Here is a 113352-nt window from a genome sequence, read left to right as displayed (position 1 = left end):
AACAACAACAAAAAAAACTACATGTAATTTAAGCCAAAATTTTTATTCAGGGAATAAAAATTAGAAAGCTAAATATTTGTGGTAAGTACAGAAATGAAATGTAAATCATTGGAAATTTTCAAAGGACACAGTGCTTGGAGGTGGATGTAAATCTTGTTTCCACAGGTGCTCAGTCTATAAAAACAGCAAATGATTATAAGCAAATAGCTCATTTTTATACCCACTATGGCTATTTTTCCAAAAATAGTTTATATACGTGTCTAGATTATGTGAACGATCTTGCACCCTTTTTAAAAGCAATATATAGTCACAACAATTTGTTTCAACAAACAAAACAATGTTTATCGCAAATCTGTGAAATGTCTGTAACCACTGCAGTGAACCAGCCATAAGGGGAAGTGTGACAGGGGGTGCTGGAATGGAAAGATGTGATGATCCTAACCACTGATGATTAAAATATCTAGCCTTTGCAACTTTACACTACCATTTGACCATGTGAATACATTGGTGGGGCCCTCCTGGTGCCTTGAAGGGGATCTATACCAAAGACGGGCCCCAGAGCAGAAGTACAAGTGAAAGGAAAAAAAATTATTCCTTCCTCCTCAAATAGAAATGAGAATAACAAAGGCTGATGGCAAAGAATGTTGTCATAGTTCAAAGGTTTGTTTTGTTTCATGAAGAAAACAGACCTTTCTTGTTCCCACCAAACAGGAAGGAGAACAATTCAGAGGCAAACTCAAGAAGGGAGAGAGCAAAGGAAAGACCATGGTTTTGTACAAAAATATGATTTATAAGACATGGATTCTGGGAAGAAAGTGACTTTGTGAGTTAGGAGATATTTGGAAAAATTTGATTTTCTCCTTTCTAAAAAGTTTATATGGTTTTAGTTGGGGTTGCAAAATGACAAAACCTAAGGGTAGGTTTTATTTGGTCTGTAAAATGTCTTCAGCTCTTAAAAAAATGAGCGAATATATCAAATATGACCTAAAAATACAGCATTCTGGCTACATCAACCTTCATCTCTCTATGGTAACATTCAGCTGGGCTGAGTGATGAGCACCTCTTTTAGATATAGTACTGATTACTACTGTCCTCACATTTACACATTTATATAAAAGCATTTATTTCAGCCCATTTTTTTTTTCAGAAATTTCTAGTTCTTGCCTAGGCATGATTATATTGTCTTTATACTTTAGGGAGTTCGTATTTGATCCAACAGGCACAGTGCACACTTGTGAGGAGATCACGAAGGGACCAACTTTATTTGGAGAGGCCAGGTAGATGGTTGATGGCACCACCAGATGTAGAGAGACTGTCCTATGGGTAAGAGGCAGGGGATGACCACATTAATGGGTTCCTCCCAGAACACTATCACAGATGGAAGGAGTCAAAAGTTGGGAAAACTATGGCCACAGGGAGAATGGAGCAATCCTACTAGGAAAGAGAATAGGCTATTATCACTAACTGTGTGCAGACGATGGGGTTTTTAAAGGTAGAGAGAGATTCACACAAGACATCAGAGAAAGGAAGGACTTTGGGGAGAAAAATGCAAATTTGAAGGCAAAAGAAGCAAATTAGGAGCAGTGGGGAAATCCAAAGAGTATCACCATGTGAATATCTTAAGTGGTTAGATCTCTTCCCCTTGGTGCTTTAAAAAGCCATTTTTACTTTAAGAGTTCCTCTCCTAGTGTGCAACTCTCTTCAGTTAACCCCCAAGTGAAGGAAGCCATATAACCACACCATATGTACAGCAGTGCTCAGGAGCCTGATGGTCCAGGGTAGTAAAGGAGAAGGATGATCTAACCCACCTGCTGATTCACTAACACCTGCAGAAGAAGAGAAGCATCCAGTGGGAGGAACCACATGCCCAGAATTGCTAGGTGTGAGCAGCTGTAAGGTGAGTACTCTTGAGTATTGCAGGAAAGAATATATGGTTTTGTCAAGTTCATTTCAAGTAGGCCAAGTTGAAAGACTTCGTAAATCCTAGTTTCTGGCACAAAGGAAGTATCTAAAAATTTTAGTCATCCTTGTCATTTTTATTATCTTAAAACAAACAAACAAATCTGCATTCCTGCTCCTTTGGAGGTAGGGGTCCCAAAATGGCATCTCAGAAGCTACAACTGGTCCACAGATGTGTTTTGTTTGAAAATGTATGGTTAGCCTGCCTCGTTTCCCAGACCAAACCACTTCCTGTTGCTTTACATCTCACTAGTTCCCTTTTGCAGATTAGCTGATGACCTTTGTAGGCAATTGAGTTTTGGCGTCTATTAAACTCAACCCTGTGGAAGGGGAAGGGGGGGTTACATAGAGACAGGATTCTGCTATTTTTTAAAAGAGGACAGGTAGTAGATGACTTGAGGAAAGGGACTGGTCCAAAGGAAGAGTGGTCTGTGAGTGGATAGTTCTGGATCCATGTTAAAGTAGGTTGGTAGAAGTAAGAGAGAAGAGCAGGGTAAGAACTGGGTTTGGGAACTGAGGTTGTGGCTTAGTGGTAGAGCACTTGCCTAGCACGTGTGAGGCACTGGGTTTGATCCTCAGCACCACATAAAAATAAATAAAATAAAGTTTAAAAAAAAACAACGCAGTTATTAAAAAACAAACAAACAAACAAACAAAAAAAAACCCTGGGCTTGGGAATTCCAGCTTTAGATATTTACTGCCTGTGTGACCTTAGGTAAATACCATACCTTCTCTAAATCTAATTTTCTTCATATGCAAAAATGAAATTATTAGCCTCTGTAATTATAATAGGCAAAATAAAATGGGTTACACATGAAAAGTTATAGCTTCCCATTGTTTCCTTATTAATTTGGGGGGGAAAGGGGGGTACTCAGGATTGAACTCAGAGGTACTCAACCACTGAGCCACATCTCCAGCCCTTTTATGTATTTTATTTAGAAACAGGGCCTCCCTGAGTTTCTTAGTGCCTCACTCTTGCTGAGGCTGGCTTTGAACTCACTATCCTCCTGTCTCAGCCTCCCAAGCCACTGGGATAACAAGCGTTTGTCACTGTGCCCAGCTTCTTACTAATTTTGAGTTAAAAGAATCACTACATTGATCACTACATTGTTAAACAATATTTTAAAAAATAGAGGTATGAGTTTATTAACATAATGCATTTGAAAAACAATTGAAAATCTTGCTTTTTAAAGATAATGATGATAAACTAAACAAGTAATATTAATGTGTTTTTTTTCATTATTGTCTGTCTCCTCTAGGGACAGAAACTTGGTGTAGATTGCTCACATCGGGGCATAATAGATGCTCAATAAGTCTTTGTACAGCGAATGCTTGTATGAATGAAGTTCATTTTTTTCAAAATAAAATTATTCAGTCCCTGCAGATGTCACAACCCACTTGAATCTGTCCTGTGATCATAAAGTCTTGCATTTTAATAACTCTTGAAAACAATAATGGTGTTTTCAATTGGTGATTATGACAAATCTATGAAATAGATTTGAACACTACTATTAACATATTTTGACTGCTGAAAAAATAAAGGATCAGAGAATGTCATAAAAATAACTATATGAATTCCCTTAAAATTATCATATCTAAATTTATCTATAGCCATAGTAAAATATTCAGAACATATTGTCATTTGAATAGCCAGTACTAATGAGTATATACTATAACCCCACTATAGTAGTCTGTTTTGTGTTGCTTTAACAAAATACCTGAGGCTGGGTAACTAATAGAATAAACTTTACCTGGCCCACAATTTTGGTGGCCAGAGGGTCCAACAGCATGGCACTGGCATCCTGATGATGATCCCTGGCTGCTTCGCAACATGACAGAGAAATAGAAAGAGAGCCTACTGCGTGCACAAAGGACCAAATGTGTGACCTCGCTTTATAACAACCCACTCTTATGAAAACTGACTCCATGAGTAAATCCCTTTCAAGGCAGTACACTCCTGGCCTAATCAGTTAAGGAACTTCTTAAAGATTCCTCTACCTCACACTGCCATACCGGAGACCTAGCTCCCAGGAAGCATATGAACTTTTGGAGGATATATTCAAACCACATCCAAACTTTAGCAAGCATTTTCATTAAAAATTTAAATATATATTGTATATTTATAAATAAAAATAGGTAACACATATAAAATATCTAAAAAATATTTTTAAATCAATCAATTAATCTATCTATACACCTGAGAGCTGGGAAGACTATATACCAAAATAATAACAATGCTGACTGTTGCTCAATGATAAAATTTCATTGCTATTATTCATTTTCATTGCTATTTCATTTAAATTTTTAATGTATCTATATTTCTATTTTTTCAAATGCACATATATTGTGTTATTTTATAATTATGAGACTTGTTTAAAAGATGAAGTTTTTTTTAATTAGTGAAGAACTATTTAAACATAGATTAAGATCCAAATTAGCTGTCACCAGGACACTGAAAAATGTATGGTATTAAACAAATGCCTATTCTTGGAGAAAAAAAATTTTGAAAGAAGAGACCTCATTTGAAAAGAAACTGATAAAGATAAAGGGTTATAAAGAGAAGGAGAATTAGGTATAATCTAGTAATATCACCAAGTGATGAAAATATTTGAACAGCATTTATGATAATAATTGCTACACTGTTTAAAAATTATTTACAGTTGTAAATATTTCTTCTTAAATTTTTACCACTGAAAAGGAAACAGTCACAGATGGTAAGTTAATAAATAAACACACTCAAATTTATAAGTTAAAAATAAAGTTTTTATGGATTTCAGATCCAAATATTTTATAAAGAAATTTATTCTCCTGATGTTCCCACATCATGTCTTCCAGTCATCCAAGTTCTGTTAAAGAGAGGAAAAGTGAATTATCCTCAGAGATGACTAATTTTTTCTAGGAAATCCCTCTAGAGAATGTTAAGAAGGAAATTGCTTAGCATCAGAATTTTAAGCTGCTAAAAGGTCACCATCTGGCCAGGTACTGTTTTATCTCTTTATGTGGTATACCAACATCCACAATATGAAAAATCTTAAAGCCCTTTATAATAAGCATCCACACAAAAAGGACAATGTGCAGCATTAATGAATACACGTTAGTAGAACAGAGATCATTTTATCTTTGAACTGTTTTGGATTGTCTGATGTACCCTGTCATCCCTGAGGATGCAAAGAAGCACAGTTGGGGTCCAAGAAAAGCTCTCAGACCCAGGGGGAGATCCCGCAGGCAGGTAAAAAGAGGGTCCTTGAGGTTTGTGGTTATCTTCTGAGTAACAAGTGAGCAGATGAGGCTCAGAGGGGAGAATCATCTGGAAACTGATTTTATAGGTGAGATGGTATTGGTTATGGCCACAAGGGAAGAGCTGTCGCAGTCACAGAATGATAGAAGCCATTGCCAGAGGGAGCAAAACTGGTTTTAAGCAGCAACTCCAAGAGTGAGGTATAATTGCAGCAACACTTCATAATAGCAAATCTAATCACACAAGTTAAGTAACTTTATGATCACAGTTACATTCACGTGAAAGTATGAGATGGCAATTCCAAAGGTTTTAGTCTTTCCTAGCCTGGATTTGGATAAGTTTCTTCTTCTTTTCTATATTTTCTAAAAGCTACAATATTATATATATATATATATATATATATATATATATATATATATATATATATATATATATATATACAATCAGTGTATACTCAATGTAAAAAAAAATCAAAATAAGTGAAAATAAAAAATGAAATCCATGAAAATTTCAACTCTGAAGCAACTATTAGCATTTTCGGAGATAATATTAAACAATGTTCTCATAGTAGATATTATTTGAATGTGAAAACAAATGGAATTAAACATTTTAAAGGGTTAAAAAAATGATTTGTTAATGTCATTTGGTCAATTCCAGATTAGATTTGATTAAAATCATGTTCTTCTGAATTACCATCTAGTATTAGTGTGCACATATTAGAGTAGTATAAGTGGGTGGAAGAGAAAATTTAGCTTTTGGTGATATATTCTTATTTCTTCTTAGACTCATGATTGGGAGAACTGTCCTTTATAAACAAATGGCTGATGGGTATGGATATGTTCATTAAGGATACCCATTCCCCAAATTTGACTTTAAAATTGTAATGGGAAAGGAAAGTAGAAGACAGAAAAATAATTTCACTGATTTAAGCATTTTTAAATCAGTGAAAGTGAAATGACTGAGGTGACTTAATGCATCAACCTTGTAGCCTCTGAAGATGCTTGTGAAGCTGGTGCTTCCTGGAACTTCAAAAGAAAATAAAACTGAAGGTGCATGGGAAGATTTGGGGATGAGAGGGAAGAAAAGGCTGTTTATGAAACCAGAGTCACATATTGATGGGTTAGGTTTTGGGTTTTTTTTTTTTTCTGTTTGTTTGTTTGGTGGAGTGTGTTGGATATTTATTTATTTATTTATTTTTGTTGAGGGCCCGGGAGAACTAAAAAAAGAGGTAGCATAACCTCTGTCCTCAGCTGGGTTTGAGCCCTTGAGATGAAAACAGATAAAAACAAACAAACAAAAAACCAGAAAGCCCAAAACTGATGGAAAGTGATTTCATGCTGTTGGTGAGGTTCTGGGCAAAATCTAAGGGTTTAGAAATTATTAAACCAATCCTTCTTGAGCCTTGGGATTCTGGCTTACATAGAATGCAGAATGCTTCCTTTCCAAGTGGCAGAGTGTAGCCTGGAGCTAGAGAGGAGGCCACTTGCAGCAGCTTCCAGATAGAAAGTGCCACTCCTCAGATGCTCCCATGACCCGGGAGACCATGCCAGACACTGAGCTTGGCTTTCTCACTACAAGCACTGTCAAGACTGCCAGGGTGAGGCTTCTGCTTCTGCTTCTGCAACAGGTGGGAGACGAAAGAGGAAAGCAAGAAAAGGTAGGTGCTTGACAGTGATCACAACACCCATCCACACTGAGGACTTCCAGAAACATTTGGGATACTCTGAGAGGAGCAGGTTTCCTGCTGGGTCAGATGAGAAGGGAGAGCAGGTGGCGAGACAAGAGCCCAGGCTGCTAGATGAGCAGGAAAAGCAAGTGTGATTTTGTTTTACAGCGAGATTAGTAAGATCTGCTTGAATGAGCAACATACAGATGTGCTTGAAATCCATTGCTTTTGTGACCACTGACTTTTGGGGATGTTCATCCTATAAAATGTTTTCTCCCCTTCCATTTAAAACCACTGTTTATTCACCTTCAGCACTATCATTTTAGATTGTTGTACATGTTCGTATCAAATGGTTGTATCATGTTTGATTTTAGGATCTTATTCTTGGACATTTAGGCTGTCTGGGGATGTGCTATATCAATTATGATACAATGAACATTCTTCTTGGTAGAGATTTGAGGGTGGCTGTTTCCTCTTAGAATAAATAATCAGAAGGAGAATTTCAAGGTCAAAGAACACATGGTCTGGGGGGATTTCAACAGCACTACAAGTTATCTTCCAGAGGATTCTTCCAATTTATACTCCCACTGGGAAGACATAGGTGCTTGCTCATGTCCTTTTAATAATGGGTATTATTATGGTATATATGTTATGTTCATATATATGTTATATGTGCTGTATTCACCTTTATATAGGTGACTTGCTTCTTTATCCTATATTTGATGATTATTAGTGAAGTTAGATGCTGTCTTTTATTTGTTGGTGATATTATTTTCTAGTATTAGAGATTGAATCCAGGGCCACTTACCACTGAGTTACATACTTGGCCCGTTTTAAAATTTTTAATTTTGAGACAGGCTCTCAAGAAGTTACCCAGGCTGGCCTCAAACTTGCAATCCTTCTGCCTTAGCTCCCTGAGAAGCTGGGATTACTGGTGTGAACCATAGCACCTGACTTCTATTTATTTTTACAAATCACTTTTTAAAAATTTGGCTGACTTTTAGGACATGGAGGTCAAAAGCAAATATTAAGTCCTAAATTAGGAAAGAAAACTCAACATGAATTTTGGTGTACTTTTATATGTTAAAAAAAAGGAAAGAAGAAGAGAGAGAAAGAAAAATGATAGTACAAGTCCTGTCCTTCCATCTCAAAATTACCTTTCTTTAAACGTTTCTTTCTGAAACTTTGCCTTGCTGTGGGTATGTGTGTAGCACTCTGTGTCAGTGTGTGCACACACTCCCTTACACAATTGCCTGAGATTTTAGTTAGGAATGCCCACAACTGGCCTGCAGACCCCGTCGCTGTAGCCAAGTGCCCTAGAAAAAACACTCTGCTTGGTGACAGGGCTGTGTTGACACTTCATATTTTTCTGTCTTCAGTTTGCAGGTATAATATGTTGGTCTTCAACTATGGACTATTGGTTTTCACATAAACATTATATAACTTATCCCTATCTACCCTGTCTACCTTCATTGACTAGGAGGGTAGGCAGGGGTGATTTAGGGTGACTTTTGCTGCTTTCTCCACATATCCCTAATGGAAGGAAAGAGACTGGCACTAACTGAACATTTATCATTTATTCATCACAATTGCTCTTAGAGGTTGGTGCTTCTCATCCAAACATTTTATGGTTGAGAGTTATGAGGCTAGGGGAAAGTATGTGAATAAATTCATCCAAGCTTCCAGGGGCCGGAGCGGAATGCCCTCAAACCAAGAGCACTTCTCAAAGCCAGTAACTCCTAAATGTCAACCATTCACATGCCAGCTTCAGATGCTTTGTTACTTATGAGCACCACATTAATAAACATTTCACATCAAATCAATTCATATTTTAACTTAAAATATTTATTTAAAAAAGAAAGTTTATGTTAGTACCATAAATGGGAATCCAGTATTAATAGTCATAAACAGAAGGTGTTATAAATATATCCTTCAGCAAAATGCTGGTTTTCCAGCTGTCCTGAGGCTGTTTCTACCAGCTTGTGATTTTTAAAAGCCCCCCTCCCTCTTTTGTTTCTGGTCCTCAACCTCAATTTCCCATTCAGCCCCAATCTTTCTAAGAACTGAAGGCTGTTTATCAAGTAATTTTGAGGCCATATGCCTCCACACTTGGCCCCTTGAGGAGCCCTTTTGCCCCACTTCCAAGAATATAATATTCACCCTTTTGCATAGATAAGCATACACATTTTGGGAAACTTCTAATTAGGGCACTTCCCACCCCTCCCTTCTAAGAAAAAATTACTAAACCCAAATATTGTTGAGGGATCAAAATACAAATAGCTCAGTTCTGATACATGTAAATTGCCCTAGTCACTGGATAATGACTTTGGAAAAATACAAAGGGCTAATGGATCCGTTCTTGGCAGATAGCATTTCTCTTCTGGAGCTCTCCACAGTGACATTTGTTTATTTTTAGAGTCCTGTGGCTAGCACACTGGGCTGGGGCATGATTGATCTATTCATTTCTTCTCTCTTTAATGTTGAAAGTGATTGCTACAGTTGAAAACAGTCATGAACCAAACTAGCGGCCACCAACACAAGTGATTCAGTGGTGACTTGGGCTTTTATTTTGTGGGAAAGCATCGTTTCTCTCTGGTTCCATTCAGAAACTATGAGGAATTTTTTTTTTTTTGTAGCTGTGATGAATTTTATTTGGAGCATACTTTGTTAAATGTTGGTTCTCTGACTGGAAACCTCCTTAGGTGATGATGCTTTAGTTGCTAATTATATCTTGCTCCATTCAGATATGATCCCAATTCTAATACTAGTCCCTTTCCTTCCATTAGTGGCAGGTGTCATTCTTAAACACTCCTTAAGTGGCATCCCCCTGGAACCTACTGTTCATGACAGCCAAATTTTCAAGTTTCTTGTTCTTTGCAAAGTGTCATTTATTTTTTCTTATAAGGGCTTTTACTAGTGTTAAGAATTCTTCTTTGCAAGTGAAAATAGAAGCCAGAAGGAAAGAGAATAAAACACTAATTCTGAGAGGCTCAAAATGTTGGGCTAGAGATAAGAGGGGGATGCTTCAGAAAACTGGAAAAGAGGGAAACATTAAGTACGAATTACAAGCTTGAGCTGATGCCAACATATTGATCACTGTAAACAAATAGTCTATTTTCCATGTCTGAAGATCCCTGGATTTTTTTTTTTTTTTACCTAGTTGGTTGCTTGTTGCAGAATTTAAAATCTTTGAAGAAATCTTTTTTTTTTTTTTAAACCAGCTTGAGAGGTAAGTACATGGGGAGTTGCTAATGAGGAAAACAAGATATTTTATGATTCAGACATGAGCCAAAATTAAATGTGAATAAATGCAGGATAAGTGCCATGGAAGTGATGGGATGAGTACACCTCTCAAAAAGCAGAGAAACTGTTGAGAAGTCATTCAGTGGACAATATTTAAATGGTAAAGATACTTTAATGTGTAAGCTTGTGCCACAGGTATTACATGAAGAGGTATTTATCAATTTTATGAGAAAAGCTGCAGCAATTGAGACTGCTTTGAAAATAACAGCTGAAAAACTTTATGCTTTAAGAACTCAAAGTCCTATTAGCAGAAGAGTTTTTGCTATCTTAAAAATATATATTTTTTATTTTTTTATTTTTTTGCTTTTAATTGTTGGTTCTCTGACTGAAAACCTCCTTAGGTGATGATGCTTTAGTTGCTATTTTTACTTTTGCTTTGAGTTATCCTTGTAAACACATTTCTGTCACTTAATATTAGATTATAAAAGTACTCATTGGCCTGGTTCAGTGGTGCATGCCTGGAATTCCAGCTACTCAAGAGGCTGAGGCAGGAAGATCACAAGTTCGAAGCCAACCTGGGCAACTTAGTGACACTCTCTAGCAAAATAAAAAATAAAAAGGGCTGGAATGTAGCTCAGTGATAGCGCATTCAAGAGTTCTATCCCCAGTACTGAAAAAACAAACAAACAAAAAAACACTTCTTGGCTAATATTTCTAGGCATTACTCTCTCTCCCAGTTTAATCGGACAGGGATTCTTTTGCTGGACTTTCTGAATGCCTCTTCTAGAGACAGTTTTTACCTGTTTCTGTGCTTTTACTACATTTCCAGGATCTGGACTCAGAGACTATTCCAAAGCCAAGAACATGTTCTATCTGAAAGAGCCCAAATTGTCTTTGGTTTCTCTGGGTGCCAGTGGCAATTTGTACCTCAGGAACCATTCCTGAACTGTTAATCATAGATCTTTTTTTTTTTTAATTTTTAAAAATCGAGATGGGCACAATACCTTTATTTTTTATTTATTTATTTTTATGTGGTGCTGAGGATCCAACCAGTGCCTCACAAATGCAAGGCAAGTGCTCCACCACTGAGCTACAACCCTACCTCCTCACCATAGGTCTCAATGACATCTCCTGTTTTTTACCCCAAGACAGGCGAATCATTTAAAAATGTGTTAGATCTTTTTACAATTTGGGATCAGTCTTACTGCTCAGCCCACTCTATCTCTTAACTAACCTCCCTCCATACACATTGCACCTTCTTGGAGCTGCAACAGGAAAACCTATAGGCTCCATAGGTACTGTTCAGTTTCCTCCATTGAGGAGCACAATTCATTCAAGTCTCTGAGTCTCTGCTCCCAAATTCAGCTACAGGACCCCAGAGCTGCTTATTAAGAGCCTCTCTGATTCAGTATAGACAAGATTGTCTTCCTCTAGCCTGTCCAAGGTAGGGGTGTTTAATTCTTTCACTTTCAGTAGAAAGGTTTTGTGAATTCAGGGAAAAAAAATTCACCAACTATCATGGTCATCATGCACAAAACTTGTTCAGTCCTGAAGAGAGCTACATTAAAAAATGCCGTCAACACATGGGGAGCACTCAACCTGCAAACAAAAGCCAGTCCCAAAGTGCAATTTGGTTGTTTGCAATGCTAAATGTGTTTGTATTTATACAAAGAATTGTTGAGAACCTATTATGCAAAACACTTTTTCAATCAAAATGATAGAATGAATATTGTTCAGGTTGTAGGACTAGCTCATTAAAGCCATTTTGCCTACTGTTGAATAAACCATAACACAAGCTGTACAAGTCATACCTTTGTGAATTATGAATGGCAGGCAATGTGATAAGAGGGGAGAGAGAAGAAGCCTGTGTCCAATCCCTAGTATTTAAAAAAAAAAAAAAGTTATACCATCATGGGGGACTCATTCTCATGACCTCATTTAATACTAAATATCTCCCCCAAAGCCCCATCTACAAAAACCATTAGCATGTGCATTTGAGGATTCAATTTCCAACACGTCAACTTTTGGGGGACACATACAAAATACAGCATCAATATTGTGAAAGAAATGGAAGCCTTCTTTATAATCAGATTTCTATTACTGTTAATGTGCTGATTTCTGTAACTGCTATTTACTAGCTGACCCATGTGAAAATTTACATTTATCCCCTTTTAGGGGAACTCTACCTAGAAAATTAAGCATTAAAATTCGTTTCTATAAATTGTGATTTCTAGACTAGAAATACCCCTGATGGTACTTTTTTGTCTTAGTTTTTAATGATGACAATGTACTAAAGCCTTCAAAGACCAGAGAAACTAGTTTTTCTTAGTTATCTTTTGGGTATAACTTCCTGAGGCAAGAATTAAGTATTTCACAAAGACATGATCTTTGCTTCTTAATCTTCTTAATGGAAGGCTAGGACCTTATTAGTCTTTGTCGACTTCAAATTAATAACACAGATGCCAAAAACAGAGACATCATTTCAACTCAATTTCCATTTTTATTATATTTAAGTTGCTTTATGTATTTTTCAGAGGAATTTTAAAGATGAGAGCTCTAGTGAAAGAAAAATAAGTATAATTATTGAGTACAATCCCTGGTAATTAAAAGGAATTTTATGCTTCTTACTTATTTTTATTTTTTATGATGTACTTATAATGAAATTATATGCAGTGATATCAGCACATAATAGAATTGCTGATTAGATCACAAAGTTTGCTTTCATAGTTTCTTCCTATTAAGTAACCCATTAAGCTAGGCCTATTGCCTGGTCAGATTATGCCATCATTCATTTACCTTTTATGGCTCTTGTCACATTATAAATCTCCTTCCCTTATCCAACTGTGGGCTGCCTTAGGAACTTGCTATCATTTTCAACAGTATATTCTGTACCCCCTGCACCCCATGCCCATTACTATAGTCCCTGGCACACGATGGACCTCATAAACTATAATAACCATATGTTTTAGTAAACAAATTATGTCAGTAGACACCCGAGATAAGTTCACTGTGATAGCTGAGCGACAGATTTGGCAGTTTCTTGGCAATTAAAGCTCAAGGGAAAATATACTGAGCTATATGATTTTTGTTCTAACTAAAAATAGCACGCACATGAAGAGACAGTTTTCTTGAACTGAACTCAAAAGTGCTGAATAAGAGAAATGACCTTATCTGCAGTTTTGCAGAAAAAAAAAAAACAAACGCTATTTGAAGGAATATATTTTATGGGCTCTCCCTAAAAGTTTATATATAACTAATGAGAATTTTTTTGTGTGTGGTAGTAGGAATGGAACCCAGGGTCCCTCACATGATTGGCAAGCACTATATCCACAGCCCTTGATGAGGATATTTTTGCAGATAATAGATTATATAACCCAAGTATATTGATAACAATTAATACAGTGTAGTTTTGTGTTTAATTGTTTAAGCTTTCTGTCAGATAGATCTGGATTTTTATACTAGGTGTACCATTTCCAGGCTTTGTGATATGAGAAATTTACTGAGACTTGGTTTTCTAAATCTGTAAAGTGCTATGCTGTTTCTTAGTCATAGATCTGTGTGAATTAAGTGAGACAATTTACATTATCCTCCAGGTAATGAGTAAGTGCTCAATAATTGATAGCTAACAATATTAATTAAAACTAGGGTGATCTAAAAAAATTATTGTGTATTCAGTAGCCACCAACCATATGCGGATACCTAAAATTAAAGTTAAATTGAATAAAACTAGATTTTCAGTTTTTTGGTCACACTAGCTACATTTCAAGTGCTCACAGGTGGCTAGTGGCTATCATATTAAACAGTGAGATTACAGGACATTTCCATCATTGCTGAAAGTTTTATTGAACATTAATATTCTAGTTTGATTAAAATTTCTGATGCCAATTTGGATTGATTCCTGGAATCATACAAAATATTAAGATCCTTCTAAGGTGGTAGAGTTGAAGGAAGTAATATGTCCAACTATCAATGGAAATCCATACTTTCATAATTCCTCTTGCCTTGTCAAATGCAATTTTGACAAATAATATCATATCAAAAGTAATTTTATTCTGACAGCTGAGAATAGTCTCTGATTCCAAAAATAATGCTACATTTCCAGGTTTTCTACTAGGCACGATTCAGGTTTTCTCATTAAATCTACACAATAGTCCCAAGAGGGAGGTATTATTTTCAAAATGTATATGAGAAAAGTAAAGTTCAGCATGATGAACTTACTTGTTTCCAATAATTTGGATGGTAAAAGATAGAAATAGAAATTTAAAACCTGTTCTAATTCCAAAACCATATTCTGCAGCCTCTCTATTAGAAAACACTAATAGTGCTTCTTATGTATGAACCACTTTAGATATTTTGAGCTAGACTCACACTTACTACCTGTGTGAACTTCAGCAAACTATTCAATTTCCTCATCTGTAAAATGGAAATTGAGGAGATGCCTCAAAGTGTTTCTGTGAATATTAGGTGAGGCATATGTGAAATATTTGAAATAGAGTATATTATGTGATAAGAGCTCAATAAATGTTTGCTATTATCTAACTCAGTGTTTTAAGAAGAGCTTTTAATAGTTTTAATTGATTATAACTTGGTATAGAAACATTTTTAAAAAATTATACCAATTTGTTTTTCAAGATATGATACAAAGAGATTTTGACCAAGATGTCCCTCATCTCAGTTTCCCAAAAGGTGGAAAAGTTTGGCTTCAACCAACCTTTTGATTGACATATCATGAAAGGGGAAGGATCTTCAAAAAGTCTGATAACAGTAGCAGAAAAATCCTCAGAGCTCAGGAGTTTGCCCAGAGGCTGAGTAGAATCTATCCTAACACTATCTTTGGAGAACACAAAAGAGGCAGAGAGGAGTGAGAACTGTGGATGGAACATTATCAACTAAAAGACCCCGTGTGAGCTGCTATCAACTGCAGATCTTACTTATTGGTCTTATTTTTTCAGTTATCAATCTCAAAATATTCTAGAAGCTTGTTTCCTGCTAGTCCCTGTAAGGTGAGAAATTCATAAACACTGGGGGAAGTTGATGTGTTTCTGGAGAATATGTTTCACACACTGGGGCATAAAAATGAAAAGTACTGAGGCTGAGCACCCCTTTATCATTTAGGGTGAGGACTCTGCATTTTATGTCTAGAAAAAAGAGTTAAAACAAACTGCCTGCTAGTGCCTGGTTGTAGCAGTAATGGTCACACATAAACAATCACCACCACCATCACCACCACCACCACCACTGACTGCTACCACCTTCACAGGCAATAGCAATATCCCAGGCCTGAACAATTTAACTAGAAATGGGAAACATTTCAAGTTACAATAGCAGGAAAACAACCCCCCAAAACCCCCAAAACATACCCAGTAAAAAAAAAAAAAAACATCCAAGTCTCCTTCCCTTCTTATATATTTTATAGCAGTGACCTTCTAGAGTCAGTTACATTGCCTAACTCTTAGAATAGTTCTATTGAAATGATGTGGGAGCAGGTTTCAGACCCAAGAACTGGAATATCCTCCCACCATAGGCCAGTAGAGGAGAGAGAGAATTTCAGATAGTTGCAATCTTCTGGCAATGCTGAAGTAACATTTCATTTTGTGTAGGGCTAGTCCTCATCCTAACACCTATTCTGCAGATTCAGGTGTCTCAGGAGGAAAGTAAGACCTCAAGAAAGAAATCAAAAGCATCACCCAATGGTAGAGGAATCACTTCTTATTACACAGCCTCATTTATTATGAAGTCAGACAAGACTTAGGAACAAAAACAAAGAAATGATATTTCTTTCTAACTACTTTTTCAGTTTTCTCCAAACCTATTATTTTAAAAAATTAATAGGATTTCTACTTCTTTCTCTATAAATTGATCTGCATTTTGTTCATTAAATAAAGCAATAATGTATTTCTGAATTCTTTTTTTTTTCTTTACTGAATTCTTGACATGTCCTGGGCACTGTGTGAGAAACTTAGGATATCATTTCATCTTTCCAGCCCTTGAGCAGTACTGTTACTCTTATGGTTTGGATATGAGGTATCCTCCAAGAGCTCCTGTGTTAATGCAGGAGTATTCAGAGGTGCAATGGTTATGTTATGGAGCTGCAATCATTCCATCCTAGTTTTAATGAACTAACTGGGTAGCAACTGTAAGCTAGGGGGTCACTGGGGACCCTAGAAAAGTTCATCTTCCCTGCAGTCCCTTCCCCTTTCTCTCTCTGCCTCCTGGCTTCCATGAGGTGAGCAGCTTCCCTCCACTGCACCCTATAGTCATGATGTTCTGCCTTACCTTGGGCCCAGAGCAATGGAGTTGGCTGTCCATTGACTAAACCTTTCCTCCATTAAGTTGTTCCTTGTCAGGTATTTTGGTTACAGCGATGCAGAGTTGACTAACACAGTTAGGAAAAGGCAGAGATGGGATTACAAATCCATAGCTCTCCACCTTTTATCCAGGAAACCCTTCTGCCTGTGGTATGTAACTCATTAGGCAAAAGTGTAACCTCCACACTCACCCCAGTTGCCATCCACACTGAGGTCCTATACTACAAAGAATAGAAAGTTTGCTTTCAGAGGTTTTGCCTTTGAACTTTGTGTCAGCATGGGAATTTCCCATCATTTTAAATTCAAACAAGACTCTCACCACTTCTCTTTTCCCTCCTCCTCCTCCTCCTTATCCTACTCCTCCTGCTTCTCTCTCTCTCTCTCTCTCTCTCTCTCTCTCTCTCTATATATATATATATATATATATATATATATATATATATGTATATATCACACACACACACACACACACACACTTTGATGTTGCTCTCCACCCAAAATTCTTTGAGAGCAGCTGCCTCTGGACCAATGCCTTCAAAAAAATGAAGGAGGTATTTCTCACATTTTTTATTGTCTCAGATTTATTCTTCCCTACATCACATTAAAGCCAGCTTAGTTGTCTCAGGCTTTACCTAAAATCGCCGTTACTAAAAGGAATCATAGGAGTTAGGGAAAATAATTTTTTTTCTTAGCAGTACTGGGGATTGAACCCAGAGGCACACTACCACAGAGCTCCATCCCTAGCCCCATTTATACATATATTCATTTATCTTGAGGTAGGATCTCTCTAAGTTGGCAAGCTGGCCTTGAACTTGTGATCCTTTTGCCTTAGCTTACTGGGTAGCTGGGATTACAGGTGCATAACATTGTGGCCATACGAGGGAAAGTATTTTTAAACTCTATGTTTTATAAAACTATTCTCATAGACTAAACCAGAAATTGCATACTTTTTCCATAAAGTGCCATATGCTAAATAGGCTTTGTAGCCATATGGTCTTTTTTCCAGCAATTTAACTCTGCCATTGTTGAATAGTGGGGAAAATAACCTCAAATGATATACAAACAAATGTGTGTGGCTATTTTGCAAAAATACTTTATATACAAAAGAAGGCATTAAAACTGGGCACAGTGGCACATGCCCATAATCCCAGTAATACAGGAGGCCGAGACAGGAGAATTCCAAATTCAAGGCCATCCTCAGCAACTTAGTGAGACCCTGTCTCAAAAATAAATTAAAAAAAAAGGAAAAATAAAAAGGTTTTGGGTGTAATTCAGTAGTAGAGCACCCGTGGGCTCAATCCACAGTAACAATAAAATAAAATAAAATAGGCATTGGGCTGAATTTGGCCTGTGGTCTACATTGTGATGAACCCTGGTCTATCCCAGGACTGAAGACTATCCAATAGAAATGTAAAGTAAGTCACAAATGTAATTTAAAAAATTTTAGCAGCTATTTTTTTAAAAAAAAAAAAAGGAAAAAGGAACCAATGAAATTAACTTTAACAATATGTTTTTATTCCCATATATCCAAAATATTAACATTTCAATGTATGATTTATATCAAAAATTTCTAATTAAATATCTTTAATTCTTTGTGTTCTCTGAAATCTAAGTGGATTTTACACTTCTAGCACATCTTAATACAGACTAGCACATTTCAAAAGTTCAATAGTCCATGTGGTTAGTGGCTACTATATTGGATAGGACAGCTCTAGACTGCCCTATTTCTACTTCCTCACCTTCTTCCCTTCTTCTAGGTCTACCCATTTCCTTCCACTCACAAGGCCTATTCCAGTATCATTATTCCTTTCCTGCATTTAGGCTATTCAAGGGGATTGCTCTGGAGCTGCTTATCATGGCCTTCATCACTGCAAGATCCATAGAACAGTGTGGAAGTCTATGGGATGAGGTTGTAGGGTGTCCCAGGAGAAAGAGTTAGCAATCCACTTTCTGAAAGGCAGGCAGATATGTGTGCATACTGATAAATCCAGTAACTTTTGAGATTTCCTACCAGAAGGAGTTTTAGAACCTCCTCTTTATTTTTCCTTCATTATTTAGAGCATGTCAATTAGTTCTGGAGTTCCTCTTCTCTGTCTCTGTCTTTGCTTCTTTGTGTCTCTCAGAACAAACACACACACACACACACACAGGCAAAATATGTCTTCCATGTAAATGGGGTTATATATTGACAAAAAACATCATACCTCAAAAATGCATGTAATACATCTAACCTACTGAACACCATAGCTTAGCAACAAAGTATGCTGTAGAATATCGGTTGTTTCACCTAGTGATCACATGGGTAAGCTGGGAACTGAGACTCCCTACTGCTGCCCAGCATCCAGAGTGTAGTACTTCATACTGCTAGCCCAGGAAAAGATCAAAATTCAAAATTCCTAGTATGGTTTCCATGGAATACTCAGGCTTTTACACCATCATAAAGTTGAAAAATTATAAACCATCATAAGTCAGGGACCATCTGTATTATTGTTATACTGCCTGACCAAAAGAATACTAGTTCTTGAAGACTAAACCATCCAATAAATTTGTAAAGAGGAAGAGTAACATTCCCCCCCAACTGCCCCTTAATTTGTAATGCTGCCTCACTCACTTTAGAATCAAAGCTTTATGATGAATTATAGAGCAGTATAAATTCCTTTCCTTCATCTTTTTACCTCCCATTCTCCAGTTTCACCTGCCTGGGTTTGCTGAGAAGCAGACTCATCACTGAGCCACATACTTCTTATGGCCATACCCCTGGTTGCATGAAGACACATCTGGAAACTTGTGAAGGTCCAGCTGAATTCTTAGGTCATGGCTGTACAACTTGGATGGGGCCAGACAGCTGCAACAGAGACCCCAACTACAGCGTCCTAAACAGTAGAGAGTTTGTGTCTCACCATATAACCATCATAAAGAAGGTAGCCTAGGTCTAAAAGGCAGCTTTGCTCTGTGAGACTATTTAGGAACCTTTTCGTTATGTTGTTTATCACCCCATGGGGCTTGTCTTCCTCTGCATTGTTGAAGACTGCTAGCCACCAAACCATTCTGTATGATATAGCTGGAAAAACAGTGGGAACATGGGAGCAGGCATTTGAAATGCTTTAAAATTGAACCCTAGAAGCAGCACACATAATTTCTGCTCATACTCTATTGGCAAGATTTATGTGTCAGCTTTTAGTTACTGTGACAAAATACTTGAGAAAAAAACAACTTAAAGGAGGAACAATTTATTTCTACTCATGGTTTCAGAGATTTCAGTCCATAGTTGCTTGGTCCCATTGCTGTGGGTTGTTGTGAGGCACAGCATCATGACAGGTAGCCTGAGTTATGCCATTCAAAGGTACTTTGAGTAGAACCCCTTGCTTTGACTAGAACCCCACCTCCTGAAATTTCTAAACCTACTAATAGTCCCTTAAGCTATTAATTCATCAATGGATGAATCCACTGGTGAGATTAGAGCCCTTGTGATCCAGTCACTTCCCCAAGGACACACCTCTGAGTGCTGCTGCATTGAAATCAATCCTTCAACACATGAACTTTTGAGGGACATTTTAGATCCAAATTGTAATAGCTTAGCAACACATACATCTCAATATGTGAAAGGCTAAGGAATGTTGTCTAAGAAGACAATCATGTACCCAGGAAGGAGGAAGAGAAGAGTGAATTTTGGTGGGTAAATAATAAACTCTGTCAAAGGGTATTTTTCCCAGGCTGACTGGGCTGTGGTTGTATGGGGATCATTCTTCCAATTTCAATTATATCATCTTATTTAGTAATTTTAACAGTCCTATAGAATAAATATTATTATTTCCACTTCATAGACAAGGAAATTGATATCCTAGGTTATTTTACTTTCATAGAATAGTACTTTTTTTAATAGTACAGTCTTCCTTTTACTATACTATATATAAGGCATATATAACAATATATCCTCAACTAGATTATACAATTGTATCCCCAGCATTACAAAATTCAGCATCTAAACATAGCAATTGCTTAGCAAAATTTTGTCTAGTGAATGAATGCATGAATGACGAACGTGTATTTATGCACAGACATTAGATACTGAATATCAAACTCCAAATCAGGATACACATGACCTTCTCCTGGGGTCCTAATTTTATAGGATGACTCACAGAACTCAGGGAAGCATTTGCTTACATTCACAAGTTTATTAGATTATTAAAGGATATAATAAGAGAAAACAGATGAATAGCCAAAGACATATGTGAAGTAAGGTCTGGCAGAAGGGGAGCAGAACATCTTTTTCCAGTCAGCCATCTTGGGGGCCACTCCAGTGTGTTGTCAGTTTGGAATCTCTCCAATCCTATAGTTCAGGGGTATCTTTGGAGGCTTCCCCATATTGGCACCAACTCAACTGTAGCCCCTCTTCCTTCCTGGAGTATGGGGCAGTAGACCTAAAGTTCCAAGTTTCTAATCATGGCTGGGACTTTCTTAATGACCAATTTCTATTGAGAAACTCATAGAGTGACATCATTAGAGCAAGAGACAGTCTTGTCACCCAGGAAATTCTAAGGGATTAGGAACTGTCAGGTACTAGGATCAAAGACCAAATATCAGAACAAAAGATTCTTCCAGCACCCCAATTGCTAAGAAAATTATAGGGGGTCTTAGCAGCTGTGTGCTAGGAACTGGGGAAGAAAAACAAAAATTATATATTTCTTGGCATAAATCACAATATCATAAGGGGTATCAAAGATGGCTACTAATTTCTTAAATAATGCTGAGTCATGGGATTTTTGTTTAGTTAGGTCATCAGTTTAGCATTAACAAAAACACCAAACCAATAAAAAAATCTAATTTCTTTTTTTTTGGGGGGGGAGAGGTACTGGGGATTGAACTCAGGGGTATTCGACCACTGAGCCACATCCCCCACCCTATTTTGTATTTTATTTAGAGATAGGGTCTCACTGACTTGCTTAATGCCTCACAATTGCTGAAGCTGGCTTTGAACTTTTGATCCTCCTGCCTCAGCCTCCTGAACCGCTGGGATTACAGGCATGCGCCACCATAGCCGGCTAAAAATCTAACTTCTTAATGGTTCAGTAAAACCAGGTAGGGTCAGTCCTTAGACCCAGAAAAAAAAAGAAAGTAGCCAACACTGAATTCGTATGTGGTACGCATTTTGTGTCCTTCCAAAATGTTATTAGGTAAATAGCATATAATTTTTACTTATTCAGAATGAGATTCAGAAAGATTAGATTATTCATTCAGGTTTAGTCAGGTAGGAAGTGGAGTGCTGGCAGCTGGAAGTTTGCTGGGGCGCCACAGCCAAAGGGGCCCCAGCAAACTTCCAGCTGCCAGCAGTGGAGGACTATGGGATTTCAATCTCTACCAGCTGGCTTCCAAAGCATCTTCTTATAAAATGTAAATATTCAGAAAAATAATCTGATTTTCCTGTTTAAAAGTACTGAAATAGTAGTTTCATCCCAAATAATAACTGTATCAAAATTCATTTGTGAAATATCTCATTTGATCCTCTAGGTGGTACACAGGCAAGACTTGCTAAACTAGTTTAGCAGTGAGACTACTAGGATAGGAAGAGTGGGTTGGTAACATTGTTGCAGCCATGTTCTACCTTCTCCTGAATCTTTTTTTTGAGGGGGGGCTATTTCATTGTTGCCTCTACTCAAAGAATTAATTTTAATTATTTTATCTCACTTAACCATAAACCTCTGAGGCATAGCTTCCCAGATTAGTATGAAAATCACTGTTCTAAAATCACAAGGATTTGTCTGGAGCACAGGTTTAGTTCTGTACTAGCCATGGGAATGTGACCCTGGGGATAAAAGAAACTGTACTTTAAAGGAGATGAGGCATAGGGAGCGCTACCAAACCTCCTCCATGTCCCTGGTGTTAAGGACTTCCTCAACCAGTAAAACCTGCTTTAATTTTCCCCTCTCAATTGTTTAACTCTAGGTCAGACGGAGTAAGTGATTGGGGAGTTTGGGGAAAAGAACTGGGCAGGCAAAGCCCAGTCTCTTTTTGGGTTCCTTTTTCTTCAGAACCATTCTACATTCTGCTTTACCAGGATAGTGATGGGCTTGTATTAGTAAGAGAAGTCTTAGCAAGTCCAGCCCTCTGCACCTATAAAGCCATGTTCTCCAACCTGCCTTATCTGTAAGAAAGATGATAATTGGATCTCTATTTGTCTGCCTCCTGATTGCTCTCTCAACGGGTTACAAACTCAGGGAAAATGGACTTTATGTACTGGTTACCTTGGAACTCAAGAAGATAGTTTTTTGTTCACATGTTGTTTGTTTTTATTTTTTAACCTTCCTTGCTGATAGAAGTGTCTTAAATTAACTATAAAGTTGAGTCTAAGTTACAAATAAATTTTGATGTGTGAGTCGAGTGTTAACCTGTGGATGTGAAAAACTTTTCTATGCAATTATACACCTAAATAGGTATTACTTTCTCACAAAAATCAGTTTTTGTTATAGGTGGTTCTGACAAAATTCGGTATTTTGGACATTTCAAAATGCCCTAAGAGAAATGGAATGATAATTGTTATGCTAATAAGATGTCACTAAAGTTGGAAAAATGGAAGTAAAATACTTTTAAATTTCGAGTCATCAAAGTGATTAGCAGTAAAATGTGTTAGTTGAATTTTAGATACAAGAAAGTCATAAAAATTTGTTCTTTGAACTCCTACTATTTCTTCTCAACTAATGAAGACCCATTCCCCTTCCTCATTTGCATCCCAAACACTGCTGTCCTTTACTATCCTCTTTCCAGGTCTTCCCTCCTGGCTCTTCCTGTGTTGTTAATGATATAAATGCTGGGCTCCTGGTCCTCATATTTGTCTCTTAATTGAAACCTTTTCCATGGGCAGCTTCATCAACTATGTGCTGAAGATTTCTAGATCTCTCCTTTACTCCCAAATTATTTACCTGAATCACATATTTGGTTTCTAACTGCTAGAGACTTGGCTTCTAACTGCAAATGCAACATGTCCAGAATTGAACTCATTTTATGCACTCTATCTTCCAAATTGGAAGATTCATATCAAAATCTGTTTTTCCAACTTTTCTTTAAAAATTGGAAAATCTGATAATATTGACTCTGTGACTACAATTGAGGTTGGATCTGAGGAGTAGCTACCCCCTTAAAAAGAGGTCTATGGGATTGGGAATGTGCCATGTAGTAGAGCACTTGCCTAACATGTGTAAGGCCTTAGGTGCAATCCCTCACATCCTGTTGTTCACAATGTTTACCACTTCCCACTATTGTACACAACTGGTTGAATTCTCAGTATGTTTCCAGTCTGGCCCTGTAGATGTTAGGGTTTGTGATCACCTATCTAGGCCATACTAGACCATTTGTTGAATTAATAAATGAATCAAAACAAAAATAAGTAGTATCATTCCTTTCTGTTAAGACTGAAATTACTGGATTTTACTGAATCCACAAGTTACTAAAACTGATTACAACTTTGTGTAAGTTACTAAGCCTTTCTGTACCCTCAGCTAATTATCTATAAATAAAGATATTACTAGTAACTACTTCACAGAGTTATTGTGAGAGCTAAAATGTATAGGTGAGAGAACAGCGCCCAGCACGTAGTAAACTATGGTGTTTGTGGCTTCAACTTCTACTGTTTTAGTTACTGTCTTATGGATTTTTTAAAAACATACCTCCCCCAAATATTTCTAAAAGAGATGATTTCATAAGATTTAAAAACTTAAGAGTTAACCTGGCTCATCCAGGTTAACTCTTAAGTTTTTAAGAATACATCTTTAATTGTGTGAAATTTTCATTACTAAGAAGTGAAAAACCTAGTTATTGAAAGAAAAATGAAGACTGGCATGGTGGCTCACACCTGTAATCCCAGCTACTTGGGAGGCTAAGGCAAGAGGATCATAAGTTCAAGGCCAACCTAGGCAACTTAGACTCTCAGAATAAAAGATTAAAAGGCTTGGGGATAGTTCATTGGTTACTCTTAGTTTCAATCCTTAGAACTGCTAAATAAATAGTGATACTTCTAACAAAGGTGAGGTCTTGACACCTGAAAGTATGAGGATGAATAAACCCCAAATGGATTGATAGACACTTGATACCAACTCCTTTCATGATGACTTGGCCAAAGTTTGTCTGTGTGAAATTCGTGCCCAGGTAAAGGCAGGCATCATTATTTGTGCAGTTCTGTTCTCCACATGACCTTGAACAGCTAGATCCAATCTTCTTCCCTATGGCTGGAGTTGTTGTTGTTGCTGTTGTTGTGTGTGTGTTTGTGTGTGGGGGTGCTGACCAGGAATGCCTGATCTATTGTCACAAAATATGTTCTTATTTCTCTTTCAACATTTGTTTTCAGTGTCACTTCTGCACAGTCTTCTCTGATGGCCTGACCCTTATTTTAAGCAATTACACTGAGTTATAATGCTTGTTTACATGCTCATTTCTCTTGAAATGAATTCCTTGAATCCTAGGACTACATCTTATCCATTTAAATAGAAAGGATGTAGTTGCATGCAGAGGTTCTGATGCTAAGATCCCTGTAATTCAGTCTGGCTCTGCCACTAACAGGCCGTGTGAACTTCAATTTCCTCATCTATGTTAAAGAGATAGTAAGAGAATATTTATGCAATGATTTTTATATCATTATGAACTCATGAATATTTGTTTACTTCTTTGGGTTATAATCCAACATTATTATTATTTTGTTGATGAAATTGCTCCAGCTCTTTCAGATGGCTCCTGTGTCCTTTTGACAAGCTTCCATCTCTCTCTCCTCTCGCCCTAAATTTTTTATTTCTAACACTATAAAATGTTCCAGACTCATCTGGTATTTTCCCTCCTTTAACTGGCAAATTGTATTTAGAAGACAAGATTTATGTGCTGTGTATGCTTCTTGTTATGAGTGTACCACTGCTTCTAGGCTTAGTGGACAGAACTAGGGAATGGGTATAGGTTTATTAAGTTATATATAGATACATATCTCGATCACTCCAACAATCATCTATTTGTCTATAAACATAAATTTGTACTAATCTAGTACCACAGGGTACTCCTGTATATTTGTGACATTTTCTAGGATAGTGAAGGGCCTGGCTCCCGATATCTACAATTGTTTACTTATTTGCTTGACCCTAATATTATGGGTTGAATTATGTCACCCTAAAACTCATGTATTGAAATCCTAATCCCCAGTACCTCATAATTTGACTTCATTTGGAGATAGAGTCTTTATTTTGGAGATAACCTAGTTAAAATGAGATAATTATAGTGGGCCCTAATCCTACTGATATCCTTATCAAAAAGAGGAATTTTGACACAGACACACATACAAAGGGAAAAGATGACCATCTACCAGCCAAAGAGGGAGGCCTGATACAGATCCTTCCCTCATAGCCCCCTGAAGAGACCAAGTAGTTGTTCACAACTCGATTTCAGATTTCTCGCCTCTAGATCTATGAAAAAAATGAATCACAGTTGCTTAAGTCCCCAGTTTAGTATTTTGTTATAGTAGCCCTAGCAAACCAATACAGATGTCCTAGTATACCTATAAAGTTAATTCATATTTTCTAATGCTTACCTAATGAGATATTTACCAACTATAATAGGATGTTTACATATAGCTCTTTTTGCCTCTATCCAATGAACATCCAAACTTTATTTTCCAAAGTCGACTTCCTTTTCACTTACCCCTTCAATAAAATACACATTTGTAATATACTTAATTTGTCAGTCTATTTCCATCCTATAATTCTCCAATATCTGGTTGATTTTTTAAAATTCCAAAACAGCAAATAGATTTTGACAAACATATAAAGTTATGTTCTCTACTACCTATAGAATATGAAACAATTTCATTACTTTAAAAAGTCCCTTCTGCAACCCTTCTGGAGTCAGTTCTTCACCTCTCCCCCAACCTCTGCCAATAGAAAGTTTTCTATCCCTAGAGGTTTGCCTTTTCCATGTATTATATAAATAAAATCATAATACATAGGCTGGCTTCTTTCACTTAGCAAAACTTAACTGAGATTCACCCATGTTGTTGAGTGAATTAGTATCTCATTCCTTTTAATTGTTGATTAGTATCCCATGGTATGGATATACCACTGCTTATCAATTTACCTGTAGAAAGACATTTTCATTTTTGATTTTGGCAGTTAGGAATAAAACTGCTGTCAACATTCATGTCCTGTTATTATTGTTTCGTATTGTGTGTGTGTGTGTGTGTGTGTGTATACATCTTTTCAACTCACTTGGCTAGGAGTAAAATTATTGGTTCACATGGTGAATGTATATTCAACTTCATAAGAAACTGCCAAACTGTCTTCTAAAGTGACTGGATTATTTTGCATTCCCCCGTAATGAATTAGAGTTCCCATTGTATCACATCTTTTCCAGCATTTTGTACCAGTAAGCTTTTTTTCCCCAAATTTGAGCAATTCATTTTAAAGATTCATCTGTGTAGTATTAACCATTTTACATTCAGTGTTCTGATACTTAATACTATATGATGTACATCCACCACATTTTACTATCAATTCTCCCAATAATGTGCACTCTAATCATCTTCAAATTACACCATATAACTTGTTTTTGTAATTCATTATGATCTCAAAGATGTTCATTTTTTACCTTTTGGTACTGGTGATTGAACCCAGGACTTTATACATGCTAAGTGCACATTCTAATACTGAGCTACACTCCAAGCCCCTAACCTTCTTTTTTATTAACAAGTTGCTAATTAGCCATGAAATTGGTGAGGCTTCCTGGAATGAGATGACATTCCAGGCTAACATCTCAATTTTATCTCAGAAATTCTATCACTATAAAGGTTATGGAAAGTTTAGTTCATTTTAATATGCTAATTATCTTGCATTGGGCATAGCTTTAATTAGAATATAACACTTTTTTTGAGGGGTGGGGGGGAGTACCAGGATTGAACACAGGGGCACTAGGCCACTGAGCTACATCCCCAGCCCTGTTCTATATTTTATTTAGAGACTGGATCTCACTAGGTTGCTTAGTGATTCCTTGTTTCTGAGGCTGGCTTTGAACTCTCGATCCTCCTGCCTCAGTCTCCTGAGCCACTGGGATTACAGGCAAGTGCCACCACTCCCAACAGAATGTAACACTCTTGAGGCTCCTATTGAAATGAGTCAGTGCCATATACTATTGAGCATGGGTCTATCTTGTTCATGTATAGTTGTGCTGAGAGACACGGCCGAGTCTGTGTGGCCGCCAGGGGCCATACAGACTCGGCCGTGGCTCTCAGCATAGTTGGTTCTTCCTGAAGTGCCATTATCCATGCCATCACAATCTTTGTTGGCTTTATATCAATATTGATTAGGGAAGAAGGCTAGAAAAACAAGAAAATCATGTATGAAAAACCAAAAGAAACAAGTAAACCAAGGCATTTGTAGAGCGGGGAAAAGAACCAATTTCATTAAGATTGGGGGGTACCCAGAAAAAGCTAGGTACTTTAATGGAACACATAATTACTAAATGTGAGGATTCATATAGAAGATTCTAGGCAGTTTGAAGCAATATTTAGAGAAGAGGTTCTCAAACTTTTCCCTTTACACTCTTAAAAACTGAGAATTCCAAAGAACTTTTATGTGCATTATAATTATATTTATTATATTAGAAATTAACATATAGAAAATTTGAAGTTTTTAAATTAAAAACAATAATAAAGCAATCAATGGCAACAAGGAAAAATCTTCTGTATGAAATACAACAACAAAATGAGTGGCATTGTTGTTTCACATTTCTGTAAAGCTCTTTCATATATGGTTTTACAACAGATGACTGGATTCTCCTGTCTGCTTCTATTTCAATGTTTCCTTGTCACATGTCGGGGAGCCTCTGGAAAACCCTGCCATAGGCTTGAGAGAGTGTGAGTGTAAACCGTAAACAATGTCCTATGAATACTGTTTACCAATGTCCTAGTATTATTATAGAAATAGTTCTGACGGTCCTCTTTGAAGGACCTGGGGACACTCAGGCTACACTTTGAGAACCACTGAAAGTTACTATTAGACAATCCAATGTCAACTGAAAATTAGCCAAGAGGTTTCGTAAGTTAGGATTTACATAGGGTTTACTTTTTTTAGAAAGATGACACAGCGGACATACTGAATGGTCTCATTATAAAGTAAGCTGAGAACACAGAAAACATGCTAATTTCATCCATCAAATGAAAAGCAGAAATAAGGGACTGCTCATTAGGTAAGAGAGTTAGATGAAGGGCACCCCTAGAAGGCGTGGACACACTCTAAGGACAAGTAAAACCGGCAGAAGATGCCGCTAAAGTAGTCAGGAGGAAAGAACGGTAGTTCTTAGGTGAGGAAGGAAAATGGTTTCCAGAGGCCTGGGAGTTGAAGGAATTAGGCCAGGACAGGCATGGGAACCAAGAAGAGATCAACGTCAAGGGCAGCGCGAGCGCAGCGCTGGGCTGCTGCCCACCATCCTCATTGCCTACCCCCCTTCGCCCCCCAAGGTGGGCCAGGGGTGAGACGGGAGGGTCAGGGCCGTGCCCGACTACGAATGGGGTTACGGTTTCTTTTTCAGTGAAGCCAGGAGAGAAAAGAGATGGCGGGGTGCTCAATAGAGGGAGGAGGATAGACCGTGGCGGGAACCCGAGGAGCCCAAGCTGGACGCTGAGGAAGAGCCCACCCCGCTGGTTGGAGACCTCCGCAGAAGAAGGACGGTTCTGTTACTAGGCAACCAGGCCCGGGCCCGCCTCCCGCCCGTGTTGCCAGGAGACGACGAGGCCTGGGGGAGGGCGGCGGAGCGGGCCCTACGTGCTGACGCTAATTGTATATGAGCGCGAGCGGCGGGCTCTCGGGTCTTTTTTAGCGCCATCTGCTCTCGGCGCCGCCTCCTGCTCCTCCCGTCTCCGCTGCCTCCCTGAGTCACTGCCTGCGCAGCTCCGACCGCCTGGCTCCCCGTACTAGCTGCCGGTAATGGATGGGGGCCTGAAAGGGAACGTGGAGTTGGTCGGGCGGCCTTCACGGAGGGGAGGGACGGTGAAGCGAGAGCAGTGGCTGCTGGCTGCCCTGGGCCTCCGGGTCGTCCGGTGAGGCCGGAGTGGTCTGCGGAGTCTGGACACGGCAGCCTGAGAGGGGCCCAGGGCCGACCGGTGCTTTTTTCAGGGGCCGCTGAGGAGACGCGGGGGGTCGGCGCGCCCTACCGTGCTTAAGGTTTCTCGGGGCCCCACCGGCTTCTGCGCGCGGACTGGAGCGAGGCCGCGGCGACGCCCGGGTATTTTAGAGGAGTCGGCTGCCGCGCGGCAAGGAGCGGGAGGCGCTGGGAATGCGGGCCGGGCCAGTGTGGAGCCCGCCACCTCGACGCCTCTGTCTTCCCCCCCCCAAAGTAATAACCCGAGGGAGGCAGCTGGGGGATGGAAAGAACCGGGAAGGCTGCGAATTCCGACGGGAGGGAGGGAGGGGCCGCTGAGGGACCAGGCCCGAGGCAGGGGGGCGGGGAGGCTGCGGGGCTCTCCGCCCACTGGGGGCGGTGGCCGTGCGGGGCGGGGACACCCCCCCCCCCCCTGGCGGCTTCCTTCGACACGTGGTGAGGGGGCTGCGTGGCCGCCTCCTGGCCAAGATTGGAGACCCTTGCAGCGGGTGGGAGTGTGTGTGGGGGTGCTATTCTTACTTTCAGTGAAAGTTGTAGAGTTGGTAGGGTATGAAAAGGAATGATGAGCTCATAAGTCCCTGTCCCCTGGGTTTCCAACTCTTAACTGCTTCTCTTTGGTCTTAAATCTTTATTGGTACCAGAGGAAATTTCGAATGTTAGCTGATACACTGCCAGGATTTTAAAGAATTAATGCGTGTAAAGCGCTTATTTTAGCTGTTATTAACAAAAGATAGTATTGTGTGTCCCAGATACAGTTAGAACTTAAGATGGGGAGGTGGGTGTCTGCACCCACCTTTGTTTTTGAGGAGTGGGGAAGGGGAAGGATTGATCCTCATCTATCTAAACCTTCAAACGTTTCTAAGAAGGTAAAGGGTTTGGCTTGTTATAGTTTAGATTCTCACAGGCTTTCCGACATTATTTCCTTTAATGAGGTTCCCAGAATAGGATACTTCACTAGCTATTTTTAAGGTGAATGGGGTGGCGGGTTAATATAAACTGACCAACCCAAGTGAGTACCTGCTACCTTGTCAATGTGCCCCATTTCAGTAAAAATCTCTTGGCAATTAAAGGAGGCGGCCACTGAGGTCCTGTGGGGGAGGGCTAGTACAAAGGATCACTCAAGCAGGCACAGGCTGTCCTCAAGGAGTCCCCGGTTTAAACTATTACTGGTCTGATGAGTTCCAGGAACACTATACTTTGAAAATCTCAGAATTTAAACCGGTTGCAAATTTTCAGGAGAGGTGTAAAAGAAAATTTGCTATTTTTGAAAATACCATCAAAACATCTTTTGAAAGTAGTGTCTGTGTCCTCTTTTTTTTTTTTTTGCATGCTGGGGATTGAACCCAGGGTTTTGTGCATGCTAGGCAAGAGTTCCACCCCTGAGCTACACCCCCAGCCCATGTCCTGTTTTCTTGTCAGCTTAGATTAATGCTCCTTATCTTAGAAGTAATAGTTCTACCTTTAGATAAGAGAAAAATCATACACATATATGTAATTTACTTAAAACTGGAGGAAAATGAGGTTTTCAGTGGTCTTTAGGGATTTTAGTGTCTCAAGCTTGTTTGAAGTTGCTAAAGTGGAAATACATGTTCTAAATCTAAACCGTGCAGTTGTACTTTTAAGACTGGAGCTAACATAAGCAGGTGTACTTAGAAGACTTAATCTTTTGTGATTTTAAAATGTTCTTTTCAAGCCAGTTGTTGGTTAAAGTAATGAAATGAGAAACTTCACCATACTTGGGTGCAAATCTTTGTAAATTTTATCTATTGTGAAATATCTGCTTTTTATATTACACCCATTAATTGAACGAATTACTAAGTTAATACTAAATGAGGCACATGACTGTCCTTACACAAGGTTTTTTTTTTTTTTTTTTTTTTTGGTACACTCCTAGCAGAAGTAATGTGATCTAAATGCCATAGCTTATTTTATTATTCAATTTGCCCATATTGGCCCCAGGTGATTAATTTGATTATAAATTCTTAAAATATTTCAAAACAAGTGGTCTTTCTATAGAAGGGGCTAAAAGAAGCAGAATGCTTGATTTATAAAGGTCTGAGGATGTCAAAACAAAATTTTGTTACTTTATTTAGTATTTTGCTTGGTTGTAAATTCTCAATATAATTAAAAGATTAAAGAATGAGCCCCTCATTTTCTCCAGTATAGAAATAATAATGATCAATCTATTTGGAGTCTTAAGGTTTAATCAAACCTGAAATCATTTGTAGTCTTGGCTAATACTTTGAGTAAATATTTAAGTTCCATTTAAACTCATTTCATCTGAATAAGTAGTTTTTGTTGGGTAGAGTGGTGGTTAGAAGGTGGGAATAGTTGCTTTACACCTCTCTTTGTTAAGTTTTTCATTGCATCAACAGCATTAGAGCACATTACTGGTGTCATGGAAAGTGGCTTCTGTACCTTCCTTGAGTTACCAATTCTGCCATTTATTGCTGCCTATTTGAATACTTCGCTTGCTGCGAAGTTTGTGCCTGTTGATAGCCACCCTCTCCCCCAATGTGGCCTGTGATAATCATTTTCTAAAATAAAGTAAGAATACAAAAGTACAATGGAAAAATAATAAAAGAGCAGTTACAGGGTGATTATTCAAGCCTTGTTTTAAAATTCTTTTAACAAGGAAACAGTATGTTATGGTTAAAGAAACTATCCAGGGTTACATAACTGAGCAATGAGGACTTAAAATGAGGTGATTTTTGTAGTGGTTTTTGAAGGATGTCCCTTAAACTGTTTTGCTATATTTTGGATTCTACAGTGCTCTAGGGAAAAGCTACAACATTGTATAGTTATGAGGTGTTCTTCCATGTAGTTGGGCCATATGTACGCCACTTATGTATGCTGCACGTACATGTAACTTTGGAAGTACCATGAGGATAAATTTTGTAGGTAGGATTAGTTTTGACCAAGTGTCCTGGGTCCTAGGATAAGTTTCCCTGTTATTGGATTAGATGATACTCTATAGATATTTTTGGACAGAAAATAACAGTGTTCTCAAATAGGAATTCATTTTGCTTGGGAGTCTAATACAAAGTTCTCAGTTGACTATTGATAGCACTGAAATGAAAAAACTGAGTGTAAAAAAAATAAGCTGTTTAAGCTGAGGGGTTGTGTTGTAGCCAAATGCAGTGCTATCTAAAAATTTTTGCTTAAAGTTCATTTGGAATGAGGTCTGAGGTAAAGGGAAAACTATATCCTGGGGTATTATTGTTTCCTTCTTTGGCTTTAAACCATTTTTGTTTTTTAGTGATTGGCTGTTTCATCATGAAGTAGTCATTTTTTGTAAACGAATAATGCTTTAGTTTAGTGAATAATCTATGTAACAGGCTGATTGGAAAGTACCCTGGTTTTTAGAATAGTGGAATGGGCTTTTGTTTTCAAAGTCAGGTTTTAAAACCTAACTACTTCAGGATTGTGTTGCTAAGCAAGGCGCTTAATATTTTATTTCCAAAGTAGGAGGAAAGCCTATAATTCCTTACAGAGTGGCCAAATGTTTTGATAAATGTTGGCTTTCTTCGTATTCATTGATAGTATGGGCAATTTACTCAGAATAAGGATTACCAGAATGATAAGAAGTTGATAGTAGGTGTCTGGACATCTGGTTATTAAAAGACCACAAAATGATCAGGTTTTGTGGCCTGATTTAGTCAATGGCCTGTTTTCTAATGAAAGATTTTCTTCATATTAGAATTTTCAAGATTAAGATTTACTTTCAGGAATACTGTTTGGAATCACCATGCCTTTCCATTAAGATCTTCTGTACATTATATATTGGATTATAAATTGAACCATTTTGGAAAAAGTGGCCTTTTTATATTTAGTAATACTCTTGAAGTTTGTTTTTTTCTGATGTTAATATATTAGGTTCATACTGGGTTTTGAAACTAGATGATGAATTTCTTATCCATAGAATGACACTGAATTTTCTTGAAGGCCGTCTTGGGAAATTTTTTTTCTTTTGTGTACTAGGGATTGAACCCAGTGGTGCTCTACTACCAAGCTACATCCCCAGCCTCCTTTTTAAAAAAAAATTGTGAGAGGGTCTTGCTAAGTCACCAAGAATGGAGTCGATCTGGGTGATTCTCCTACCTCAGTGTCCTAAGTCACTGGGATCAAGGTGTGACCCCATGCATGGCCTGACTTAGAATCTTTGATAGGAACATTTACTTTTACATTTAATGTAATTACTCTGAAGTTTACAGGAGTATTTTACTTTTATTTATTTTTTGGTACTGAAAATTGAACCCAGGGACATTTTACCACTAACCTCTACCCCAGCCCTTTTTATTTTTTTTTATTTTGAGACAGGGTCTTCCTACCTTGATGAGGCTGGCCTAGAATTTGGAATCCTCCTGCCTCAGCCTGTGGAGTTGCTGGGATTACTGATGTGCAGTACTGTGCCCAACTTTTCAGGTTTATTTTAAAAGTGTGTGTTTTCATTACTTTATTTTGGAAGTTATATATGCTGTTTTCTAATCTTTTGGTAGTCATTCTGGAAATTACTATTTGCATACTTAACAAACATTGGCGTGCTTATTCACATCACTGACTTCAAATAGTGTGATATTTTTAATGTTTTAACACTCACAATGGTAATTTTATTTCTTTCAAAATCCTTATTTAGCTGGACGTGGTGGTGTGTGCCTATAGTCATAGTGCTAGGGAGGCTGAGGCAGGAGGATTGCTTGAGCCCAAGAGTTTTGAGCCTGGGAACCTAATGGGTCCTCATCTCTAAAACAGACACAATCTTCATGTAGATATACACAGATAATCTTTTTTCCTTAATGTATTTTCAAGTTTCCATCTGGAATCACTTGCCTTCTATATGAAGATTATACTACAGAATATTTCAGTGATAGTGCTTGGAGGGAGGTATTGTTAAGTGAAATATTTGCTTTGTTTTCATTCTTATAGATTACATTGTTTGCATATAGTATTCTAAGATCATCAGTTATTTTCAGAAAGTTATGAATTCTATTATCTTTTGGTATCTGATTTTGAAGAGAAGCCAGCTGTCAGCTATGCCTTTGAAATTAATCTTTTGTGTACTTTCTTAGGTGACTTCTTTGTCTTTGGGATCTTGCTTTTTTACTTATTTATCTAAGTATGGTTTTCTTTTTTATTTGTCTTGAGTAGAATTGATAAAACTCCCTGAATCTGTGAGTTGGTGTCTGTTTCATCAGTTCTGGAAAGTGCTTAGCTATTAATTTGTTCATGTATTGTTTCCTATCCTATCTTTTCCTCCTAGAACTTGAAGTTTGTTTTTTTTTCTTCCCTATGAGAGATTGAACTCAAGGTACTTAATTAACCACTGAGCCACATCCTCAGCCCTTTTTATTATTTGGGACAGGATCTCACCAAGTTGCTTAGGGCCTTGCTAAGTTGCTGATAAACTTGGTGATCTTCCTGCCTCAGCCTTTCAAGCCTCTGTTATTACAGGCATGAAATCTTTTTTAGATTTTGTTGTATCCTAAAATGTCTTCTCATTTCAGTACTTCCATTCTTTAATCTCTTGCTCTGTTTTAGAATAGTTCTTCTTTGCTTTCTTTAGCTCGCTTAATTCTCAATTTTGTTTAATCTACTAAAGGCGACCCTTTTAATTTGATATATTAAGTTCTTTTCCAAATCTGCTGTTAACTTAATACATGTCTATTTCTTGCAGATACTGTTTTTTCTTCCTTTCCAATGAACCCATAGTCTTGCACATGCCAGGCAAGCACTTGATTCCGGAACTATACCTACAGTTCCTGATACTATATTTTTAGACTTAGTAAGACTGGTTGTTTTTTGGCCTTTGTCTACAGTTTGTTTATAGTCTAATTGACAATAATACTTAAGTCTTTGTAGGGCTGGTTTCTGTTGTATTCCTTTAGGTTGTTCTGGTTGCCTTTGGAAATTACTTGTATGAATAATTAGAGATCTAGAATGCAGGTGCTTTTCACTTACATTTGATAAGCAAGTGCCTGTGAGTATACTGCCAGGATATTTGACGCTATCTTGGAGTTTGGAGCAGCAACACAGATGAAATGAATTTGGGCCATTTGTTTAAGAGAGCTGGCTTATAATCTCTGAAGACATAGCACTTTGGGGTTCCTGCTTATTTTCAGAAAGTTATTATAAACATTCCTCATAGGATAGGCTCAAAATTTTGATTTCAAATTAAAATCAGAGTTCACATTTGCTGATAATGGCAGTTGACCTCAGGGCAAAAGTATTTTCCTATTTTGCCTTCATTTTTTGACCAGTAGTAATTCTGTATTATATTATTAATGTTTCAGTGCTATTTAGATTTTAATAAATTTGTTCTTTGCTTTTAATTATTTTTTATTGGCAGTATTAATCTGCATAAAATAGCTTGTCATTATCAGGAATGAAAAGTTTTTCACAGATTTTGGAGTGCAGTTTTATGTCCAACATTGTTTGATATAATGTCAACCAGATTAAAAAAAGCAACGTAGGTATTAATATAAACCTGTATTTTTCAGTGTAATCTGATTATCTGAGAGCCACCTGCCTCAGAAGCTGCAAGGGGTAGGGGTTAAAAATGAAGATTTTGGCGGGGGGGGGGGGGCATTCCATTGGACCTAATGGTTTTTTTCTTCTTTTAACTTTTAATTTTAGGTTTACAAGAAATTTGTAAACATAGGTCAGAGAGTTTCTGTATGCCCCTTTCCCATTTTTTCCTAATATTAGTATCTTAAAGTTACCATGGTATATTTGTCAAGACTAAAATAATCTATTTTTTAACTATCATCCCAGCTTATTATTTTGGAGAACTATTCAGTGGTATAATTAAAAATGGATTGGATGAAAATAGCATGTGTTCTTTAGAGTACTTACCAGGTATCAAACTCTGGTTAAAGTTTTAACATGGATTTGTTCCTTGAATTTTTTTTTTTTTAATAGGATGAAAACATTTTTTAAATGCTGATAAAAATATAAAGCTGTACATATGAGTGGAGTATACTCCTTGAAATAAATTCAATCCAATGAGGGAATTTTTTCTTAACTTTTTATGTATGATGAAATGAAGCCAGAAGTTGTTTCCCTGTTGATTGCTTCAAAGGTAGTGTAAACCTTAATGATTTAACTGAAATTAGGCCCAGTTTTATGAATGTACACAAGCAAAAAATCTAATTTTCCTGAATGGGCAGTTTGGATCTTCATTAAAAAGTTTTATTTCAAAAGTTCAGAATCTAGAGATAGTGCTGAAAACTGGACATTGATGGTAGTTCTGTGAACATGTTAAAATGGCCTAAAAATTTAAATCGGAAATTCTGAGTTTTTTCCCCATATATCTTTCCATATTCCAATTGCTAGGTTTATTAGACAATATGTTAATGTTTACAACCCAGGAAATTGAAAAATATTACTGATTTAGGTAAACTTCTTTATACTGGAAAACCAAGTAATGCAAATTTATAGTCAAATTATACTTTATTGTCATATATAACTAAAAAGAAAAAAATTTTTAAAAATTCTCATTTCTCATGTTTTATAGTAACTACTTTCAGGTTTCTGATATAGAAAAAGGTTTTATTTAAGGGGCTGGTGGTGTGGTTCAATCATAGTTATGTGTTTAGCATGTGATCTGGATTCAGTTCCTCAGCACCAATAAAATGTATGTAAAGGTTTTGTTTATATTATAAAAGTATGTACGTGTATGAGCATACTTATATTTTATTCATGTCCTAATGGGATTTTGCCATATATTTTATACCTTACATTTCTATATCAGCTCTTGAGAATTGCTTCCATTTTCACTATAAAGCATTTCCTTATATGTGCATTCCATGCTAATAAATTTATAACATATAAGTTGTGTATATTACTCTGAAGAATAGTGATTGGTAAAAGCATATAAATTTCTGTAATGAGTCTCATCTGAAAAGTTGGGAGAGACCTTAGCTTACACTAATGTGTAATTATATACTTGAGACATCTTGGGATGGAAAGAAATAGAACTATATAGGAGTTTGTACAACAAAGAATTATTTAACCAGTTGTTCAAGATGTATAGGATTTGTTCACTGGGGCTTTGGAGGGATCTTGAAGGTGAATATGAAAAACAAGGCCTTACATGCTCAGTAGTACCTTTTTTTTAAAGAGAGAGAGAATTTTAATATTTTTTTTAGTTTTCGGTGGACACAGCATCTTTGTTTGTATGTGGTGCTGAGGATCGAACCCGGGCCGCACGCATGCCAGGTGAGCGTGCTACCACTTGAGCCACATCCCCAGCCCGCTCAGTAGTTCTTTATGGAACATTCTTATAAGTAAATAAGGCTGGAGATGGATATATTTAAACTTTGCCTTTGAAATTCCTTTAACCAGGAATAACTGTCCAGAAAAGTACTAGTTTATGAGAACATAACTCAGATTTAAGAAAGAATATTTATTAAATTTTTCCCTGTGTTGAAAGAAAATTCTCAATGATTTGATAGACACTTAGAATCCCAAATACATTTCTTTGAAGATTCAATATTTTTCTTAATTTTTGAATTCGATTTCATCAGTAGTTTGCTAAACATTTTGTAGATATATGCTAATTGCCCAGTATCACTGGAGAAATTTGTCAGTACTACTAGGAAATATTTAAGGAAACATTTTTAAACAAAAGGAAGGTATATTAAAGATATATTAGAAAGAAATATTTTCTTTATAATTAAAGGATAGATACTAGGTCAGTAATACTCCTCAAATATTACCACTTGACTTAAAATCAGAACCTTGAATACTCTTAAGTAATATTTAAGCATGCTGTTATGAGAGTAGTTCATCTTATAAGATTTTGTGGAATTAATCCTAAGGCTGAAAGATGAAAACTTGATTTCTAATGCGGAATTCTGTCTAAACTTGGTTTAGGTTTTTTTTAGTGATCTGGATGACTTAACATTCAGCCATTTTTCACTTAAGTATTTAACACATTTACCTTAAGGTTTTCTTCCCTTTCTCAGAAGTATTCTCTAAGCCTTAGGAATTTAAGTCATTTAATCAATCTTTCCAGTAAACTTACTTAGATTTGGTAATCAGAGTGTTAATTAACAGTGTATCAGCATTACCAGGGGAGGTTGTTGCAGGGGATGGTGGGAATGGTTGTACATCAGTCATGTGAGATGAGATACAGAAGGTTTGTCTGACATAATAGGTTGGGACCTAGATTTTTACAATTAATGTGTAATCGTTTTAAAGGGCTGATGTGTGATGCAGAGATTACTAAACCTTTATTTTTTTAATACCTCCAGGAGCATAAGTACAATAGGTAGCAAATATTTTTTTAACTTGAATTTGATAAAAAAATAATACTGTTAAAAGTGAAGTGGATTTGTTCAAAGATGCTGAATAGCCTAAAAGTTCAGCAAAAATTTAACATATATGATTAAAAGAATTTGAACAAAAGACTTTGGTAACACTATTCCTTTTACAGCAAATAGGAATTCTTTACTGATGATGTTAATATAATAATTTTTATATCAGATTCTAAAAGCCTACTCTAACATGTTTGTTTTAAGCAATATTCTCCTGAAAAAATATTTTAACACTGATGTTTCTCTCCATAGGTATTTGAAGTTCCTACAACATGGCAGACATTGACAAGTAAGTGGCAAATAGTTGATACTTTTTGAGAGATTTGGCATCACTTTGTATTGTATCGTAGTTAACTTCTGTATACATTATATATTATGAAAATGTATAGTAATGACTAATGCTTGATACTTGCTATTTTGAAAGTTGGGTACAGCACATCAATGAAAAAACACAGTATATATAATCACTTTCATGGTAAATCATTTGTCAGTGTGTATTCTTAGGAAAGTGCTGAGAACTGTAATAGGGCATAAGTACTTGCAGAATCCATTTTTACCATATGTGTATTTCCCAGAGATTTTCCTACTTTTATTATAATGGGCATATTACAGTGTTTATAAGATGTATATAAAAGGAAGATACACTATAGGTACAAGATGTATATAAAATGTATATATAGAATTTAAACAAAAAGACATAAGCACAAGTTAATTTTAGAACATTACTATTAGAAGCCCCTTTTGCCCTTTCTAACTTGCATTTCCCACCTGTCCTCTTTAGGTGTGTAAACACTATCTGGCTTTTGTCTAATTTATTTCTTTGCTTTTCGTTTTAGAGTTTTACTACCGATAAATTATTAATCAATATTTAATTTTGAAGAGCTGAATAGCAAGCCAAACTTAGTTAAGTAAAACAGTATTAACTACTGTTAGTTAAAGGCTCCAAGATAGGACAGTAAAAACAAGAGACTATTTGGGTCATAGTCTGGTTTAAGCTTTTCTGGTTTCCATTTTGGGAAAAGCTATAGGGCAAGGTGCTATGCACTTTGAAATACGTATCTTGGGAAACAGTTTTAAGTTGTGTGGTAGTTTTCTAGTGTGAGTGGATGGATGTCTTGCAGAAATATAATCAAGGAGAATGGAAAAGGATGAGCTGCCCAACATCTGTTGCCTTTGATTTTATAGTAGCTTGCCAGTTCGTGATAGTTTAAAAAGAACACTTGGGGGTGAGGAAAATGATGGGGTTATTTGTTGCTGTTTAGGCATTAGTGCATAGTGGTAGAAGGGCAGATAATTTTACTTCAGGGCCAACAACATGCAAGTACACTGGAGAATTTGAGCCAGTATTCCCATGTCTACGTACTGTCTTTAGCATAAAAAAAAAATAGAGGCAGCAGGCTTTTTAATGATATTGTCTCTCAAAGTGATTGTGTCTCAAAGACACTGCTCTCATCTGGATTTCTTAACCCTGGTTATAAGGTTTTCATACTATCTTCCTGGTGTTTCCATTTCTTTCTCTTTGAGTTTGCTATATTCTACACTTTTTCTTTTCTTATGGTTCTTTAGTACTTTCTTGGAAGAGTGCAAGGGAAGTAGATTATTTTGATACACGATATGATTGAAAATGACTTCTACTTTATGCTTGATAGTTAGAAATTTAAGGTAGGAATTATTTTTCATCAGAATTTTGAAGGTGCTACTTCCATTGTTACCTTGTTTGCAGCGTTGTTGTGTTGAAGTTAAAAGTTTTCTTGATTATTTGCATGTGATATTTTTGAAATACTATTTCTGGAAGCTATTATGGCTTTGGAGTTTTGAAAATTTTCCCATTGTTTTGCTTATTCTATCTCTTTGTGTTAGGCAGTCAGTGGTGGACCCTTTCAATCCAGCAGTTCAGTAGCTTTTAGTTCTAAGGAATATTCTTGACCTTTTGGGGGGCTTGTTTCTGTTTTCTCCTTCTGCACATCCTGGTAGATGTCATATGTTTGATTGGTCTTCTAATCACCTCATTTTATTTTTCATCTTAGTTTCTTTGTTCTTTCTGGACAGAACTAAAGAAACCTTGTTTTTCCAGTCTTAGATTTTAAATCTCTATTGTATTTAGTTTCTAAAAGTTCATTTGCTTTTTGTTCCTGATTTTTTTTTTTTTTTTAACCATCCTGTTCCATTTCATTGATGGTTGTATCTTTTCTCAGGATGTTTCTTCCCTCTGTATAATCTATTTGCTCTTTAATTTTCTTTCACCCATTTGTTTTAGTCTCAATAACGTAAGAGAGTTCCTCAAATATGTGCTAGTATTTGGTTATCTGCTCATTAAGATTGGCATTAAGTTGAGGGATTAGGGGTAGGGGCAGTGGGAAAGACATTAAAAAGAAAAGATGATTAGAAAATCTGAAGGTTGGGTAGGAGGGCTTATTGATTTGGAATTTTAGTGTAGCATCATTAGAATGGGTATTTCTTTTGAGAAGCCCCCAATTTCCAGAATCTCCCCCCGCCCTATCAGTAGTGATTTCTCCATCTGTAGTGTCTGGGTATAGGCTTGGCTTCCATTCTGTTATCAAGCAGTCATGTATCTTAGGTACTCTAAATTGTGTCTGTCTCCCAGTATCAGTTCAGAAGTTCCATCTTTCAGAGATGAAACTTCCATATTTCTACAAGGGTGGAGTAGAAAATCTAGGGATTTAACTGCTTATTAATTTTTACCCAGTCCTCTCTTGTTTTAGTCATCTTCAGCCTTAAGCCCTAGTTATAGGAGTGTAGTTGATGCTACCAGTTCTTGTTTTTTTGAAAACTCTGTATTTGGGTTGTTCTTAGCTTTTCCCACTGTTTACATTTTAGTTCTCAAGTGAAGTTGATTATCTGTTGTCTGTTTTCTGGCTTCCAGAGTTTTGCTGCTATTGTCGCCTTGTCTTTCTGTCTGTTGAAACCGTTTTTCATAATGCTAGTGGACATTTTGGAGAATTCAGAATTATCATATGAGTTTGTGCAGTACTACTTTATTAACCTGGGAGCCCTCAGTTTGTAAATTTTTAGAAAAATAATAAATTGGTTATGGTGTCTTGATTTCTTTCTCCCCTATTATTTAATTTTAGATACCGCTTAGCCCTCAGTGACTGAGAGAAAGGGCATTTTGTTCTTTAAAGTAGGAGTCAGTGAGCTTTTCTCTGTAAAGGGACCAAAAGAAAATGTTTTAGACATTTTTAGGCCATGTGATTTCTCGTAAATACCCAACTCATGTCATGTAGTATGAAAGCAACTATGGTGATACATAAATGAATTAGTTTGTCTGTGTTTCAATAAAAATTCCATTTGTAAAAATAGAAGTGGGAGAGCCAGGCTGAGGCAGGAGGATCACAGGTTGTAGACTAGTCTTAGCAACTTAGTAAGACGCTGTCTCAATCACAAAGGACTGGGGATATAGTGTTAAAGTGCCCCTTGGGTTTAATCCCCAGCACCCACCCACCCAAATGAAAGTGGGCTGAATTGGGCATCTGACATAGTTTATGGGCACCTGTGTTTAAAACCTTAAGATGTGGATGTTCAGTAGATGATTGAAGATATATGGCTGCTCCATGTTGTCTTTAGCTTAGCCTGTGACTCTAAACTCTTAGGCAGGTATACACTTAGGTTTATACCATGCTTGACTATTTCTGCAATGTTTTACTAAGTATAAACCGAGTACTTTGTACAAAGTAAAACAAATTGCATGAATCATCATTTCTAAGGGCTGAATTTCTTTCTTTAGTTGACAGGGCCCTAGATTTTGTTAGCTTACCACCTTTTCTATACTAGTGCCTATATGAGAGTTAGTATTTGTTCCTGTATGAAAAATAATTTTTCAAATGCTGTTTAGACATGAAGCAACTAAATCTCTAATCCAAATGTTAAAATTCAAATTCAAAGACTTGTATCATGACCCTGTTATTGATTTCAGGTATCTTTATCCCCCTTTTTAATGCTAGATATAATCTCATGTTCAAAAACTAGATTTTTGGTGATTCTTTAAGACTAAATGAGAAGGATGCTATCTTTTTACCTTCTTTCAATGAGATCCTCCTGATTTTACTCTAAGCGAGAAGTAGGCTTAGATATCTTAACAGTTCTTCTCCATCTCTACTGTGATGTAAAGAAAAAGGAGAAAAGTCCAAAGATAGTGACTATAGGTTGGTATGGTTGCTCCACCAGCCATCAAGGACTCAAGGTCCTTCTATTTTTCCCAACTCCTTTATACTTATCTTGGTGGCTTACATTTTCTGGGTGTTCATCATTCTGTGTGGCTGCTGGAACTGTAGCAATCAAATCCATGTTCTAGGGGGGAAGGAAAGAAGTGAGATTAAAAAAAAGGACTTCCTAGCTATACTATTCTCTAAGGATTCTTCCTAAGTTCTATTCTACTTCTGCTTTTTTTATCTTACTGCCAAAACAGTTATATTGCCACATTTAGCTACAAGGTAGGCTAGAAAATGGTAGACTTTGTGTTTTGCTTCCTATATAAACTGAGGATGCTCATACTAGGAAGAATGAACTCAATAGATGATGTTAGGTCAAAAGCATATGCCACCTGAAAGGACATTCCCCTCAGATCCACCACACTACATTTTTAAAGATGGAAGTATGTACTTTATAATTGGAAGGCAGTTGTGCTCACTACTATATCACCAACACATTTCCCTAAACTTTATAATTGGTTAGATGCTTTTAAATGAAAGTTTATGTACTTCCAGTTAGTTCTTACCTATGAAATTAAGAAACTGAATTACCTTTTGAGTTTCCTATCATCTTTGAAAGAAAGCATATTGATTTAGAAAATGAATTTAAGTTTTTTTATAATTTTTTTTTGTAATTGGTACATTTGAACCATGGTGTGATACTATGATATTGTAGCAAAGAACAGTCTGAACTTGATCAAGATTTGGATGATGTTGAAGAAGTAGAAGAAGAAGAAACTGGTGAAGAAACAAAAATCAAAGGTATTATTTTAAATTACTTTAGGAGCCAGTGGTGGCTGGCAGTGGACTTCTAGAGGAGAGTAAAAAGTACCATTTCATTTAAAAAAAAAAAAATGGGGCCCTTCTACATTGTCCTTTGCCCACTAATCCATACTTCCAGTTCAGTAACTGTGTTTGAGAGGGAGGGAGGGAGTGTGTGTGTGTGTGTAAGAGGGAGGGAGGAAGGATGAGGGGAGAAACAAAGGAGGTAGTCAGGAATGAATGTAATGACTCATCTAAAATCACTCATCAAATCCTTTACTGCTGGGGCAGCACATAGTATGGCTGTACTAAAGAGCTGTGTGGATTTTATCTGAATTTAGAAATGTTTCAGGTGGTGGGGTTGGGGGGGCTTTGCTAGTGCTTTAATATGTTTAGTGTTTAATATAGAAAACATGCAGTATGTATGCCTTTCTAAAACTCAACTCTTCCAAACAAGAAGAAAGTAGTTCATTAAATGTAGATAAAAATCATTCAAAATTTACTTGCACATAATTTTAAAACGAGTGGCAGTAGTAGGGAATTGTGCTGCTCTAGGTATACCCTGTCATCTGGGCCAAAAATATTGAAGCACCAGATGACTCATGTTTTCATTTTTAAACCAGAGATGAAAGTAAATTGTGACAGGATTCTAGAACTTATAGCTTTCATCTTTCAATGTTTTTTTAAACAGATATGAGACTGTGTCCTCAGTGGACATTATTGATGTTTCTAAAATGCCTTTTAGTTACTACAGCTGTATGTTATCCAGTGATTCAATTAATATCAGAAGTAATTTGACCTTCTGGAACATAATTGGGAAAAATTAATGGCAATTTTGTGTAATATCTATATAGGTAAATACAGAAAGAGCAATATTATTTGTTTTGCATAAATTTGGCTTAGATTTGGACTGAATAATTTTTAAAAAACAATAATAATCAAATTTTGTTTGGCTTCAGTTATACCTTTGACTGTTTCAACTATTAACTTCCTTGTATACACACAAGTATATTACACAAACATGAACATCCATTCCTCCGTCTTTATCCCAGACTGTCATTATATTTGTTTTTGACGTGTTGTATGCCTTCAAAGGACTGTCAACAGTATTAGAGAGGCATCTGGATGAAGCTTTGAGCTTTCCAAAGTACAAGGTGGGTGAAACGAGGTACTAGGAAGAATAGGAAACGAGAGAGAATATTGTTCTGAGCTTTCCTGAACATTGGGTTTTCCTGCAGTGTGTTTTCTTTAGCTTACCCTGCCCATTTCTTATTACACAAGCATTTTATATATAGGCCAATTAGGAAAACTTCATGATTGGACTATCCTGTTAAAAAAGCTCAATACATTTTTATAAAAGCCTTCTTTCAATGCCCCCCCCCCCCTTTTTTTTAAAGCGCGTCAGCTGACTGTTCAGATGATGCAAAATCCTCAGATTCTTGCAGCTCTTCAAGAAAGACTTGATGGTCTGGTAGAAACACCAACAGGATACATTGAAAGGTACAAGTTCTTTTTCATCCTCCTTATTTATCTTTTCTATAATCAGCATTGCAGGTATATCTGTTTTTTTAAACCATCTAAGATTTATGTATGCAATAGTGGAAATCTAATGTCTACTAGTACCTAGTATAGGATTATTGGAAGTTTAGAATTTTGCTTTAGAACCACCCATTTAGAGTTGATCTTTTAAAGTTTGTTTTAGTTTAAGTCCACAGGAGATACACTGATCTTAACCATTTCTGAGATTTGTTTAGTGGTTTGTTAGAAATGCATAGATTTAGAAGAACGATTTCTTGTATTTCATTAGTGACATAATAATTAACAATATCCTGAATATCTTATTAAACTTACAACTCAGCTTTATGATTTTAAGATCCAGTTATATTGGATATGGGTCTTATGTATCTAGTACATAAGTAGGTAGTATCTAGTATATCACTACCTACTAGCTTCTAAATATTTGGTTCTCTGTGGTATGTGTCCACTGTTTTTTGTTTGTTTGTTTTTTGAACCTTTTGATGGACTTCTCTTCATCAACACAGATTCTATTGTGATAGGCATCCTGTGCATCTCCTTTAAAGAAATCGTGCATATTTTCTTTGGGTTGTGTACATTATGTATAGTGGGATCATTAGTACTGTAGGAGATGCAAGCTTTTGGTATTTCTAGCATAATTTTCAGAAATACTGTGCCCCGTGCATGAGGATTGCTTTATCTTTGTGTCTCTGCCAACAGTTGGCATCATTCAGATTTATAGGGTTTTTTAAATTTTTATTTTTAAACCAAATTAAGAGTTATGGGCTCACTTTGTTGTATTTTCTGATTGTTAATGAATTTTGAGCTGCTTTTTATAAAGGTAGTGAGACTTTTAGATTTCCTATTTGCACCCTTTGTCCATTTTCCTATTGGACATTTTCCTACTGTCTTGTTTTGCAGAATTCCTTTTGTATTCTAGATGCTGTTATTCTGATATTGGCTTTAGGTATTATAAACAATATTTTGTATAATTTCTATTAAGTTTTATCTTTGGAGTCTTCCATTAAACAAATCCTTAATTTTTTTTTTTTTAATTTTTGCCTGTGGCTTCGATTTTTGAAATGTATAGAAGTCTTTCATAGTTCCTTCCATATTTCCTATTCACTAATAGTTTTACCTTTGACATTTAGGTCTTTGATCTCTCTAGAAGCTACCTTTGTATTTGGTGTGAGTAAACATCCGTGCCCTACCCCAGGGGGCTAGGTTTTAGAACACTAAACTATAACTTCTTTCCCCCATTTCACTTGTGTACCCCTCCACATTTATTGCATATCACGTTCTTATAAACGCTTGCATTTGTCTTTGAGCAGCACTTCCTTTCATTGGTCTGTCTTTTTGTTGTTTTTTCACAGTGTAGTCATGTCTTAATATCTAGTAGGACAAGTTGCTTCCTTCCATACCCTCCCACCCCCAGATACAATATTCTACACTCTTGTTTCATGAGCCTTTTTGTGTATTATTTCGTCATTTTCATAACTTCATTACTCTGACTTTATAATATGTCTTCTTATCTGACAAGGCAAGTTGCTTCTTTCCATCTTTCCCCATCCCCAAACACAATCATAAAATTGACATAACATTACCACATATTTGACAATTAAGTTAATCAGAATTCCCAAAATTTTAAAAATTTAAAAACACTAAAATTTTGATAGGAATTACAATTTGTAGATTAATAAGAGAAGTGTATCTTTAATATTGCATATTTATATTGTGGTCTGGGTCTTATAATTTCACTTTATCAGAGAGGTTTTTTTTTTTTTTTTTCCCCAGACATTTCTGTGTATTTTAAATGTGTTGCTTCCTTAAATTTTATTTTGTTGTAGTTTTGGCTGACTGTTCTGATATACAGAGGCATGCTATCGATTTTTTTTTTGTTGTTGTTTTAATGTTGATCTTCTATCCAGTAACATTACTGAATTTGTTTTTGTAATTATGTTCTCCCACCAGACCTGACAAAAGAGCTTATCTGCAAATAATGGCAGTTTTAGCTCAAATCTTCTACCTTAGATCATACTGTATTCTTCTGTCTTTAAATACTGTGTTAAACATTAGCATTACAGATGAGCATCTTTATCTTATTTCTAGTCATATTGGGAATCAATATAAAAACTCCATTATATTCAGTCCTCCCTCCCCTTTAAGTTTGTCACAGGTAATTGAAGCCAGGGCACTTGCACATACCATATAGGTGCTCTACCTCTGAGCTACATCTTCAGTCTTCAGTTTCTATTTATTTAATCCATCTTTTCCTGTGTTCATTCAAATGCTTTTTCCTTGAATCTGTTCAGTATATAATAATGTATGTTTTGGTAATACATATTTTAGATATCAAACTAGCTATATTCCTGGAATAAACTTAATTATCATGTGTTACATTGCTGTATAGTTATAATTCTGCTTTTATTCATTAGTGAAATAGCTTGTGTGCATATGTGTGCATGGATGTATATTTGTGCTTCCACAAAGAAACTTTCACAGAGTGGTAATATTTAACAGGCTTTGGAGTCAAGACTCCAAAACTGCCTAATGAATGAATGCAGCTGCAATTACTTTTTTAATTTTGTGTTTTGAAACACCTTAGTAAAATAGGAATTCATTCTTCCTTGAACATTTGGTACAACTCTTCTAAATTATACTTGGGGCTTTTGGAGTTTAGGGATTAGAGCTCTTGGGGAATTTGAGGCCACCATTTTTAGTTATAGATAGACATATAGATAGGTATTATTATACCTTTATTTTATTTATTTTTATATGGTGCTGAGGATTGAACCCAGTGCCTTACGGGCTAGGCAAGCGCTCTATCACTGAGCTACAACCCTAGCCCCTGGGCCACCATTTTTTTTCTTTTAACACAGTTTATTCACATTCTTTTTTTTTGTCTATTAAGAGTTTTATCTTCTAAACTGGTTTGTATTTTATCTGGGTTTTAAATTGACTAGTATAGTTTATGATAAATTTTGAAAAGTATTATTTTCCTTTTCATAATCTTCATTTTGCTTTTCAATTTGTTTCACTAGTTGTGTTGGTCTTGGTAATGTTTCTTAAAACCTTAGTTTTGCTTTTCATTTCCTTTTACATATTTTTGTTTAATCAAAATTATATTACTCTTATTGATTTCTGGCTTTAATGTTAATGTGTATTTGTTTAGTTTGCTCTATTCCTTTTTACAGTGTGGTTTATTTGATTTGTAAAAATCTGTCTTTTATTGCCTTAACACTTTTATATTTGTCGGGTGTGAAGACATGCTGAAATTAATAGCTCAGGCTTATTTTATTGTTCAGGTTCTCATCGATTCTGCTTATTGAGTACCAGTTTATTCTAAGTTTCTTGGAACAATATGTTAAAGATCTCTAGTTTATCTGTTTTTTTTCCCTATAATCCTATCATTTTTGGGTTGGTACATTTTGAAGCTGTATTATTAGATATTTGCTGTTTGTAATGTATATATCTTGTTCTTTTGTACTGAGGTATTCACTTGTACTTAGTTTTTTTTTCCCTTGCCATAAATTCTGTTTCCCCCCCCCTTAATATTATGATAGCTATCTCAGCTTTCTTTTATTTATTTATTTTTTTAAGACTGACATTTCTTTTTTGTCTTCTTGTATGGATATTTGCTTCTTTGTGAGTAAGTTCAACTTCATGCTTCTTGAAAATTACATTCTCTTTGAATTTACCAGTGACATTTTTCTCTATTTTTAAATTTTTTGTACTTATTTCTTTTTATCATCCTCCTATACTTTCCATCAGGCTGTCTTCTGATGGTTTTGAAGTTAATACATTCTGTTTTAAGTTATAGTAATGTATCATAACTTAATACCTAGGTTTATATACCCCTGTTTGTTTATTAAATTTACTGTTAATATATTTTCAAGCCAACTGTAAAATTTAAGCTGGTTGATCACCTATATCTTATGGAATTACCTGTGTTCTTGTTTTACCTTCTCAAGAATTTTCTTTAATATATGTATGTATGGCCTTCAAGCCTGATGTTCTTGATACAATTTTTATATTGCTTTCATATGTGAATAATTTGGCCATAAAGTTTTAGATTGATAGTTCTTAAAACTTTTAAAAATTAGGGCTGGGGTTGTGGCTCAGTGGTAGACCACTTGCCTAGCATGTGTGAGGCACTGGGTTTGATCCTCAGCACCACATATAAATAAATAAATTAAACAAAGGTATTGTCCATCTACAACTAAAAATTTTTTTTAATTACAATTAAGTTTTTTCTCATAATGTTTCTTATGAAACCTAGCATTATCAGTCTGACTCCTTTTGATGATTATTTGCTTTTTTCTATTGAACACCTTTATAATTTTTTTTTATTTTTGATATTAATAAATACCACTAATGAGTAAGGATTTTCTCAAGAAAAGGAAAATTGTAATCATTTCTTGTAATAGTCACCCCCTACTGTTTAGCTGTTGCTACTTTTTTTGTCATCCATAACTCATATCTTTTCAATTTTACTTAATGCTGTCTTCTGGGAGAACTTTTCAACCTCATGAACTTTTTTTTTGCTTTTGGGCTCACGCATCTTGGGTAGTGTCATTTACTCAAAATAAACATTGGTGGGAAGAATGAAGGTCAGAAATAGTCTATGGTATTTTCTTGGAGAGAGGGGATAACTTGAATGCACTTGGAGCCTAAGACTCAGAATTGGCTGACAATTCCAGGCAATTATTCTGGTTTGCTTGGGGGAGAAGCAGTCTCCTTTGGTGTCTGATCTATTATACCTAGATAGATGGGTAGAGGAGTGAAGTAGTCTGGCTTTGACTGACTGTTACCCTAGGAACTCTGGCATTGGGCTCTTTTGAATGATACAAGACAGTGTTGCAAGGCAAGAGCAGAGATTTTAAAATTTTCTTTGCAAAAATGATTTTTTCTGCCTATCTTCGATGCTACATACTCTAGCCATCCCCTCCCCAGATTGCAAACTGCCTTATCACCCTATACCAGTTAAATAGCCTTTGATATTACTCAGAAGTGACTTATAGAGTATGTGTGTATGTATATGTGTCTGTGTGCATGGGCACCTGCAATAGTAGTTTTCTCTTTGGTGGCAAAATTTCTAGAGGCAATTTTGGGGTAGGAGAGAAAGCCAGAAGCCCATGGTAGTTCACCATATTGACAGAATATTGTTTTTAACTTTTTTAATTATAAAATAGAAAGCTTATCTTTCAGTATTTTTTTGTTTCTAATAATCTTAACTGAAGTAGTGGTTAAGTATGAGAATTGTTTGATCCACAAAAATTTGTTTGTGGTAGTAAATTTTAACCTGGATTCTGCATCTGTTGCATAGACTCCCTGAAATTAGGTAAATTTTGAATGACATTTCTTTGGGTAGTAGAGGGGTTCATAAATTTGATTTATAACCCAGTATAACTTTAAAAATCAGTGGCCCATAGTATATCGTATATGAATTGTTTCTCATTAGATCTGTTAAAAGTTTATGCCCTCTGTTGATAATATATTCTTATTTAACATAATTCCAAATTAAATAGAAAGTAATACCATATTCTTTTCTTTAAAGTAAATATTCTGTGCTTTCCCCAAATTGGTACAAGTGAGACAGATATGAGGAAAAAAAAAATTCAAGTAGTCATTGTTATTCATTTCAGATGCCTTCAATGACAAGTCCAGCTCTGAACTTGATTATAATTTAAAGACATTAGGGTTGACAATATGATTTATAATACAAACTTACTTTACCTGGTTTTATATCGTCTAGGGTCAATATACTTATCTTTTAGATTTAATTTCTTTTAATATACTTTTACTTCAAATAGGAACTTATTCATTCACTCACTCCTTTGCTTCAATTTCAAGATGATTAAAGAAGTGTGATTTGTGTGTTACTATGATGCTATGTAACTTGTATTGACCTTTCAGCTTGCCTAGGGTAGTTAAAAGACGAGTGAATGCTCTCAAAAACCTTCAAGTTAAATGTGCACAGATAGAAGCCAAATTCTATGAGGAAGTTCATGATCTTGAAAGGAAGTATGCTGTTCTCTATCAGCCTCTATTTGATAAGGTAATAATTCTCTCTTTACTACTTTATTTAAAATTAGTACAAGCTCTGGAAATATAAACACTCTTGGAGGTGGGTTAGTCTTTGTACAGCTTACTAAAGTGGGTGCTAGAGGTACTTGGGGAAGCCATCAATAGTAACAGTTAAGGTTGTGGTATGTTTGTTAATTAAATCTATAAGAGTCCTTAGTGAGAAACCATTAGTTTTAAGCTTGTTACAAGTGTGTTTATGAAAGCTTTTTTTTTTTTTTTTTAATTAGCGATTTGAGATCATTAATGCAATTTATGAACCTACAGAAGAAGAATGTGAATGGAAACCAGATGAAGAAGAGGAAATTTCGGTTAGTACCAACTTTCTTTTAGTATATTTTTACAGTTGTCAGAAATATTAGAATTGTTAGGAAATGTTTTCTTTTATAAAATGCATATTGTAGATGAACCACTTCAACCTGGCACCAGCTGTACCCAATATCATTTTTTTTCCTTGTGTTTTTGTAGTATTTCAAGCTTATAGATTTATAGTGTGTTCTTTTGAACTTTGTGATGACAGACAAAAGACTGTTTCCATTTTTCTATTGGAAACTTTTAAGTAACTTGCAACAGATAATGACAGAACTGACACCAATCCAGTGTTGTGTTTTTTTGACCCTGCTTTTCTCTAGCATTGCTATTTTAAATGTTGATTGATAAAGAGAATATAATACTTTAAGAACATGTCAAGGTAAGGCATTAGACAAGTTACTATTTTGTTAGCTTTTCCTTTTTATTGTATTTTTAAAGTCTTTGTTTTTCATTTATCTTCCTAAAATGGTTTTCCTGATTCTAATGGTTTTTTTTTTTTTTTTTGGAGAGGTGTGGTAGCTGTTATTTTGTTGAAATTAAAATTTAGAATGGATAAATAGCAGTCTTTACACAATTAAACTAGAAGTTCATTGACTAAAAGTTAACTATTGGTGATAATAGGTTTATTATTTCAGTATCTAGTTCACCGTAAGTTAAAGAGAATGTTATATATGACAGTAGAATGCATTACAATTCATATTACTTGTATAGACCACAATTTTTCATATCTCTGCTTGTACACAAAGTAGCGTCACATCCTTTGTTTCTTCATATATGTACTTAGGGTAATGATGACCATCATATTCCACCATCTTTCCTACCCCTCCCTCCCTTTTTCCCCTTTGCCCTATCTAGAGTTTATTTAATCTTCATATCCCCCCCACGCCCACCCCACTCCCTGCAGCATATTATGGATTACCATCCTTAAATCAGAGAAATCATTTGGCATTTGGTTTTTTGGGATTGGCTAATTTCACTTAGCATTATATTCTCCAGCTTGATCCATTTACCTGCAAATGCCATGATTTTATTCTTTTAATGCTGAATAATATTCCACTGTATATACATACCACTTTAGGTATACAATAATATATATATATATATACATACTATCACTTATCAAGGAGGAGCTGAAAGAAAAGGCCAAGATAGAAGATGAGAAAAAAGATGAAGAAAAAGAAGACCCTAAAGGAATTCCTGAATTTTGGTTGACTGTTTTTAAGAATGTTGACTTGCTCAGTGACATGGTTCAGGTAATTTTAGTCATAAAAATACCAGTTTACCTTTGAATTTTATATGATTCTGGTGATTGTTCTCTTTAAAGGCTTGTTTTTTTGAAGTAGCAGTCATCCATAGAAGGAAAATTACAGTTTTGATGAGTGTAATCTTTCAAATATTAGATAATGAAAGAGATCTCATTATTAATTGATCAGTTTTGACCGGGCACTTTCTCATACCTTCTTTATTTTGCTTAATTTTGAGATAGCAAATGGGAGGGAATCTTAATTGCAATTGTATTGCTGTCAAGACCTTTCAGTCTGAAATCAGAACAATTTCAAGTGAAATTTGCATTTTAAAGGAATATTGTAAGGGTGTGTTTAACTCATTCATAATTGTCTTATTCTCTGGAAAACCAATACAGATATTACTTTTTTTGGGAAATATTGCTTCTCAAGCATTTCTTTGAACCCCTGCCATCTGTATTATAGTACTTGTTGCCATGTCTTTTGGTTGTTGGAAGTCATGTGAAGAAAAAAATGGTCTCAATATAATGACTGCTTACTGCATTTATACTTTAACAAAAAGAAAAGGAAAAAGCAGCTAGTAAAGGCAGCAGTTATAATCGAGAAACATTTTTAAAGCAGAGATGCCTTATTTAGATTTGGTATTGTATTTTTTAGACTATTCAGCTTGTATGATCATTTGTCTCTGTTTAGTCACTTTTTCTATACCAGTGGAAATAGAACTATAGTATAAAGTGGCTTCAGTATAGGCCATAATCTGGAGAGTCCTAAGGTTTATAATTGTCATATAAAACTTTGCTGTGAAAGATATTACATCCTAGCTAGGGTTCATGTAGTAACAGAACTCGGATCCAGAAATGCCATGTTAGATACTCAAAAATTTTTATTATTATTTTAATTTGAAGGAACATGACGAACCTATTCTGAAGCACTTGAAAGATATTAAAGTGAAGTTCTCAGATGCTGGCCAGCCTATGGTAAAAGAACTTTGAAATATTTTCAATTTTGTAACATATGCTAACAGGTAGATGAAAGAAAGTTTTTAAAATTAGGTGCCATTCAAGAGTTAGAGATGGAAGTGAGACAGAACTGATAACTTGCTACTCTTAATTGTAGTAAATATTTGGATATTGCCATTGTTTATGCTGTTTTCCTTTCCCATCCTATGAATTTCCATTTGTTTTTAAAATACAGTTAATGATCCTGGATTAAAGTGGATTAAAAAAATAATGGCAAGGTAATATTAATAAGTAAATACTTAGTCATTAAAAATCATGTGCATAGGAATTTCATAAAATGTATGATATTAGAGGGTCCCTACTCCTCCTCAGAAAAGATTAGCTAACAATCTCTCCTAAAAATTGGCAATATTATTACTATAGGCTATAGATTGTTAAGGTTGACCTTTTGCTAGTGTCAAATTCTAGTCTCATTTAAAAGCCTATTTTGGGAGAGGTTTAGAAAAAAGGGGGACTTGGTGTGATAGTTGTAAATTGAAACTATTCATTTTATTTGTGCCTTGTTTTGCTTTTAACATTATGTTTCAAAATTAGGAAAACCTTTAAAATTTTGTATATGCTTATTAAAAACCATAGATTAAGCTGGGTGCTGTGGCGCATGCCTGTAATCCCACTGATTCAGGAGTAGGCAGGAGTATTGCGAGTTCAAAGCCAGCCTCAGCAAAAGCAAGGTGCTAAGTAACTCAGTGAGACCCTGTCTCTAAATGAAAATACAAAATAGGGTGGGGGATGTGGCTCAGACGTTGAGTGCCCCTGAGTTCTATCTCGAGTACCCCCATCCCCCCAAAAAATACACTAAATCATAGATTAAGCTATTTACTTATGCACTGAAATTCACAGTGTAAGAGTTAAATTAATTTTTATGCTTTTTTTTTTTTTTTAAGAGTTTTATCTTAGAATTTCACTTTGAACCCAATGAATATTTCACAAATGAAGTGTTGACAAAGACATACAGGATGAGGTCAGAACCAGACGATTCTGATCCCTTTTCTTTTGATGGACCCGAAATTATGGGTTGTACAGGGTAAGTTAATTTTACTACTTTCACAGTGTTTGTTTTAGTTAGCGATTTTCAATGCTGTGATTCAAAACCTGACAAGAACAGCTTTAGAGGAAGAAAAGTTTTTAGGACTCTGTTTACCAGGTCTCAGTCTATAGACAGCTAACACCATTCCTTGAGGCTTGAAGACAGGCAGAACATCACTGAGGAGGGGAGCAGCTCACATAACAATCAGAAAGCAGAGAGACTGCACTTGCCAGATATGAAATATATGCCCCAAAGGCACATCCCTAGGGACCTACCTCCACCAGCCATACTGTATTGGTTTTCACCTTCCACCCAGTTAATTGCATCAGGGGATTAATTCACTGATTGGGTTAGGGCTCTCATAACCATTCTCCTCTAAGCTTTCTTGCATTGTCTTACATGAGCTTTTGGGGGACATCCCACATCCAGACCATAATAACGTTATATCTCTTTGTTGTACTTATTATTTGTGATGCTTGGTATTTCTATTGTGTGTACTTGATACATACATATGTGTGTTATTTATTGCCAAACATTTCAGTACAATGTTTTGTCCAATTTTCCTACAATTTTTTTTGCCATGACAACAACACATTTCTCTGCAAAGGAGTGCATTATTATCTTTATTATACTGTGTTTTTGCTAATTTTAACTATATTTTAAAAATGTTTAGAAATAAAATGTCTCTCATTATGCTGCTATAGAAAGCATTTAATAAGCCAATTATCTTCTCTCAAATTTGATATTAAAATAGAACAGTTCTAAAAAATTCAAAGTGTGCTGTTTCCTCCTTTGTTTTGTTAGGTGCCAGATAGATTGGAAAAAAGGAAAGAATGTCACTTTGAAAACTATTAAGAAGAAGCAGAAACACAAGGGACGAGGGACAGTTCGTACCGTGACTAAAACAGTTTCCAATGATTCTTTCTTTAATTTTTTTGCCCCTCCTGAAGGTAAGTAGAGGTTCACTTTCGATATTGGCGACTATTTTATTATGAAATTAGTTTAGTTTCTTACTCATTTGCATTTCTTTTTCTCAAATTTTCAGTTCCTGACAGTGGAGATCTGGTAAGTTGAATTTTTATTGAGCTGTTTATTACATATACATATAAAAGTAAAGCATTGGTCTTCAAAAGTGGACAGTGGGGTGGTCACTGCTAGCATTTGTTTTAGACAGTTTTTTTCTTTCTATTAGGGATTTAATTTTTAAAACTCTTTCTTAATGAAAGCAGAATGCATTCTACTATGAAAATTTTTTTGTTTGTTATGCCAATGGATATATGATTTCATATGGTGACTATATGTGGCCTGTGGCTGAAAACCAAAAATGTATACAAAACGATTTAATGAAAACCGTGAATAAGTCCTTACAGGCAGGGTAGGCCAGTTAATGTTTTGAATTTGCTTTTCTGTTGACCATGTGTTTGAATTTAAATTAATTGAGATAGTTTTAAATAGTTTTATGTGTGTAGGAAAGTAAATATTATGTTAATTTGAATACTTTAGAACTGGAACACTCTTGACTGAGGCATAAGCCATATTGCAAGTGGCAAAAAGTATTTCTGTCTGAAAAGAATATTAACTGGCCTACTAAAAACATCCTTTATAGGACAAACGATGGGAATGTAAATCAGTGTGTGAATTTTAGTAAGAACTACTTAGGAGCATTAAAAGAGCTTCACACTATTTTTATATCAGTTGATGGCTTGAAGTTTGTCTTCAAGTGCAGTTTTAGTATATTACTAAATATTGATGGCAAAACCAGTCTTATAAGAAATCTCCATTTAGGATTTCTTCATAGTCCTCCATGTCTGCCCCTTCCCAGTACATTTTTGTTTATCAGGGTGTGTTATCTTGATGGCTTAATAAACTTTTTTTTTTTTAATTCATTGGTACGTATCTAAACGTAAATGAGATCTAAGAAATTTTCTCAATCATGTCAGTCATTTCTGTACTGTGTTTTGCTATTAAATAGAAATCCTAGATTGACTTGACTTGGTTTATTGTCTTTATTAAGTAGGACTCTGTAACTCCTCATTTGTAATAATGACTTAAAACCTTACAGCTGCTTGGGTACTGTCCCTTAGGAAGTGTTAAGTGATATTCTGTGGTCTCTTATGTCCTTTTATTTATCATATACTTAATGTTGTTACTTATGAAAGCATGAGATTTTTTTTCTTAGTTTTTCAGTAATATTTTCAAAGGAAAAACTCAGAGTTGCTTTTACATTTTATGTTTGAACCAGAAAAGAACTAAGTGATAACCAGTTTTAAATTCTATTTGCCATAACTATTCTTAGCATGAACACTAGTCTGCTAACTTATTTTAGTTTTTATTAAAATTCTATAAACCTAGCACATGTAGATGACTACTTATGAGCTAATTTAAATTATTTAATTTTAAAGTATTTTTTAAAAAGTAGAAAATAAAGTTCGTCTTTAAAAAAAAAAATTGTGGTGCTCAGGATTAAACCCAGGACTTTACACATGCTGGACAATTGCTCTACCATTGATTTTGTTATTATTTAAATTCTTGAATCTTAAATATGCCGAACTAAGTTACAGCTTATTCTTAAATTTTGTGCTTTTCTTAAAAAAAATAGGATGATGATGCTGAAGCTATTCTTGCTGCAGACTTTGAAATTGGTCACTTTTTACGTGAGCGTATAATCCCGAGATCAGTGTTATACTTCACTGGAGAAGCTATTGAAGATGATGATGATGATGTGAGTAAATTTGAGTCCTGCAATGAAATAGTTTGGTGTGGGTATGAGAGTCAGAATTAGCAGGAAATTAGGTTTAATTTTTTTAAAGGGATATAGAATAATTCAAAATGAGGCTAATAACTGATTATCCTATAGATCTTTTCTTTGTTTTGTTGGTACTGGGGATTTAACCCCAGGGCACTCTATTTCAGAATTATATCCCTTTTTATTATGTTTTGAGTCAGGGTCTTGCTGAGTTGCTGAGGGTTTTCAAGGCTGGCTTTGAACTTGAGATCCTCCTGCCTCAGCCTCTCCTGAGTTTTAAAAATATTGTTCTTGCCTTTTCCATGTAGAACAGCTAGGACTTCTTTGGTGTTTTAAGATAACATAGAATTTTTCTCTAAGAAAATATTATATGATGCTAACAGATAAAATTAGACTGCCCTTTAATGTTTTGGATTTTTTTTTTTTTTTTGCTAATAGGTTTTAGGCTTTTTTTTTTTTTTTTTTTGCAATGTATTTCACACCTCAATATAGGCTAGTAATTACAGTAATAATTGTCTGATAGCACCGACCTGATTTCCCAAAGCTAATATATGATTAGCTTAATCATTCACTGTAAGAGAAAGCCCTCCCCCCTTTTAGATATAAAAGGTGTTGAAAATGATGGCTGTTACTGATGGTATTCTCAAGTGTTTTATTCATCCACACCTAATCCCGTTTTCTCTTTTCAGTATGATGAAGAAGGTGAAGAAGCGGATGAGGTAATGTTTACCAAATGAGCAAACAATTCTCTGTGTTTAAGACATTGAGAAGCAAATTTGAGTGATTTATGTATTTCTTTGCTATATAATCATTATGTGATTTGGGATAAATTTTGGAAAGTATGATTTTAGAATTCTACAGCCAAACAATGTATGTATAAGGTTTCAATAAATAAATTGTAAAACTCAGCAACATTTTTTTTTATTTCAAATAATTTTGTTCTGCTGCAGGGTTATCAGCTCTTTGAAGAAGTCAAAAGCTGCAGTAAACTTTTTCAACGTTGGCTGCAGTAAATCTTTTCAATAAAAGCTGTCTGGATGTCTCAAGTTGTGTTGGGAAATTTTTCATAATAGAAGCTTTCAGATTAAATTGCATTATCACCAAACTCTGTAATCATGAAAAATCTGTTGACCCATAGAGTAACTTGTATTAAATTTTGTACTAAATTTTCCCTACATTATGAGCCAATTTTTCCTATTATATACCTACTTCATGGATGCATTTTGAACTTTAATATAGGAAGGGGAAGAAGAAGGAGATGAGGAAAATGATCCAGACTATGACTCGAAGGTGAGCAGAATTAGTGGTGTTTTCTGTTTAATTTGTGGCAGGCTAAAGTTAGATTATGAAGTTTAATTTTCTTCATTACAGTCAATAATATAAAACCCCATTGTCTGTGTAACTTTTTTTTTTCCCTTTTTCTAATTCCCGTTGTCATTTCATATGGTTCACATAAAACTTCAGAGCACCTTTCCCTGAGAAGCATTGTTTTTGGTTCTTTGTATTTTTTTTTATACTTTTCTGCCAAGTAAACTCTAAAATTTTATTTTAATGGCACATTATTTGGGGCTTTTACTTATTTTTCAGTTTTTAAGTGTTAAAATTTAATGTGTTTTTATATGTTTTCCTTCCAAAGAAAATCTTATAAACAAAGGTCAATTTTAAGGGATCTGAGTGCAAGAATGCTTGGAAAATGGCGACCAGTACTATTTGTTAGATTCTTGCAACCACCATTATTCTTAGTTTCTGAAAGTTTGAGTCCTTCATTCCTAGGAATTGAATTTGTCATATCCCAAATAATAGATAGTTTATTACCAGAGATTATTTAAAATGTAGGATCTGTTCATTCATTTGCTTGATGTATTCGTGGAGCACTTCAACATAAGCAAGCAAGAGGCTAATTTAAAATCAAGTTAAATACATCTTGATAGGTATAAATGGATCTTTATATGTAAATATGAATGGAATTAGTATCTTTGAATACAAAAAAAGGCAAAAAATAAATGATAATATGATTGGCAAATTGGTTATATTTTTAAGATTATTATTTAGTGTGTCTCATTGAGTTAATTCTGCAATGTGAAATTTGGAGTTTATTTTAGCATTTCAACAATTTGCTAATATTTGAAAATATAACTTGCCATAGTTGTCCTATGCCTTGTTTTAATTTGGCAAATTTTTTACAAAAGTGAGATGCTGTGATAAGGTAGTTAATTACTATTTAAAACGCATTAAAGCAGGTAGAAATTAGATTGACTTGTTTTTTTCCTTTAACAGAAGGATCAAAACCCAGCAGAGTGCAAGCAACAGTGAAGCAGGATGTATGTGGCCTTGAGGATAACCTGCACTGTAATAGCCTATACACAACTATTATTTACTTACAGCCTTATGTTTTTGTATTTTCTTGGTAGACTCAATAATTTTTTTTTTAAAGGAAAGGAATTGATATTTTAAAGACAAATTTGTTCTACCTAGCATTTTAACTATAGCTTTTCTGTCGTATCTGTTGAATGCACAAATTCTCACGCATGTTCATTCATTGCTGCAGTTTGGTTCTTCTGGAATATTTGTATCATGTAGCTATTGGAGTACAACTATAAAAATTAACAACTGTTAAATTAAGCTAAATGTTTTTTGTTTGCTAATTTTTTTTCCTGAAGAACCAAAGTAGTTTTCAGCTGGTAGTAAGAGTGACTTTAAGTCTGCTTGCAAAGTTGTGCTTTTCATTTATTTGTTACAGAAATGTAGTGAATTTTTACTAATACAACTCATTTGAGAGAAGAAAAAAACCCATAACAAACATGGTTAAGAATTTCCAGTAAGACCAAACTCGATAACTGTTAGGATTATTAATGAAGTGTAGTTAATTTTAAGGAAACCTAACTCATAATTTGGTTATTGGTTATTACAGGGAGGTGAATAAAATAATTTTCAGAAGGTTATTAACCTGATAAAGTGTACTTGTAATTTTAACTTCCATTAACTAAGCATCTTTTCTTTGTGGTAGGATCTACCTTCTGCTTTCCTGGAAAGGATGAATTTACATCATTTGACGAGCCTATTTCAAGTTTTTGTTGTTTGTTTGCTTGTTTTTGTTTTTGCAGCCTAAAATAAAAATGTCAAATATAATTTTAGTTCTCACAAGATAATGTCTTAATTTTGTACTAATTCAGGTTAGACCCAGAGGCTTGGATTAAAGGTTGTGCCCAGTTTACCATATTATTGAAGGAAAGCATGCCAGCTTCATAAGCAAGTGGAAGGGGGAAAAAAAAAGACTCTTAATGATGTGATATAGTTTTAAAAAGCAAAACAGTTAAATTTTATTTCCTTTGGGCTAGAACCAAAGCCCTAAGCCTGTATGGTTTATTCTAATTCTTATTGCTTTAGTATGTCATTTACCCATGCTTCTGTTTACTGTGTATTAAAATGGGTAGTACTGTTTACTTAACTACCTCACAGATGTGTTAAGGCATATTAAGTTAAATTTCATGAACTGTTTCTCAGCCTTGTTAAAACCTTAAAAATTTGGGCCTGTTTTGAACCACAAGTGTGATATTCGGCATTTTTTTTTTTCATACCAGGCTTCCATAATTAACTGGAAAATGAAGTGAAAACACTTCTCTTCTGGATCTGGCCAGACAACACTCTTTCAGATCTGTGCATGGCCCCTATTTTAATGAAAATTGGATGGGATGAGTGAACTATTCAGTAGGTCCAAGGATTTTTTTCCAGGGTATCAGATGACCATACTGTAACAAAATACTATAGAGATCATGGGACTAAAGTGGTAATAAGACCATTTGGGGAAGGGGAATGCAATTAAATTTGAGACTATAGAGCCACATTTAAAATACCTCAGGCTTATTACTGTTAATTTTGGGGGGTGAACTTTTGGTCTGACAGTGAGGGTGAACTAAATGAATTGTAACAACAGGAGGGTTTGAGTTTCTGCTGTTAATAAAATTACATTAAGTTCACTTTTAGAAGTAATAGTTTTCTTTTGAAAATTTAGTATTAAGGTTTTAGAATGTGAAGACATTTTATTATTTGTATAGAATTATCCATGCCTTTTCCTGAGATTTTTAACTAACTACTGGAAATCCTTAACCAATTGTAATAGTTTTTTTTCCTTCATTTTCAAAATGATTTTGATTGCTTTGACTTCGATAGTCTGTAATTTTTTTAACCATAATCTAAACACAAGCTTTTTCTGAATTTAAAAATTTTGATCTAAAGATAGAATCCCATTTTTAATGAATTGAAAGAAGCAACAAAATCACTATTTTTGTTTTATTCCTTTAGAAAACAGCTATGCCAAAGTGAAAAGATAGTAATACTTCATCTTGTTAAATAATCGGTGTGGTCTGCACAGGAATTGTTTTCTTTATAAAATTGGAGTTTCAGGGAATGTCAGTGTTCATTTATGCCATTTCTTCAGTTCCAAAGTGGTTCTATTCCATTCTAGAAATTTGAAATATGTAATTTGAAATCCTTAATAAAACTTGGAATTAATTTTATAAAATATACTGGTGATATTTGGATTTTTTAAAAACACATGAATATACTTTTTTAAACATTGGAAAACAGATGTCTAGATCAGGCTGTTCTGTGCTTAGTCTGCTGTGACCTGTAAATCTGTAACAGAGCCACCTCCCTAGTCCTGTTAGATAGAGTTAATTTGAAAACTAGAAAGGAATTCCATAATTCTGACAGATTTTATTGAAAATGTAGCTACAGATACTTTTGAGACACTTGAGAGTTTCTTTTTATGTGCTTAATTTTTGGTTTCCACTAATCAATTCACTATCAAGTTAGTTCTCTCTTTTTTTTTTCCTATTAGAAATGGTAAAATCTCATATAGTCACCTATTAAAAAGCTTAAGACCTGTCATTTTATGGTCATTCAAGTATGACAAGCAGAGAAAGAGTTGATTAGTCGTTAGTTTAACCTGGATGTCTGAAAGTCACATCTGTGTAATTTCTTATTTTATATAGGTTTAGTGAAGCAGTATTTGTAATACTCTTATCTAGATGTGAAAATATCTTAATTGTTGGAATTGGTGAGTTGGTACCTAAGAAAAATGGGATTCTACCTCTATTTCCTTTTGAGCTCGTTTAACAACAAACATGAAAGGGAGACATTATCTTTGGTAGAAATATTTTTATTTTTCCGTGAATTTAGGTTAACATATAACTGATGTATGATAAGGCCCCTGAGATAACTGGATTAACAGTGTTGATATTACTGCTGCTTGTAAGACAGTATGAATTTGTGGATTTATCTGAGTTGCTGACTATTTCCATTATTAAAAATGAAGATAAAAACTAGATTGTTTGTGAAAACCTTATGCCATGCAGAAATGTTAAACTAATGAAAATATCCTTTGCTGTGATTTCAAGGCTTGGTTTAAAATTTGAGTCCATTTATGGATTTAGTCTTAGAAAGGTTTTTAGCCTTTTATTTTTGACTAAGCCAAGCCAAATGTTATTTTAAAATTATGGAACAAATAGTTAAGTATAAGTTCTTTGTAGGAACTTTAGAAAAGAGAAATATATGTGTAATTCAGTTTTTTAAAAAATCTGCATTGTAATATACTCGAGCGCAATTTTGTTTTGAAAAATTAGTGTTCATAATTAGGTAATTTGCCACTTAAAAGCACTAAGTAAATGTAAGTGATAATGGTGAAATAATACTGAAATTAACTTAATAGATGTATACTGGTAGTTTTTGTATACTGAATTAAAAATCCAGATATTAAAATATAAACTGGATTTAAAAAAAAAAAAGGTTCTTGGACTGATTAAGGTTCACCTGACCACCATGTAATTTTGGAGAAATGGGAACATTCTTAGTGTATGAAATTACTTTCTTTAAGGAGGAGTGTTCATCCATAGGAAATTTTTAATTTATGTACTTAGAACAGTATATTATGTATCTTGTGTTTCTTCCATTTGACATTCTGCTGTACTTTCAAATTTATCAGTTAAATAAGTTTAATGACTAAAATTCTTTGGTATAAAACAAGGGCAGGGGCTGGGGTTGTGGCTTAGTGGTAGACTGCTCACATAGCACTTGTGAGGCACTTCATTCGATCCTCAGCACCACATAAAAATAAATAAAAAGGTATTTTTAAAAAAGACACAAGGGCATAACAATTTAGAAATAAATTGCTGGCAGGAAATAAGTCATTTAAAAATTTTTCATATTAGAAATAGCATTCATAGCTTTTGTTGATCTTTTAATTACCTGTTTTGATTTTTATTATTTCAGAACTCTGTAGTATTGCTTAAAATAAAACCAATGCTTTTTAATTTCTCATGTTTTACACCTAAAAGAAGGAGGAGGAGGAATTGGCAATAAGCACTTCAAAATGCAAATGCAAGAGTTAACAGATTTAATGACATTTCCATGATAAAGTTAGCCAGTTGTTGCTTTAAAAAATTTAATGAGGTTATTCTGGTTTTTGCTAGAATACTCAAAAATTGTGTAAGTACTTTTAGCAGAGATTTCAAGAATGAGTAGAATTTTGTAAAGTGCAGTTCAGGTGGAGGAATAAAAAATGTGATGATTGTGTAATCCTTCCATTGGAAGGCAAGCACATTCGAAGTCTACCCCAAGGTGTATATGACCCCAGAGTCATATATAAGAAATTGAAAAGTAGGTAAATGGATATAAGGAAGGGGTGAAGAAGTTGTGAAAAAGGTGGGATTCCAGAGCTGTTAAACTGGAATCCATCAAGTAATTTTTCTCCCTATCTGCAGTGAATCTCCTTAGTCAAGTTCCAGATTGATACTTTAGGTTCTCTTTGATTAATGATGTGAATTACTTTTCCTCTAACTTTGAAATTATAATAGTTGAAAGAATTCTTGTATATTCTTAACTTTTGTTGAGTATTCTCATATGCATGGATATATACTATTTATTTCCTGACGTGTTTGACAGAAAGCTGCAGACATAATAAACCTCCTCAACACTGTATTTTCCTTGGTATGGAGGCTTATTTTAATTAGCAGTTAATCAAAATTGGCAAGTTTTATACTATCACAATTAATTTTGATGTTTTTATTGTCCCAGATTCAATGATTGGTAGCCTGTGTGCTTTTGATACATGGGTTTTTTGTGCATACTTTATGGCTAAGAAAGATTTTAGGAGCATCATTGGCTTTTTCTTTCCCAGTCCTGGAATGTGCCATTTCTTTAAGAATCTGTTCCTTACAGTGGACAATGTTATTTAGAATGCAAGTCCTGGATGTGCTTGTTTCTGGGGTGTTTCTAGCCCCTTTCAGATGAAAAACTTAGAAATTGTAGAAATTCAATCCAATACTTAATATTTGTCCTAGTCTTATCAAGTCTATATTTGTAACCACCTTCAAATAAGTGAAATTGACTGATCCAATAAGATATTATAGATGAAGTTATTCTATAGGAATAAAACATGATGAATAAAAATGGGAAAGATGGAATTTTAGATTTAAAACCTTAAGTCCCTGAACAAATTAAAGTACTTTTGGAACCTGATCTATCCCTATCCATCTATGTGAGAATTTAGTAAATGTGATTTCTAAACATGATAATGCTTAGAATTTTGTTGAAATCACTTTGTAAAATGACTCTGGAGAGAATTTCAGAACTAGTTTTTTTTTTTTTTTTGTTTATTACTGTTTTTAAAGGTCTTGCTTAGGTAACCAGGTGTCTTGATATGCTGATGCTACATCTAAACTTATGCCCCTGTTTTGAAAAGGTTTTTTCATGTTTGTTATGGAAAAATAAGAAAGTAAAAAAAAAAAAGCATTTGTAGCATTTAACTCAGCTTTTAAGTTTGGAAAATCTCATTTCATTCCTTTTTAAAAATACCTGTTTTTATATATTGGAGTATTTTCTTTGACCATTGGGTGGTATCCAGAAACAATCTAGGTTAAAAACTAAATGAAATCTGACTCAATTTCTCGTTTCATGCTTTTATTATTAGCCTATCTTCACCCTAATATTTGCCAGTGTTCCTGGACATTGAGGATTTTTTCTGAGATGTGTATCTATCTTGACATCAGATGGAATTTTAGACTTTGATTATGCCAGTCTTAAAGATTTAAAAGTGGAGGTCGAGTCCATATTATAACAAAATTACTCCCCAGACCTCATGGTTTAGGACAATTGTTTTGGCTGACCAGTTTTATGTAGTTCATTATTGCTCTATTGAGCTTCAACTGGGATAGCTTTTGAAGATTAGAAATTGGAATCATCTGAATATACTTTATGCACAGGTCATTAAAGCTAGCTGGCACCTAAGCAGCCATGTGGTAAGAACTGGTCCTGTGTATGGTCTCAGCTTGGTGTCTGTTCCAAGACCTAGCAGGCCAGAAATGTAGAGAAAGCTAATTGACATAATAAGTAGATTATGATAGCATCTTAAAAATGAGCACCAGCCTTCCTTATGTTCAGCTGTATTGCACAAATTGGTCACTAGGAGGCGTTGGTTCATCAACTAGTGAGCTAGAAAAGCAGTCAACCTCTTGGGGTGGTCTTATAAATTCTCTATTCTTTTGGATGAGTCAGAAGCCCACCCAGATTTAATGGGAAGAGACTACTGCCTGCTGGAGGAAGGATAAGATACTGAAAAATTAAGGATCTTGCAGTGGCCACATACTTTATGATTTTTGGGAAATAAAATATTCTACAGTAGTGTTGACAGAGCAAAAGCTGTAATTCTTTTCCAAATGACCAGAAACAAGGAAGGTTAAATTACATATTGTATGTCTGCTTAAAGAAAAATTTTTCCCCGTATTTTGTCATTTTATCTGAACAATTGAGATTCATTGTTGTGTATCTAATGAGTTCATGATAAGCTTGATTAGTCAAGGAACCTTAAATGGTAAATAAAAGATGATTTCTTTTGACTAGAGCTTTTAAAATGTGAAGTATTTTAAAGATCAGAGTTAATCTACACATCAGTTACTCTCCCTTTGTGTGTGAGTGTTTTATAATAAGAAAAATAACAGTGGTTTAGAGTATTCTTCCAGAACTGATGTGAGAGCTTAATAGTTTTGAGAGAAGCTTCTGTCCTTGGCAAGTTGCTTTATCATCCATAATGTCTGCTGGGGCTCTAAATGTTATATCCAGGTGCTGTGCAAAGCAGCAGGGGCAAAAGGCTATTGGTATTCTTCCTTTAAAGGAAAGCCTGTGATTTATGCTTATAGTGTTACAGGAGGGCTGGTGATTACAGTAGACATGGGCGTGCTTGCTACCTAGAGCAGAGTCTTATAGGAAAATGGAAGTTACAATGACAGACATTTGCCACAAAGGTTGAGTAAAATTTAGAAAAGGATTATTTGATCAAGGATATCTGGGAACCTATAAATATCTACATTCCAGAAGTAAGTAAACAGGCCTAGAAAATCATGGATAAAGCCCCCAAGGATGAGTTAGGACTAGAGATCTAGTTTTCATCCACAATTTCTCTCACATTATTTTCTCAGAGCCATGGCTACACAAATGAGGTTATTACAGGTTTTGAAGTTTTTGATCTATTAGAGATATTGTCACTCAGTAGTCATTTACTTAATTAGGGATTGTGACTTTTTTAAACTTTTTATTTTTTTCCCCCTCCTGGAATGTTCAGTGGCAGTGTAGAAACTTGCTGCAGAAAGATTTCTTTATTTGTATTTTTGGTTAAAAATAATATTTTTTACCTTTCTGGACCTGCTACCCCACAGATATATATATATATATTTTTAAATCCCTTCCTTTGGATCTTTGTTATCCTGTCATCTGTTGTGCACCTCCACCTTCTGATTCTTGGTCAGCAAATTGTTACTAAAAAGTAACTTGATCATTTATATCACCCAAGTAAGCTGATAAGCTATCTCTTTTCCTTCATCCTTAGGCTTTTGGGAGGAATTGTCTGTAAGCACAGCTTTATGTCCTTTATTGCCCCAAAAGACATTTGCCCATTTACTTTGTTGTTTCTTCAAGCTACGTTCTGTGTTCTAATGAAAAGAAGATGACAAAAGAGGGAGTCATCCTTGGAATCAAGTCCCTTCAATGGGAAGATTTGCCTAAGTGACCATCTATCAGATACTAAAATTGCAAAGTAGAAGCAGACCTAGGAAAGGAAATTAGGTGTTCATAATCTCTTAGATGAAGGGCAGAGTGATGGATATTATTTGGCCAAGGCAATGTTCAAACTAAAATGTTTACTAATGCTTCCAGTGTTATTGAAGAATGTCTGATGCCTCTGCTTGCCAAGCCTGAAAGACCTAGATGTGACAGTTTTGAACTCAAGTGGTTGGAGTTTTGTGAGATCATAGTATTTTTAATTTTTGTGTCTCACTGAGTTACTGCCTCTCTAACATACCATGTTTTGAATTTAATGCATAAAGAGCCAAAACCCTGCTCCATTTGCTCCCGTATTTTCGTGTTACTTCAAAATAAACACTGCCATAAGTGTCTTCTACATCACCAGACTCCTCAGCTGTTAACTGTCCTGAATAAAATGTCTTAAGCCTATCTGCCCTGTTTTGAGTAATATATTTTCATTCAGAAAACATTTAGACACCTCATTTTAAGTGCTGTCAATGTACAGTGGTGAAAACACTCAGCTGAGGTCTTAGCCAGTGAATTAAGATACATATTAAAATCTGATTACCAATTGGAATTTGAAATGAAGTACAATTTTGGAAGAATCTCAAGAAGTCTGAAGGATTTGGGAAAGTAAAGCAGTAAACAAGTAGATGTATGACTGGTGCTCACTTAAAATTGAGTGGAAGGATTAAAAACTAAGGGGCAAGTGGGATTCATTCTGTGAGGGCTTTCCATGCAAGGGTAAGGAATTAGGATGTTCCACAATGGGAAGTAATTGTAACTTAACAGTATCTAAGTTGGGGGGGGGCAATGTATATAATCCTATGAACCAAGTTTTGGGGCCTTTTGAGACTGTAAATCAGAATTGGGCTATTGGCAACACAGAAATGTAGAGAAAGCTAATTGACATAATAAGTAGATTATGATAGCATCTTAAAAATGAGCACCAGCCTTCCTTATGTTCAGATGTATTGCACAAATTGGTCACTAGGAGGCGTTGGTTCATCAACTAGTGAGCTAGAAAAGCAGTCAACCAAATATATCTAAGAAGTCTAGATAATGTTAAAGGTTACCTTCCACCCAAGGCATTTTGGGAATTAATCTATATTTTGGAATGGTATTTTGGAAGATGAAGAAAATGGCTAGTTCATTATAAATAAGTCTAAGTTGTATTCAGAATGTGAGACTGGTTATGCTTTGGTACATCAGTTAGGATGACCTGATTTTATAGAATATTGGCTTTTAGGCTTTTTATGAGACAGGGTCCTCTAAGTTGCTTAGGGTCTTGAAAAGTTGCTGAGGCTGGCTTTGAATTTGGACTCCTCCTGCTTCAGCCTCTGGAACTCCTGGGATTACAGGCTTGTTCCACCATGCCTGGCTGCTTTTAACTATTTCAATCTTTGTTCTATCCAAATCTAACTTTGCAAGTTCTATATCTAACCATGTTGGTAATGGACTTCTAAGCAAATATTTGGTTAGTTGTACTAATTTAGTTTCTCTTCCTTTCAATTACTCTTACTGGACAACAGTAGATACTTCTTAGTATTTTTCACAGTTTTGTGGGGTATATTTAGATAGCATCTAGGGAATATAGTAGCATTTAAGATGATGGGCTTAGTATGTGTTGTAGTTGGCCATTTAAAAATATACCAAATATATATTGGTATGGCAAGTTCGGAAGTTTTTTGTTGTTTTTTGTTTTGGGGTAACATTTAAAGTAGGATGCCTTGTAAGACTTATCAAAAGCATAAAGTGATCTTATGCTAGGCTTCTAAACAATTTTTCCTTGTGATGAGCACCCGTGTGCCAAAAATTGTTCCAAGTGATTGGAACACATCAGAAACTGACCCTTACCTTGTAGAGTGTATATTCAAAAAAAGGAAACAAATATGCAATGATCATCATTCAGTAATATGTTAGAAGGTAATACTATATGGGAATCAGGTGGTTGGAATTTTAAGTGATTAGGATAGGCCACATTGAGGAGCTGACATTTGAGTAAAGTCTTGTGCTTGGGATGACTCCTGTGTTTAAAGTACATTGTAAGACAATGATAAACTCAAGGAAAAAAATTAGTAGGCCATTATAGTAATCTATGGAGAAGATGAAATCAGATCCAGATATAGTTTTGAAGTACAACCAATGGAATTTGCTGTGTAAATGTAGATTGAGAGAAATGATTACTGGAAGGTGGACATGCTTCTAACACATTTGCAGTCCTGAGGTAAGAGTATAAAGCAGGTATCATGTATTTAATATTTAAGCATTTTGTTAAATAAAAATATGTCCAATTTTGACAAACATACCTTTGTAAAAACCTGGAAAGCCAGGTTTGAATTTTCACCAGAATGTAACTTATAAGCAGATCTGATTCTCAGCCCATGTCCCATTTTTCATTTGTTCCCCCCCTAAGCTGTGAATGGTTTCAAAAAGCCTCCTGCATGTTTGGGGGGACACTGTTGCCTGTGTAATAGAACTGTCCATGTACACAGTGGTAACTGCATTTCCTGGAACAGTTTGGAGGTCATTTGGAGTCTCAAGTGCCTGGAGTGTAGAATATGTATTCGAGATGGACATGCCATTTTGACTACTCTGAAGTACATAATACTTAAAAAGCCTAGGGCTCCTCTTGGCCTGGGGTAAGGGCAAACCTGGTCCAAGGTTTTTGACTTGATCAGCTGTACAGATTGATCACCATCACCTGAGAAGGGGGCTGTAGATAAAACATGTTGGAAGACCATATGTTGAGCTCTACAGTAAGTACCCAGTTAATATTAAAGAGAAATACAAGAAAAACAACTCAAACTTGGAGTAGTGCTAGCCTGAAATCTATCCAAACTGAAGGCAGTTTTTCACATATAGCCATTCTAATCAGCTAAAGCTGTTTTAATACCGTAAACTTAGTGATCCTGGTTCTCCAGACTTTTTTGAACCAGTTTCATCTAGGAATCTTTTCAGGGGGTGAGGTCCTGGAGATGGAACCCAGGGGTGCTTTACTGAGCTTCATTCCAAGCCCTAGGACTTTTACGTTTTGAGACAGTCTTGCTATGTTGCTGAGGCTGGCCTTGAACTTGAGATCCTCCTGCCTCAGCCTTTATACCCAGCCAGGAATCTGTTTCAATTGTGTGTAAATCTGTTGATTCCTCTTCCTTCTAGGTAGAATGTTTTGAGTTTTATGTTTTTCTTTTTGGTAAAAAGCTTTATAAATTAAGCTTCCCTCATACTTTAGTGAATGGCTCAGTGAATGTTCTTCCTAAGTGTTCCCTTACCTGGCATATTAATTTTTTTTGTTAAACTTTAGTAGTCTGTTTTATTCTTTGACAATAGCAACTGGATGTTGCTTATACAATTTGGGATGTAAATTTGGGACTTTGGGGCATGTGATGAGTCTGATTTAGATAAAGGGAATGAGTATAAATAAGAGAACCAGGACTAGGATCTGGGGTATTTCAATATTCAAAGACTTGGGAGAAGAGGAACAACTTAGGAGATAGTGACCAGACAGGAGGAACAAAGTTGAGAATGATGCCATTGAAGTAGAGAACTTTATCCATGGGGTAAAAATGAACACTGTCCTATGGGCAACTGATGTAAACCAGCAAGACCCTGTCTCAAAGGGTGGGCCTTGGCCTTGCTGGGAATTTAGCTCAGTAGTAAAGCACTCCTAGGCTCAATCCCCAGTACTAAACAAAGAAGGAAAGAAGTGAGTTGGTGGTGATGAAATAAGAGCAAAGTTGTCATCAGTATACAAGGTTCTTATACAAAGTTTTCCAATTATGCATGTGGTTAGAGCACGTTATAGACTCATTTGACCTAATAAAATTAGGTCTATAATATTAACTGGGTACTTGTAATTGTGAAATAGCCAATGGAAAATTCTGAGTTTTAAAAGTTTCTTGTTATAACAAGTAGGGCTTTTTAATTCAAATATTAGTCAAGCCCTAATATAGGAGAATAGAATGTATTTGTTACATTTTCATAAGTTGCAGAAGGTTAACACCAAACACTGGAGTTTTCTCCTAAAAAAAAAAAAATGGCCTGGGTTTCAGATTACATCTCATTTTTTACTCAGTCAACTTTATGTTTTTCCTTATGAAATGTCTTTGTCAATGACACCTGCCCTCAGAGATTGTAGATTTAAAGGACATATCTTTTCTAAATGAGCTAAAGAATGTCATTCTGTTAAAAGGATAAACAGCTGGTCATGTAGAAATTCTCTGGAATGCTCAGTTGTCCCACAAAGAATGAAACAAATTGAGATGTTAGATATAGTGTTTGTCATTGATACATAGAATTGTAAATCTTTAACATGATATTATTAGAAATCTTTACAAAATTTCAGTAATTGCCCTTCTCCTTTAAAGGCTTCTAAATCAATTATGTGAAAGCCCTGAGATCTGGTCAAGTGCAATTTAATGGGTGCAGAACCATGTTCCAATACAAGTGTTATTTTAAGATTAAGATTCAGGACTTTCCTTCACTTAAAACATCCTTTGTTTTGATTGTCTCTCAATTTGTTCGAATTTCTTAACACATAAAGAATTATGATTTGCTCAGCTTTGCAAGCTTCTTTATTCTTGAATTCTTTGTTATAGCCATGTGACTAGAAGCGGAGCTAAACTACCCCTTCTACTTTGGCCACAGAAGTAGCCATTTCTCTTACCCTAGCTAACTTGGACCTGTTAGCCCCCGCTCCCGCCTTCATTTTTCTTTTTTGCGAAATTATCTTCCTCAGGGTCGGTGCATACTTGGCGCTCCCTGTTTATTTGGTGAGTTTCCCTAACAGAAGCTAGATCTCGGTTTATACACTTCTCAAGAAGCAGTAGACGCTGAGGGAGCTGGGGTCTGGTAGGACATTACCTTCTCTGTTCACAGAGATTCCCGATAGATCTGACCCATTAGGCCTTTGTACAAAGGGACAGGAAGGGCCAGTTGGCGTTTGGAAGATCAAGCTGTACCTCAGAAGTGTGGGATCTCGGAGCATTTTCTCCTGTTTGTAGTTGGTTGAGTAACTATTCTGAGATGTTGCAGGCTGAATGGTCAAGGAACGGAGAAAGCTTGTGTTCTGAATAGGGGAAATTAGCTACTACCTGTCGTCTGGGGTCGAAGAGAGGAGGGGAAAATGCTGCCTTTGCAAATGCATCCACCTTTTCCTGCCCTTACTAAAATAAAAAGGCGGTAGCCCTATTGCTTTAACACATTTATTCCAAGAGCTATTTAATGACTGAACAAAAAAGTACGATGTCCTATTGGGCCTTTGTACACTACATACGGGTCTGGGGCAGACGCTTCGGAAATACTTCGCAGTGTGTTAAGGTCAGTTTTGTTTTCAGTCTCCCTGCTCCTCACCAAGAAACTGGTTCTGCGGGATCTCAGAGGCGCTAAACCCTAGGGCTGGTTCCCCAGGGTAGAGGGCTTTGTATTCCCGGCACTGCTTGGTAGCTGTTACCCGCCTTCGCCGCCACATCCTCACTTTCTGAGGCTGTTAGCAGAGGGACCCGTGGGCCAGGGAAAGGCGGGACAGAGGGGTTGGCCTTTCAGCGCAATTTGGGCGTTGGCATCAGTCGCTAGGCAGCTGGGGCGCCTAGGGCGGAGTAGAGGAGTTTCCGGGGCTCGGGCTCGGGCTCGTGCTGCCTTCCAGGCGAGGAAGCACTGAAGCAAGTTGGTGTCGAGAGGCGGAGCAAGGGAAGCAGGGGGCGTGTTCGCGGCCGGCTTTGGGAAGGCCCCAAGTTAATGAGGCGTGCGCCGGCAGCCGAGCGCTTCTCGGAGTTGGGCTTTCCCCCGCGGTGCGGGCGCCAGGAGCCGCCTTTTCCGCTGGGTGTCACTCGGGGGTGGGGAGGATGGCCCATTCAAAAGCGCCGCGAGGGGGCCCGGCCAGTGCCCTTCAGTGAGCGCTCGCAAGAGGACGGCAAAAGCCAGGCAGCTCGCAGCTCCAGGACCTTGTGGCGTATCAGGACGCGGTTGCCCTTTTGCCGGGACTCAGAACCGCCACCACCGCTCTGCCTCCTACGTGTTAGCCTCCTCTGCGCACTCCGGGCAGGCGGCCGTGGGAGCCGTTGGGGCGAGGACGGCGCGCGGCTGCTACTGCTGCCCCCAGCCCGGGCGGCAGGAAGAGGAGAGGCCGAGCCAAGCGGTGGCCCCCCTTATGCCGGGAGGATGCTGGAGAGCAGCGGTTGCAAGGCACTGAAGGAGGGCGTACTGGAGAAGCGCAGCGACGGGTTGCTGCAGCTCTGGAAGAAAAAGTGCTGCATCCTCACTGAGGAGGGGCTGCTACTTATCCCGCCCAAGCAGCTGCAACACCAACAGCAACAGCAGCAGCAACAACCCGGGCAGGGGACGGCTGAGCCGTCGCAACCCAGTGGCCCCGCTGTCGCCAGCCTTGAGCCCCCGGTCAAGCTCAAGGAATTGCACTTTTCCAACATGAAGACCGTAGACTGCGTGGAGCGCAAGGGCAAGTATATGTATTTCACTGTGGTGATGGCAGAGGGCAAGGAAATTGACTTTCGGTGCCCGCAGGACCAAGGTTGGAACGCCGAGATCACTCTGCAGATGGTGCAGTACAAGAATCGTCAGGCCATCCTGGCGGTCAAGTCCACGCGGCAGAAGCAGCAGCACCTGGTCCAGCAGCAACCTCCGCAGCCACAGATTCAGCCCCAGCCTCAATCCCAGCCCCAGCTCCAGCCCCAGCCCCAGCCCCAGCCCCAACCCCAACCTCAACCCCTACCCCTACCCCAACCCCAACTCCAACTCCAGTCTCAGCCCCAACCCAAGCCTCAGCAGCTTCATCCATACTCGCATCCTCATCAGCACCCGCACCCGCACCCTCATCCTCACCAACTACAACATCCGCACCAACAAACGCACTCGCAACAGCACTCGCAGCCACTCGGCCACCGGCTTCTCCGCAGCACCTCCAACTCTGCCTGAAGGGGGCAGTACTTGGGCCAGACAAGGTAAGGTCTTCGCAACTTGGGCCACAGAGGAGTGGGATCTCGGGGGTGTTGAGAGGAACTTGTTCACAGGTTTGGCTGTTAGGTGGGAAAATGAGAAATCATTCCAAGTTTTGGGGGAGATGGAAAGAAGACATTAAGCTGGATCCAGGAATGGCCTGGCAGAGAGGGGAGGATTGGGGGGGTGGGGGTTGTTCAGGCCAGGCAGGGAGGCAGGCAGACCGCCTCCATGCCCAACCTGACTCCTCCTTGGGTGGTGTGCGCTCCAGTGTCAAGTGTGTGTCTGGCACTCTGGGAGCGATCTGATTATCTTTCTGAGTATGCTTTGTCCCCTGGACTTACCTGAAGAAAACTGGGTCTTGAAGAATTCTGAGCAACATACTTCATTCGGTGTCATTTCTTTCCAGGTTTTGAGGACTTGAGGAAGTGGGACAAGCAGATTTCTATTGTCTTCACTTGGATCAAAAACAAAACAGTCTCCCCGCCCTGCACCAGACCAAGTAGTTTGGACATCACCTGATAACTTGCAGTTCCTCTTAGTTTTCTGCATATTCTTCATCACAACGCAGGGATCGATTTTGAGTCAAGAAGACTTTATTTATGAACCTTTGAAAGGATCTTCTAATTTAGTGGACCGTCTAGAAGCTATGATGTACTGTAATTTTATTTTAATGTATTTTGGTTTATGGTTATTTATTAGTTTTTTTAAATACTTGCTCTAAGACATTTCTGAATGTAGGTCATTTTCCCAAAAACCTATTCCCTAGTAAGTTCTAATCTTAGAAAAGATAAAAAGGATGGTGGAGAGGAAAACATTAAGAATACAGTCAATATTCCCAGGGCATTTTCAGGAGGTCTGACACTTTCATTGTTGAAATTAAACTCTGATATTACTTTTTTTTTTTTGAGGTTTCTTCCTTAGACATATAGTATATGTAGAACAGAATTTTTTAAAAAGCTAAGAGCTCAGAATTGTGTAATTATGAAAATCTAATGATCAAGATAATGCTTTCGGAAATCAGTAGTAATGACATCTGATTTCAAAATATCTAGAACATAACCTAATTGATGGCAGAATGGTCATGTCTTAAATATGTGGTAGGGCTGGGTCCGCTGTAGGAGTTTATATAATCTGTGTGTGAAGGTTTAATAAGGGTTCTTTTTGAGGGTTGGAGGGTGTACTCAGTGGTAGAGTTCCAGGCTCTGAGTTCAATCTCCAGTACCAAAAAAGCAAAACAAAAACAGTCCTTTTAATTGTGCTTTCTGAATATGAATGCATTAGATGTTTCAGTTAGAAAATGTAGTGTGGTTGGGCGGGTTGTGGGGGGGATCATTCAACTTGTTTAAAAGTATTTGTGCTCCTGTCCATACTGAAGTACCCTTCACCAAGAGCTTTGCACACTTGAATTGAACCACATTTTCTTATCCTTTCAGTTTGTTCTACAAGCACACTAAGAATCTCATAGTTTAAAATATAGTTTGTAAATATATCAAAGGACTAGAAGTCATATTTTTTTATTTTCATACAGAAAATAATGTTGATTTGAAGAACCAACTGTTTTTATTGTTCTGTGAGAAATTAGAGAAGTTATATGTTTTCCTAGGTTAGCTAAACTCAGAATTGAAAAAGGAAGGACTGGATAAACAATGGATTTCAGTAAGAAAACAACCCCAGTCTTGTTTTAGCAGCCATTTGTTTAGGAGTCTGAGGGGGGTGGGGGAGAGAGGATGTGCTTTTAAAGGTAGAACAAACCTCCTTCTGTGTTAAATCAAAAGGATGGTCAGAATCCACCAGGGCAGATGCTACTTAGAAAGAGCCATAGAGGGTACCAAATCCTCTTGGGGCTAAAAATCACTTCCTATCTGCATGGCTTTCAAAATGGGTCTCTGTTTTCCAGTGTCTTTTTCACAGTGTCTTGGTCAGTATTTTTCCAGCATTTAAATTGGAATGGTCATTGTAGACCACTGCTAAACTATACAGTCAAGAAATGAAAATAGAATTGTATGCTGGAGATGTCTTTATTCTCCTTCTATTTAGAAAGGAATTTCAATGAATTTTAAATGATGCAACTTTGAGATAATAACTCTTACCCAAGAAGTTACAGGGGAAAATTAAAACTTATACAAATAGCACAAAACAAAACATAAGTGAACTCCCACTTCTAGGGGCTGTTTAGGTTGAAGTTGTAAAAATGTACTGTCAAGATTTAAAGACATTATAGGTATATGGGACAGCTCAGAGAGACAAGGTCAAAAGAGTTCTTAAATTCAGTTTGATCTGACTTAGGAAATGCCTAATAATACTGTAGTTTTAATACATGTAGATCATAATAACCCCAATTAATCCACAGCTCTGTTTCAAATGGAAGATTTTTCTTCTAAATAATTGTGTTATAAACATTTGTACCAAATACTTTGAAAATTAAGATTGATGTAGGTTTTTTTAAAAGGCATTTGTATGTTGTTAGCTTATGTACAGAGCTAGATAATCTCATTGTTGAAAAAAATATGCTCCAGTTTTCTCTTGGCTGCTCCAGTTTTCCCCCTACAATGGCCATGGCTCTTAGTGGTACTGCCAGAATCATGGTTTCTTGTTCTTCCATAGCCCTTGTCCCTTGGTCTACTGTGAGATTTATATTAACTTGACCATCACTATGGCAGTCTAGTTAGAATCAATCCCTCTTAGCATTTAACTGTGAAATTTCAGAAACTAGCAGAAGTAGGATGGTTTTTATTGTTTTAACACTTTGAAACTCTTCTGGCTTAATAATTTTTCCAGAGCAAAATAACATGCATGTTCAACAAAACTAAACAAAAATATAAATATACATCATTTGATATCTCAGTGGCTCTGTCCTACCTGGAAGGAAATGATACAAACCACCTATGGTACTGTGAAGCCTGACAAGTCAGCTTCATGGAAAAAGATTCAAAAAAATACTTTCAACTAACCCAAGAAAAAGAACAAAAGGGCAGGTCTAATAGAACCACCCTCTCAAACACAAACAAACATCAAATGTGAAAAGTTAAAAAAGTAGTGTCCCATCTGGAAATTGAACTTTTGTCCTTGAACTCTTATTGGCACCCAGCCTACAATGCAGCTAGTTACCATTTGTAGGGACAAATGATTGAAAAAAGAAAAAAAATATGTAACTCCTCAGCACCCAGGAGGTGGTTTCTCTTGCCTCACTGAGTGCTTCCTTCACTAGCTCTCAAGTTCCCTGAGAACAACAAATTCAGGGACAGGCTAAGCATCATGAAGCTCCTTCATTCTTTCTTAGCAGAAATCCACTTAGATCTGCCTGTGCCCTACAGGGAGTGTTGAGGTCAGTGAATAAACATCTATAAAAGAGCCTTTTCAAAATGAACATTTTTCCTCATTGAGCAAGCTGAGATTCTCTAATCATGTATGAGTCAAGCCAACTTGTATCATTTCACTTCTAATGATGGCAAGAAAAAAAAAAAGAAAAAGAAAAACCGAAACTCTATGTATTGCTTAAAGGAGCTCTCCTTATGTGTAAATACTCTTATGAAGTCTGGCTTAAGTTGAAAAATCCATTTTATTTTTTGCTCTCATACATGAAGTGCTCTGTGTTTCTCTAAAAATGCCCTAACACTAAACAACTTTTCTGCCTGTTCAAATACATCATTTGTTTTCTGCCTCCTCCCCAGAAAGTCATGTGGTATCATTTAGCTGCAGGTGTTAACCGTATGATAGTAGCAGGCTTAGAAGGGTCTAAGACTTGAGCAAGCACGCAGCAATTCCAGGAACATAGAACTTTGTGGGATGAGGAGAGGTCTGCAAGCAGTTGCTTTGTGCGTGTATGTGTGTGTGTGAGAATGTGTGTGTGTGTGAGAGAGAGAAAACCTAATTCATTTTTGCTTTATCAATACATACCATCAGCAGACTAAATTTAAAACTTGGAAATTATGTATCATGATATTGCAGCTATCAGTGTGATTCCTTCTAGAGAAATACACCTGTTAACCTAAAGCAACCTAAAATGTTTTAATTGTGAAAATATGTTGAATAGGTTTTAGGAACTCTTTTCTAAAAATTCTTGACACAGTTTTGAAGGGTGATGTTTTGGATCTGCAATGTTAAATATCCAATCCAGTTATGGGGGATTGGGTGACAAAGTGATCTGTGACTTTGTTGTTAGGATATTTGCCAAATGGAGTAGGATCCATCGGAGTTTTCTTAGGGCATACTTGAGGCTGGGGCTGTTGCTCAGCAGTAAAACACTTGTCTAGCAAGGCAGTGGGTTCCATCCCAAGCACCACAAAGACAATAAAAAAAGAAAAAACCAGGTAGGGTGGTGCATTCTTGTACAATGAAGGAAACAGAAGGACTCCTAGTCATTAGAAGTATTTGCATACAACTCCCCAGTGCTCTGAAGCTGGCTTGCTGGTGATTGGACAATGGAGAAGCATGTTTTCCAAGAAAGATAAAAGTCTTTGTTACATTCCACCATCAGCTGTCAGTTTTCTACTCCAAGTTTCAGAACACATGAACAATAGCTTCTGGAAAGCAAGTACTACCATGTACCAAATGTTTTACAAACTGTCACACTGCAAACTTAATAGTGTGGTTGGAATTTGTGTAAATGTGTCTCAAGTGATTTTGAAGAGATGTGATTTATTTTTCATATTATCAAAATGCATTCCATTTCAAATAAAGCATCTATTCAGTCAGCTGGCCTGTGGACCTTTTAAAGGCCTGGTTCCCTGGGAACTAAACTTGTTCCTATTGGACAAAGGTTCTAGAGGGCTTGACTGTCATAAAGGTCATGGTCATTCTGGGAAGAAAAAGACCTTTTGAAGTTAGAAATTATTTTTTTAACTAATTGGGATTTTTTTTGAATATAAAAGTTCACCTATCTTTTGTTGAAATTAATTTTTGACTGTTAATGAATTTGAGTTGAATTTCCCATACTTCCCAGAGGATGAGACAAGATCCGTAATGAATCAACTTGAACACAATTTTCTCTTGAACCTTACATCTTTGGGGAGTTAAGTCTTTGACAATAGGAGAATCATCCTTCAAACTGGCATCTATAAAGCTTCCTGTTTTGTGTTGAAAGTAGAAGAGGGACTTCATTCCGTAAAGAAAAACAGCATCACTTTATTCTCACAATCTCTATTGGCATTCATTAAATGCCTTTATATCTTAAAATACTAGAAATTTTAAAAGCAATTGTTTTATCCTTCAGTGTAGTCTTAGATTGACAGCTTTATTATTCTCTCTCTCTCTCTCTCTCTCTCTCTCTCTCTCTCTCTCTCTTTTCAAGAAGAACTAAAACCAGAAGTTAAAATGCTGTTGTTGAGGGGACTTCAGGGACACTGTGTAAAATACATGCATATAGGATAAGAGGTGGTCAAGCAGGGTTGGTAAGAGCCAGAATTTGAAAGTCATAGTATGTAGATTCAAGTCTCAGTTCTATCACTTATTGCTGTGTAGATCTTGATTTTCTTAACTTCTTGGGAATTCAGTTTCCTTCTTTATAAAATGGAGTTATAAATGGAGTTACGTACCTCAGAGTTATTGAGGAGATTTTTTAGGTTAGTACACATAAAAGTACTTTAGAACAATACCTGGCATTGCTCTTGAGGGAAGCTTCCTGCATCTTAGGACAGATGAGCAGGTTTGGAATCATAGTCTTACTAATCTATATGGCATTTTGAAGCTTTGAGTTGTGTTTTCTGAGATCTCAGCACTTGTTTCTAGAAGTAGAGGATGGTATGATGACACCCTCCTTATATTCAACTTTGATAAAGGAGAAAATGAATTATTTGTAGTACTACCATTTTAATGACAATTTACTTGTTACTTTTCAGTCTTGGTCCACTCATACATTTTAAGTCATTTACAATTATGCAATCAAAATACTCATCTATAGCTGTGGTGCCCTTCCTGGATTGCCACTGGACAGGGCAGATGTGGGAGCCTAGGAGGCTGTCATGTCCTCACTGAGTGCTTTCCCCAGGAGCTAATCTTGCTCTAGATCACACCCAGGTGCTAGTGGGTAGCTCACATCCAGGGGGTGGGCTGCAGGGAGTGATTAAAGGACAGACCCTGTTGTCTGAAGTCAGCCATCCTGGCTTCAGGCTCTCTGTGAAATTGGCTGGAACTCGTCTCAACAAATTGGCATGGGGATTCAACTCTCCCCCTGCCTAGTGCTGATTCTCTTGCTTCCTCACAGGGGAAATTCTCAAGAATATTATACCCCTGCTGCCTACCCCTTGAATTGAATCTCAGAGTTTCACAGCCTGTTTCTCAGGGAATCCTGTCTATGACCATGTCTGTCTCTTTCATCACCATTTCTCTGAAGACTGGTGATGTTGGCTGGAGTATATGGCATAATGTAACCATTATCTTAAGGCTTTAGCCACTGATTCCTGGTCTCAACCTGTAGCAATTTTGTCCCCTGGAGACATCTGACAATGTTTGGAGACATTTTTCTTTTTCACAACTGGTAGGTAGACACCAAGGATGCTGCTAAATATCCCACAATGTATAAGCTGATACCCCATGACAAAGAAGTATCCTTCCCCAAATGCTAATCATGCCACGCTTGAGAAACCCTGCTTTAGAGTCAGCTAGTTGTGTTCTAATTTGCTGAATTTCCTTGGGCAAGTGATTTACTTTATTTCAGCCTCAGGGTTGTTGGTTTTTTTTTTTTTTTAAGTATTTGTTCTGATTAGTTTTACATGATGGTAGAATACATTTTGACACATCATACATAAACGGAGTATAACTTCTCATTTATCTGGTTGTACATGATGGAGAGTCACACAGGTCATGTAATCATATATGCACATAGGGTAATAATGTCTGATTCAACTATCCTTCCAACCCCCATACCTGCTTCCCCTCCTTTCACTCCCCTCTGCCTAGTCCAAATTACCTTTATCCCCACTCCATCCTTATTGTGAATCAGCATCCGCATATCAGAGAAAACATTTGGCCTTTGATTCTTTGGGATTTACCCTCAGTTTTCATGTATAAAAATACAGGCAATGATAGTACCTGTGTCACAGGATTGTGAAACCAAATTTAGTTCACACAAAGAGGTGGTGTTGTGCCTGTTGCAAAGTAAGCATTCCAAAAAACGGTAGCTACCATCCTCATTGTTATGTTTTAAAGCCATCATTTTAATGACAGCATAATATCCTACTGAGTTGATGTAATATTTCATTCATTCACCTATTGCCATCTAGCGAGTTTCAGTTTTCAATACTGCTGCAATAAACATGTCCATCATACATCTTGTTGTAAAGAGCAAAGCATGGATTCTAGTTCTGACTCTGCTTGGTCTTGTGACATTAGGCTGTCAGTCTCTTTGAGCCTTCTTCATTTGCTCATGTGTAAGTGGGAACGGTAGACCTTTTCATGAGAAGCGATTCTGAACATACTATGAATTAGCAATGAAATCTACATGAGTTCAAGTCCCAGAACCACCTTTGACCACTTCACTGACAATAAAGCATTATGTAAACAAAAACACTATTATTATTATATTAATAGCATTTTAAGAGGAATTGGATATTATATATTCATATACATATGGGTATTCTATTCCAAATAATTTGGTTTTAAGAAATAGGATGTTGTAATTTTTTTTAAAAAGCAAAAATTAATTTTTAGTTTTTTGTAGAATCCAAGCCAAATACATATTTATGTTAAAGTGGAAGGAATCATATAAACACAACATTGTAAATGTCCAGAATTACTGACCAGACAAACCTGAATAATGAACTCATTGGTTGTACCAGCACATCATCATCCTTACTTGCTTTGTTTCTTTCCCAAAACCCAACTGGAATCTCACCCACCACACAAAAAGGCCATAGTCAGTGTCATGCAGGGAGTGTCCTGGAGTGCTAGCCTTACCTTAAAATGAGCCTGCTTATCAAACGTGGTGCTGGTGAGGACCAGAGGACTTTGCTATGTGGATATTTGGGATGGACTATTGTAGGAAGGGCTCTGATTTTATCTTGAAGGGATTATTAGGACCCGAGGACAGAAAAGTCCACTCTGTTAGCTCCTTAGAGGTATCACCTTTAACCGCTTCTGAAATGGAGTAGACGTGAGAATGGCTTGCTCCCTGCCAACCTGTTCACTCCGGAAGTGGAAGCTTGAAAAAAAATAGTCAGTGTGGTTATGCTGCATATTCTCAAGTTCTATCAAAGTCCTTTCTAGCAGAGTGAGCCAACACCCACTGCTGGGCCTTAAGGCCTGTGCTTCCAAACTGAGACAGGAGGATGACTACAGGGTCATCCTGAAACAGGAAATGACCCTTGTGGTGTTTCAAAGTCTTAATTTTGTCACTGTCCACTTCCGGTTTTCTCCTGAATCTGATAGTTCATACAGTTCATTTCCTACTGAGGTTGATAGTTCAGTTGTTTGAAGTATTTTGAACTTTGCCATAGTATTCTAACCAGTAGTGTAGCTTACCCAGCTAGGGCTGACTCATCTCCTCATAAGAGTAGACCAACTTTGTGACTCATCACAGCCAAAGAAACCAAATTTGTAACAGTTTGGGGTATATTCTTTTTTTTTTTTTAATTGATTTTTAGCACTAAAGAAACATTTGTTTCTACAAAGCTTGACTACTGTTGGTACAGACTTGCCTTTAATAATCCTTCCAAGTAACACCAAATGCGTACTTTTTGTCACATACGTATTATTATTATTATCATTTCCATTTTTCTTGATAGAAACTTTCATGGCCCATGAAGGTGGGTTGGTCAGTTTTTGGTGTGGAACCTGAGGTGTGGTGTGGAACCTAAGGGTTTAAAACAGCACAGAGTAGAACAGGCTTCCTCAGGGTTTTCCTGGTTTGAGGGACAGTCCCAACCAGACTGAACACCTATGACAGAGCAGTGGCCTCTGGTGGTACCAAGTCCCTTTCCTGTTGTGAAGTTTCATTGCTGGTGAGAAAACAATTCAGGGTCTTACTCTCCATTTCTGATAGTAAAGGAGACTTATAAGATGCATATTAGTGCATGGAATGAACTTGATACTTGCCACAACTCACTGGCTCATTATGGAATAATTACTGCCAGAGGTTTAAATGAAATTCTTGTCTGTAAAAAGTACCAGATTGCCACTGAGTTTTGTGACTGTCTCAGTAGTTGGTGACCCCTGGTTTATATTTGCTTTCTATAAAATGTTAGGTAATGATAGCTTTCCTCTACCTGTATGAGGTGAGTTTGAAATCAGAGCTGATAATGGCATTTTAGGAGTTTAAACAAAGCTTCATCCATACCTCCCCATTTTATAGAGAAGAAGATGAAGATGGGAGGAGTCAGTTACCTACCCACAGGCAAAGTCAAAGACAGAACTAGAACCCGAACTCAGCTCCCTTTATTCTCAATCAATGCTCTTTCCACAACACTGCTACTTTGTAAGGCTTGTATGTAAATTCAAGGTGATTGTTCTTGCAAATCATCACTTGAAACCTTCAGATATCATTCATTAACTTTCCATCATCCAGGTAAAAATATTTATCATATCTTTTCCCCAAAAGGTATATGTTTTTATTTTTATTATATAAAATCTTCTTAAAGGTTTAATAATAATAAAAACAACAGTAATAAATAATAATAATAATAGTAAAAACAAGTTGCTTATTTCCATAGTTTTTAAAAAAGAGAGACATAATTTAGTTATTTCAAGTATAATCCATGTGGTTAACAAAAACCTCAAGCAAGGAGCAGATTCACAAAAGAATTCAGAAATATATTTTTGAAATGAACATATTTCAAAATATGATTGTTAAGAGTATATATTTTTTTAAAATCTACTTAAAACATTTATTTAGAAACTGGGTTAAGAAGCTGTTTGGAATTTATTTTATCTTTTGACTGTTAAAATATTCATGGAATGTTTCTAGTGTGTCTTGTTAGGCATCCTGGAGGTCTTGAAATTATCTGTGGGGCTGAAAAATGTTGAAGTGATTTGAATGTTTTTACAGTTACTTGAGGGGGCAGCTGACTGTATTTCCTAGCTTCTTCGTGTAGGTGTCAGCAGAAAGATTCCCTGGAAAAGGAAGATTCCCTGGAAAAGGTTAGTTGAGATGAACAGATTGGTGAGGCATTGTGAGATCCTAATAGGCAGGTGATAAGACATGCAGCTGCCCTTTTAGGGAGCTGGGCGAATACCATTCACATAGCCCCAAATTAAATAATCAATAACAGTTGTTTTTTTTTTTTTAACTTAAGACATTAAAAACCCCAAACCAGTGCTCCTTTGACTTAGGATTCAACTTGCAGAGGATTTCAGAACTCACAAAGGGAAGAAATGAGATGGATCCCAGCAAGTACACGTACTTGGGAATTCAGTAATCTGCTGTTTAATTCAAAATTATCTCTGTCCTGGGTGATGCCAACATAGCCTCTTTCATAAAATGACCTTTTCTGAGGTTTCATTCATGGCCCTTGGCTCCCTCCCAGAGTCACAGCACATGTCACAAGGCAGCGGTTGCCTGCTGGTTCTATGCAAGCACTGACTGGGAGGGCTTGGCGGGGGTGATGCTGACAGCCTCCCTCTCTGACAGCAGATTGTCAGCATTCTTGACCCGGGCACTCCAAGAGCCTGGGAAAACACTTTGATTACAGCATGGCTTTAAAAACAATATCCACTAGAACCAAATGACTGTAAAACAGGACTGCAGGATAGGTTTTGTGGGTTCCTCGGTTCTCTATGTCCTAAGCCAACTTATGCCCATATCAGTGTGATAATCAGGGTACCCCCAGTTATTTGAACACATGGCATATAAATTGATTATTACTTCAAACACTGTGCAGAAATAAACATACAGAATTGGGATGAGAGACAAAGCATGTTTGTGAATTTAAAATGTAGAAATAAACCGGGCGTGGTGGTACACACCTGTAATCCCCGATACTCAGGAGGCTGAGGCAGGAGGATCACAAGGGTGAGGTCAACCTCAGGAAATTTAGTGAGACTCCATCTCAAAGTAAAAAATAAAAAGGGCTAGAATGTTAGCTCAGTGGTAGAGCACCCCTGGGTTCAATCCCCAGTACCAAAATAATAATAATAATAATAATAATAATAATAATAATAATAATAATAATAACAACAACAACAACAACAACTAATCAGGTATGGAATGAAAAGGTGTGAGATGTGAGGCTGGTAAGAGGATTCTGTTCTCCAGATACACAGGGAAGGCCAGGGCTCCCTGCAGGCCTTGGAAGTAAGGTGATCTTGCAAGGAAATGAAAGGAAAGGCAAGGAAGTTTTCCTATGATGTCCTCAGTTCCTGTTTTCTCCAGGTACCAATGAAATTTCCTTTTGGTGGGAAAGAGTCTTTTCTCAGAATGTAAACTTTCATGGATCTTGAGGCTTTGGTTTTTTTCTAGTAGGTGATTAAGAACATTATTATCATTGTTATTATTGTTATTAGTATTTTAGAAATGGGGATTGGTTTTCAAGGAAAAGGGAAGAGAAGAATTAAGCTCTCCTTCCCAAATCATCAAATTATATACATTAAACATGTACAGAGTTTTGGACATTTGTTATATATCAAAAAAATGGTTTAAAAAGTGTTAAACTTTCTTCTCCCTTTCGAAGACTTTGTTCCCCACTGAATGAGGCTCTGAGAAAGGAAATATACAAAATTCAGTGAGACTTTTATGAGTTTTTCTATGGGTTCATATTCCTTATGGAATATTTTCTGAAGTCTGGCTTGAGTTTGAAAAGTCAGCTTTCATTGAGCCATTTCCTCATGTACTCTAACCCCACCCACCATCAGAGATGGAGGTAACTATACCTCCCCCATGGGACTGATCGTGGGGATTAATTCAGACAAAACACATAAAATGCTTAGTCTAGCCCTGAACTTACAGTTAGTGTTCAATGAAGGACAGCTACCATAATAACAAAGGCTGCTGATGCTGTGGGGTGGGGTGTGGCAGATGGTTTTTGAGTTCAGGTGGCCAGATTTTTTTTTTTGATACTGGGAATTGATTGAACTCAGAGACACTTAACCACTGAGCCACATCCCTGGTCCTTTAAAAAAAACAATTATTTTGAGACAGTGTCCCACTAAGTTGCTTAGGGTCTTGCTAAATTGCTGAGGCTGGCCTCGAATTTGTAATCCTCCTGCCTTAGCTGCCTGAGCTGCTGGGATTACAGGTATGTGCCATTCTACCGGACTGGTCAGACTTTTTCATGGTTTTTTGTGCATTAATTTTTTCTGCAAAAAGACATAATCATTTGTTAAGAATACATCTTAACAAAATTATTTGCTGATTCACATATAAAGAGCAAAAGGGAATACAATACAAATACAATACAAATTATAAAACAAGAATTAGGGAATACAGAGCCTGATGTAAAAATTGGAGTCTTTTCTCTAGGCTTTATTATCAAGGATAGATATGCTTGACCACACTCAGCAGATTTAAATTGAAAAAATTAACTGCAGATGATGTTTTTACTTTAAAACTGTGCAACACACAGGGGATACAAAGTAAGATAGAGGTTTGTCTCAAAAAACTTTCATCTGAAGGATGAGGAGGAAGAGACACAATAATTGTGGTATAGTGGTAATCATAGTAGTCAGCAGAATATTAGTAGTAGCAGTAGTCATAGTAGCAACTAACATTTATTGGGTACTTAATACATGCCAGCTACTATACCCCATGTTTTGTATTATCTTATTTTATATGTATTATCTTATATGTATTATCTTTCTTCTTCTTATATAGGTTTTTAACTGGGGTCTTCCAATCAGCATTAGGTTTGACTGTTATTACAGGTAAATCCAAATAAGAATATTGATATTAATATAAAGATCTGCTTCTCTTTTCTGTGAAGCCCAGAAGTCCAGGGAGTGATCCCATGCTACTTTGTGTCATCTTAAATCCACTCCCCTTCTACCTTTCTCTTGTATTAGAACTTTCAGCCTCATGATCCAAGGTGGCTGCTGGAATTCCAGTTACCATATCTGAGTTCTAGACAGGAAGAAAGAAGAGTTGGGAAAAGAGCAAAAGGGAATATCTGTCAGATAAATAATTCTTTTAAGAGAAATTTTTGTGACTCCTATAGTCTGCTATCCAGAGCTGCAAGGGAGGGTCAAAATGTATTTTTAAAATTGTTCATATTTCCATCTCAAATAAATGTTGCATTAGCAAAGAAGACAAGAATGATTACTGAAAAGGAAACCAGCAATCTCTAAATTAGCTTTTATTACCCTCTACTTGACAGATAAAGAGTTGAAGATAGGGAGTTGAAGAAACTTCTCGGTAAACAGTGGGACTGGTTTGTCACCCAGGCATCTAACTGTGCTTTCTTTGTGCTGGCTACTGTGCAACCTGTTCTAGTAGTAATAGACTTGAAATACAAGTCAGGCCTCTCATGGAGATGGGACTAGACTTAGAGACATTAACTTAGACTCATTAGGGTATTGTCACAAGTTTTACTAAGGTCTACACTTCCCTTTTGGACATGGTACTATCTTTGTGATGATTGCCCTTTGGTTTTTTTGTTTGCTTGTTTTTGTTTTTTTTAAACATCTGAATCATTTAAATAGAACAAAATTAAAATTTAAAATGCATGTATGTAGTTGCTTTCCATGCCTTCCTGGAGGAGCCAAGGGAGAGATACAAGAAAGATCCCAGGGTCTCAGGAACTGGAGCACTAGAGCCAGGGTCTCTGCAGGGGTGCAGGGTGATGTTATAGCAGCCAGCTCTCTTTGAGACCTCCTTTGCACTACTGTTCACAGATTCTACCACATGATGCAAATCAGGAAAATGGGAGAAGAAGAAATGCACATTTTTCACTCATTCTTTTTCCCCCCCATTCATTCTTAAGAAGAAGAACAGCTGAGTTTTTTTATTCTGTTCTGGGAACTTCTTGTCCTTGGAGAGATCCTCCAAGGGTCACCAAAGAATAATAATAGACTTGAGATAAATATTGGCGAGGATTTGGAGGAAAGAGAACTTTTGTACAATGTTGGTGGGAATATAGATTGGTATAGCCATTATAGAAAGCAATATGGAGATTCCGAAAGAAATTAACACATGACCCAGAAATCTATCTTCTGAATATACCCACAAGGAAATGAATTTCTTCATAAAGATACATGAGGGGGCTGGGGATATAATTCAGTTGGTAGAGTGTTTGCCTCACATACACAAAGCCCTGGGTTCAATCCCCAGCACCACAAAAAAAAAAAAAAAAAAAAAAGATAAATGAGATTCCAAGTTCATTGCAGCACTGTTAATAACAATAACCAAGATGTGGAAACAACCCAGGTGTCCATCAATGGACAAATAGACAAAGCAGCTGTGGAAATATATATAAAATATTATTCAGTCCTAAAAAGGACAAGGCCCTGCTATTTACCACAACATGGATGGCACTGGAGGAAATCTACTAAGTGAAATAAGCCAGATACAGAAAGAAAAATAGGCCAGGCATGATGACCCATGCTTATGATCCTGGCAACTGGACAGCCTGAGGCAGGAGGATAGCAAGTTTAAGGGTCAACTTAGCAAGTTCAAGGGCCAATGTAGTGAGATATTATCTCAAAATAAAATAAAAAGGGCTAGGGCTGTAGATCTGTGGTAGAGCACCCAGGGTTCAATCCTCAGTACTGCAAACAAAACAAAATCCAAAACCAAGAACAAAACAAATTAAAAAATTGGAAAAAAAGTTACATGATCTCATTTCAATGTAGACTTTAAAAAATAAGATCAACTGTCTAGAGATACTGGTTATCAGGGTTGGGGGTGGAGAGTTAAGGGAGGAAAATAAGAGAAAAGGATATAAAATAGCAAATTATAGGATGAAAGAGTCAAAAGTGTGCAACATAAGAACTATTATTAATAATAGTATACTGTATTCAGGAATTTTGCTAAATGAATAGATTTTAGCTGCTCTTGCCCTAGAAGGGGAAAATGGATAACTATGTGAAATTATGGATATGTTCATTTGTTTTACTACACTAACCATCTACTACCTAAATCTATATGTCTGTACCTGTCTGTCTACATTTATCTTACATCATCATGCTGTATACCTTAAATGTAAACCACAAAATTTATTTTTAAAAGAGAGTAGTGGAAAGAATCCTGGCTTTGCTGCTAACAAACTGTGTGATCCTAAATGTATGACTTTGCCTCTCTGGACTCTGGTTTCCTTGTCTTTAAAGTAATTGTCTTTAACTGCAATATTTTACAATTGTTAGTTATTTCTATATCCAACTGCCTTTCTATGGAAAGAGTACAAAGCCGGAGGACCTGGGTTTGAATCTTAGCTTTATCTCTCATGAACTGGTATAGTTTGCATAGCTCATCTAGCATTTGTGAACTTCCCCTTACCTGTAAAAGGGGAATAATAAAACCTGCTTCACATAGCTAAAGATAATTTATGTGGAATTACTTTGTATAATAGTAGGTGATCAATAAGTGTGGTCAATAAATATGATATTAACCCACCCTTCCTTTCAATACAGCACTTCCTTTTTTTTTAGTACTTAATTTTTTTTCCTGGAATTTGCATTTTATTTTATTTTTTTCCACTCTTTTTTATTCATTTGTTTATTTGTTCTAATTTGTTATACATGACAGCAGAAGGCATTTCAATTCATAGTACATATATGGTGCATGATTTTTCATTTCTTTGGTTGTTCACAAGGTAGAGTCACACCATTTGTGTCTTCATACATGTACCTAGTGTAATGATGTCCATCTCATTCCACCATCTTTCTTACCCCCATGCCCTTTCTCTTCCCCTCCCTTCCCTTTGCCCTATCTAAAGTTCCTTCATTCCTCCCATGTTTCCCCTGACCCCCATTATGGATCAGCATCCTCATATCAGAGAAAACATTCAGCCTTTGGTTTTTTGGGATTGGCTTACTTCACTTAGCATGATATTCTCCAACTCCATCCATTTACTTGCAAATGCCATTATTTTATTCTATCTTAATGCTGAGTAATAGTCCATTGTGTATATATATACCACAATTTCTTTATCCATTCGTCTATTGAAGGATATCTAGGTTGGTTCCACAGTTTAGCTTTAGTGAATTGTGTTGCTATAAACATTGATGTAACTGTGTACCTGTTGTATGCTATTTTTAAGTCTTTTGGGTATAAACCGAGGAGTAGGATAGCTGGGTCAAATGGTGGGTCCATTCCAAGTTTCTAAGGTATCTCCATATTGCTTTCCTCATCATGTTGGATTAGACCCTAACTTCCTTAACAAGAGTCCTATAGTGCAAGAAATAAAATCAAGAATCAATTAATTCTTAATATCTACTTTCTATCCAAATTATAGAGAGTGTGTCTTGTAATCTCTCTCTGCGTTGGGAGAATTGAGAAAGCAGTTCTCCATGCCAACTTACACCTCTAGACACCTCTCCAGTTCATCTAGTGGTTTAGAAACCATAGTTCTCTGCTGAGAATCCTGTCTCCATTCAGGCAAAACATCTAGAAAGTGCTCGTCTCTACTGTCTGCTGAAGAGCACCTGCATTTCATGATCTCTTCATTTTAATCCCCTTGGAACCAGAGGCTGCAAAAATCTCCATCAATCTACAAAAGAACACATTCTTACTTTGTGCCATTCTCCCTTTTTCCTTTAGGAAAAAGAAGGAGAATATGAGGAGACATGGTATTTCACCAGGTCTTGTGTTTGTTTTGACAGTCTGGTGTGTCTTCGCCCCAAGTGTACAATGAGAACTCCAGTTCAGAGTGGTGAAAGATGCTGAATGATCAAAGTGCCCGATTACTTGGTGAGGTTGCCATGAATTCCAACATGACCTGGAACTATTTCCTACCTCACGGCCTGAAGTAAAAATGACTTGACTTAGGCAGAATAAAATTCCTTGAAGCTGAATCCTCTATTGCCTGAACACTCTAATGAACAGTGTTTTATTTCAATGATGAAACTGAAGAGAGGAACAATTGAGGAAATAATAATAAAGTTTTAACCATAATCGTTGCCAGTTTTCTCAAGTTCTTATTTTCTTACTTTATAACAGGTCCTTTATCATAGCACTGCTCCCAGATACATCCTGTTCTTTCCCTTTCACTGATAAGAAAACAGAAGCTTATAAAAGCAAATTCAAACAAATTCTCAAGATCAGAGGGCAGTTTTGTGGAATATACCACAAAGCTGTGATCTGATGCAGATTTACAAGGCCCCAGAGCCCCAACTCCTTCAGAAAGGAGGTCGACTCAGTCCTTTTCAGAAAGCAGGAATGGGGGAGGTCAAGTGCAGGCAGGGTTGCCTTTCTCCAGGAAGAAGAGAGTGTCCCAGGGAGGTCAGCCTCATGGCCTGTATGACTTCCCAGTGATGAGTGTGGAGGAATTGGCCATCTCAGAGACCTCAGAGCCTCTCCCCAGACCACCCTGCCAAACAGTCTGAGTGCCCTTTTAGTTATAGAATGATGGGTTTGTGAATCAAGTGGATTCGTTTTGTTTAGCATTTATTCAAGAAAAACACATGGCTTTATAAGGAGGGGAATGGAAATCATGTGTGCGACTGCAACGGCAAGCCCAGTTTCCTGGGGAAGTGATGAGAACATCTCCCCATCCCAGAGGGCCCCCACCTTGCTAAGCTACACCTGGGCCTTCTCCAAGGGAAACACATGAATCACAGGGAATGGAAAGGCTCCATGGAGGACAGGACAGCCAGGGGGCGAGGTCAAGCTACACAGAACACAAGGAAGAAAGGAGCCCAAATCTTGGCAGTCGGCCCTCACCCATCTCTCGCCACCCTTTGCTTTTATATGACTTGTTTTGGGTAACTTATCAAAGCCCATTCCAGTCTTCTTGCTTCTCAATATCTTAAAAATAAGCATTATAAACAACAATACAAATGATAATAAGAAGAATTCTTAGGGTGTCTATAGCATCACACAAGCGGTGCTGTCCTGATGCTCACCTCGTTGCCTTTCTCATGGGTCTGCATTACCCCAGGGGTGGTATTACCATGATGAGACCCATCAGTCAGTTTCCTCCAGCTCCTTCATTGTTCCTGGGGGTTCCTGGTTCCTGCCTGATCCTCAGAGCCTTAGTGTGTGAAGGCAGGCTGCCATCTGGGGCAAAGGCGTGCTGAGGCTCAGCTTGGGAGTATGGAAGGTGAAGCTGGCCCTGCCCTGTCTCCTCCCAGTGGGGAATTCAGAGGTGATAAGCACAGGTAGCAGGAGGGGAAAGGAGGTGACCTGGTCCTTGTTGACGTCATGGTTATTGTTAAGAAATCTTAACAACTCAGACTGTGGTCACAGAGGTGATCGTGGCTTGGGCCATGGTAACAGCACTCTTTGGTTTGACCCCCCCCCCAGTGACTAAGGGGTACCTGTTGAGTTCTGCAGAGGTGACCCTGGCTTTTTCAGTTTATGGTGTCACCCCCTGTGACGTCTCTAAGCCTGGGCTAGATGCCATTTTAGACCTCATCGTGGGTGATATTTAAAGTGTCTTGTGATGTTCAAAAGCAGCTATCAGCGTGGGTGTCCATACAGGACCTGCCCTCAGCTGCCTTTCCCTCAGTGTGTTCCCTGATAATCAGTCTCTCTTCTTTCTCACTTTCTCCTCTGCTCTGTCAGGAAAACAGGGCAGCATTTGCCTCCTGGCTTAGTTAGGCAGTGCTAATCCCGTCTCCCAGGTGTCTGTTGTCAAGACCCAGATCCCTTTGCGGTTTCTCCTTCGAGGCTGTTGTCCTCACATAAAGAGAGCACTCCCAGTAGCCCACCCCATTTCTCGGTGTTTCCAAAATAAGCACACAGATTAGAACCCTACAGTGATTTATAATTCAAAAAGTAAGTAGCAAAATAATTTTTTGAGTGACTTGTAGAAACCAGGCCAGACTTGTGTTTTTAAGCAAAAATAGGCACTATTTCAATGAGATTTTATTACGCTCTCAGCTATTTTTGAGGTTGAGTGCTGGGAATCTGTATGAGCACAAAGGCAGAGTCCCTCTGGGCATATTGGACCACCCCCAGAGCTACAAAGTGGATTGCAGAGGCATTCCAAAGCCAGGCTGGGAAAAACCTAACAGGAAGTATTCCCAGAACACACTACTCCCCAAGTCCCTGTTGGCTAATGACTTGGGCATGACTGTCAACAAAGCAGACCAGCTTCAAAGAATAGCAATCTATATGCATGAACATCAGCCTCAGCAAGCAGGGAAATGCTCTTCCTGGCTTTTGGCAATTCATAGCATCTCCTATGCCAGGGCATTCCAATGCTAACCAAGAAAATGCACATGTTCTGCTACCCAGGGCGATGTTTTTGGACTTTTAGTCCAAGCTTGCCAGTACAATGTAACTCGGGAACCCCCAAGACTCAGTTTCTCATTTACAAAAAAGGGAAATAATATTAATACAAGGCTTAGTGAACTGTTGGGAGGATTAAGTGAAGAAATGAGTGTAAAGCCTTGGCATCTAGTAAGGACCTCAACCAAACCACCTGGTACTGTTCTATTTCCATTTCCAGTTGGGACCTCACTAGCTTTATTGTGAAGAGAAGTACAGTGTCTCTGTTTATTATGCAGAGTCTTACTATGACATCTTGTTAGTCATTAGAGGCGAGGATAAGAGGCAATGGTATTTTATGTAGGATGATAGAAGTAAGGGCTAGAACATTCTGAACTAACTGGAGGGAATTTAAATATTGTAGAAATGTATAATATAGGCCTGAGCTTCTTGAGCAACAGGAGGGTTGGGGCCTGACTTGAGACATAGGGAGAGACCCCAGAAGAAACCCTGACCTACTTCAACCAGTGAAGGGGAGGGATGGGGATTTCCATTCCAGCTGCTTCTAAAAGAATTTAGTAACAAGGACTAGCATCTTACTTACCCTAATCAGTGTCCCTTGTAGTTGTTTCTCAGCCAAACTTTGAGAAACTCTGTGTGTTTGTGTATGGCACATTCATGTGAGTGTGGTATGCATATGTGTGTGCTGTATATGTGTATGCATGTGCTTGTGTGTGTGGTGGTGGTGTGTATGTGTATGTGTATATGTGTATGCATGCTTTGTGTGTATGTATGTGGTGGTGTGTATGTGTTGTCTGTAGGTTTGCATGCACTTGTGTATGTGTGTGTGCGTGTGTGTTTGCGGGCAGAATTTGAGGGGCAGTAAGTCGCAGTTGTGTACTTCTGGTCCATTATTTCCTTTTATTTGTTCATGTAATCAACAAATGTTGGTCGAATATTTCCTATTTGGCAGGAGCTTTTTATTATATATAATAGTGGGATTCATTACATATTTATACATGCATACAATATAACAATATAATTTGGTCAGTTTCATTCCCCAGGATCTCTGCTTTACCTCCCCTCCCCACCCCCTTGGTCCTCTTCTTCTACTCTACTGGGTCTCCCTTCCATTTTCATAAGATCCCCCCCCCTTTTTATTCCATACCCTGTGGTTCACACACATGAGAGAAAACACACCATCCTTGATTTTCTGAGCTTGGTTTATATCTCTTAACATAATATTTTCAAGTTCTATCCATTGTTTGCAAATGACATTTTTCTTTAGGACTAATGAAAACTGCATTGTCTGAATTAGAACAAGATATATTCCATGGATTCTATTGTCATGTATAACTAAAAAAGAAAGAAAGAAAGAAAAAGAATAAATTTGTAGGAAAAAAAACAATAAAAATGAAAAATAAACATTTTCTTTAACAACCCCCCCAAAACAAAACAAAACAAAACAAAAAACAACAAACAAAAAACTCCATTGTGTTATGCATAGCATTTTTTATTTATCCATTCATCCATTGATGGACACAAAGGCTGGTTCCATAGTTTGGCTATTGTGATTTGTGCTGCTATAAACATGGCTATGCATGTATGGCTATAGTGTGCTGATTTTCATTCTTTAGGCTGAACACTGAAGAGTGGTGTAGTTGGGTCATATGGTGGTTCCCTTCCTAGTGTTTTGAGGAATCTCTCTACTGATTTCCACAGTGGTTGTGCTAATTTATAATCCCACCTATGGTGTGCAGGTCTTCCTTTTCCCCTACATCCTCTCCAGCAGTTATTATTGCTTGGAGAGCATACTTGATTGCCATTCTAACTGAAGTGAGGTGAAATCTCAGTGTAGTTTTGATTTGCATTCTCTGATTGCTGAAGATGTTGAACCTTGCTTTTTTCATGTATTTGTTACCTGTTTGTATTTCTTTATTTTAGAACTATCTGTTTAGTTCATATCAATGGATATTAATCCTCTGTTGGAAGAGTAGCTGGCAAAGATTTTCTCCCGTTTTGTAGGCTCTCCCTTCATGCTCTGAATTGTTTCCTTTGCTGTGCAGAAGCTTTTGAATTTGATTGGCAAGGACTTTGGTTAGGTCTATGAGTAAGTAAACTTGAGTAAGATACAGTCTCTGCCCTGAATGAATTCACTGATAAACTAATAAATGTGACTCCGGGGGTCTATTAGAGGCTTTTCAGGTTAGCTCTCAACTTGTCAAGGGACTACAGGAAATTAAGTTAATAGGAAACTATAGATTTTGCCCCAAATAAGACATAGATCAAAGCTTTAAAAAATAAAGGTGTTGCCGGGTGCTGTGGTGCATGCCTGTAATTCCAGAGGCTCAGGAGGCTGAGGCAGAAGGATCGCAAGTTCAAAGCCAGCCTCAGCAACTTAGTGAGACCCTGTCTCAAAAAATAAAAAGGGCTGGGGATGTAGCTCAGTGGTAGAGCGCCTCTGGGTTCAATCCCTGGTAACAAAAAAACAAAACAAAACAAAAAACCAAAGCTGTTAAAGTAATGGATTGAAATTCACTGAGGTTACTGTATAATCAATCAGTGTGATTGGAAATGACTTATTTAATCCATGCTGATCTAAATATAGGTCCAGCTGGGGGTGGGGGGATGTAGGTGAAGAGCTATAATAGCGAGGAGGTGAAGAGATAGAAAAGAAGCCAGAAAGTGAATCAAAGATCCTGGCTGTATCTCTTGCTCACTGTTTGCCCTCAGCCCTTGCTGTTGGGAGCCTGACTACAGTGTCCTTTTGTGTCGTTAATGCTGACTTTCTTTAAAATAGAAAACAAAGGCAATTGATTACAAAGTACCTCATTAAACATTGGTTAACCAACCCATCACTCTGTTCATTTGTTGCCTTAGGAGGCCCTTAGTCTTGATTATAGCCATTCTCTCAGGAAAAAGCCAAAAGAGGCCTTGGGGCCTTTGGAGATTAACAAGCATGGGGTTCAACAGATTGGTGAGTTTCAAGCTCCACCATTTATTCTGTTGAAAAGTAGTACTAAATCTAATGAAAGATGGAGAGGCAGATTAGCCCACTGCATCATTAGCTCTGATAATAACAGTAAATTGTCTTCCCCTGTCTCTGCAGTTCCCAAGAAATCTCCAGACTCCGAGAGAGAGAGAGAGAGAGAGAGAGAGAGAGAGAGAGAGAGAGAGAGAGTGTGGCAGGGTGAAGGAACATGGCTCTGGAAGTTCCTGGATGCTGAACACAGCAGCATCAACTTTCTGGAAGTATGTCCTCAGATATTCTCAGGTCTGCTCAACTCTCAGTGTTCCTGTCTCTGAAATAGGGGTGTAATATCTACCTCACAGAATTAGTTGTTGAAAACAACTACATGAAATCTTGTATATGACACTGGTGAAGGGCAGGTCCAAGATGGCTACAGATAGGCTCCCTTACTAGGGCTCCCAGCCAGTTGTTTTTAGCATGTAGCCAAGGTCATGAGCACCCTGATTCAGCTAGGGACTGCTGCCACTCCCCAAATACAGCATATCTTACTATCTCAACTGTGCCTCACATCTTCCTTCACAGCCAGAATCTTGCTTCCTGGGCCTAAGCCCCACTGTGACAGTTGGGCAAGTTGCTTAAATGCTTTATGTCTTGGTTTATCCTTTTGTGAAATATGGATAATGATAGGACCTACCTAATAGAGTCAGGGAATTCTCTAACTGCATTCAAGAACTCTAATAGAGGATTAAACTTAGTTAATATTTATGAAGTGCTTGGAACCGTTCCTGGCGTATGGAATTAGAAAACATTATTATTATTGTATAAAGTACTTAATAGGTACTCAATAAACGCCAGCTATTTTATGATCCTTCTTTAATCCCAGGTATGCCATGCTGTTTGTAGCATTGCTTCTGTCAGGCAGCTCCCTGGTGGTATCAGCTGGGTTGTTATTTTACACTGTGGTAACAGAAAGACCTGTGAGTATTAGCACAGGAAAGCTTAATTCGGAGTCCAGGATTCTTTGAGGTCAGAGCTGAGGCTGTGCTTCACAGGTTGCTGAGGGCCTCCTGTAGACAGAGGTTCTGGCATCTTTAACACATCACTTTCAGAATTCCTCTGGGGTTCCGTCCACATCGGCTGGAAGAGGAAGACAGCAAGAAGAATGTACATAAGAGGTTTTATGGGCTAGGTCCTGATAAGGAGTACATATATTTACCTTACGTTTTATGGTGGGTTCTTGATCACATGGTCATGCTTAGCAGCAAGGGAGAGAATGTGGTCCACCTGTGCCTAGGGAGCTGCGGAGACCACGAAGCTGGAGAGAAGCCCGCAGCCCTTGGCTTTCTGCATCAAACACGAGCAAATTCTCCTGCCTTCACCATCACTGCGTACCACTTTACCTGGCTCCACAACCATGACTGCCCTTGAGCTTCGTGCTACAGCCCAACACAAAGCCTTTGCAGCGCCTGTTTGGCTCAGTCTCCTTGCTGCCCAAGGAAAGTGCCACGTTCACATGCTCATGTTCACAGCCAAGACTCTCCATACATTTGCTTCAGATTCAGTGAATACTTGTGAACCTCCTTTGTGCCCGGCACTTTTTCCATCTCATTTAATCTTCACAATTATCTACAAAGTGGGCATTCTTATACCTGTTCTATGGGAGGACAGAATCTGGACTTGGAGAGGTTAAGTCATTTGCTTACAGTCACAACTTCTCCCCCTGCTTTCCTTTTCTTCCACTCCTCTAGCCTTGAGCCTTTCCCATATCGGTGAGCACTCAGCCCTTCATGGCTTAAGAGGAATATGTCTTGCCTCCTCCACAATTGTAGAGCAGAAGCTTGTAGGAAGCATGGAGCCTCTCTAGAGCTGTTTTTTGGGGATTCCTGGAAGATTCTTACATAACATGGGGAGGATTAGTTGCACCTAAGTTCAATGAAACGCTGATTAACTAAATTGTTCTTTGCAACTCAGGTATCAGTCGTTTTTTGGGCCAAACCAAAAGTTGTTCAGACCCTGATACCTACAACCTTCTTTCTTTCTCTTCCTTGTAGTGAATGTTAAAAGAACTGCTGTCCCTTGAGAAAGTGATCCCTTGCCCCCAGCCCTCCCGTTACATGGCACATTAGTTTTGCTCTTGAAAAATGAACCTTAAGCAGAAATTCCCAGCTGCGATTTTTCTTTCCTAACTTCTTGTGTTGGATGTGAGGTGCACACACTGGAAATGCCGAATCCTGGACTGCTGAAAGGGACTCTGCAGCCCTTCCTTTGGGATCCCCCAGCTGCTGGAAGACTCCACGTCCTCAGAGCCAGAGGATTATAAAGGAAAAACTCCCTGGCCTCACATGGTCCTTACCCCAAGCAGCTAGTCAAGAACAAAGAAGTGGCAGTGGTGAGTTTCATTGCTTTTGTTGTTTTTCCCCCTGGGCAGGGATTTTTATGATGATTATTTAAAGATATTTATAACAAAGTAAACAGTTACAAATGTTGAGGGGGGATTGTGTTGCACTGGGGCTCTCACACAGCTGCGAGTGTCGCCTCCTACATGATATTAATTTAGAGGTAATCAGGTTTGCATTTGCAGCTGTGCAGCATATGTTTTTCTAAAACAGTCATGGCCATGGGCACCAGAACAATTAAGACTGGAAAAAATGCCAGGAAGCATTTTTAAAAACTCCTCTGATGAACTCAGAATGCCTTTCTTTTAATTCTTTGTTTTGTGTGGTTTGATAACCAAAGAGGGTAAAGCAAACAATTTTTGAGCACCTACTATGTGTCAGAACTGGTTGCTTTTCATAATGGTTATTGCGTATAGATGGGTACCATGCTGGGTTGTTCATGTTTGCAGGGCAGGAGATGGAACCCAGGGCCTCCTGCACACTAGGCAGGTGCTCTGCCACTGAGCCGCACCCCAATCCCCATGTTGTTGTTGTTGTTTTAATGATTCTATTAGTGGAGAGAAAGACTAAGGCCTGATATGCTTCATGGTGGGGGACACTAATGCCATGTCAGACACAATAGAACACATGGAGTGCTATTACTGGAATGTAGTATGAACATCAGGGGAAAAGTCCATCAGTATTGCTGGATGAAATTTGCTATTTCTTTTTTCAAATTTCAGTTGAATTCTGTCTAAATTGTTCTTAAGTTACTCTGATACAAGAGTCTGAATTGCCATACGGTGGTCTGATTTCTGACTTGAACACAATAAAGCATTTTTTACTTTTTGGATAACCTTGTAGAATGTAACAGATTACAGATTTCTTTGAATTAAAATTGAATGGAATTATGGTGTACAGATGATCAAGAAACCAGAAACAAGTCTTGCATCAGAGAAGCCCTGAACCACAGGATGTTCTTTTAGTGTTTAACATCCCTGATTTTTTTCCCCATTCAATGCAACTTGTTCATTCTCTTGCATTAAAATAAGAATACTGATACAAAATAAAATTTACTTGAGGACTTTATCTAGCTAAGGAAACCTCTTTATGAATTCATGCTTACTCAGCAAATATACAATTTCATCTTATTTTGTGTGTGTGTGTGTTTTTAATTTTCTACTTAACTTTTTGAACAGTAAGGGAACATGCAAATCTGCTGAAAAATGGTCTAGTTCAGGCATTGGCAGACAACACACTTGGGCCCAATTCTGCAGCTACCTGCTCATTCATTTACTTGTCTGTGGATGTTCTGTGTGCTACAGTGACAGAATCAAACATTTGGGACAGATAACAAGTCTGTCTTCACTTGCATGACTGTGCAATCCTAAAGGGCCCTCAACTTGGAAGTGTCCAGTGCTTGTTTAATGCTGGTCTTAAAATTATTCAGTTTCAAACATGGGGCCCTACATTTTCATTTTCTGGTGGGTCCTGCTAGTTATATAACTGATCCTGGTGACAGAAACTGTAAATCCAAAAATATTTAATGTCTGGCCCTTGACTAAAGTTTGCTGACCCTTAACTAATCCATCTTGTTCTCTTATATTTGTAGTGATAGGCAGCCCTCCATATCCATGGTTTCAACATTGATGAATTCAATCAACCTTAGATTGAAAATCTTTGAAAAAAACATTGAGTCTATACTGACTATATATGGACTTTTTTTCTTGTCACTATTCTCTAAACAACACAACAATTTACATAACACATTGTATTACAAATTATAAGCAATCTAGAGTTGATTTAAAGTCTATGGGAGGAAGTGTACAGGTTATACGCAAGTGCTATAGCATTTTAAATAAGAGATTTGAGCACACATGGGATGTGGTATCGTGGTTGTCCTGGAACCAACCTTTAAAGACCAAGGGATAAACATATTTGAATGAGTTAGTGTGTTAATAACCACCTAGGGAAAATGTTTAAATGAGAAAAATGTTTAAAATGTAAAAACTTGATCCTGCACTCGAGATTCTAACCAGAGGTCTCACATGTGATCCAGGTATCTATATTTTTTAAAGTTTCTGATATGTCTACCTCCAGGGCCACATCTGGAGAAAAACTAATGAGCACTTATTACCATGGATTTACACTGTCTCAGCAGTCTTACAGGTTTCCTTCCATCAGCTCTTCTGGTTTCCAAACCATTTTTTATCCAATGGTCAGGTTAATCATCTCCTTATGCTGCCTTTGACATCTTATCACCATGGTCAAGATAATTTAATAACCAACTGATCTGTCCAGAATAGAGTCCTAGCTCATTTGTTTGGCATCCCCCTCAACAATGGCTTCCACGAAAATCTCATTCCTAATGCTTTCTCAGAGCGTTGCCATTTAGAGAAAGTGAATAGTACAAAGTCAGAATTGTTTTCACCTCGAGGTTTTGCCACTCTTTACTTGTGTAGCCTCTCATGAGCCTCAGAATCTTCATCTAGAAAACGAAGCCCAGACCTTAATATGATGTGGCGAGAAGAACACACCTCATTTCTCTAGTATGCTTGCCCCAAATGCATAAGCTCACTTTAACCACAAGAAAACAGTAGACAACGTAAACAGAGGGACATTGGACAAATCTCTGACCAGCACTCTTTAGAACTGTTGATGTTAGGAAAAACAGGGATGACTGGGGGACAATCACAGGAGGAGACTAAGGAGACACAGAAAATGCAACATGGGATCCTGGATGGATCTTGGAGCCCAAGAAGAACATTGGTAGAAATTGGTGAAATTTGAATAAGGCCTACTTTGTAGTTAATAATATTAACGTCAATGTTAATTCCCTGTCTTTGATAATTGTACTATGGTTTTATACAGTATTGGGGGAAGCAGGAAATTCTCTGTTATTTGTGTGTGTGTGTGTGTGTGTGTGCGTGTGTGATTTTTATGTATGCTTAAAATTAATTCAAAATAAAAAGTTTAAATTGCAATAAATGCATCTATATTGTAAGGGAAATGATAATAGCTAGAATTCTGAGGACATGTATTAGGTGCTAGCCACATGAACATTGTGTGCATTTAGTCATTATCAAAACCCTAAGTGGTAGTAGGTAATCATTTTATCAGGTATAGTATTTGACACTTAGCAAGAGCTCCATAAGTTCCAACAAAGGATGTAGCTCAGCAGTAGAGTGTGTGCTTATCAAGTGGGAGGCCCTGGGTTTAATACATCAAAAGAAAAAAAGAAAACAACCGGAGGCCAGGTAATTTATAAAGAATAGAGGTTTATTTAGCTCAAGGTTTTGGCAGCTGGGGTGTTTAAGAGCATGCCGCTGACATTTGCTTGGCTTCTGGTGAGGGCCTTCTTGCTGCATAATGACTCGGCAGAGAGTATCACATAATAGGAAAGAGCAATCTAATCAGAGAGAGCTCATTTTTTTTTTTTTAGACAAGTCATTCCTACAACAACTCATTAATTCATCAACCAATCTACCCTAATAGCAATCAAATTTCAATTAAGTTTTGAAGGAGACGAGCTAGTGAAACCAAAGCACACTGCCTTCTATACATGTCCACTTTTGAAGTCTCTGTAAAGCCTTTTGGGGACATTTCTGCCTCTCTGGATTTTATTTTATTTATTTGTTTTATTTTTTATTTGTTATAATATATTCATATATTCACACAATAAAACAGTGTAATTTGATCAATTTCATTCTCCAATCCCTCCCCTTTCCCTCCACTCCCTCCTCCTGTACCCCTTCTTCTATTCTACTGGTCTCCCTTCTATTTTTAAAATTTGTTTTAATTAGTTATACATTGCACCAATCTGGATTTTATACCTCCTGTTGCCTACAACACTCATTGTGTGCAACTTAGTATTATTCGTTTTCTGAATTTTGTGATCCCAGCTAGACTCCTTGAAAGCAGCGAATGGAAATTCCTGGAAATTTGGCTATGTCCCAGTGCCTTGCACCAAAAACCTTGGATAGCATGTGCTAACAATCTTAGATATCCCATAGTGCTTTGTGGTAATAATATCTATCCCATTATGCCTTTCACCAAGACTTTCCAAAGTTCCTCATCATCCTCAGGATCTCCAAATGTGATTCATCTTGGCTGGGCTGGGACAAGATCTAGGGTCTTTAATTAGAGTTGGATACATCTGTTGCTGCTGTAAGAGGGAATATTAGCAGTTGGTTTCTTGGATGATTTTCTAGAAAAGCACACATCGCCATCTTACTCCTAGAGTGAAATTCAAAAATTTTATATATATATAATTCAAAGGTTGAACACTTAATTTTATATATATATATAAGATTTCTGAATTTATATATATATAATTTATGTATATATATATAATATATGCAAAAACATATAACAAGAAATCTACTATCTCAGCCATTTTTAAGTGTGAAGCACAATTGTATTAATATTTCCATTGTTGTGAAACAGATTATGGTCACACTTTTTTTGACATCAAAATACTTTAGCTATCTAGAACATATGACAGACTTTCACTGTTAATAATAAGAGAACAAGCAATAAAAACATCCAAAATCACATAGGCTAAAGATTAAACCGACATTTACCCATGAAGACATACAGATGACAGATAAATCAACAAAAAGATATTAACATCACTAGTCATTATGGACATGAAAGTTAAAGTTAAAGCCACAGTGAGATACCTAGTGGCTTTAAACTGAAAATACCAAGTGCTGGCAAGAAATGTGGGGTTAGTGGAATTCTCATGCATAGCTGGCAGGAATGCAAAAAAGGACACTTTGAAAAACTGGCTGGCAGTTTCTTATAAGTTAAACATACACCTGCTCTATAATCCAACATTCTCACTTCTATATAATTACACAAGAGAAATGATGACATATATCCACACAAAAACCTGTATGTAAATATTTACATCAGCTTTATTCATAATCACTAGACACAGCCCAGTGCCTATTCACTGGTGAATAGATGAGCAAATTGTGGCATATCAATCTATATCATGGAGATGATTTCTCGGTAAAAAGAATGTTCTACCGATACATGCAAAAGCATGGATGAATCTCAACTATATTATGCTAAAGGACAGAAACCAGACTCAAAAGCTAAAGATCAATTCCTTTGATATAACATTTGGGGCAAGTGAAACTATAGGGACAGACTGGGTTGGGAACAATGTTTGAGTAAATAGTATAGTTTTGTGGTGAAATATTCTGTGTCTTGAATGTAATGAGATTATATAACTTTTTAATTGTTCAGAGTCATAGAACTGTATACCAAAATAAAGCTAATTTCTACTGTATGTAAATTATAGTGCAATTGGCCTAACTTAAAAAACATGTCATAGTTATATAGTATTTCAAATGGTTGAGCACTTATTTTTTATGTGCTTATTTTTTATGTGTATATTTAGTTTATGGCATTGTCTATCAGAAATACCTGGACTAGGTAGGAGAACCTTCTGTGTGGTCAGATTGTAGCTTGCTCTAGACAGTTTACTTAATGCCTGTTTTCTTGGTAACCTACTTGGTGTAGCATTTGTCCCAGATAGTAGAGACCTGGTTTGCATGATGTATTGCATAGTTATGTTAGGGCTGGGTGATTTTCTCATGGTATTTCATACAAATTCTTGAAATACGAGACTTAAGCAGATAGTTTAAGGGTAATAAGATAGGTGCTTCTAGCCTTTCTCCAAGGAAAAAATAGAAGATGGAGAGCATTCTTAGTGTCCCTTTGACTCAGTCTAATTGGTAAAATATTTGATTCTTAAGTGCAGTAGATGAGGCTTTAACACCAGCACTGCTCCCAAACATGTTGGCATGGTATTGTTGGCAAGTGAAAGTGCTTGTAAAATTAGTATTTGCTCAATAGAAATCCAAGGCTCTGTATTTGCTATAATCACCATTGTCACCGTGGTCATCATCATCATGATTCACTGTGAATTAAAGAACCCCTTTCCATGTGTGCTGGGCATAGATGGTGCCATGAGAGGGGTTCAGTTTCCATGTGATCATGAAGTCATGTGCACTTTGGAATTTTCTGCTTTTTTCCTTTTTCTCATAAAGTTACTTGATGTCAAATTATTCCTCACTCAAAATTGGATCCTCCCAGTCTGTTGCTATAGTTTTATTTGCACCTTCAAGTGTCTCTTCTCTCCTGGCTGTTCCTTTACTGGTAGCATGTTGTCTGGAAATTTCAAGATAGGCAGAAATGGATTTAAATAACTCCAGGAATGCTGCAGAACCAAGGTGTAAGAAAGACAGCAAGAAGCGTGCCTCACCTGCCTCGCTTAGTCACTGTGAGCATGATCAGATCAGTGGCTCAGATGTTGGCATGAGTGAGTCAGAAGGCTAGAATAAAGTGTGCAATTCAAGTAGGACTCATTTGAACCTTTGGAGAAAGGGCTTGTTGCTTAGTATTGAATTGAACACCCACATGGGAGCCTCTGAGAACCTCAGACAATGTACAGCTAGACTAATATTCTCTTCGGACCAGCAAATGAGTGCTATGTTATGGTACAAAAAACTAGAGAATAAGAAGAAAAATAAGATCCAGAGCCTGCTTCGAAGGAGTTTACACAGTGAAAATACAGAGGTTAAGGGACTAACAATATGGAATACAATTAAGTACTACATGTTGTAATGGAAGGTGTGAGCTGAAGGAGAGACGCATATAAATGCAAGTGGTTGAAGACAAATATTTACAAACTTATATGATTTTAGTGTTTTGCTCTGTGTAGATTAAGAAATTAATTTCTGATCACTAACAGTGATTTCAGTAACATCGTAATCCTGAACCAAAGCTGAGCAAGAAGTAGTCTGTGTAGCTAGTATTTAAAATTAAATTCAGTTAATTGTTGGCAGATGCAAGATTGATCAGAGTGGGAGATAACTGGGGTAGGAAAATAGAATACTCTTCAAAATTTAAAAAGGCCTATTCATGAACATTTAATAGCAAGCTGCTATGGAAACTTCTGAACATTTTTTTTGTGTGTGTTAATAAATGGTGGGAATTCTACTTTGCTATGAGGGAGATAGGAAGCAGAGTTTTTTGAGAGGAAGCTTCAAAGGGCAAATGGGTCCTTTTTGATAATTTCTCACAAAGTTACTTTCTGCTCAGAGAGAAAGGGGGAGAGGGGGGATGGTAAGGGAAAGGACCCCCACCCCCCCAAAAAAAAGCTGCCTGCAAGGCTGTTTGATGCTAACATACCCTGGACACCTTCAACCCCAAAGTTCTGAGAAAAGCTCAGAATTAGTGGCAAAGTTTTGTTTTTACCATCTAATTTTTTTTTTTTTTACCATCTATCAGAGTGAAATTAAACAGTGGTTAAAAGCAATTAAGTGACTAAACATGGTGGTGCACCCCTGTAATCCTGACTCAGGAGGCTGAGGCAGGAGGATCACAAGTTCAAGCCAGACTTAGCAATTTAGTAAGGCCCTAAGCAATTTGGTGAGACCTTGTCTTAAAATTAAAAAATCAAAAGGGCTGGGGATGTGACTGGTTAAGCACTTCAGGGGTTCAATCCTGGGTACTGAACAAACAAATAAAAGCTTTTTACTGTCAGTGAGTGAAGTCCTACATTTCTGTTTCTTTGTATCTTGCTGTAACTTAAAAATATATTCCTATGCTGGTGGGAATGTGGTCTAGTACAGTGCCTGTGAAAAACAGCATGTTGGTTCCTTAAAAGATTAAGCCATAGAACTACCATGTGATTTAGCAATTCCATTTTTGGCTGTTGATACAGAAGAATTGAAAGCAGGGACTTAAAGAAATATTTGTACACCAGGGTCCACAGCAGCACCCTTCACAATAGCCAAAAGGTGGAAACAGCCCACTGTCTGCTGACAGATGAATGAGTAAACAAAATATGGTATATGATATAGTAGGATATTATTTAACCTCAAAAAGGAATGAAGTTCTGACATACACTGCAACATGGATGAGCCTCGAAGACATTATGCTCAGTGGATTAAGCCAGACACTGAAGGACAAATATCGTGGGAATCCTCTCACGTGAGTCCCTGGAGTAGCCAAATGCAGAGACAGGAAGTGGGGTGGCCAAGGTCAGGAGCTGGGGAGTGGCCGAGGTCAGTAGCTGGGAGGAGTAAAGAGAAACTGTTTAATGGGAACAGAGTTTCCATTTGGGAAGATGAAAAAGTTCTGGAATGGATGGTGGTGATGATTGCACAACAATGTGATTGTTTCTTCAGGCCACGGAGCTGTATGTTTAGAAATGGTTAAAATGGAAAGCTTTAGGTTTTTGTCTGTTTTATCCCAATTAGAAAAACTGCAGACATTTCACATAAAAATTGTTCTGATGCAATTGATCTTTTTCCTCAAATAAAAAGCCCCTTTCCTTCTAAAGTAGAATTAAGAAGAAAAAGTGTCTCTTTGAATTCAGTCAAGCATTCCTTTGGAAGCCCTAACTGCATTACAAGGTCAACTGAGGCAATGGTTCTATGATTGGGAATAAAGGAGCCTTAGAAACTGTAGCCTCCCGAACCTAAACCTAGCAATGATAAGGTATAAAGTGCAGTACCTTTATGGTTCACTTGTGGGTCGAGGGTATTCCCGGTGGTTAGAAAGTGATGGGGTAAGGCACACAGACAGCAATGAGCCTGTGGTGGGTGAGCACATGAAGGAAGTTCACGTCAGGTTCTTACTCTAGTTTTATGTACATTGCCTACATAAAACATAAATCCATTCTAATAGTGACTGCATTTTTCAGAGAAGTCCTTCAGCTTCCTGAATTCTTTATGCCTTTAATCAGGGCCCTGCTATGTCCAAAATTTCTTTAAAATGCAAAGCTTCATCCATGGAAAAACTGAAGCCATTGCAAAGAAGGCAAATTATATTTGCACAGTACACTATGATTACTCTCCAGTGATTCTGGCAAATGACAAAATTGATAACTGGGTTCTTGAAATCCATTCTTGGGACCAACTCTATGCCATTTCTAGTTATCTAATTTACTTTTCTTTAAAGCTGAGGTGAGGGTCACAGTGTATTGATTTGTGGCATAAATATAAACGTTTCCTTCACTCTCTTTTTCTTCTGACATCATCCGCTAGCAGGGGAACATGGAGACTCTTTGTTTGATTTGGAGAAGGCAGTGTATTTACCAATGGCTGAAGGGTCATTAAGAAATAATGTAGCTTCAAAGAGTGTGGGAGAGAGGCCTAGATAAAGATTGCCTGAGTCTCTTCTAGATATTATGGGAAGTTGACTTAGGTTATATTTGAACAAGTCCTGTTGGATAGGTCATTGAAAGTGAAGTACAGGCTGAAGTGTCTAAAAACATTGCCTACAACGGCAGTCCCTGGCATTGTTTAAGATGCTGATGCTGTTGTCAGGATCTTGTTACAATATTGTGAGTGTTCATCCTGGGATCTTAAAAGGTCTTAAGCTTCTTTTAGTTGCCTATGAAGTAGGAGTATACATTTTTCAAATATGGCAGTTAATAGAGGTGGAGTGATCCATTGAAGTGTGATTAACCCATATTACCAACAAGGGGAAAGAAGGTGTTAAAGTTACTATTTCTACATAGGTTATATGTTGGAGAAAATTGCTGTTAATTTTCAGGGATGACTGAGAAGCAGCCTCAGAGTCTTTATTTTGGCTAATGATAAGCTACGTGAAGTATGATAGTCCTGAAAGGGCCAAGCAATGCATTCTATTTCCAGCAAAGACCTCACAAACGCGCGAGCACACACACACACATAAGGTAAAAGGGACAAAGTGCCCAGTACATGCTATTTATCACAAAGCCCAGCTTTTTTTGTAGCACAGCTCACGATTCTTTGCCAAAAAGAATAGAGCCAGAAGGAAACATGCTCACTTTAATTTTCAGGCTGTCGTTCATGTAGACCGGCACAGTGTAAAACCATAGCTGCAGTACACGTGTGGCTATTGAGACCTGAATGTGACTAGTGTGTATTGAGATGCGCTGAGTATAAAATAAACACCAGATTTCAAAGTCCCAGTACAAAAAAGATAAAAGAGGTAGAGAATCTTATTGTTGACTTTTTATATTGACTTCACATTTACATTATAATATTTTGGCTTTCTTGAGTTAAAACTCGATAAATTACTAAAACTATCTTCACTGTTTCTGTTCACCACTTAATGTGTCCATTAGAAGAGTTACGTCCCCTAAGTGGCTGGCATCACCTCTCTCTTGGACAGCACTGGTGTAGATGGTCTATCACTGCTGCCTCTCCATTCTCCTAGAATAGACCCAAGTCAAAGCTCAGTTAAGAAGTAGGAATCAGGGGCAAGGGTTGTGGCTCAAGTAGTAGAATGCTCGCCTAGCATGTGTGAGGCACTGGGTTTGATCCTCAGTACCACATAAAAATAAAATTAAAATTAAAGAAAAGAAGTAGAAGTCATTTTGATAATATGTATTTTTTAAATATTTAGTTTTTAGAAGTAGTTGGACACAATACCTTTATTTTGTTTATTTATTTTTATGTGGTGCTGAGGATTGAACCCAGGGCCTCACATGTGCTAGATGAGCGCTCTACTGCTGAGCCACAATCCCAGCACTCATTTTGATAATATTAATTCTGCCTATCCAAGAGCAAGGTAGATCTTCCCACTTTCTAAAGTCTTCTTTGATTTCTTTATTTAGGGTTCTGTAGTTTCCATTATATAGATCTTTCACCTCTTTCGTTAAGTTGATTCCCAAGTATTTCATTTTATTTTTTGAGGCTATTGTAAATGGGGTAGTTTTCCTCATTTCCCTTTCTGAGGATTTGTCACTGATATACAGCCAAAATGGAAAGCAGTATGGAGATTTCTTGGAAGACTGGGAATGGAATCACTCTTTGACCCAGCTATCCCTCTCTTTGGTCTATACCCAAAGGACTTAAAAACAGCATACAGGGACACAGCTACATCAATGTTTATAGCAGAACAATCCACAATAGCTAAACTGTGTAACCAACCAAATGCCCTTCAATAGATGAATGGATAAAAAAAGTGGCATATATGCACACAATGGAATATTACTCAACAATAAAAGAGAATAAAATCATGGCATTTGCAGGTAAATGGATGGAGTTAGAGAAGATTATGCTAAGTGAAGTTAGCCAGTCCCAAAAAACCAAATGACAAATGTTTTCTTTGATATAAGGAGGCTGATTAATAGTGGAATATGGAGAGGGAGCATGGGAGGAATAGAAGAACTCTAGATAGGGCAGAGGGGTGGGAGGAGAAGGGAGGGGGCATGGGGTTATAAATGATGGTGGAATATGATGATCACTTATTATCCAAAGTACATGCATAAAGACACAAATTGGTGTAAATATACTTTGTATACAACCAGAGATATAAAAAACTGTGTTCTATATGTGTAATAAGAGTTGTAATGCATTTCACTATCATATATAAATAAAAAAAAGAAAAAAAAGAAGTAGGAATGAGTCTTTTCAATTTCTAACTTATTGTCTTAAACGGTGAATCATGTTATTTTACATAAGTTTTTAAAAAACACCCCAAACAATTATCCTTCATGCAATTTCTTTAGTATTTGTTTAGTTATTTTATTTCAGTGTGCTGTCATAATGATATCTTTCTAGTCTTTGGAAAAATTAGATCAGATGATTAAATCCCCTTCTAAGCATTTGGAAGGGGGCGGCCAAAGAAAGCTGATTTGAATACAGGGAATAAACAGTAATTAAACTGTAAATGTTGATTTTCTTTTGAAGTCCACTGGTGTGTTTGGTGTGAATAAAGAGCACATTGTCAGTTATTATTTCTGCTGCCACAGTTATGGCATGAGAGAATCATTGAAAGACGATGTTAAATTGGGGAGTTTCCCAGAGCTGTTGCACACTGAAACTTCCTTTGTTTATATTAAAGCCTGGATTATTTTTTTCCCTTCAAACAGTACACATTGATTTTAGATAAAATCTGAGCAGTCCCCCCCCCCACCCCCTGCCCCCTTCAAACTCATCTATTTCACTGTATTCTGGAGAGTTCTTAACTCCTGGAGATGTGGCTTCTCATAGGAAAATGAAAAGGGATTATTTCACTATGCATTTTCTGGAGACTTTAAAAGAGAAGTTTTGATCTGGGCTGTTTATTGGTCTCACCTAAAGAACTTTTAAAAGTGCTGGGGTTCAGGGTCCACCTTAGATCAATTGTATTGGAAACTCTGAGATAGGTCTAGGGATCAGTAAGTAATTATTAACACTCCCATGTGACTCCAGCACACACCAAAGCTGAGATCTGCAGCTGCACTAACAGTCTAAGGCACACCTGTGTTCACCAGCCTTTTCCAGAAGCACTTAAGGAATCTGGCTTGTAGTATGTGAATGAGCCAAGTTCCTAAATGACTCCCCACCCCCACCCCCCTCTGATTGAAGATTATCAGGGCTGTCATTGTCTCGCTCCGAAACACAAAGAAATGTATGCTTTTCTCATGCTTTAATATAAACACCAAAGAGACTTTTATGATTATAAAGCCGACACCAGTTCAATAATTAATTGGGCTTGCTTTATTCAGGATATGTGATCAAGCTATTTGTCTCTTAAAACCACACACACACACACACACACACACACACACAAACACGCACACACACAATGTACACACGTATACAAAGTCAGGGAGTTATTCACTGCTAATAGGTTTTCATAAGTTGTTTGTCACAATATCAATAGTTTCAGGCAGATTCTTAAGAGGACATTTTCAGCAGGGTGAGTATCATAGAGGTTATGCTTCATTAATTTGAGTTGGGTATTACTGTCTGCAAATGCAATTTATGATCATGGAATCCATTTTTTTTCCCATTGTGAAACCATTTATTCCTTTTGAATCTGGGACTGTTGCATTGAAGACCTTTGACAGGTTCCTGTAGTGAAAGTATTTTATAAGCTGTAATGAACTAAACAAACTAATTAGTGATATACCTTTTTTTTTAATGGTACTGGGGATTGAACTCCAGTCTATCTTGTGCTCTACCACTTAGCCACATCCCCAGCCCTTTTTCTTTTTTCTTTTGAGACAGGATCTCTCTAAGTTGCAAGACTGGCCTCAAACTTGTGAACCTCCTGTCTTGGCCACCCAAGCTTAGATTATAGGTGTGTGGCATTGTGTCTGGCTCATTATATGTCTTTTATGAAGTGTGGAGTTTTCATATTTAAAATCAGCATCAAGTGAGATAATCCCTGTTATGGGTAGCCAAAAATGTTGATTTGCTCTGGGGTTGCTTTGTTGGAGGAGGCTGAAAAGGCTTCTTTCAGTATTTGCAAAGTGGATGGAGGGTAAAGTATTACAATCCTTAATTAGTAGCAAATTTTTGGCCTCTTTTTTTTTTATCAACAGCTTTGAGAGTTCATGTGTTCATGCATTCATTTAACAAACATTCATTGATGGTCTACTAGGATCAGATAATGTTCTGGGTGCTGGGGGATATAGCAAGAACAAATCAAAGCAACAACAGTAAAAACCAATCCTGCCCTCCCAGAGTGTAACCCCCTCTGTCAGGGGAGATCAAGAATACTAAAGTAAATTATGTTTTTGAGAAAAATAAATCAGAGAGAGGGAACAGAAAGTGTCAGATTATCATTTTTCATGTAACTAGAGCCAGCTTCACCAAGAAGATGACATTTGAGCAAAGGATTTAAGTAGGTGAGAGAGCAAGCCACACAAATGTCAGAGGAAGTGTGTTGCAGGCAGCAGGAATAAGTACATGCCAGGTAAAATAAGGAGCTCAGTTACATGTGAACTTTAGGTAAATAGTACCTAATCTAAAAATATGTGTCATGCACCATTTCAAACATATTTATGCTAAAAAATTACAGAGCATCCTGTATTTTTATTTCCTAAATCTGGCAACACTAGACATACCTAGCAGATTTGAGGGAATAAAAGGAGGTCAGTGGCTGGAGTGGAGTGAGGAAGGGGAGAGTAGAAAGAGATGAAGGAAGAGATAACAGGGACCACATTGATTGTGCAGGCCTTTTAGGCCACTGTAA

General features: G+C 37.1%; 2 protein-coding genes across 12 annotated transcripts; both read left to right on the top strand.

Annotated features, from left to right (window-relative positions):
* The first annotated feature begins 1662 nt into the window (after positions 1–1662).
* On the top strand, positions 1663–60896 carry Nap1l1 (nucleosome assembly protein 1 like 1). Of its 11 annotated transcripts, none has more exons than XR_009225558.1 (16): positions 1663–1897; positions 33854–33971; positions 39103–39139; positions 43735–43820; positions 45218–45320; positions 51252–51393; positions 51650–51730; positions 52856–52984; positions 53881–53952; positions 54879–55018; positions 55826–55971; positions 56067–56086; positions 57621–57743; positions 58457–58486; positions 58718–59057; positions 60045–60896. XR_009225558.1 is itself a non-coding variant. In XM_058574650.1 (14 exons), exons 1-14 carry the CDS (start codon positions 39123–39125, stop codon positions 60078–60080), a joined length of 1176 nt encoding a protein of 391 aa, XP_058430633.1. In that variant the 5' UTR covers positions 39111–39122; the 3' UTR covers positions 60081–60896. The 11 variants fall into 11 exon arrangements, 1 of the variants encoding a protein (XP_058430633.1); XR_009225562.1 differs by lacking the exon at positions 1663–1897 and adding an exon at positions 29197–29355 and having other exon boundaries at positions 52859–52984; XR_009225556.1 differs by lacking the exon at positions 1663–1897 and adding an exon at positions 29197–29355.
* A 12666-nt stretch (positions 60897–73562) lies between these two features.
* Positions 73563–79489, top strand: Phlda1 (pleckstrin homology like domain family A member 1). Its single transcript, XM_046430691.1, has 2 exons — positions 73563–74797; positions 75202–79489. Exon 1 carries the CDS (start codon positions 73578–73580, stop codon positions 74769–74771), a length of 1194 nt encoding a protein of 397 aa, XP_046286647.1. The 5' UTR covers positions 73563–73577; the 3' UTR covers positions 74772–74797; positions 75202–79489.
* The last annotated feature ends 33863 nt before the right edge of the window (positions 79490–113352 follow it).

Source organism: Marmota monax, unplaced genomic scaffold (genome assembly GCF_021218885.2).
Source record: "Marmota monax isolate L192 unplaced genomic scaffold, Marmota_monax_Labrador192_F-V1.1 WCK01_AAM20220418_F8-fsc00056, whole genome shotgun sequence".
Classification (NCBI taxonomy): domain Eukaryota; kingdom Metazoa; phylum Chordata; class Mammalia; order Rodentia; family Sciuridae; genus Marmota; species Marmota monax.
Note: the sequence above shows the minus strand (reverse complement) of the source record. Positions and strands in the feature narration are given on the sequence as shown.

Bases quoted from the DNA above. Each gene is read 5' to 3' on its own strand.
- Nap1l1 (XM_058574650.1), top strand. The intron at 43,821-45,217 runs GTATTATTTTAA...TTTTTTTTAAAG, and splicing joins TGAAGAAACAAAAATCAAAG to CGCGTCAGCTGACTGTTCAG. The intron at 52,985-53,880 runs GTAATTTTAGTC...TTTAATTTGAAG, and splicing joins TGCTCAGTGACATGGTTCAG to GAACATGACGAACCTATTCT.
- Phlda1 (XM_046430691.1), top strand. From the start codon at position 73,578: ATGAGGCGTGCGCCGGCAGCCGAGCGCTTCTCGGAGTTGGGCTTTCCC.